A 144,179-nucleotide genomic window follows, 5' to 3' on the forward strand; every position below is an offset into this window, starting at 1 on the left:
TTTGGTAAGTTTTTTATAAGAGCCTTTGAGTATGTCTTTGTGTTTTTATGTGTTTGGTTTGCAGTTGTGGTAGGTCTATGTTTGACTGGGATTGTTATGTGTGTGGTTACCATCTCCTCCTGTCTGGTCATGCCAGCCCTGAGTTGAGAGAGTTCAGCCTCCAGTTTGGCTATATAGTTGCATCTCTCACATGTATTTGTGTTTGTTGGGAGGAGGAGGGGGTTGTCTGTGTACATGAGACAATTGTAGCATTGTCTCAAGATACCCAGATTGACCAGCTGAACTGGAGAGGACGCCAGTAATCTACCATTCGACATGCTACAACAGTATAAGGGAGTGCTGTACCTTTAAGGGAAGTGGATATTCACAGGGGTGGTAAGTAGATGTAGTGCTTTACTTAGTACGAGAGTGCTTACTTAGTAGAGAAGTATTGAGAACAACTGCTAGGCTTATAATATAGTCAGTAGTCTGATTATACTAAGAGTAGAGCTTCCTTAAGGGAAAATTTGAAGAGCAGACCTGGCGGAGCCAGAAGAAGTTTAACCGGCGCTGCGCTATGTGCAAAGCCGTGCAAATGCGGATTTTAAACAGTGAACTACAAAAGAGCTAGAAATGGTCCAAAACAACAAATTACTACAGCTTCTTGCGCTGAGGTCACTTCCTACAGGGACAGGTAGGCTGCTCAAGGCTCCCCACTCCCACTGGTGAGCAAAGAAACTTCCCTCTATCCAAGTAAGGTAATGGACAACACAGGAACTACACAACAGCCCAGAAAACAGCAATGCCTGTAAACTGTTCTAAACTAGTCGAGGAGAGGCGGGAAAACAAGTTTTTTTGTTTTTTTGATAGAAACACACAGAAAATGCAGAGACAGTGATAAATCAGTTACACAGGCTAGTACACTTTAGTGGGCAGCCTCAACAGTTAAATTAAACAAACAAACAAACAAACAAACTTTCGATCAAATTCGAATAAAATGTAACTTTAAGTGCAGATTTTAAAATAATGCAGCAAACAGTTAAAAAATAGTTCAAGCTAGTTCAGGGTAAGCTACAGAAGCTATTCCAAGTGAAAAAAAAAAGCAAAGATACTTAAATCCAGAAAGTAGTCGCTTTTCTGAGTTCCCTGTTGCTATGACCACTCTGCAGGACCACGAGGAGCTTGTCTGAGCAGTATAGCCAGAAAAAAATGCCCAGAGGCGGATTTTAAACAGTGAACTACAAAAGAGCTAGAAATGGTCCAAAACAACCAATTACTACAGCTTCTTGTGCTGAGGTCACTTCCTACAGGGACAGGTAGGCTGCTCAATGCTCCCCACTCCCACTGGTGAGCAAAGAAACTTCCCTCTATCCAAGTAAGGTAATGGGCAACACAGGAACTACACCACAGCCCAGAATACCGCAATGCCTGTAAACTGGTCTAAACTAGTCGAGGAAGGCGGGAAAACAAGGATTATTTTTTGTTTTTTGTTTTTGATAGAAACACACAGAAAATGCAGAGACAGTGATAAATCAGTTACACAGGCTAGCACACTTTAGTGGGCAGCCTCAACAGTTAAATTAAACAAACAAACAAACTTTCGATCAAATTCGACTAAAATGTAACTTTAAGTGCAGATTTTAAAATAATGCAGCAAACAGTTAAAAACAGTTCAAGCTAGTTCAGGGTAAGCTACAGAAGCTATTCCAAGTGAAAAAAAAGCAAAGATACTTAAATCCAGAAAGTAGTCGCTTTTCTGAGTTCCCTGTTGCTAGGACCACTCTGCAGGACCATGAGGAGCTTGTCTGAGCAGTATAGCCAGAAAAAAATGCCCAGAGGCGGATTTTAAACAGTGAACTACAAAAGAGCTAGAAATGGTCCAAAACAACCAATTACTACAGCTTCTTGTGCTGAGGTCACTTCCTACAGGGACAGGTAGGCTGCTCAAGGCTCCCCACTCCCACTGGTGAGCAAAGAAACTTCCCTCTATCCAAGTAAGGTAATGGACAACACAGGAACTACACCACAGCCCAGAATACAGCAATGCCAGTAAACTGGTCTAATCTAGTCGAGGAGAGGTGGGAAAACAAGGATTATTTTTTTGTTTTTTTTGTTTTTTGATAGAAACACACAGAAAATGCAGAGACAGTGATAAATCAGTTACACAGGCTAGCACACTTTAGAGGGCAGCCTCAACAGTTAAATTAAACAAACAAACAAACTTTCGATCAAATTCGAATAAAATGTAACTTTAAGTGCAGATTTTAAAATAATACAGCAAACAGTTAAAAAACAGTTCAAGCTAGTTCAGGGTAAGCTACAGAAACTATTCCAAGTGAAAAAAAGGCAAAGATACTTAAATCCATAATGTAGTCGCTTCTCTGAGTTCCCTGTTGCTAGGACCACTCTGCAGGACCACGAGGAGCTTGTCTGAGCAGTATAGCCAGAAAAAAATGCCCAGAGGCGGATTTTAAACAGTGAATTACAAAAGAGCTAGAAATGGTCCAAAACAACCAATTACTACAGCTTCTTGTGCTGAGGTCACTTCCTACAGGGACAGGTAGGCTGCTCAAGGCTCCCCACTCCCACTGGTGAGCAAAGAAACCTCCCTCTATCCAAGTAAGGTAATGGACAACACAGGAACTACACCACAGCCCAGAATACAGCAATGCCTGTAAACTGGTCTAAACTTGTCGAGGAGAGGCGGGAAAACAAGGATTATTTTTTTTGTTTTTTTGATAGAAACACACAGAAAATGCAGAGACAGTTATAAATCAGTTACACAGGCTAGCACATTTTAGTGGGCAGCCTCAACAGTTAAATTAAACAAACAAAGAAACAAACTTTCGATCAAAGTCAACTAAAATGTAACTTTAAGTGCAGATTTTAAAATAATGCAGCAAACAGTTAAAAAACAGTTCAAGCTAGTTCAGGGTAAGCTACAGAAGCTATTCCAAGTGAAAGAAAAGCAAAGATACTTAAATCCAGAAAGTAGTCGCTTTTCTGAGTTCCCTGTTGCTAGGACCACTCTGCAGGACAACGAGGAGCTTGTCTGAGCAGTATAGCCAGAAAAAAATACCCAGAGGTGGATTTTAAACAGTGAACTACAAAAGAACTAGAAATGGTCCAAAACAACCAATTACTACAGCTTCTTGTGCTGAGGTCACTTCCTACAGGGACAGGTAGGTCGCTCAAGGCTCCCCACTCCCACTGGTGAGCAAAGAAACTTCCCTCTATCCAAGTAAGGTAATGGACAACACAGGAATTACACCACAGCCCAGAATACAGCAATGCCTGTAAACTGGTCTAAACTAGTCGAGGAGAGGTGGGAAAACAAGGATTTTTTTTTTGTTTTTTGTTTTTTTGATAGAAAAACACAGAAAATGCAGAGACAGTGATAAATCAGTTACACAGGCTAGCACACTTTAGTGGGCAGCCTCAACAGTTAAATTAAACAAACAAACAAACTTTCGATCAAATTCGACTAAAATGTAACATTAAGTGCAGATTTTAAAATAATGCAGCAAACAGTTAAAAAACAGTTCAAGCTAGTTCAGGTTAAGCTACAGAAGCTATTCCAAGTGGAAAAAAAGCAAAGATACTTAAATCCAGAAAGTAGTCGCTTTTCTGAGTTCCCTGTTGCTAGGACCACTCTGCAGGACCACAAGGAGCTTGTCTGAGCAGTATAGCCAGAAAAAAACACCCAGAGGCGGATTTTAAATAGTGAACTACAAAAGAGCTAGAAATGGTCCAAAACAACCCTATACACACACATATATATATATATATATATATATATATATATATATATATATATATATATATATATCCAGAGATATAAACATATGTATATAAATATATGAACAGATATACATGCAAATGCCGATAACTGTACATATATATGTCAGCATCTATATGTCCACATATACACAGCAAGTTATATATATGTATGCAGATATATGTCTCCGTAGTTATGTACGGACATAGTTAGAAATATGTAAGCAAATATATATACCCACAGAGGTATATATGGCCAAACATCTGTAAATAGGAATGGTAGATTAACCGACACATACATGTCCCTATGCACCGTGAATGGGCTTAACAGGCCCCAAACAATATACATCATGGACGAAATGGCATACCCCCCACCCAGACAAACATGTCCGCCCTGCAATGCACTACCAAGCTCATTGTATTGTATGTGTGTCATTGAAATAGAGATTTAAATTAGCCCTCTGTAATGTTTCACATGTTGACATCACATCCCCCCTCCCCACTCACTAGGTGGGCCGAGCAGTACAAGCCCATCCAACCATATCCATCCCCGACCCATGAATTCATTACCCACAGTTCCACTTCTCCCCACCTGCTGCACACACACAGCCACCATCCCTACCCTGGTTACCGGCCCGTAGCTACCACACCACCACACATTGCCCCCCCTCCACTCCCCCCCTCGGGACCCATCCCGTATGTTGTCCTGACACAAGTATCCTAGGTCTGGCACACGCTGTAGTCCCTGCACATAGCCATGGGTACTTATGTAACTCTGGGTGTAGACAACAGTTGTATACCCAATGTTCGGGGTGTCCCGCATGGGACAAATGATTTCCTGGTACTAACAATAGATTTCACGTGTGACTCTGTGTACTCTAACATATTTAGTTGTAGGTATCGCAAAGCATATGTGGCACACAAGGTTGGACGGTATGCACACTTAGGATATGTAGCTAAATATGTAGAGGTATGTGTGTGTGTATATATATACCCATAAATAAATGGAGATATACCTCTCCCTCTCTGTAATACAAATGTATACATACATAGACAGAAGTATACATAAATACCCACATATAGATATGTACATATGCAGGCATCCATACATTCACATGTCATTAGATATATATATATATATATATATATATATATATATATATATATATATATGTATACATATATATATATATATATATATATATATATGTGTGTGTGTGTGTGTGAATATACACATATATATAGCTATGATATTATACAGAAGTTAAGAATTACACATGTTCACAGGCCGTGCCAATGGGGGTGAGGGGCCCAATCAACAAACGTGTAACATGTAGCATCAACCACCTCCTCCAGCCAAACAGGTGAAACATACAAACAAACACAGAAAAAAAGTAAACAAACCACTGCTTCCCAGACTACAGGCAGGATACTACCAGTGGGAGAGACCCACCATGTCTAATCTTAAAACAAAGACAAGAAAGTCTCTTGCGGGACAACCCAAAAATTTAAGGCATATTTGTGTTTCCTGGCATTATACAGATGCACAATGGCAGGGCACATATGTTCTTGGACTACAAGGTTGGGGAAGCCTGATGATCCATGAGGCGAGACAACGTACATGATGGGTCCTGAGAAGTGGAGAGTGGGCAGTGTGTAGTGGTGTGTTTAGACCCGACCTGCACCCAGATTAAAGATGAGTGCTGTAGAGGAGGTGCGAGGGGGATCTATGGGTATGAAATTATGGGCCTAGGCATGCAGATGCTGGCTGGAGCAGTTCTATGTGGACCGCCCCAGGGATGTAAGCAATAATGTGCATTGGGCAGAGCCACCGCCTAACGAGCAGCCACGCCCGGTGCAAGTCCCACTGCAGCAAAGTCTGTTTTATGGGTTCGTATTATATGCACAAAAAATGAATCGCACAAACACGTATTGAGTGACACTTAAAGGGCGAAAGCCCAAAACATCGAATCCAAAACACGACAAAACCAACAAACAAATACTGTCAGTAACTGTTGTATGCAGGGGGGGCAAGCCCCCTACAAACCCCTCTACTTAAATATACCATCTCCGAGATCGCACTCAACTGAAGCAAAGGGAAGAATTCCCTATGGTGGTATCCATTCATACCTTCGATATTGTGAATATTCTCTCTTTATGTGTCGCTCAGTATGTGTTTGCATGATTCAGTTTTCATACATATAATATGAACCCTATTTTACATGGCAAAGTACTGTATAACCAGATGTGTTGTGGAAAATCCCACTAAATAACACCAAAGAACACATGGTCACAACACCTCACTGTAGGCATGTAAGCCGAACTAATTGGCATCACAAGGTATTATTGTTGTCCTCACCCCCACCCAGGGGTGTGAGTGTCCAAACCTACCCAAATGCAGTATATATACACTGCTGTTGCTGTAGAAGAAATGGCCAGCTGTGGACCTTCCCATCAGCCTTCCTGCACATCCCTGGACATTTCCCTTACTATCTGACCCTCTGTGTGCCCCATTAACACCACTTACCTATCGACCCCTGTTTCATCACTATTAATGTTCACAGTGACCAGTAGGTGACACCCTCTTCCCCAACTATATTGGCAGAATCTGAAATCCCCCACCCATGTGTATTACCTCAGCTGTCCCACATGACACATGTAAATAACACATGAAGGAACACCTCAACCACACTTGGATCAGCACATGCTCATCACCTGGTGAAGCCCCCCCCAACTAACACTCTATACCCCTACACCAACTAGTGAAACCAATACTTCCTGTCCTGCCTCGCATACATATCCCAACATCCTGCAATTCTTCCCTATTGTTCCCCCACCAATCATTCCAACAGCCTACTATACAATTACAATACCCCCCCTCTACCTACCCACCTATACCTTCACTATTCTCTTCTACTCTACCACACAGGAATGGTGTAATTAAACCTAACCCAAATACCTGAGGGTAACCTGTCCAGAACTGTTAAACTGGAATCTCACTTCACCTTAAACTGACCTTTGTCAACAGTCATACCTGACATGTAAACCTGACCTAAGCATGTATAATACTGACATGTTAATGTGAACTAAGCATTAAGAATGTGGTTCATAGCTATGGTAAGTCTGTTACTCTCTATGAATGTGTACACCTCAGTAGTACGTGTAATGTGTAGCTGGGGTTTACTGTGGAGCTCCGCTTCCCTGGCCACCGCTGACAATGGGGAAGCATTCAGTTGGATTGTCCCAGACATCAAATGTGAGCTAAATACATGAAGTAGCATGGGGTATGCAGCAGCAAGTGAGGTTACACCTGTTTGGGTGGTGGTAAGCAATGCCCACACCAGTTAAGCAATGTGGAGGCCAACTCAGTGTATGATGCCATAACAGGAGGTCAGCAAGGCTGAGCCTTGCCCACACCAGCGCATACCTGCCTACACTTCCTCTACAGTGCCTTAGTCACTGTAGCCAACAGCTCTCATCGTGCCCAGTAACCAAATAATCAGCACTCCTAGGTTCCAACCCCCCCCACCCTGCACACTATAGTCTAAGTGAGTTACCACTAAGACATGGCAGATATACAATCAGCTGCTATCACAAACATATCATCCAGCACATTCATTCAACAGTATAGGAAATGTATGTATATGTAGATTAATACCAGCAAACATGTGCCCATTGCTCAATCACAGTATTCTGTGTATTCTACGAGTATCAATGAACAGTGCCTGTCCACACATACTGTGAGAACAGTAGTCTTGCATAATACTGAAGAGAGGAGTGAAAAATGGTGTGGGCATGCTTCATGCACAGAATGTCACACCTGGGGTGTTGGATCTGCAGAACCAGGAGATGAGGCTGGCCCAGTGTGTGAGCAAACCGCTGCTTCGCAAACCCCTGGCAGGATGCTACCAGTGGGGAAAAACAGTGTAGACCAGCAAAGTCTACTCGTGACACAACAACAGGTCTGTCCCTGGTGGGACGAACCAAGCTTTGTGGGTCACATAGATGTTTCCACCAGTATCAGAGTAGGATCAAGGGAAGGCTCAAATGTATGTGGACTAAACGGATGAAGAGCCTGCAGAAGTTTGGATCAAGACAGTATAATGGTGGAGTACCGAGACGTGCAGAGAGGGAAATGTGTGGAGGTGTGGTATGGCAGGGCTAGCAACTGGAGAATGGATGTATGCTGTGTATGTGGAGCTCGGGGGCTGGGGAAAGGGAACATGGGTATGACATTATGGTAGAAATATGCAAATGAAGCAGAACAGCAATAGTGAAGTGGGCAGAGCATCCGCCTAACGCGCACGCATTCCCGGTTCGAGTCCCACTGCAGCACATTCTATTTTCCATGTGAAATCTGTATATCAACATTGTTTTGCTGTATAACCTAGTAAATAACATTTATATTTGAACAGGAGTACTGCATTAAATGCACATGTGAAGTGTCAGTGTCATAATGAATAAGGCAGCACTAGTAAGCAGGTGTAAGCACAAATAAGCAGTAGTAAGCATAGATAAGCAGTAGTAAGCATGTGCAAGTGTGTTTTTGTGGGGGTAAGCATTGCCTACCCAGATTAAGTGAAGTAGAAGCTAACTGAGTGTAAGAAAATGCACCCGGAGGTTAGCATTGCTTAGCTCCGCGCAAACCCACGCACACCCGGGTACTTTTCAAATGTCCCTTAATCGCTCTGTATCCAACGTCCGGTTTTCTGCCCAGCAACAAAACATACAGCCTCTGCAAGGCCCGAACCCAGGACCCTGCACATCATACACAAAGTGATTTACCAGTAAGCCATGGCAGATGTACATAACTCTCTTATTTTCACAAACATATCATCCAGCACAATCAGTCAACAGCACAGGAAATGTAGTAATAGCATACCACACAACTTCTTTATGCAAGAATATGGACAAAGCGTGCCAAAATGTGGGTACAAATAGGGATATCTGTCAAATACTGCTCTAATACACTTAAAATGTTGCTAGTTACACAGTTATATGTACTAGAACACATATTTTGAAGGAGATGAAAAGTCTGAAACACAAACGTGTCAGCACGAGTGACTGACTTCAATCCTAAGATCATCCATGTCAATTGCCAAGAGAATGAGGTACAGGCCAAACATATAAGCCAAACATGCATGCAATATGGACAGATATATATCTGTAAATGTAGACAGACAGCTATAGGTATATATATATATATATATATATATATATATATATATATATATATATATATACATACATACACACACACACACACACACACACATATATATATATTTATATATATATATATATATATATATATATACACATATACATATCTAGATCTATATCAATGTCCATATCTATCACGTATATAATTATGCAGATACACACACACACACACACACACACACACACACACACATATATATATATATATATATATATATATATATATATATATATATATATATATATATATATAGACATGTGTATAGCATTTCCACATAGGAACAAAATCCTGATCCACTCAGTACAGCATACCAGACCATAAGCACAGTTAATGGGGGTGGGGGCACAAATGAGGGACACCTGGTAATTACTGCTATGTAACCCCCCAGCCCTAATGGATATGCTGTGCAATCCAATATCCAGCACATGTAGTACATGACTTCAGGATCCTTCACAACACAGCTACAATGCTCCAACAGTAATCCAAGTCACTGGTACATGTCAGGGCAATATCTGTAACATATCATGAAAACCATTCTACTGTTGGGAATGTACAATGTGAAAGGGGTACACATTACAATGGTACAGATATGCACACGCATATATACATTGACAATTATGTTTGGAGATATATATATATATATATATATATATATATATATATATATATATATATATATATATATACAGATAAGATATATGAGATATATAGGTACATACACATGTACACAGACAAAAGGTATTAGTAGCCATACATATGTAGAAGTAATGTGGACGTACTGCATGCAAAGTATATCCCTCAGCCACAAGCCCTGTAACTAGTACCTGTAAGGTGTAATGTGGCAACCATTCCCACAAAGGGAATACTTACATTACACATATACCCACTTGCAATTCAAAGGACATGACACGACACACAGGTATGTGTACACAGACAACCTTTATTTGTGTACTGTACAACAATGTATGACATTACTTACAGCACATAGAATTTGAATTATTTAATCTGTGAGGAATGCAAGGCCCACACAAAACAGTAGATACAGACAGTGCAGATATATAACATACTATGCTGTCCAGGCCAAGCCCTTCAATTTGTACAACAGTAGACAAAGGATTTGCCTTCAAGATAAGTAACAATCAACAATAACAGATGTAGTTCAGCAGCCTCCAGTTACACCCTGTAGTCAAGCCCTAGGGGAAATGTATTACTTGTGGTAATGTCTATGTATCTGTCACATGCATGGACTTTGATCAACAAATGTTGTGGGAGTCCATGATATGACTGGGATGATAGCAGGAATGTTAGCAGTAAATAATGATAGGCCATTACCTAACAACCCCTAACCGTATTACAGCAGGACAAAGCCAGCCATATATGTGGAGGACAAAGGCAGGAACACAGGGCCATACTAACAATATTGCTGTTACACACCCTGGAAATTGCTGGTGTTACAGAATTTATTGCAACATACCCTTATGCAGGAATAAGATATCAGGAACACAAATGGATGTAGCCATGTACTGATAGCATGCAACAGAGAGATTGCCAGGGATATATCTAGGACAAGACCTGTGTGGTGCACAGGCAAACTCAAACAGACAATCCACTGGCCATCATGTGGATAGGCCCACAGTTGAGAGCTATGCAGACAGACTGCATTCCATCCTAAACTACTATGTACATGCAAACACTGCAAGGTCGGCAATATACAATGCACATAACAACACTACTCACTCTGTCTGTAGGTTTGGAACCTCTTACAATTGTGTAGTTGGCCTGTGTCCGCAAGTCCTGCTATAAGAGGTACTGCAACCTACTGTCTGTAACACTGCTGCCCACATACAGGAAAGATGTCCTCCATACTAGAAAGGTTAAGGGACAACGCCTACATGAGTCAGCAATTTATAGTACTGGGTTCCCATGACAGTGGTTATCTCAATCACTACACAGCAGGCTACATGCAGTTAGCAACTGTTGCACACTGATTGGTGCAGAGCCCATCACCTGATCATGTGCATCACCTACAAAAACCATGCTGAAATCCATTCAAACCAGCTCAATCGCTCTAGGAGAGAGAGAGAGAGACACACACATACAGTGAAAAAAAAAATTAAAATCCAAAACCGGAAAGGAGTCACACCTATCATAAAAAAAAAAAGGTATGTAAAACATAAATGTATGCAATTTAATGTAGTATGTGGTATAGATTAATAGAATATATAATGTTGAATGTTTGATATGTGCCATCTGTAATTGTCCGTGTAATCATGCTCTGCTGAACCACTGCTCTAGACAATACAGTCTGTCCCTGTAGGCAGTGGGACATACCCGCCAACTGTGCAGATCAGCAATGAATGACAAAGATGTCAGCCATAATATCTGTGTGTGTTATGTTAGTGTGGGCAATAGCAGGTGGTGGAAGTACTGCCGTCATAATAGACACACAGGTGTCAGAGCACATCACTTGCAGGACAGTCATGCTAATGTGTAATGTAGCATGCACAAATGCCATAGGTGTATACTAGGCTTACCAGCAATCTCACACCATATATACTACCCTAATGTCTGTGTTCACATGTGACACCTGTCTGTGTTGCAGCAAGGCAGAACAGTGCAGCTGTGAATAAAAGACAGTTACAGAATGCGGACCAGATGTCTGTATGCACCCCACATACAGATAAATATCTGTGTGATACAGAATGAGACGTGTATGTCTACAGATACACAGACACTCATATAGATATAGGTATATCAACCACCTACAAGATATATCTACACTTATATGTACATATATTTATATATATATATATATATATATATATATATATATATATATATATATATAGAGAGAGAGAGAGAGAGAGATATTGTGGCACTGACAATGGCATGCAGGTGAAATAGTCTGTAACAGGCCAGCAAAGACAGTGTCCCCACAGGGAGCATGGCTAAAAATACATAGCACAAAGTGTGGCACAAACACATAGCACAAAGCTTGGTACAATACAACATATGTCCCAATGGTAGGTAAGCAGCTGACATACCAATTGCAGTCTGTGAACGGTTTGCTGTAGCTGATATGGTGGGGGGAGACAAATATGTGTACTAAGAACTATGGTAACCATGCTGTATGAGTGGCTCAGACCTGTTTCCATCTTTATGTCTTCCAGGGAAAATGGCACACACTTGTCTGCCCTCATACAGCGCCGCAGAAACTGAGGTGATTATAGTCCATCTGGTACAGCACTATGAACAGCTATTTGGCTGGACAGCCCACGATCAGCAGGAGAGGACCACCCTGTGGAACGAACTAGTCCACAGGGTCAGTGATGTCGGACTGCGTAACCGCAGCTATCACCAGGTTCAGCATTATTGCACCGACCTACTTCGCCATGTACGTCGGCAGGCAGCTGCCATATGGGGGAACCACCTCACAATGGGGGGGGTCAACCCACTCATCCACCCCTCACTCATGTGGAGGAGCTTCTCAGCAGCCTTGTGACACCTGCCCGCCTGCAGCAACAACACCTGGCAGGGCACATTGTGGAGGTGGGTGCCACTGACACATCAGCTGAGGAGCATGCAGGTAAGGCCCCAGGACACATTGGTACACCACTCTTGTGCATGCATCTGCATCTGTACAGGTACATCATGCAAATCTGAGATGTTATATGCATAGTCTGTTGCTGTGTAGTAGTAATAAACAGTTGTGCATAAGCTGTATTATTGTGGAATTCTACTGTTGATGTAACGTAATGCTGCACTCACCCTTTACGAATGCCACAGCTGTGGCCACTGACATCAGCTTTCTCACATTCCTATGTAGGTCCCTCCAGGATACCACCATGGCAGCAGCCCGTAGCCGGTGAGTATGGTTCATGTTCATGCATGATAATACACTGGGCATGTAATAGCTATGGGATATTCCATGCACACATCTAACACATCTACCCATACTGCATGCTGTACATAGGTTCATAGGTTCATAGGTTGATACTAGGCTATCTGCCCTAGGGCATTTATAAGCCTAGCCAGAGTGTGTTTGGCTTTCGCCACCCTTTTAGATTTGTAGACTGTGCCTATGAATAGTAGGTCACAGAATATAGTGCCTTTATGGTTAGTTTATTGTGCCTCTGTCTAGCAGGAACCCAGAAGAGATCCCGGGGGTATACTTACAATCTCCCATCCACTCGTCAAGATTTCTCTTGAAGAGGGTCAGTGAGGGGCTCTGCCTAACCTGGACTGGGATTTTGTTCCAGAGTGATGGGAGTCTCTGGGATATGAATCTGTCCCTCCAGCATGTCCTATTTATTTCTGTGCTCAGGTTTAAGTCTCTAGAATGTGTAGCTGTAAGAGATTTGGATTTCTTGAGGTGGAGCATGTCCATTAATTCTGGGTTGGACATGGCTTTATATGTCAGGCACAGATCGCCTCTGAGTAGGCGGTAAGCAACTGAGTAGAGCTGGAGTTTCTTTAGCCTGACTGCATAGGCAATCTGTTTGAGTCCCTTTATCCTCTTGGTGAGGTACTTTTGGGGTCTTTCCAGTTGCTGCAGGTGTCGGGTAAGGTACATCCCAAATGGGGCATTGTATTCAATTATGGGCCTGGTGAGTGATGAATAGAGTGGCACAAAGACCTCTCTTGATCTAGATGTGAAACCTTTCATGATGAGGTGGGCTATATAGAAGGTATTTCTAACCACTTTGGCAATGTGATTGCCAAAGGAGAGATTACTATCTACTTGGGTCCCCAAATCCCTAATTACTTCTTCCATACTTAATGTGTTACCTCCTATGTGGTAGTCTGTGGGCACTTTGTTTTTCCCAAAGGGGATGACTATGCATTTTTTAGCATTTAGCTTCAGGCCATGACTTTGGCACCAGTTATCTGTCTCTGTGAGACCCTTTTGGAGGATGCTTGTGTCAGCTGCAGAGTGTATTATGGCACCCAGTTTGCAGTCATCTGCGAACTTGGTCAGCCATAGTCCTCCCGTGTTTGCCTGTACCTCAGAGAAATAAATACCGAACAAGAGAGGTCCCAGGACTGAACCTTGTGGAACTCCACTTGTAACTGGTTTAGAGTCTGACAAGGCACCTGCAATTCTGACCATGTGGGTCCTATCCCTGAGCCAGTTTGCAACCCATCTTGTGACATAGGGGTTGATATTTAAGCTAGTGAGCTTATTTATGATACCTGAGTGGGGTATTGTGTTGAAGGCTTTTGCGAGGTCCAGGTAGGCTGTATGGACTACTTTCCCTTCATCTATGGCCCTGGTAACTGTTTCAAAGAAGCTGACCAGGTTCAAGAGGCAAGATCTGCCTTTAACAAAGCCGAACTGGGTAGGATCCAGTGTCTGAAGGTTTCCAATATCATTGTTTATGAGTTCCATGATGATACGCTCCATAGCTTTGCAGACCAGGCTAGTCAGGCTTATAGTGCGATAGTTGCCGGGGTCCATTGTGGTGCCTCCCTTGTGGAGTGGGACTACCGTTGCTGTACGCCATTCCTTGGCTACATATCCTGTGGTAAGGCTGAGCTTGAACAGTGACTTAATGTGACTTAATGTGAGGGTTAAGTTAATCTTGTAGCTCATGTAAGACGCATCCTGGGACACTGTCTGGTCCCATTGATGCTGTGTTTCTTGCTTTGGAGAGGGCAGCACTCACCTGATAATCTGTGATGTCTGGGAGGTTACACTCTGTTGGGATGGAGATTTGCTCTTTTGGGGAGATGGGGGGGGGATTTGCACTGAATCTGTCTGCCAGGATGTTGGCAATGTCTGTTGTTTCAGTGTATTTTTTGTCATTTTGCACTAACTCGGAGCATATCTGGGAGTTGCCGCCCAGTTTCCTGACATAACTAAAGAAGGCCTTGTGATTGTCCTTAGTATCTTGTGCAATTTTTCTTTTGAAGCTGGCCTTAGATGATTTTATGAGGGATCGTAGCTTCTTGCTAGTACTGATCAGAGATGCCTTCCCTTTTTGGGATTTTGCTTTATCATGTAGTAGCTTCCTCCTTTTGTTGTATAACTTATTTATGGTCGGGGTCCACCAGACAGGTCTCCTGCCTTTGGAGGAGTGAGTCTTGGTTTTATTTGGGATGGCACGATCCATACATTCCTGTAGGTGTCCATAGAATGCATTTGTGAAGGATTCTGCAGTTTGAGCCGTGTTTTCCACTGGCCCAGGGACTTTGAAGGATACCACCTCAGTTTTGAGAAGTGTGAAGTTTGCTTTTGAGAAGTTCTTCACCATGGTTACCTTGGCTGAAGGTGGGGATGGGATATGGATGTCCAGTGAGATTAATTTGTGGTCTGACCTTACCAGTGAGGGGTATACCTCTGTTGTGGAACATAGAGTCCCTATGTTTGTGATGACCAGATCCAATATGTTTTCCCCTCTTGTGGGGATGGTGACCAGTTGTTCCATAGCATTTGAGTTTATAAATTCTAGGAACCATTGGGCGAGAGTGTGTGGGCTTGAGTAGTTAACCCAGTCAATGTTTGGGTAGTTGGTCACCCAATATGATGGTGTTTGGAGAGACCTTCATGTTCTCCAGTGTTTTCAGGAAGGCCGAGTGGGGTTCCTGAGTTTTGGAGGGTGGTCTGTAGCAGGCTATAAACTGAAAGGCAGTTTTTCCCACTGTTAGTTGCACATGGATGGTTTCTGTTGCTTTGTGCAGTGCTACTAACCTGGAGGTGTGGGTATTTTTGATGTACATGGATACTCCCCCTCCTTTTGTGGTTCGGTCCTAGTTTTGTGGCCGAAAAGCATGGTATGAAGTATAACCTGGTAGTGCAGGGGTGCTTTCAGGAGCTTTGAGCCAGGTCTCTGTTACTGCACAGACATCAATGTTCTCCATACTGAGAAGAGTCTTGAGTGCATGCATTTTGAGGTTTAGACTTCTGGTGTTGAGCAGCATTACCCTTAGTTTCTTTTTCCCTGTATTGTCTATGGAGGTGGGTTTGTCTTGTGAGCCTTGCCTAAAAAAGGCACTATGGGGGTGTCAAGAGCCTTAGCCAGTATTCAAAAGCCCAGGGGTGACAGGTGCAAGCCATCCCTAGCAAAGCAACGTGGCTTGTCGAGCATGTCATCCCAGGCTGACAGACACTGGATCCCCTTTGAATGACACCAATACTTTAACCAATTGTTAAAACTTATCATTTTGTCTTTATACTGTGGCATCATTCTTGGTGAGGGTAAGATGCTACTCAAGGTCAGGGTCATACCAGCCTGGGCTACATGATCAGAGAGCTCCTCTATTTCTCTTTTCATGTAGTCCAGGGAGGTACGTCTCAGGTCATTCACACCAGCATGGACAATGATTGAGTCATATTTGTACTTGCTTTGGAGTGACCTGAGTGCATGTGTTATGTGGCAGATCCTGGCACCCGACAGACAGCTTACAGTGACCTTCTCCTTGTTCAGCCTGGTGAGTGGGACGTCAGTATGTCTGACTATAGTGTCACCTATTACAAGTGTATTTGGTGTGTTGTTTAGCCTTAAGGGCTATGTCTGTGTGGCACACTGACTTTGTGGACTATGTGATACGTGGGTATTGTTTTGGGGTAGCAGTTGTTTGGGTGTCTGCTTTGGAGGTCTCTGCTGCTTAGGCAGATTTTTATTTAGAGCCTCCAAGTATATTTTTGTGTGTTTATGTGTTTGGTTTGTTGTTGCTATAAGTCTATGTGAGACTGGATTTGTGATGTGTGCGGTTACCTTCTTCTCCTGATTGACTGTGCCATGTTTTCTTGCTGTGAAATGCACTGCGTCACAGTAGAGACCATGCTGGGGTATCGGAAGGGTACAACAGACACATGCAAGATAACTAACATCCTGTCAATGTGCAATGTGTCCACAGGGATGTGAAGTATGGTAGGACACATGGCCTACAGTAGGGACATGTGTGAATCAACACCACCATGGCTGTAGCTGCACACAATCAGGTTAAGTAAACATGGCACATGTAACCCTGACCCCACAGCACTTGTGACAGCAATGTGTGCACTCCAAGGGATGTGCATATGAGTAGACCTTGCAACCATGCAGAGGTCTGGGACATGTGTAGGACATCCCTCACAGCCATGGTAAGGTCTGATGGTTGTCAGTGTAATAATCTTGTACTAGTTATACATGCACTGCTGATGTTGTTATCTGTAAAGCAGACATCAGGCATTCACAAATAATATCTGTTCACATATCATCCCAGGTATGAGTTGCTATAACACATAGGGGCTGTGAGCAGTGGAGCTGACATAACTGACACAGTACTACATATGCTGCAATGGTTTCTACACCTGTGAGGTATGGTGTATAGTACAAGGCAGGGTGTGGAACAGTTCCTCAGTAACACTTTGTACATAGGTGCAATGTTAACAAGGGGAAGGGCCATTACCTACCAGCACAGCCCATGCATCACACACATGCATACTGCCACTAGCATGAAGTCACTATAGTTGCACTGCATGCTGTTAAGCACCATATGTAATGCATGCTGACAGAAGGGTAATGGGAGGACTGTGTGTAGAAAAGTTGTGCAAATCTACATGTAGGAGTGGTGTGTGTGTGTGTGTGTGTGTGTGTGTGTGTGTGTGTGTGTGTGTGTGTGTGTGTGTGTGTGTGTGTGTGTATGTGCAATCTAGTGGAGTGTGGATGATGCATGTCAGATGTATGTGTACATGTGTGTCTGTGTGTGTGGGTGTCCATGTATGCACAGACGATAGTGGGATTGATCACATGGCAGTACATCTCCTTGGGATTGTGCTGTACATATACATGGAGTGACACATGGGACACCAGGACAACCTGTCTGATATGTGAACACAGGACAGCTGATAGCATAACAAGGTCTGTAGCACTGAACATGCATTGGGAGGGAACGTACATACCAGGTATACACATCATATTGTCAGCAGCAGATAGATAACTGGCTACCCACATATGCAGCACTACAAATGCAATGGGGAATTACCACAGCACATCAGTGAGTGTATCCAGGTATTACTGTTGTCCGCATGATTGGTCACTTGTGTAGCAGTTGTGGCATGGACTGAGCAAGACTGTAGTATGAGGCTCTGGTGTGCGACATATGTAGTGAATGTAGCAGCCCCAACCATATAGGGGCCATGTACACCATGACTGCACATACACAGAGTAATACGGATGACAGCAGTGAGACCATGTACAACCTACTCCACCCAAGTCAGGGAGGTGATGGAGTAACAGGTCAGGTGTTGTGAACACACGTGTAGGCATGGAGAGTAATGAGTGTATATTAGCAAGTGCCATGCAGGATGGGGAACATATGTAACTGAATGTGGGAATGTAAACCCAGGGAAAGGGAGGTAGTAAGGTGGACTGTTGGTGCGAGTGTGTGTGAGTGTGTGTGTACTGTTATGCAGTGCTGTACAGGTCTTAAAGTATGTATCTGTTTCACCAACAGGTGGCGAGGTGGGTCAGGGTCCCTCCTGCCCACAAACTGAGGTAGGTGTCCCTTCAGACACCGATGATGATGGTACAGTTGAGGCACAGGTGGGGTTGTCAGAGGCTGACACTGCGCCAATATGTGTCATCACCCTCCTAACCACCCCAAGCCCACACACAGTTACAGTGCCCCTACAAACCCCATCACATGTGGCAATAGCAGAGGGACAGCTGGCAGTTGGTGGCAGTGACCAGGAAAGTGTGGTGACCATGCCAAATGTGTTAGGTCACAGTCGACATAGCCAGATGTCCGGAAGGCCACCACATTGGCAGATGTACCATGGTTGCTCATGGGAGGGCCGCAGGTCATCATGCCCCTGGCAGAGGTGCCACAACTGGTACCACCAGAAGCATGTTTCAGGCTATAATGGAAGCACAGGCACATATGGAAAGGCACACCAGACAGGGCCTGAGGCTGCAGAGGTCTGCTTTCGCAGCTGTAAGTGGAAACCTCCATGAACTCGCTTTTGCCATCCATGAACAGACCGAGGTCATGGATAGACAGTGGGGTGAGATGATGGGCCTCCTCGACCATGGTATGGCTGTGCTTGAACATGTGGTGGGAGAAGTCCGATGGCTGTGTGGACGTAGGCCAGAAACACCAGCAGCTGGCAGTCAACATGGACATGCCAGGACGCCCAGCTGCTCCCATAGTGGCAGTACCAGCCCCATCACACCACTGGGGGTGCTATCTACACCACACCACCTGTGCCATATCCCTGTCATCCATAACATCAATGCAGGGACAGGCTAATATGGTTCTGATGCACCCGGTGACTGTAATAGAGTGCAGCAATATACTGCAGTATAAGATGTTGTCAGGGGTAATGTGTAATACATACATGTCAGATAATGTAGCCATGCAGCTATGATGCATTTACCACACCCTGTGCATATGGTGATACCTGTGCCACATCCCTGTCATCCATAACATTGATGCAGGGATAGGCTAATATGGTTCTGAAGCACACGGTGACTGTAATAGAGTGCTGCAATGTACTGCAGTGTAAGATGCTGCCAGAGGTAATGTGTAATGCATACATGTTGGGTAGTGTAGCCATGCAGCTCTGATGCATTTAACACAACCTGTTCATATGATGATACCTGTGCCACATCCCAATCATCATAACATTGATGCAGGGACAGGCTAATATGGTTCTGATGCACACGGTGAATGTAATAGAGTGCTGCAATGTACTGCAGTGTAAAATGTTGTCAGGGGTAATGTGTAATGCATACATGTCAGGTAGTGTAGCCATGCCACTGTGATGCATTTCACACATCCTGTGCATATGATGATACCTGTGCCACATCCCTGTCATCTATAGCATCAATGCAGAGACAGACTAATATGGTTCCAATGCACACGATGACTGTAAAAAGAGTGATGCAATGTACTGCAGTGTAAGATGTTGTCAGAGGTAATGTGTAATGCATACATGTCAGGTAGTGTAGCCATGCAACTATGATGCATCTCAGCTGTTAGTAACACTGATTGTTATCTCCCATCTGTTATCCATTTGTGCAGTAGGCATACATGTTTCAGCAGGAGGATGGTCTGCAGTCATATTCCACAAGGATATGTCACTGTGGTGACACCATGGCTGTGACATATCTGGTGTTACAGTTGCACATGTCACAGGTATGTATAACAGTTATTGCCCATGCAGCATTGACTGGTGGCCTGCTGGTACAAGTATAATCTGCACCCTTATGTCAATCCATCCACATACACACACATCCTTCCTTGGCGACACTGTGTCTAGACACCTACCCAGGTATGTAGTGCTACTGAACTGTGTGGCTGTCATTGCACACACAATACCATCTGTAGGGTGAGGTGTGTACCAGGTCACATGTTACATGCAGAACATCCACAGATATGTACAATATGGTAATGGGGGATGCAATGTTTGTATATGGAGAATACATAGTGTGTCATACCATCATATACACATTGACTGGCACATAACAGGCAGACACACATCTTAGAGACCTGGGTGTATTGTTGCTAACTAACTAGTCCATGTGTCCAATGTGTTACAGGTAGGCTGCACACAGCACATGTGTTACTGGGCTGTATCTTGTTATCAGTTACCTGTATGAGTGATGGTGACGGTGGCCACCAGAGAGTGGTACGTGGGCCATATACTGGGTGTACCATGGTGTAATGACAGTGTACACAGCACCTACATCCCCCACTGGATATTGTACACACTGGAACCCATCTTGATACTCTGACATACCCATTATCTCATATTGCCCATGCATATCACAACAATGGTACCACAGGGATATGCATGTAATGCACACACCATAGGCATAGTAGGGAGTTGCATTGCGATGCCACACCTATGGGTGACAACAACAATATCTGTACTACTATGTAGCAATATGTATTGTAATAGAAGTATGTGACCTTGGAATGGTGTACCTTACAGATATGCAGAAATGCACACATACACACACACATGGCAGACCTCAATGGGATTCCCATGCCTACCAACCCATTTGTACAACACTGTTGTGCTGGTACTGCAAGGCACATGTAGCTTGTTAGGGAGAGTAGTGTAACAGGCTACATGTCATGTCCAATACAGCAGTGGCCATATCTGACTATGGCAATGGGAGTGGTGGTGGTTGTGAAGGCAGTCATGGACTTTCCAACTACAGGTGTACTAACACACAAACAATGCTATCCTCAGTAGTGCACATGTACACATGTCAGTACTGTGGTGCATTGCTGCAGGTGGTCATAGCTGTGTACCTGGCTATTGTCCATGGAGGGACTGGATGTGTAGGGGGTGTGTGTACATTGGTATCCTGTCACCTGCCATGTGCCAGCAGGCGATCTATCAACAGACACCATGTTAGTGACTGGCAGGGTGAGAGTGACATGCATCAGCCAATGAGAGTGACAAGCATCAGCCAATCCTCTGGGTGCCTTCTACACATGGCCACCAAGGTGGTCCAGTTGACATGTATGTAACATGTTGTACAACACATGGTTAGTGTCTGTGATGGAGACCTGTACCCAAGCATGTTCAGTTGACTGTGGTAGTGTAGTGTAGGTACCGGTGGCATGTGGCTCATACAGCGTGATGTCTCCTGTATGTGACAGGTAGTACATAGCTGGCCACACATGTCAGTGTCAATCAAGCATAGGTTGTCTGTACGTATCCCAGCTGGAGACCTGCCATCTGCACATCTGTAGAGGGACTGAAAGACACCAGTTTGGTGAGCAGCTATGTAGTAGGATGAATGTGTCAACAGATGGATATTTGACAACAATGAGTATGGGATTACTACATGTTATAAGCCCTTACTAACATGTGCTGTACCGATGGTACTCCACAGTTACATTCCACATGACTGAGTATCATCCAGTAGGGCATATATATGGTGACACAGCACACCAGGTACATGACAGTGAGCCCTCAGAGTGCAGCTCTGCTCGCAGGTGTGCTTGTTGTCAGTAGTAATGTTAGCACTGCACCCTTCCCTGGGACAGCACTGTCAACAGTAGTAATGCCATGTTACACTGCATGCCTGTGTGACAGCACATACCCTGGGTTGCTACTCCTGCATGTCACTCATTCACATGGATAACAGTGCTGTGCAGGCCTCATATACTTGTGTGTCCCTGACATAGGTTCATAGGTTCATAGATTAGTACTAGGCTAACTACCCTTGCGAGCCATTTTAAGCCTAGCCAATTATCTCTTGTGAGACTCAAACCCTGCACCTTGTGTTTGTAAGGCAAACATGATAACCATTAGGCCACATGACACTTAATACCCTTTGCTACAGTAATGAGACCACACAGACACATGTAGTGTACATAACAGTACATACACATATTACAAATGCCATTTCCCAGGGTTTGACATAGCCTCTGTGTAGACAGTATGCCACAGAGTATAGCTGGAGGATGTCTAGATGGTCAGCATAGGCCATCTGTTTGATGCCTTTGATTCTTATAGTGAGGTATTTCCACTGTTTTCCCAGCTGTCGCAGCTGTCCTGTGAGGTACATACCAAATGGGGCATTTTACTATACACAGGGTGTAATGAGGGATGAGTACAGTGGGACAATTACCCCCTTTTCTCTGGATGTAAAGCCCTCAGTGATGAGGTGTGTCACATATGAGGATTCCCTTACTGTCATGGCTATGTGGTTAATGAAGGTGAGACCACTGTCCACCTGTGTCCCTATGTCTGTCAGCACACTGTCGGTGTTTAGTGTACTGACACCTATGTGGTACTTCATGGGTACATAGTATGCCCAAAGGGGATAACTATACATTACTTGCCATTAAGCTTAAGCCCATGGCTCTGGCACCAAGCATCTGTGTCTGTAAAGCCATGTTGTAGAATATCCACATCATTTGGGAATCCAATAATGGCTCTCAATTTGCAGCCATCTGTGAACTTTGTCAGCCAGAGTTCCGTAATGTTGGCCTGTACTTCAGGGAAGTAGATGGCAAACAAGAGGTGTGCCAGGACCAACCCTGACGTACTCAAATTAGTCAATTGTCTGGAGCAGGGATCGGACATGGTTATGTTTACAGTCTGGGTTCTGTCAGTAAGTCATTTGGCAACCCATCGAGTGACACAGGTGTTTATGGCCAGCTTTGCATGTTTAACTATGTCTCTAGAGTGGGCAATGTTGTCGAAGGCCTTAGCAAAGTCCAGATTGGCTGTATGCACTGCCTTACTCTCCTCCACAGCTCTGGGGACTGAATCAAAGTAGTCAAACAGGGTCAGGAGACAAGATTGGCTCTGCACGAGCCCAACCAGGGTGGGGTCCAGTGTTTACTGGTTGCCAATGTCTTTGTTAATGAGTTGCATGATAATGCATTCCATGCCCTTGCAGATCAGGCTTGTCAGACTGATGGAATGGTAGTTGCTGGGATCCAAGGTGGATTTCTTCTTGTGCAGTGTGATAACTGTAGCTGTGTGCCACTCAGTGGGATAGACGCCTGAGGTAAGGCTATGATTACACATGGCACTTAGGTGAGATGCAGGGTTATGTAGTAGGTCATGTACTACACAGTCCGGAATATTGTCTGGTCCCATAGCTGCTGTATTCCTAGCAGTGGAGTCAGTGGATTCTACCTGTGTGGCCATGATTACTGGAATTTGGCAACCTTTTGTTACTGAGATGTGCCCTTTAGGGGGTGAGGGAGACTGAATGTGGCACTAAATCGGTCTGCCCAGATATTGGAACACTCCTTTGAATCAGTATATTTAATGCCAATCTGTTGTAGCACAGAGCAATTCTGAGCATTGCAGTATAGATCCTGGACATAACTATAGAATGCCCTGTGGTTGTCTTTGGAATCTATGGCAATTATATTTATGTAACAAGCTATGGCAGTTTTCGATGGATAGCAGCTTCTTACTGAGGCTGGTAAGGGAGCAGTTTCTGTTTTGGGATTATCCTCTTAACTGCAACAGTGTCTTCCTTCTGTTGTATAGACTGTTCATGGCAGTGGAGCACAAGACTGGCTTCCTTGTTTGGAGGAAAGTATTTTGGGTTTATGTGGGATGGCGCAATGCATGCACAAGTGGATGTGCCCACAAAGTGCCTTAGTGTAGGAATCACCAGTTACACGTTCTGCTCCCATCTCCATGGGTGCCACAAGGTGTGTCTCGTCCGACCTGAGTAGCATGGGTAGGCTTTGCAGAGGGTATTCATGGAGGATCCTTACTGGCGAGTGAGGGTGGGATGTGGATGTCAATGGTGATTACCTAATGGTCAGACCTGACCTATGAGGGGTGGCCACTGGTGTAGGGCATCTGACACCCATGTTGGGAATGACCAGGTCTATGATATTGGAGACCCTGGTTGGACAATGGACTATTTGATCCAGGGGGTTGGAATGTATGTGTTCCCGGAACCATTGGTAAAGGGTGGTGGTACATGAGGTGATTTCCCAGTTAATGGCAGAGTATTTGGCATCACCCAGTATTATGGGGTTTGATTGTATCTTAATATTGTCCAGTATGTTTATAATGATGTAGTGAGAACCTTGGACCATGGAGGGGGATCAGTAGGCAGCTACAATTTGGATTGCAGTCTTACATAGTGTCAGTTGCATTTGGTGATTCTCAGATGCATTGTATTTGACACTAGGCTGGAGGTGTGAATGACCTTGGTGAATATGGACACTCCTCCACCTGTAGTATTGTGGTCTTGGTTCGTTTCCCGACATGTGTGATAAAGGTTGTAGGTGGGTATTACAGGTGTGCTCTCTGGAGCATTGCAACAGGTCCCAGGTACTGCACAGATATCGATGTTCCCCATTTGTATGTGTGGCTGCTCAGGAGAGTGCCTGTTTAGGTTTAGATGTCTAACATTGAGTCGCATTACTGGCAGTTTTGTATGCTTGCATCTGTTACAGTGGTGGTTTTGCCCTTTGAACCTTGCCTAGATTAGGTGCTATGGGGTTGCCAGGAGTTGTAGCTAGTAACGTGAATACCAGGGGCAACATGTACAGTCCGTCTCTGCCAGAGCATCATGGTTTGTACATCATGTCACCCCAGGCAGACAGATAATGGATCCCCTTTGAATGACTACAGATGCATAGCCACTTGTTGAAGTCAGTGCTGTGTATATGTATATGTGTGGTATTTATATGTATATATGTACATATATATCCCCATATATGTATGTGGATATGTATATGGCCATATATGTGTGTGGATATGTATATATCCACATAGATATGTGGATATATGTGCACACATATCAGTATAACATATGTCCAGAACATGGAGTAGAGTCCTACCTCAGTACCAATAGTCCCAACACCATAGTGCAAGGGGATATCACGGATGTATTGCGGGTATATATGTAGACTGTTACCACTGTCATAGGGGTGTCTTAACATACATGTTGGGTGTGGGAGGTCGCATCTGCTGTAGACATTTGTACCATTGCCTACGGACAGACATCCTAGGGGCAGCATAGTACAGACCCACTGCTAGCACAGTAATGATACTGTGGACTACAGCAGGGATATGACCACTATATGTGGATAGTGTAGCACTCTGTGGTCAGTCCAGAATTGTACACATGTCCCCTTCATGCGAGACATATGGACCACTCCTCCTAATTTGGATGTTACTAGCCATGTACATGGGTATATCACAATACTAGGGTACACATGCCGACACAGTGTATGCACGCACACCCCAGTCTGTCCAGACACATACTGCTGAGTTTACATGGACACATACTACCCAGTAGAGAATGACATACATCTGTACAGCATACCACAGCTTTGTCAGTAATACACAACAGTTATGCTAGCCTGGCAGCAGTATGTCCTGAAAATAACTGGACATAACAGCACACTAGGTATTTACAGTAGGCTGCAAGGCATGTCACAAAGCACTGGGAAAACTACAGGCAGACTGCCACAACTCTGGAATACATATTGTATAATGTGCGATTATAGCAGGCTTGACACACAGGTCACAGCACAGCATAGCAGACACCTGTGAGTAAATGCATACCCACATCCAATGGCAAAGCAGCCACAGCCACATATGTTAAACAAGGTTACCACTGGAGCGGCATGTAAAATCAGAAAGAACTGGATGGAGAACAATGGCATCTACAACAGTCTGTACAGAGCCCATGTGTCATAAGTGCAATACACATACAATCGTCAGTCATTCTAACCCAGGGGTCTGCAACCTGTGGATCTGGAACCACAGGTGTCTCTTCAGCCCTGCAGTAGTGGGTCCTTGTACCTATGAGGATTAATGGACACACTACCATACAACTCACACACACACACACGCACACACACACACACACACACACACACACACACACACACACACACACACACACACACACACACACACACACACACACACACACACACACACCCAGCCATCCCAACACAGGAACACAGGTATGGACATATGTTAGGTATTGTTGTTATATATGTGGTTATAGTATATGTAGTATAACTATATATGGGACAGTATATGTTCTGCTATCTTCATTGTAGGTGTCAGATAGCCATGGTGACATTACTTTGGTGGGTGAGGGGTCAGGAATGGCTATTTGGATAGTGAAGGCTGTAGATCCCTGCCATACATACACTGACCATAGTACTGTACATACATACACAGAATGTCTTGGTAATGTCATTGGGCACAGCCCCTACTACACACAACATGTCCAGCAGTCTGTTATCTGACTGGCTGGTTATCAGGTATGCCGTCAATAACTAATGGTGCACAGCCCATATACACCATATATATGTGGGCTTCATTTGCACAACACATGTGTGCACCTCTGCAGTCTTGAGGTCAGTGTATGTAACAGTGTGTTATGCCCCTGTAAGGCAGTGTATTGGGGGTATGCACCACAAGTATCCCAGTGTGTTACAACATGTGAGGACCACCAGTAGTAAGCTGCCTTATGGTATGTGGATGTACATTACAATACATTTCACCTTGTGAACACTGCTAGCCTACTGCTGACTGCCATCAGTGTGATTGTGATGATTACATTTATGCATTGTTATGTGACAGATACCACCCATAGTGTCAACCCTGGTCTTTTCACCCCAGGGATTGCATGCAGAGTGCATTTATAGGCCACTGGGCTATACATCTGCATGACATACTGTGGATAGTTTATTATGCTGTGGCCACGTCAGTCTTTTCTGTTGGATTACCTGAAGGCCTTGGCATGGACACCAACAGATGTGATGCTTTCGGACTACTGTCCTAAAGGATATGTTTGAGTGTTGCATTACTCTGTATGTATGTCAGAGCATAATCAACTATATGACATGGCATATACAACTGTAATAGTACACAACTGAACCTTCCCTATGTATACCAACCTGTCTGTTGTGTTACATCCATTGATGTCTCTGTGGGTATATGTGTCAGGCAGCACTTGTCTGTGGTATGGGTGACTCATACAATGTCCATTGGATGAGGATGCAACTGTAGGGATACTGGCATTTCAGTATGGTGTGCACCCTCTTATGTATCTTCCTAGGCATACCTCTGTGTGTCTGTGTAGTTACACACATACACCCCCATAGCTATTCTCTCTCCACTCTCCAAAATACTAGAGAGATGCATACACTCTCAGGTCTCAGACTACCTCCTTACTAACAACCTCCTTTCCAATACTCAGCATGATTTCCGACCAAACCATAGCACCACCACTGCTTTACTCTCCTTTCTTAACACTATCCTTCAGCATAAAAACAATGGCTATCTCTCCTCTGCTACTTTCCTAGACCTCTCTAAAGCATTTGACATGGTTCCAAACAAACAGCTCATCACTGTCCTCAATAACCTATCCTTTTCTCAGTCAGTCAACAACTGGTTTCAGAGTTACCTGTCTGACCGCCAACAATCCATTGTATGGCAGAATGACATATCTCCCCAACTACCTGTCTCCATAGGGGTTCCCCAAGGATCCATCCTTGGACCCCTACTCTTCTCTGTTTTCACCAATAATCTAGCCTCTGCCACCAAACATGGCACACTCATACAATATTCAGATGACTCAACCATCATCTGCTCAGCCCAGTCCCTACCCAAACTGCAAAAAGTCATACATGAAGCCTTTTCCTCTGTTGAAACTTGGTTATCCGATGCCCAATTAATACTCAACCCAAACAAAACTAAACTACTCATCTTCCAACCCACCAAACATACTCAAAACAACTCTCACTTTAACATCACAGCAAAAGACAACACCACTATATACCCAACTGAACACACCAAATTGCTAGGAGTGGAAATAGAAACTAAAATTTGACATTCACATATCCATGACTATAAAAAAAGTCCACAAAAAACTAGGAGCATTATACAGAAATAAGCAACTTCTCACCAAAGCAGCAAAGATTTCAATAGCAAATTCCCACCTTATCTCCACTCTACTGTATGCCTCTCCAATATATACCAACCTAAGGCAATGTGATCTAAACAAGCTAGAGACCTGCTACAACAAAATTGCCAAATTCACCACAGGGGCATCCTACCATAGTCACCACTGTCTCTCACTCGCCCACAGACTAGTAAACCATCCACTAAATGTCCCATCCCTCCAGAATCTACTCCAACACAATCGCACCACCAGACCACTAAGATCCAGCAACAAAAATCACTTGCAGATCACTAAAGCCAATAACTCTGCTGGTGAAGAACTATTCTCTTGCGCCATAGTCAAATTATGTAACTCCCTCCCACCCACAATTTCCTCTGTACCATCATGCACCCACTTCAAAACTTTACTAAAAGCACACCTAAAAACATGCTGGCTATGCCCTTGCAACTCCCACTCTAATATCACCTACCCCATCCAACCACTACCTTTCTTTCCACCCCACTAACTACCTTGATTATAGCAAGCTCAGATGCTGATAAGCCTAGTACTTATTATACAGCAGGAACTTCTTATTGTAACATTTGTTAATGTCTGTTATGTACTTAGCAGATAAAGATTCTAGTTGCCTACTGATGTACTATGTTCTTCATCTGTAAATATGTTTGTAATTAATTGCTATGTTAATCAAATTGTTAATCGCTATGTAATCCAGTGTAACTACTGTCTGTTTATTTTAACTGTGGAGCTTTTCTCCCCGGGCCTCCGCTGAAAATGGACCTACGTCCAGTCGGACACTCCTGCTCAACAAATGTAAATAAATAAATAAATAAATATCTATACATATGTATATATATCTGCATACATGTGTCTGAGTATAGGTATCTTAGGAACGTTCATTGCTTACACATTGTACATTCACTATGGTAGACAGACTGTACAGCATTATATGTTATCAATACCTGCATGACATAATACAGGTGGGATGGCTTACTGTTAACATCTTGTGGCCATGTATTGTCAGGTCCTGGTTATGACATTTGGAACATTTGGTAATGTATTGCAGGGGGGATGTCACCCACATGTGAGACATATGTTGCTTGAGCCCCCTCACCCCCATTAATGGTGCATGTGGTCATATATGTCTTTGTCATGTTCTATATGATATCTATCTGTATACACATATATATATATATATATATATATATATATATATATATACATATATATATGTATATTTTGCTGTATATATATATATATATATATATATATATATATATATATATATATATATATATATATCTTGACATATATATATGTAGACAGATTTGTGTAGATGTATGCATGGAGAGAGTGGTTTATATATATATATATATATATATATATATATATATATATATATATATATATATATATATATATATATATATATATATATATATATATATATATATATATATATATATATATATATATATATATATATATATATATATATATATATATATATATATATATACACATCTGGACCCATCAGCTGCACATATATCTTTCATGGCTTAGTGGTAATTCACATTGCCTATGGTGTGTTGTGTCCTGAGTTCAAGCCTTGCAGACACTGTTTACTTTGCTGCTGAGGAGAACACAGACCTTCTGGTTACAGTGTCATACACTCAGTTGGCTTCTATATTTCTTTACCTGTGTAGCTTACCCGAATGCAAACCCATGTACAACTGCTCAAAAGTGCCTTTATCACACCGTATCCAACAGGCTGTGTTTTGCCCAGCAACAGAATACACAGCTCCTGCAGTGCTCAAGCCCTGGGCACTGCACACCATAGAGAAGGTGCTGTACCACTAAGCCATGCCAGCTACAAACATATCTGATGTTTTCAGAAACATATCATCCAGTCCAGTCATGCAACACTACAGAGAATGTATACCAACACCTAGATGTATGTCTGTGTACATATAAAAATATCTACACACATACAACATATATATATCTGTACATATAAATATTTATGACACTATATACATATATATCAATATATATATATATATGAGCATATATACATGCAAATGCCTACATCGACACATATATGTGTCTACACTTATATGTCTACATATATATATATATATATATATATATATATATATATATATATATATATATATATATATATATATATATATATATATATATATATATATATATATATATATATATATATATATATATATATATATATATATATATATATATATATACAGGTAATTATGACTATACATCTGTAGATAGCAATGGCAGATTAACAAATGACACATATGCCCTCATGCACCATTAATGTGATTACACATACATACGCAGTTATATGTACAGTAAGATACATAAGTAGAAGGTGCACACAATATGGAAAAGCCACTATGCCTACAGTTAACCCTTGAATGACTGGACCCTGTATGGGCCACCCATACAAATGACAATCATTACCTGTAACATATACCCACAGAGAGGTCATAGGTAAAACACCACACACAGGTTTGCAGACATGGAAACCTTTAATTGTGTACTGTTACAGTTCTACATGCCATGCCATATAGCTGTTCAGACACTGACAACTATATAAACAGAGTAATGCAACTGTGGACCAGTTACAGTAATACAGTAGTCTGGAAAGGGTCACAGCTGTTGCTGTCCAGGCCAAGCCATTCGCATTGTACAATAGGAAAGACAAACTGGACCACAGGATACCCAACAATCAACAGTATGTAATGCAGGTGTGTAGTTCAGCAGCCTCTATCTTCACACTGTACAAACTCAGTATGTGTTAAAGATGTCATCTGACCACATGGGTTGTAACTGCTATATAACATGGCACAACTGACACCATAACGAGCACACTGACAAACAGAACAGTTTGTATGGCAGGGGGCAGTAGTCCTGTATTAACCATATCCATGTCAGTAATGTTTATATAGGTGAAATATATGGTACTGTACATCCAGCTACCTTAAGGCAGCTCAGCCCTGATACCCCCACATTTTGTAGCAGCCTAGGTCATTTATGGTGACCCCCCCCCAGACTGAATAATACAAGACCATATACCAATGTTATATACGCTGGCCTCTGGAGTGCATAAGGGCACACATGTATCATGTAGGTGACGCCCACACATATATGGCCCCAGCCCCACCATATGTGTAGGGGATACAATGGCAGTGGACTGATGGCAGCAATGCAGTGTGATATACTCACACTACAGAATAACCACTGACATCATGACATATGTGCAAAGCTTGGTATGTACATGATGGACAGAGGCTGGAATACAGGCACATATGTGGACAACTGTTGCCATACACTAAGAAAGGTGCTGGTGTTACAGGATAGTCTGTAACATATCCTTAGTCAGGGAATTGAGGTTAGAAACAGTCATGGATGTGGCCATGTACCGATAACACTCAACACACACACTGCCAGTGTAATATCTGACACAGGACCTGTGTGGTGGACAGACAAGACATGATAGGCATAGCTCTGGCTGGCATGAGGATAGGCCCACAGTTGTGTGCTATGCAGATGGACTGCATTCCAAGGTAAACTAGTATGTACACTCACACCCTGTAACACCAGTACTATACAAAGCATAACACAACTCTACTCGCAGTCTGTCTGTAGTCCCTGATCCTCCTACAAATATGTGGCTGCCCTGAGTGTGCCGGTTCTCCTGTAAGGGGTATTGCTACCTGCTGTCAGTAGCACTGCTGCCCACACACCGGACGGATGTCCATCACACAGGAAATGTAAAGGGACCTCACACACATGATGTGGGGATTTATAGTAGGGGGTTGCCATGACAGTGTTAATTGGGAGTAGTACACATGTATAATCATGTATATCTAGCTATCTGGATAAGTATATGTACATATATTCCCACCATATGTCCTGGACATGAAGTGTAGACCAACCCCAGCCCATATGATCCCAATGTCGTAGTTGAAGGGGATGTCAGGTATGTATAGCAGGTATACTAGTATACTATTGCTACTGTCATTGGGATTGTCTTCACAGATATGGTGTGTGTGGGAGATCACATCTGCTTATAACATGTGTGCCATTGGCTACTGACAGACATCCTAAGGACATCATTGTACAGTACCGCTGCTAGCACGTAATGCTGCTGTGGACTGCAGTAGAGATATTGGCCAATATATGTGGACATTCTGACATACTCTGTACAGTCCAGAGGTATACACATAAGTCTTTAGGGCTACACATGTGTACCATGCCTGACAATATGGATGTAGACGGCCATGTAGATGGGTATAACACATAATGACTGGTATATAATGTCCACCATAGGTCATGCATTCACACACTCCTGTCTAGCCTGATACAATGTGACTGCTGGTACAGGGGTGCCATGGCCACATACTACCCAATAGATATTGACATACATCTGCACTGCATCCTACTGCCCTGTCTGACATACATGACTGTTAAGGGAGGCCCAACAGTGGTATATCTGGCTAGTATCTGCACATGACATCCCACTGGGTAAGTATACTAAGCTGCTAGGCATTTAACAATGCACTGTGCAGGCTGCGGGCAGACTGGCTCAACACTGGCCTACATCTCCTATGGGGGAATGCACATGTACCTGCATATAAAGCAGGCTCAACAGGCATGTCACAGTACAGAGTATGATACACCTGTGTAAAACTGCATATACACAACCAATGTGAACACAGCCACAGTCAAATATGGTTAGCTAGCATGTATTACAGTATATGGACTATCTGTTCTACACCATCCTCATATGTGCCACTCACAGACTGACTCTACATATACTGACCTGCTAAACAGTTTGGTCTGATGGTTGTCTGTGGTATGGGACATGTGTGTGTTTGGCCCTACAAACATGTACGCCAGTACAGTACCATACAGTGGAGCAGCATGTAACATCTGATAGTAGGGGAACTAGAACAATGACATCTACCACACTCTGTACACAGGCTAAGGTACATATTAAAAATACACAAACTGTCAACATTCACCATAGGTACACAGACCTCAGTACTGCATGAACATCCACAGAATGTGCAGGTAATGTCATGAAATGTAACCCCTACTGTACATAACATGTGTAGCAGTCGGATATATCAGTGTTTTTTTTCTCAGATATGATGACACTAATTATGGTGTACAGCACATTTACACCACTTAATGCACAACATATGTACAAAGGTTGACAGAGGTGTGACTAGAAGCACATGCACTGGGCCAATATTGATATGTTGCTGCGATAACCGCATACATTTACTGTTGTTACAGGGTTTGTTACAACATATGTCCTATGAGGGATATGACGTCAGTGACTATCATGGCTTTCACCATCTTCTGACTACAATCCTCACACTATCTTCTGCAGTCCACAGCTAGATGCTTTGTGGGTGACACATGAAACCATGGATACAACAATGCCCAGGCTGCAGATGACCCTGCAGATGGGGATTCCTCATAAACATGGAACTGACATGGCAGGTATTGAGACGTACAATGGCCATATCCACACAAACACTGTTAAACCAACATTACTCCGAATGCAACAACTATGAATACATGTAGTCTCACCACAATGAAGTGAAAGAACAAAATGCCAAATAAATCCAAAGATGCAGAGCTTTAATAACAGAGATGAGCACTTTCGTGTGGACTCCTCCATGCTTCATCAGATAAAAATACATTAAAACAATACTCTTTAAATACCACTCTAGGCAGGAAATTAAGCAACTGAAGGTCAATTTACTAGCCAATTACATATTTAAAACCATAGTTACTCTGATAAACAGACATCATATTCAACCTGCATGATCTTGTAAACCTTCAAAAACGCATTCAAAAAAGTGGCGCAAAGGTGTATTGCATATGCATACAGTAATCATTCCTAATCAAAAGTAAAATCAAAATTGACAATAATAGTAATAATAATGAAATAACATAACAATCAACTTATCATTGCATAAACCTTAAAGGCAGAAATATGGGATCTGTGATAGCAGTGAAACACTGCTGTCATCTCCATGAAACTAGTCAAATCATCCCTAATGCATAGCCTCAATAAAAGAAAGAAACCATACAGCTTCAAAAATGTTGTACTTCTACAACATGAAAATCAAAATATAAATAACAGTAAACTAAAAAACTGAAAAACTAGGAAACCTCTTTTTAAAATATAATTAAATATTTTCGTGAGACAGATTACCTATTCATTATTACATTGTCTCAAACAGAAGAAAAAACTTCAAGAATGGCATTCATCACCTGGAACGTAAAAGTTGAAATAAAATGTTTACGTCCACAAATACAATATATGATGATGAAGCCATAAAATGTAAATATTCTTAGACATGATCATGTGTCACATGAAAATAAAATAAAATATAATGAGTGTGTGAAAAATAAAATAAAATAAAAGAATAAATAAATGAATGTGTGTCAGTGACAGAATGAAATAAAATAAAATAAAATAGAATAAAATAAAATGAAATAAAATAAAGTGAAATGAAAATATATATCAATGAATATAAAGTATAATTAAAGTGTGGCAATGACATGACAAAACAAATGACTAGCAGTATAATAATGTTCCAGAACATAAGGCCACCAACAAGGTAAAGGCATCAAAGAAATCAAAGGAACAACCTAGCTATACATAAGGGCCAATAAAAACCTATTTTCACCATCTCCTGTTATCTAAAACAGGTTTAATGGTGACATGATTATTGAGACCTGGGGGCAAATGGGCACTCAGTCTAAATATCCATTTTAGTTCTATTGTGGCAAGATAATTCAGTGGGTCTCCACCTCTATTGTTAACCAAAGCAATCTGCAAAACTCTAAAACAAAAATGATGACTCTTGTTGTCTAAAACATGTTTAGCTAGGGCATTGAGTTCATTGCCCTTACGAATGTCATATAAATGGTCATAAATTCTGTCAGTCAGTCTTCTTTCGGTGAGGCCCACATAAAATGCGTCACAATTCAAACAAGTAGCTAAATAAACAAGATTGCTTGTGTTGCATGTGGCAAAGAACTTGGGCTTAAAAACCCAGTTCAAAGTAGGATGACAAAAGATTTGCTCAGTACTAATGTATTTGCATCTAGTGCAATGATTGCATGGAAAAGTACCAACCCTATTACTAAAGGGTAATTTGGACAAAGTATTCAATGTCTGGTCATTGCAAAGGATCTTTTTTAAATTATCACTATTTCTGTATATAAAGAAACCTAAAGCAGTTGAATACAAATCCACTCAACAGTCGGCGTGTATGTCTGCTTAGCCAAAACGCCAAAGATGCGCACCAGAGGTGTAGAACTTCCTTGTATATGCAAAAAAACAAACAGGCTAATATAATATAAATTAAAAAATTACATTTTTATTCCCTTTCCTAAGCGCTTTCAATTACCAAATGGCTTCATCAGAACAAGAACAATTTTAAAGATGACATCAGTCATTTTTTATTCTATTCCATTTTGGCCCATTACTACATAAAATTACATTAAAGTGACATGCACATACTATTAAACAAAACTCAACAAAGAAACAAAAACAAACACATAAGCTGTATAATATTTAATGTTATTTAATAATATTGTGCTGTATTAATTAAAATAATGAAATAATAATTTAATAATGAATCAATATTTCATTCAAGTGTAATAATTTACTAAGTTATGAAATGCTAATTAAAGAGTGGGGAGTGGTAGCATCTGTAATTAAAAAATTCTAAAATTTCTAAAAAAAATAAAATAAAAAATTTTACCCTAGGAATTCAAACAAACAATTTCTAAAATGCCAAATCTAAAATTTCTGTTTGTGTTCTTTGTATTCCGTATTTTTTTTTGAGGGCTTTTTTCATCAAACTTCTTTGTACTTCTTTGATTCTTTTAGATCTCATCTTCTCTCTCAACCTGCCTTAATTTATATAATATGCCATAATATACAGCCATATATACACCAGAAATTGCTGTCTAAATTTACTTTTCTTACCTTATCTTAAATAAATCTTTAGTTTGGACATTTATATATAATTTACCCCTCTGTTATATAAATATACTGGCTACAATTACCATACCACACAATTACCTATGACTTTTACCTTTATTTTAAGTTTTTCCGCCTCTAAATTCTTTTTTCCTTTTTTTTTTATTTTTTAATTTTATTGGTTTTTTTTTTATATTTTTTCTTGTTTTATTATCATTGTTTTTATCATTAGTAATATTCTTTATTAAATAATCATACCTCAATATTAGTTCTACTATGGATTAACTTTTACTGAATGTCATGATTTAATTGTCTTTGAGTAGGTGAAATAATTTTGAGTGTGGGGTAAGCACAAATTTTTATTATTCAAACACATTTTTGTTTTGTTTGCATATGAGGTTTGTTTTCATATACAATAGCATAAAGTTCTACTTTGGCTACGCCAGACACGCGCCGGGATTACTATTTCTGTACATGAAGCAAGGTTTATCACCTACAATGTTCCTAGTGGACTGTTCCATGATGAGAACATTCCAATTCTTTCTGATGACCTCTTTAACAAACATAATATCACTGGTATATTTCAAAATATAAGACAACTTCTTGCTTTTAAAATCACATGCTGATTTACTATATTTAACTCCTACATGGACACTATCAATAGTTTCAGAATAACTTGTCGGACCTAAGATCCCAACTTTAATATCTCTCACTAATTTAGAATCATAACCTCTATGTATAAACAGATTCTCCATTTTGTCTGCTTTCACCCCCAATGTTACATGGTCCTTGCAAATCCTAGATAACCTTACAAATTGACTTTTTACAATCCCAGGAAAAACATGCCTGGGATGCATGCTATCAAAAGATAGAAGGCTATTCTTCCAGGTGTCTTTTCTATACAAAGATGGAACTAAGGAACCTTTATTTGACAATGTTAGGGTAACATCCAAAAAGTTTATGCTTTCTCTGGATGCTTCCATGGTGAATGTAAAAAACGTGGTGGTAGAGTTCAAATAGATAAAAAAATGTTCAAACTCTGACAAAGTGCCCTCCCAAACAATAAGGATATCATCAACAAACCTTTTATACAATTTAATCTGGGTAAAATAATTGTTATTAAAAAGAAAACTCTTTTCCCAGAAATAAACAGCCAAGTTGGCATAAGTGTTGGCACAGGGGGTGCCCATGGCAACCCCCCATTTTTGTAAATAACACTTGTCCTTAAAAATAAACAAATTATTATAAAGAACCATCTCTACCAGTTGGCTGATCAAAATTTGTTTGTTGGTGCTAAAGTCTGGATGGTGTGCAATCAATTCTCTTACTGCTTGTATGCCATAATCATTGGAAGTTGATGTGAATAAATTATTCACATCCAGAGTTATTAATAAATAATCATGCGTTATTACATCCAAGTTTAACCCATTTATATCTTCCAATAACTGGTAAGTATCTTTAAGAATGGAGGGTACTTCATCCACCACTGGTCTCAAGAGATTTTCAATATAACTAGAAATAGTGGATGTTACCCACTTTTCACCAGAGACAATAGGTCTCATGGGTATAGGTATAATGTTCTTATGTATTTTGGGTAGTCCTTTTATGATAGGTGTATTCGGAAACTCAATGTAGAGATAATCATAGGTATCTTTATTGATTTGTCTACACATTAGTAAGTCATAGATTTCATCATGTACTTTTTTAATAATCTTAAGAACATCCCTAGATGTAATTATTTTATAGGTGGTACCATCAGACAAAGGTGTACAGCACATATGCACCACTTAATGCACAACATATGTACAAAGGTTGACAGAGGTGTGACTAGAAGCACATGCACTGGGCCAATATTGATATGTTGCTGCGATAACCGCATACATTTACTGTTGTTACAGGGTTTGTTGCAACATATGTCCTATGAGGGATATGACGTCAGTGACTATCATGGCTTTCACCATCTTCTGACTACAATCCTCACACTATCTTCTGCAGTCCACAGCTAGATGCTTCGTGGGTGACACATGAAACCACGGATACAACAATGCCCAGGCTGCAGATGACCATGCAGATGGGGATTCCTCATAAACATGGAACTGACATGGCAGGTATTGAGACGTACAACAGCCATATCCACACAAACACTGTTAAACCAACATTACTCCGAATGCAGTATAGCAGCAATTACAGTGTGTCGTCAGGTCAGGCACATCCCCCTCCTGTTTGTTACACTGTTTCCACAGTGTACTTTGTTAGAGGTAAATCCCAATCCATGATGTTTCTAGATATTGGAGTGTGTTTCCATACAATTGGCTTTGGGAATGTTACCACAGCTGTTTCTCATGCAATCAGCTAGGGGAGGGCTGCAATTCATGCAGAGGCCATCAGCTAATCATGAGCATCACTTAAAATTCACATGCTGCTGCATAAGCAAAGCAGGTGTAGGTCTCCACATCCATCAGAGAGGGGGTGGGAGAGGCAGACATAGGCAAATACATGTCAGGGAGGGGTGGGAGGGTAAAACTGAAGTATGTTTGCGTCACACACCTACCAGCACATGGTATCAAACCCCTGACAACTATGTAGTGCTGTCACAGTTCAATGCAGTTATTGGATGCACCAGATGGGCTACCTGATGTAGAGCACTCAGAACATATATGTGATGGTGAGTGACATCTGCAGCAGGGATACAGTAGCTGTATATTAGGTGACATACATGTGGCTGTCTGCATGAACAGGTGCCAGCGTCAACACAGCCACACTCTCACAGGGACACACACACATTGACACATGTGGCAGGACCAGGTGTACAAGTCATTGGTAGTGGGATTGCCACATCACATCACTGTGCAGGTATCCCTTGCACCACACAGATCATATGGGGGCTGTATGGGCAAAGGGTATGGGGAGGTGTCTGGCATCAGACAGCATGCTGCAGTTTGCCCATGGGGGTTGTAGGGAGTGTGGATGTGAATATACGCAGCATACAACACACATAAACACACAGGGTGCCAGTACTGACATGCTTGGGTCTATATCTGCATGGGTGTGTGGTGTTCGACTGTGCCAAACAGCTGTCCAAGGATTGGTGATGGGTGTACCTTGGCATCAGGCTACATGACGATGGTCTGCATTGTGGCTCAGGGATGCAGTGTCTGCATTTGCTCACAAAGATGGGTATTGTATCCCCCCATCTGGTCACCTGGGTGACTATTATGTGTGGCCAATGCTGTGCATCGCTTGCCATGTATGTGTTCCTTAGTCCATGACATGGACGGTGTCTAGGATGTGCACACCTCCCACATGTACAGTGACATGTGGAACTGTACCTGTGGTGCCTGGCTCATGTTATTAACACAGATTATCATCATATGTGCCAGTCCTGCCCACCTGTGGCAGGAACTGGTAATGGCCAGCAGCTTTACCTTATACCTACATTGAGAGCATGCTAACAGCATTCCCTGGTGTCAGTGGCATCTGTCCATGCAGGGCATATTGACAGGCATGGTATGTCCATTGTGGGTCACATATGATGGCACCACAGGTGGTGCAGGTGTCCATTGGGGAACATGGGGGAGGTGCACTGTCTGTATGTATGTGCATATTGGACAGATGGATAGGGTTCATAGGTTCATAGGTTCATAGGGTCATACTAGGCTATCTGCCCTAGGGCATTTATAAGCCTAGCCAGAATGTGTTTGGCTTTCGCCACCCATTTTAAATTTATTTTGCTATGCCCTTTTTCGAAGTTAGTATACTGTGCCTCTGTCTAACAGTGACACAGAAGTGATACCTGGGGTAAACCTATGATCTCCCATCCACTCATCAAGATTCCTCTTGAAGAGAGTCAATGAGAGACTCTACCTAACCTGGACTGGGATTTTATTCCAGAGTGAAGGGAGCCTCTGGGTTATGAATCTGTCCCTCCAGCATGTCCTATTTATTTCAGTGCTGAGGTTCAAGTCTTTCGAGCACGTAGCTCGATGGAATTTGGATTTTCTGAGGTGCAGCATGTCCATTAATTCCAGGTTAGACATGGCTTTATACGTCAGGCACAGATCGCCTCTGAACAGGCAGTATGCCACTGAGTAGAGCTGGAGTTTCTTTAACCGGGCAGCATACGGCATCTGTTTGAGCCCTTTGATCCTCTTGTTGAGGTACTTTTGGGGTCTTTCCAGTTGCTGCAGGTGTCTGGTAAGGTTCATACCAAAAGGGGCATTGTACTCAATTATGGGCCTGATGAGGGATGAGTAAAGAGGCACGATGACCTCCCATGATCTAGATGTGAATCCCTTCATGATTAGGTGGGCTATATAAAATGTTTTTCTAACCACTTTGGCCACGTGGTTGTCAAATGAGAGATTGCTATCAACTTGGGTCCCCAGGTCCCTAATTACTTCTTCTTTACTTAATGGGTTACCACCTATGTGGTAATTTGTGGGCACTTTGTTTTTGCCAAAGGGGATGACTATACACTTTTTGGCATTTAGCTTGAGGCCATGGCTCTGGCACCAGTTGTTTGTTTCTATGAGGCCCTTTTGGAGGATGCTTGTGTCAGCTGGAGAGTCGATTATGGCGCCCAGTTTGCAGTAATCTGCGAACTTGGTCAGCCACAGTCCTTCCGTGTTGGCCTGTACCTCCGAGAAATATATACCGAACAAGAGACATCCCAGGACTGAGCCTTGTGGGACACCACTTGTAACTGATTTGGAGTCTGACATGGCTCCAGCAATTCTAACCATGTGGGTTCTGTCATTGAGCCAGTTTGCAACCCATCTAGTGACATAGGGGTTTATATTTAAGCTGGTGAGCTTATCTATAATGCCCGAGTGGGGTATTGTATCGAAGGCTTTTGTGAGGTCCAGGTAGGCTGTGTGGACCACCTTCCCCTCGTCAATGGCCTTGGTGACTGTTTCAAAGAAATTGACCAGGTTTAAGAGGCAGGATCTGCCCTTAACAAAGCCAAACTGGGTAGGATCCAATGTCTGTAGATCCCCAATATCTTTATTTATGAGGTCCATGATGATCCTTTCCATAGCTTTGCAGACCAAGCTAGTCAGGCTTATGGAGCGATAGTTTCCAGGATCCGTTGAGGCACCACCTTTATGGAGAGGGACCACTGTTGCTGTACGCCACTCTTTGGGCACATATCCTGTAGTAAGGCTGAGATTGAACAGTAGTTTTATGTTTGGGTTTAGCTCTTCTTGGAGTTCATGTAGGCTGCAGCCTGGGACACCGTCTGGTCCCATTCATGCTGTGTTTTTGCTTTGGAGAGGCGGGTCTTACCTGAGAATCTGAAATGTCAGGGGAGCAGCACTCTGCTGGGATAGATATTTGCCCTTTTGGTGGGGAGGGGGGGAGAAGTTTGCGCTGAACCTGTCAGCTAGGATGTTGGCAATGTCTGTGGGTTCAGTGTATTTTTTGTCATTTTGGACTAATTCTGAGCATATCTGGGAATTACCACCCAGGTTCCTAACATAACTAAAGAAAGCCTTATGATTATCCTTAGTGTCCTGTGCAATTTTTCTCTCGAATGTTGTCCTTACACAATTTTATGAGTGCCCACAGTTTTTTTCTAATACTTATCAGTGATGCCTTCCCTTTTGGGGATTTTGCTCTATCCTTTAGTAGTTTCCTCCTTCTATTGTATAGTTTGTTTATGGCTGGGGTCCACCAGACAGGACATCTGCCTTTGGAGGATTGGGTCTTGGTTTTATTTGGGATTGCATGATCCATGAATTCCTGAAGGTGTTCATAGAATGCGTTTATAAAGGATTCTGCGGTCTGGGCCGTATTTTCCACAGGCCCGGGGGCTTTGAAGGATTCCACCTCAGTTTTGAGGAGTGTGAAATTTGCTTTAGAGAAGTTTTTCACTGTGGTTTTCTGGGCAGGGGGTGAGGTCGGGATGTGAATATCCAGTGAGATTAGTTTATGGTCTGATCTTACCAGTGAGGGATACACTTCTGGTCTGGAGCATAGAGTCCCCATGTTGGTGATGATCAGGTCCAGTATGTTTTCCCCTCTTGTGGGAGTGGTAACAAGTTGTTCCATAGCATTTGAGTTTATAAATTCTAGGAACCTTTGGGCTATGGTGTTGGAGCTAGAGCAATGCTCCCAGTCTATGTTTGGGTAGTTGAAGTCGCCCAATATAATGGTGTTTGGAGAGACCTTCATATTTTCCAGTGTTCTCAAGAAGGCCGAGTGGGGTTCCTGGGTTTGGGAGGGTGGTCTGTAGCAGGCCATAAACTGGAAGGCAGTTTTACCCACTGTTAGTTGCACATGGATAGTCTCTGATGCTTCGTGCTTTGCCACCAACCTGAAGGTGTGGGTATCTTTGATGAATATTGATACTCTCCCTCCTTTTGTGGTTCTGTCCAAGTTTTGTGGCCTAAAATCATGGTATGAGGTATAACCTAGTAGTGCTGGTGTGCTCTCGGGAGCCCTGAACCAGGTTTCTGTTACTGTACAGATATCGATGTTCTCCATGCTAAGGAGAGTTTCGAGTGCGTGCATCTTGAGGTTTAGACTTCTGGCGTTGAGTAGCATTACTCTTAGTTTCTTATCCCTTGTGATACCTATGGAGGTGGGTTTGTCTTTTGAGCCTTGCCTAAAAAAGGCACTATGGGGGTAGCAAGAGCCTTTGCCAATATCCAAAAGCCCAGGGGTGACAGGTGCAAGCCGTCCCTAGCGAAGCATCGTGGTTGTCGAGCATATCATCCCAAGCTGACAGGCATTGGATCCCCTTTGAATGATACCAGTACTTAAGCCAATTGTTGAAATTGATCATCTTATCTTCATATTGTGGCATCATTCTTGGTGAGGGTAAGATGCTACTCAAGGTCAGGGTCATACCGGCCTGGTGACATGCCTTCTGTGGCCCACTGCTGTCACTTCATAGTTACTATCAGTGGCCAATAGCATGGGTTGAGAATGTGCTCTGGGTAATACTGGGGTTGCTAACTGTGATTGCCTGGCCTTGATGTCACATTTATTGGTATGGCTTTGCAATGCAGCCTCTCAGTCATTTCACATCTGTTATCCCTGTACGGTGGACATTGTGATATATAGTAGGTCCACCATATAAGAAATATGCAAAACCCGCTCCACATTGGCCACAGGTGTCACACTACCGCTGTTCTAATTCACACCACAGCAGTACACAGTTACAGGACATGCTACGGAGATTACTGGGTGTATTTCTAGGTGTGTGACATTAGCAGTCTTGCCAAAGTTGGGTATGTGAATCTTAAGGGGTGCGAGTAGCCTAAAAAGGCATTGCTATTTATACAGTCAGACATGCACTCAGACACACACCACTCAGTTGCCAGGTTTGGGGTTGGAACACCTACCTAACTAGTTTATCACGCTCCAGCAGTACACAGTTATGGGATGTGCTACAGAGAATATTGGGCTGCAGCCTTCCCAGAGGTGTATTTCTAGGTGGGTGACATCAGCAGCCTTGCCAAAGTTGGGTATGTGAAATGTAAGGGGTGTGAGTACCCTAAAAAGCATTGTTTTCTACACAGTCAGACATGCACACAAACACGCACAGTTAGCAGGTCTGGGGTTAGAACTATCACCTAACTCCTTTATCACACTATGGCCATATGCAGTTACAGGATGTGCTACAGTGATTACTGGCCTACAGCTGTCCCAGAGGTCTATTTCTAGGTGGGTGACATCAGCAGCCTTGCCAAAGGTGGGTATATGAATTGAAAGTGGTGTGAGTACCCTAAAAAGCATTGCTCTCTATACAGTTAGACATGCACACAACTGGCAGATTTGGGGTAAGAACTCACATCTAACTCCTTTATCACACTATGGCAGTGCACAGTTACAGGACATGCTATGGAGATGACTGGGCTGCAATCGTCCCAGAGGTGTATTTTCTAGGTGGATGACATCAGCAGCCTTGCCAAAGGTGGTTATCTGAATTGTAAAGGGTGTGAGTACCCTAAAAAGCATTGTTTTCTACACAGAGACATGCACACAAACACCCACACACACTGTTGGCAGGTCTGGGGTTAGAACTCCCAACTAACTCCTTTATCATACTATGGCCATACACAGTTAGAGGACACGCTACGGAGATTACTAGTTTGCAGCTATCCCAGAAGTGTATTTCTAGGTGGGTGACATCAGCAGCTTTGCCAAAGTTGGGTATGTGAATTGTAAGGGGTGTGAGTAGCCTAAAAGGCATAGCTTTCGACACAGTCAGTGACAGGCAGACATGCACAGTTGCCAAGTCTGGGGTTTGACCTCCTACCTAACTACTTTATCACACTACAGCAGTATGCAGTTATGGGATGCACTATGGAGATTACTGGACAACAGTCTTCCCAGGGGAGTATTTCTAGGTGGGTGACATCAGCAGCCTTGCCAAAGGTGAGTATATGAATTGTAAGGCATGTGAGTAGCCTAAAAGGCATTGTTCTCTACACAGTCAGACATGCACACATACACTGACACAGTTGCCAGGTCTGGGGTTAGAACTCCTCCCTACCTAGTTTATCACACTGAGCTGCAGCCTTCCCAGAAGTGTATTTCTAGGTGCATGACATCAGCTGCCTTGCCAAAGTTGGGTATGTAAATTGTAAGGGATGTGAGTAGCCTAAAAAGCACTGCTTTCTACACAGTCAGGAAACCACAGGCTAAAGGTTCTCAGTCCACTCCAACAAACAACTGCAAATGGTTATAAATTAATTTCTAACCATTTGCGGTTGTTTGTTGGAATGGACTGAGAGCCTTTACCTGTGGTTTCCCGAGTTTGTTTAGTTTTTCATTGTTTTATTTCTACACAGTCAGACATGCACACAAACACACACACACAGTTGCCAGGTTTGGGGTTGGAATGCCTACCTGACTAGTTTATCACACTACAGTGGAAGAAATTTACGAGATGTGCTACAGAGATTACTGGGCTACAGTCTTCCCAGAGGTGTATTTCTAGGGGGATGACATCAGCAGCCTTGCCAAAGTTGGGTATGTGAATTGTAAAGGGCGTGAGTAGCCTAAAAGGTATAGCTCTCTACGCAGTCAGTGACAGACAGACATGCACACATACGCACAAACAGACTCACACACACACAGTTGCCATGTCTGGGATTTGACCTCCTTCCTAACTATTTTATCACACTACAGCAGTATACAGTTATGGAATGCACAATGGAGATTACTGGGCTACAGCCTCCCCAGGGGAGTATTTCTAGGTGGGTGACATCAGCAGCCTTGCCAAAGGTGGGTATATGAATTGTAAGGGGTGTGAGTAGCCTAAAAGGCATTGCTCTCTACACAGTCGGAGAGAGACAGACACACACACAAACACTGACACACACTCGCCAGGTCTGGGGTTAGAACTACTATTTAACTAGTTTATCACATGACAACATTATGCAGTTATGGGACACACCATGGAGATTATTGGGCTACAACTCTCCCAAAGGTGTATTTCACATTGGATGACCTCATTAGGCTTGTCAGGATAGTGCTATGGGGTGGGCGGTGTGTGCATGGGCCATAACCCATTCATGTAGGGGTGACACACCACATGCGGCCACACACAGGGTCATATGTCACAGGTACGTGTATACAGCTACTAGATGACTACATCCTTGTGCAGTCATGTTGCACAGCTGGCACGTGGACCACATAGTCTGTGGTTCTGACAGGTACTGGTCGCAGGTATCTGCAGTGAGTGACATCTGCACCTAATGAGTTTGGGGCCCTTTGGCTGTGTGCTGGGTGGGACAGGCCTGGATGGCTCCTTGTCACAGTCACCCTCTTCCACACATCTATGTCCATCTACCTTTGGCTTATTTATTGTGTGTTGTCCTTACATATATGTCTGTATTCCTATTCACTGTGTGTGTAAGGCATGAGTGGTGCATACTGACGTGTCTGCACTAACAATTGCAACTGCTGGATGTGTTTGGTCCGCCTGTGTTTGCATACACGGGCTTCATGTGTTTAAGTGTGTGAGCATGCCCAGTATAACCTTTCAGTATGTTGATGACTGACATTGCCTTAATTTCTCTAAGTGTGTGAGCATGCCCAGTAAGGCTGTCGGTTTTGCATGTGTGGATCATGTCTGGTGGTTTGTACTGCAGTGCTGACCTTTGTGTTGTACACCAACAGGTAGCATGCTGTGCCTGCAGGATATCCATCCATCATTTGGCATCGACTGTTGCAACATGTTTGCATAGTGGGGGGGCACCTGACTATTTCTATGGTTCTACACAGGATTGGGGGGGTGCACCTGACTGTTACTATATTTCTATGTAGGATGGGGGGGCACACCGACACTTGTACACATTTGCTAGGACTATACTAGTATGTCATGTACTCCATTTCAGTCAGTAGTCTTACCTATCTTGCTGGCTAGGCCATACCAGTGTACTACCGTTCTTATCTTTTGATTACCTACATATTAGTTTCTGACTTTCTAGCCATCACAACTGAATTCCCACTAGCTGGTCTGCTGTAGTCTGTCTGTGTAGGCCTGGAGGGGTGGTTACCCAGAGCCCTCATTCAGAGGCCATAGTACAGCATTTGTTTGTGTTTGTCTACACCTGTAGTGCTGGCTGTGACTGTTGTTGGGTATGTGACCCCCCCTCCTGACTGGCATGCGTGAGTCCCTTATCTTATGGGTGTCCCAGTATTGAGGGTGGTGCTGTAGGGCTGCCTATGTCTGATGCACATAGTACACTCCCTACGCATGGTTAGGCATAGGTAGTGTAATGTTTGGCATCCCTTTTACTGTATGTGAGAGTCAGAGAGAGGTGCTATTCCCTGGGTCCCTCCCATGCCAGAGTATTATGCATTGCCTCTTTGCCAGGGCCAGGGCATACTGAGCACGCCTCCTTCTGCCTACTGGTGCAGGCTCAGGTTGTTCCTCCTCTAAGTCACTCTGTGCCTGGGCAGGCCTTGGCATTGGTGGGGAGCTGTGTGGTCCTGCCCCATGCTGCTCCTGCTGCAGCTATTTCTGCAGGATCATATTGTGTAGCATGGGACATAAAAGAATGATTTGGGTACATGTAGTTGGTGAGTACTGCAAGGCTCCACCAGATGTGTCCAGGCACCAGAACCGTGACTTGAGCATCCCAAACACACGCTCTATTATGACTCTTGTTTGTGCGTGTGCCTCATTATGGAGTTCTTGTTTGGGTGTATGTGCATTTCTGATGGGCGTCATCAGCCACAGCTCCAGTGTGTATCCAGCATCCCTCACTAGGTGACCATGTGGGATATCCCCATTGGCAAATTTCTGGTACAGCTGTGTCAGATGCCAGATGTGAGAATCGTGGTAGCTTCCAGGGCAGCCAGTACACATGTTTAGTATTATGCCCTGGGCATTGCACACAACCTGGCAGTTGATGGAGGGGAAGCCCATATAGTTGATGTAGACCCTACCCTGCTCACCGGGTGGTGCTTTGATGTATATGTGCGTGCAGTCTATTGTACCCACTACCTCAGGGTATTCTGCTATTTGGTGGAAGAGACACATATTGCTGGCCAACACCTCACGGGTGATGGGGAAATATATGTGCTCACCAATGTGCTGACATGGCATCCAGGAACTGGTGGAGTACCCTGGATGCTGATGCTTGTGAAATCCCCATCATATCCCCAGTTGCCTTTGGAAGGTACCTGTAGCTAGTATTCTTAGGCCTGCACATACCTTGGTATCCACTGGGATTGGTTCCCCTCTGTTAGTTCTGTGTGTCAGGTGTGGCCGGCACAGCTCAATAATTTGCTGTAGGAGGTCCCTGTTCACCCTATAATGCTCCACTATCTCCAGCTCATGTAGGCCTTGGTAGGTTACCCTGGATCTGCACACTTTTCTCCATCTCCTCACTGTGGGTTGGTCGGCAGCATTCACATCCTCACCACACTCAGCCTCTTCCATAAGTTGTATGATAGCTATTGCAGCCCCTAACATTTTGCTGTTGTGAGTGTTAAAAATTCCCTGCTTGTTTACACCGGTGGTATAGGGTGTGAGAAAAACCAGAGGGGTAGGTGTTTGTATAGTTTATAGTAGTGTTCTGGGCTGGTCTGCTGCCTGTGTAATTCGCTGTTTCTGATACGTTTCACCTGGCAGCGAACCTAATACCCCTTGATTACCTTCCTACTGCTGTTTTCCCTTCCCATTGCCCTTCTATTTCAGCCCAGGGGTGCGCTGCGCAATCAGTGTACTCCAATGTGCACCCTGCTGCTATTTCCTGGTTTCACTTCCTTTATCTTCCTGTAGATCCCGGTGCCCGGCGTGCACACCTGCTTGCACTTTGTCATAAGTGCTAGGCAGGTTTAGACACCCCCCCTAGCTTAGCTGTGCTAAGCTAGGAGCAACCCTGAGCCACAGGGCTACAATCCACTTACAGTATGCCTGACGCATCCACCCATGATGTCACCTACCGCCTAGTCTTGCACTTGGCTATTCATACTCTTACACTGTTGGGACCTGCCTCACATGCTGGTGGAAACTGGGATTCACTATCCTTCCCCTCATTTGCATAGGATTGTCTGCTAATGCATAGTTACATGTGTCACACTGAGCCTCCCCCCTTAGCAACCACTATTCACTGGCCAGGTTGTCTTTTGCCTGCCATTGACTTGCATGGCAGAATACTGATTTTAGTTGGAATGCTTGCTTTAGGTTTATTTTCTTATTTTCCCACCGATCCCATTTGCCCTATGCTTAAACAGCTGTGATCGGCGGTAATAAAATAAAAGTTGTATTTTGGATGTTTTGCATTGTTTGCAATGCCAGTGGCCTTATACTTGGCCATTGGCATGCTTCCTCAATGATATGCTGCCTTTATTTGGAGCTGTCATGTCCCCATTTTGGATTTTATGGAACCGTACTCGGTTACTAACCAAGTACATTTCTACATATTACACTAGTCCTGCGCGCCCTGATTCCAGCTTCCTGGATAGCAGATTTAACTCACTTGCATGGCTTTCACCTGCAAATTGGGTAATTTGCATATGGGGGCTGGGAACATGCAGCACTAGTGCTAGAGCGCTCACGCATATCAAACGAGCACGTACGGGGATCGCTTGGCCACCATATTGCCAACATTACCTCTTACACTAAGCATGCATGCCATGCAAGCTTTTGAGAACCTGGGGGTGTGTATTTATTTTGCCAGATTTATAAAAGAAATACATTTCTTTACCAGTAAAAAGAGGTGACATAATGCATTAAGAAGCAGTTTATTTTGTGGTTGCTGCTCTCTCTGTAAGTTTATGATTAAAAATACAGACTTCATATTAGCTAACACTGTCTGATCACTTGTAAAAGACATTGAGAATGTTAAACTTAAGGGTGGATGAACATTTTAGTGACATCAGGGTTAGCTGTGAGACTAATGCTTTATATAAGCATATTTTAAGACATAGGGGCAATTTAATAAAGCCTACATTTTTTTTTCATCTAGGCATCGAGCCACACTGCTAACATGGCCAAGAACATTTTTAGATTCAGTAAGAACTGCTGAGCAGCATGCACGAGCGCACCAACATGGAAACTTCTGTGCCATGCAAATCACCTCATAAGCAGGTGAATCTCATGCAGTTGAGGCAGGTAGAGCAATCCATCAAGCTGATAAGCAGCCCTGCAGACCCTGACCCAGTGTCCATAGTGTATACGTAAAAATTTCAGGTACAGGATAGACAGACAAAAGGGGCTGTAAAAATGTAGGGAGACAGACTGAAATGGCATAGCACACAAAATATGAGCCAAACTATCCTCTGTGTGTTACAAAAGGTACAGTAAATATGTCAAAATAACATTTTTTAAATAATTTGCGCAAACATGCCCTAAAAAAACTGGAACAATAAAATATTAATATCACGAGGCAGAAATGTATTACAGGACTCTGCATGCAGTATCTACAGTGGTGTATTGGTGCTGTTGCTAACATCAAAGGGCTTGGAAGTGTGTAGCATCCAGGTTATGAGCACAGATCCCTATGCAAATGAGGTGGAGTTACTGAATAGCATAATGGGATAATCATGTCCGCAGATCCCCTCCATGTAGGCAGAGAACCATGTTTGAGTTCACAGAGGAAGTAGCTGGCATCAGGAGAGGATGTGTCCACTAACGTTTGAGCTGACTGGAGAATAGCTGCTCCTGTCTACACGGTGTGCTGCTATGCTGAGCATGCAAGTTTCTGTGGTGTGCACTGACTGCTAAGCATCATTTACCTGAGGGTTGCGCATTTGCACAGTGCACCACAGTGCTCAGAGTATCTAAAAGGCCAGTGATGCATTAATTAGTGTGGATCCTTGCTTAACTTAAACTAGGGCCATTAAAAGATGTCAATGATATATTAGGCAGGTGCAATGCATCATAGGTAGCCAATCAAGCAAGCAGCACCTACAGTAGAGTACTATAAAGTATGCATACACCCTACAATCTAATTTTTTCCCATACTCTGGACCATTGGAGTACAGACTTGGGAATTTTAACTGAAAGAATGCTAGGGTCTGCTGCAGGTCTGCTACATTTCTATGTGTTAGATGCTGAAGTCAGTGCTACTGCTGGTGAAAATAGGCCTAGGCAGAAAAAGACAAGAGTGTTCAGGCCAAGGGTAACTTTCCAGGAGCTACATGAGCTGGAGATTGTAGAGTGCTACATGGTGGACAGGGACATACTACAAGAACTCACTGAACTCTGCCATCCTCAACTCGGGCCCAGAGTCAACAGAGGGTAATCCATCCCAGTGGAAACAAAGGTATGTGTAGCTCTTAGGATAATTGCCACAGGTACCTTCCAAAGGCCAACTGGGGAAATGATGGGGGTTTCACAGGCATCAGCATCCAGGGTACTCCACCAGTTCCTGGATGCCATGCTACCACATGCCAGTGAGCGCATATATTTTCTCCTCACCCCTGAGGCAAGGGCCAGCAATATGCAACACTTCTACCAGGTAGCACACTACCCTGATGTACTTGGTGCCATAGATTGCACTCATGTACACATCAAGGCACCACCCAGTGAGAAGGTAGAATCTACATCAACCACAAGGGGTACCACTCCATCAATTGCCAGGTCATGTGCAATGCCCAGGGGATTATCATTAATGTGTGTGCTGACAGCCCTGGCAGCTCTCACAACTCTCATATCTGTCATGCATCACAACTGTACCAGATGTTTGCTAGGGGGCCATTTAGTGGGGGATACTGGCTATGCACTGGAACCGTGGATGATGACACCCATCAGAAATGTACACACATGCATGGAAGAATGCCATAATGAGGCATACGCATAAACAAGGAACATCATAGAGCATGTGTTTGGGTTGCTGAAGTCACAGTTCTAGTGCCTCTATATATCTGGAAGATCTCTGCAGTACTCTCCAGCCACATGTGCACATATGTTCACAGTATGTGTCATGCTACATAATATGATCCTGTGGAAGCAGCTGCAGCAGGATCAGCATAGGGAAGTGATACACAGCCCCCCACAGTGCCTAGGTCACCACAGCCGCACTCACAGGAGGACTTGGAGTTGGAACTTCCTGATGATGTCCCTTAAGCAGACGTAGGCATGGCCAGTATGCCCTGGCATTGGCTAAGAGACAATGCATAGCACATTCACTGACAATATAGGGCCCTAGAGATGGACACCTTATTCCTATTCACATACATATATTAAAATAGCTCATGCTAGGCAATGGACACAACATGTACTTGTCCAATATATTAGCTGTGTACTGCTTGGATCACACAGAATAAGCCCTGAACTACAGTTCTGTTAACTGCTACATTCTCAAGTTAAGTCTCTAACCTACACACTAATTGTAAGGATTACTATAAGAAGGTATTGTATGCATGGATCTGCTGATGTTATGCAAAGAAATATAGTGGGCTATGGGGTCAGAGTTAACATCCACACTGGACAACTGATACCCAGTCCAATAATATGTGTTCCTTAATTTTCACTAGGCCTCATGGTTGTAATATTAACAACATCAAACAAGGGAGATGTTAAACTGTGGGAACACATGATATTTGGACTACTGTGTACCCAAGTTGATCATGTGCTGTTGTCCCCCCACCTCCAAGACAGCAGTGTAGCCATATAACCACTTTAACAGAAAATCAGCTATGGTATATCAGTGGGCCAGGCAATTTCAGGGCTGTAACATAGATAGCACTCACACATTGTATGTCTCTCTTCTCCCAGGGTAACAACGTACATATGTATGCTGTTGATTGTATGATGAATGACCCCTCTCTGTCTAGCAACCTGTGTGGCTCAGTGCACTAGGGAAGATAGCATGGATGATGGTGTTGGTGGTTCTAATCTGGATTTGCTCACATCTTTTTTCATGTGAGGTAGTAATATGTTGGTGTTTTTACAGAATGTCATACCTTCCAACTTCTTAGTGCAAGAAATCTGGACTAAGCCAGAAAGATGAAATGCTCAAACACTGGGACAGCATTTAAATATTGGTCACATAAACCTATATAGTTGCTGGAATTAAAGGTGTTGCAGTAGTACATATTTTCTCATGGATATAAAGTTTGACACACAATTATTTGTCTATAGTTAGTAGAATGTATTAATGTCAACATTCAGAAAAGCACCAGAAGACCACAAATATGTGAGGAACAGAACAAACATATAAGGCAAAACTCTGGACATTCTGTGAAAATCAAGATAGTTGAGAGGTATGCAGACTGTCAGTCTGTTTGTGGTGTAACATTACCAACCTCAGTCACATATTTAGTACAGCAGACAGCTAGGGAATGCTGCGGGTATTTTGAGTGAAATACTGTACTGCAGAAACAAGGGCAGATGCTAATGTCTGTAACATACAAAATCCTGAACTGGAGTACAGGTAGGTGTGGCCTGGAGTCATATTATAAGTAACAGTCCCACAGGGCATACCCGTGCACTTAGTAAAAATGAAAGCAATTCTGTTGGACCTGCATTAAAATGACTTGTTATGTGTAAATGTCTCTACATACAGAAATATACATATACATATTCATCTGTCAGTATCTCTCTCACATGCATAGTATATCTATCTTTATGTAGTGTCAAATAGATATATACTAATATATATATATATATATATATATATATATATATATATATATATATATATAAATGATTCATAGACTCCCCCCATATATCTACATAACACATATACATATCATACACACACAGAGCTACATTTATATATACATCCCTGTTATATGCAGAAATATGTGTGTGGTTGTCAGCCTTGTCTGACATGCCCTAATAATTGTGAGTAAACTGCACTATCAGACAGCCATAATGTTGCTCAAAGGATCCAAACTAAGAGCACAACAGAAAATAATCCACTTACCTACAAACCCCTATGCCTAATGGATGTCACCATCTAGACAGACACAGGTGAGCAAGTGGTATAATGCATAATGGTGTCAATGCACGTATGGACAGGGCACATTGTCCTTGCCCACAGTGTTACCTATTTAACTGCAAGCAGCCACATATGGCCATACTGGTAACTGTACACATATAGCTAGGATAACAACAGTTATCTCACTGCTAGGATACTAGATGCAGATAACAATACAAATCAATATCACTCTGCAGGCCACAGATGCTCTTCAACACAAGCCTAGTTTGTCTAATGCACAAATAATGTGCTTGCAAGTGCCTATATAACAGACTTAACCTATGGCACATGTGGTAAGTACTGTAATCTGTAGTGTATAAGCCTGGATAGGTAGGGGTTCAAATCTCATTGTAGCCTACTTGGTGTGTGTGTGTGTGTGTGTGTGTGTGTGTGTGTGTGTGTGTGTGTGTGTGTGTGTGTATATATATATATATATATATATATATATATATATATATATATATATATATATATATATATATATTCCCATGCAAAACAATGTACGTGCCCTCATGGGCTATCCAACAGCAATGGTTATATACATTTTGGGCCCATAACTTGCTGCTGGCTTCCAAGCCACCCTCTTTTACAAGGTCTGATGATGTCAGCCTCCTTAAGACTACTAGCTGAGAAAGTAGTATCAGACATAAGCTGTGGTGCATGTGATAAATACTGTGATCTACAGTGCATAAGCCTTGATAGGTAGGGGTTCTAATTGCACTCCCTCCAATATGGTGTGTGTGTGTGTGTGTATATCTATGTGGCATACACATGATAACCTTTGTAACTTAGATATAGTTTTGCATCATTTTATTTGTAGCGGGTGATGTGCCCCCCAAATGACTGACCACAACTCGGCATGCTGATATCAACAAGCATTATATGTTCTAAATTGATATTACTAGCAGACATGAATTGTGTTGCGTGCATTGGGTACTGTGATCTGTAGTGTGTACCAGTACATAGGTATGTGTTCTAATCTACATACAGCCAACTTCCACTATGTGTGTGCCTTGGCATGTCCTGTATGCAGTAAGTGGAAGTGGTGCTAGCATGAATCTGCCCATGTTTGTATGTGAGGCTGTTACAGCAGTATACATCATGTTATGGAGCCATAAGATATGTGAATCTAACTAACATAATGCCCATACTGCCCTCACAATCAGAGACATCTGTATATCCCTCGGTACATGACCAGCACATATTGCCCCAGTCAAGAAGGACTCAGGCAGATGCTGTGTGTTGAGATGATGGCTGCCCAGATCATCAGATGGCATGTGCTGAGGTGCACTGAGGTGCTCTGTGTACCATTAGTCAGGGTCTGTTTCAAGGGTGTGTTTATGACTGCTAAATAAATGTCTTCCACAAGCATGTATTATTAATGTCACATAGTAGGTTAATGTCCTTACAGTGAGTCATCCATCTACTATGCTCCCTACAGATAGGCAGCATATGCACTTCAACATGGTTACATCTTTCCCTGTAGCAGACCTTATCACAAATTATGAATGCATGAGCACACTGACCACCACCATTGTCCTTGTTAGACTTTCATACAGATGTGAACCTATGGAGCCATGCACATATACTGCTGTACCTTGATGAAGTCATACTTCTGCTGTGCTGCCATGCCATGCTGTGCCACTCCACTGTCACCAAGTATCCATAGGTTATCCCTCAGGGTCCTGGGACAGAAACATGCACAGATCTGTGACATGCCTATCATAGTGTAACAGCACCACCAATACATCATACAACATAAAGTCCACAAAAGTATGTTGCATACTTATGACACATGCCAGCATACAGTGTATTTTGGTGACCACTGGAAGTGACATGGCAAAACAATATTGCATTACACAAGTACATGTAAAGTAATATAGTCACCCTGTGCATCGGACACATAGCTTCATTTCCCTGCATCGATGGGAAGGATGTGGCACAGGTATCATCACTTGTACAGGCTGTTGTGTTAGGGTGCTGGAGGCCTAAACTGGCCCAAATGGTTGCCACCATGTGTGTGAGTCAGGAAGAGGAGTGGGTTAGATGGACCATGGAGAGGTGCTGTGTGTGTCTATAGGTGACCTGCATGTGACAGTGGTGTGTGAGTGTGTGCATGTACACAGTCAAGCTCAGTGCTAGACCTACACGTATGTGTGTTGACAACTTTGGACCATATATGGCAAAGATGACAACTCATCATCTCCGTCCCTGAACATGGAAACTGGCTCTGCTAGGAGTTTCACTGGCACCACCCTACCCAAGGTCAAAAGCAGTGCTAGTATCTTACAGGGACTGCTATCTACTGGGACCATATCCCCCATGAGACTGCCCAGGACTACATGCCCATGGCCTGCCACATCACAGTGTGGACAGCACACTCTTTTCTGTAGTGCTGGATGTACTGCCACTATGGGAGCATAACTGTGCATTGCTGCGTGAACTCTCAGCAGATGGTGTTGTTGACCTACATCCACGGGTCAAACACCCAACTCCAACCACATGGTCCAGCACAGATAATGAACGTTCCACGACAGACACTGTCTGAGCCCACCATCTGTCCACTGCATCAGTGAACTGATTGAGGGTGTCCCCAATGTGGTGGAGGCAGTCACAGATGTCAGACCGCTACATCCATAACCCTAAGCATACATCTGGTGTTCTGATCAGAACATGCCTGTGCCTCCATGATGGCCTGAAACATGTGCCGAGTGACCTGTGATGTAACACCTGCAACAGGTGGTGGAGGGACAGCAATCTTCCTATGAACACCCCTGTCAATCTGCCTGTGTGGAACTTTGCCAGCTCTCTGGTTATGGCTAGTGTCTACAGTCAATGAAACTATAGTTTCCACACTGGCCTGTTCAATGTCTCCACCCTCTGAGTGTCCAGTATTTGAGGCCAATGGGGGCTGGGTATGTGTGGGAATCCTGACAGCGGGCAGTGAGAATGAGGGCAGAAAAGGGATGTCAACCTCTGGAACAGTTTTAGCTCCTGACAAACCCAACTGTGCCTCACTGTGGCCACCATCATAATCAGAGTCTGAACAGACACTGACAACAGGTTGTGTGGGGGAGAGAACCCCATCCCCCTTGGTAACCTGTGGAAACCAAGACAAAAGCAGTATATTACTGCCTGTACTGTTATGTATGGAAAATCCTCAAAGAGTCATAATAATGAGGATCCACAACTGAATTACCAATCTCACATCTTCTCATCTCCGCTTTCATGCACAACAGACTTCCTCACAGCAAAATACACATTCAGCTCAAGACCTTTATAACAAGCATGTCAGGTAAATCACGTAAAACTTGACCAGCACAATTTACCTTTCAGGTATACAGTATGACACTATATCTGATAAAACAACACATAAAACCCAGTACATCTATCTTAACAAATATATACAAATACGAGTTTCATTGCCTAAGGTATGTACCATCGACCTTTCGGTTTTTATAAGGCATGTTGGATTAATTGCCTCATGTATACCAGGAGGCTTATTCACTCTGAACAATAACTGCAAAAGTATTTCTGCTTGTTCAGCTACACTCCTGTGATTACCCACTCTAGGAAACTTAGGTATCTGTTCCAGACTGGAACATACAAACATTCTACTCCAGTTACACACAACATTAAGTGTACATAGGGGATTATCCTGGCCCTTAACATTAATACCATATATATGTTCCATAACAAAACATTAACAAGCTTACCAGGAGTCGACAATGGCCTTGGTCAACTCCTGATGGACCTGTAAAAAGGTGAAGGTGAGGTAATTGCAGTACCATTGCATGTTGCAGTAGAACAAGGCAATACCTGCATATATTTCACATGTACAGTAGCTACTTTGTTACTTGATGTATCCATGACATTCTGAGTATGAGTGTACAACTGAGCTTAAACCTCCCCCCACAGCACATAGACCTGACACCCATGTAAAGGTATGTACAGCCTGACAGAATGACTACTACAGTATTACTATGGTGATCACAGTAAGCTTACTTGCATGCTCCTCTGCTGTGGATGCTGTGGCACCCACCTCCATGATATATGGTGTAATGGATGCCTGGGAACTGTCATGTTTCCCTAGGTTCTCCAGGAATTCCTCAGTGGCTGTGAGAGGTTGTTCCATCACAGGACCTCCACCAGTGATAGCACAATCCCTGGCTACATCAGCTGCCCATTGTCATGCAGCACTCACCATGTCTGTTGTGCGGTGTCGAACCTGCTCAAATGTCCTGTCCTGATGGCCAGTCTCATTCACATCCTAGACAATGTCTGCCTACAATGCAGCCCACTGTTCCCTGTTATGCCCCCCCCCCCTTGGATAGGAGGATGTGATGATGCTGCTGTAGTCCTTGAAGTATTAGTTTATTCTCCACATCTGGGAAGTGGGCATGCCATCTCTGATATGTTAGTCCTGAAACACACCAAAAGGGAAACACATTACAGACTCAAATACATGGATGTCCACTATGCACTGATATAGCAAGAACAAAACGGCCAGCACTATCCACTGCTTCTTCGCACTTGTCATACCCGATAGTGTGACAACATACTACTTCTGTGGATACAACCAAGATAGTATCATTACTGAGGTAGTTCATTGTGTTCCATGAGAGATTCTGCTGTATGATCATATACCCAACACTCTGGTCCACTGCAGTGTGTCCCCTAAAGCCAGCCACCCAATAATATGTCATAAGACCAGTGCCAGAGAAATAGCATTGTGCTATTATGACCACTATATAGGGACAGTCCAACAACACCAGTGTGTCACAATGACAAAAGACAATGCAACCATGATATATTGTACATTGCCAGTATGTGTAAGACACCAGAGTATCAATGACATGCCATTACCACAGGTTTAAGACAGGCTTACTGCTGTAATCCCTCTACCTCTACCCTCCCATCTGCATCCTGTTATACTCAAAAAACAGTTATATACCTGGTGGAGTGCAGTACTCCTCTGTTGGAATGTGCTACTAGCACTGTTTCGCAAAGGTGTGCTCTGTGTGAGGAAAGTCTCATACTTGTCCATAGCCAGCTGCCTGCATTTGAACATGCTTCTCATTAGCAGGTAATTGCCTCTAAACCAGTCTGTGACTCTGATATGCTAATTACAGCCAAAACTGCTGAGTTGCACTATCATTAGCCAATCACATGCAACCACTGTGCAATATACAAGGCCATCATGTAGAAATGGGCCCCTTTCTTAGATGGTGAGATGGACATTAATGGGGTGAGGAGACTACATCATCACAGAGGGTAGGTCTGTAGTAGAAACCTTTACATAGAGTTTGGGGTACCACAGGCTGCAGATGCTGCTGCAGGTAATAGACATAGGCAGAGAGTGTGAACACTTTGGAGGACAACAAGCTGTAGGTGTATCTGTGTCAGCTGTGTCAGCCTTGTTGTAGAGGCAGAGCCTGTGTGAGGGTACCATTTATACTCCAATTATGACATGTGTTTAAGGTATGTATGTTAGGCAACTGTGTCAATAATAGAGTACTAGATGACATATAGTAATGCTATAAGGATATGTGAAGTGTGCCCCTAAATGCAGGCCTGTGACTTCCAGCACTGAAAAGCAGTTATGTAATTTGCAATGCTTTGTGTGGATAATGAGTGCATGAGTCATTCATTAATTGTTGTCTGAACAATAATGTAATTGAAGTGAACACAACACTAGATTTAAACCCAGGACTGCGTGTGGCAAAATGTGCTGTATACAAGGCATTTAACAGACAGAGCTACTGAGACACTGATACTGCATGTCTATTTGCAAGATATATGTACACACATGCAGACTGTGACAAACATTTTCTACATCCATCAGTATATGCATGGCTTTATATGGATGAATTTCTGTACCAGAGTCCCAGCATTATATCTATTTTGCCATGAATGTCTTAGCAGGTGACTTTCTACACGTTGCTGATAAAAGGGCACATTTACCTGCTATCACAGACCTCAGTTACATCTATTGTCATGTCTTTGGCTGTCTAGTGGTGTTCACTCCCATTTCTTCCATTATTCTCTATTCCAATTTGCTCAGTGTGGCACAGCATGCAACTCCACTGATACACGCCTAATGACTGTAATTGGCAATTACTATGTTTTGTCTAAACCACCTGTTTGACTTGAGTTGTGTGGCATGGTGGGTTAGTGTAGTGTGCTGAAGGTGTGATGGGCTCAGGTTTGAAATATGGCAGAGGTGTTTATTTTGTGCATGTGTCTTTCAATAATAGAAACAGATATACTCATTATAGATCTATTTAGCTGAGCTTAGCAAAGCTGCGTGATGTAGCCCATCATGTAGTGCTGCACTAAAAAATATAAAGAAAAGAAAAAAAGGGAGATAGGAAAGTGGTGAAATGGGAGCAAGCAGAGGGGAAAGATAGATTGAAAGGCAGGTAGGTATGTGCAGGAAGGGCATAGGAAAGAACTATAGCTATCCCTTTCTTGTACATCAAAAACTGTGCACTTTGACAGACTTTGTAGATGAATTTGGAATCTCAAACCCCAGAGAGAGAAGGGTGAGGACAGCATAACTTCATTGTTAAGCCAATTGGACCAAATTACATGTGTCCAGTGGACACGTGTGAAATGGAGAGCTATGTAAGGGACACATTTGTTTTTAGGCAGTTGCCCATTTTTTTTAAGGTGATAGTGGAATGTTGGGGAAGAGACATAGGTACATGTGGGGGAGGTAAGTTGGGTAGGTAAGGTTTATTTGCAAACAGACAAGACAGCAGACAGGGACAGTGTGTGACACATGGGGGGGTGAACACTTTGGATAGGGAAGGTGTTGTGGAATCTGAGTCCCATGTGCCTCTGGATGGCAGCAGTGTGACTCACATCCCCACCCATGGGACTGTCAGCACTGCCCCATCACTGCCTCGAGGGTGGCTGTGCTTGAGGCTTGGCACCAGGGTGAGGCAGACCTACCAGGTTGGCCAACATGCCATCAATCTGGCACAGGTGGCAGTCATAGCCACAGTGGACTATCCTAAGCACCAAGACCAACAGCTCTACTCAGGTGAAAACTCCTCCACCACCGCACCCAAAGGGGGGCCCATCCCCATCCCATGGGGCAGCACTACCCAAAGCCACAGGAAATGCAGGGGCAGCAGAGGGTAACTACCGGTCTAGGTCTCAGATGTGCTGGGACCTAGTGCCATGGCTAGTTGAGGAAAGGTAGGGGGATCAGCCGGAACCAGCCTGCCTTAATGTGCTGTGGTAAATGAGTTATGGTTAGGAATAACCAAACCATTGTTAGTGTTAACAGAATCGAACATTCATCCATATTTATTCATCCAAATTCATATTAATGTAGATCATGTGCAACACAACATTAAGTAACATAATAGTCAGTATGGTAGCAGCATGCCAGTATGAAATAAACCACAGGGCCAACAAAACAGTTAGTTTACCAAATATGTTAATATTGCATCATAATAAAACATAACAATAATCAACCACATTATTCAAAAATGTACTTAGTTTAACAAAATATGTTAATATTAACTCATAATAATAAATAACAGTAATAAATAAATGAAGATAAGGGGTGGGGAGAGAGTGAAAACATTTCATTACTGACACTGCAGATTATATCCCTGAAAACACTGATAATAAATACTCTATAGGTGTGTAGTGTCAGTTTTGAGTACAGTGATTACAATTCTCCTATAGCTGATGTAGCACATACATACCTAAGCAAAAGAACCGAGAACCACAAGTAGTGAAGGTAGTGACCCAGGAACTACAAGTCCAAACCACAAATCCTATTTATTGACAGGAAAACAGACCAAATGCAGTCAAGCCTTTTCGTCTTTAGCAAAGACTTCTGCAGAAGTCTTTGGACTTTGGCTTGTGTGGTCCCTGAGCCTTTACCTTCACTACTTGCAGCATGTACATACCCCTCAGCCTGTTGGCATGGGTCAGTATGGGCCGAGCAATAACAAATGCAGGTACACCACTACACAGAACAGTTTCACATAATGTGGACTTATATAACTACCCACATGTTCTCTAAACAGATGTGGTAATACATTGCATTCCAGGTACTAATTTATCTGCTAATCATGTGACAGATGGAGTAGACAGTTTTAATTACATTACAAGAAATTGTGAAACTTGAGAGGCATGTTTGTGTACAGTAAGTAAACTACACAGCTAGCAGACATGGGAGTAGAACTCAATAGCTGTGACTGCAGGGGTTATCTGCAAATAATGTAATAAATGACTGCAGCAACTTAGTACAGGTATGCAAGGGATACAGCCATACTGGGATTAAACAGCTTTATTTATGACTCAACAATGCTGATAAAAACATTCTTGATATTGATGGCAACATTCTGTGAAATCTAAACACACTATCTGTTCATAATATGGGCTACCTCACCCATATATTTGTTGCATTCCTGGTGAGAGAGAAAATGTGAGAATTATGTGACTGATACTGAAAATTTAGCGCTACGTACCACTGGATTTGAACCGAGGACTGTGTGTGGCAAAATGAACAGTATACAAAGCATTCAACAGACTGAGCTACTGAGTCACTGCTGACTGTTGAGTGACTGATACTTGCCTGGAGATCACCTGGAGCTATGACTTGAGCAATACAAGTTAAAGGACATTCCTCTGGCACTCTAGTACTATTACAGCGTTAAACTAGTACGCAGTGACAGTGGAGCACACATGCTTGGAATACAACCATACTGCATATATTAAAAAACAGTATTTTAGAATCAACAGTGCTAGTGAACACATTTTATTGTTATTGGTTTGAAATATCTGTGAAGTCCACTGCCCATGGACTGGGCTACCTCACCCATATACCTTTATTACCTTATGTCTTTTGAAGAGAGAGCATTATTTGACTAATACTGGCCTGGAGACAGCCTTAAATAGTAGTATCACTTACGCAATATAGTTTGTAGGCCATTAGATTTGCTGGCTACAGCTATTACACTGTTACACTTGACTGCAGCAATCTTACCATAGACAATCAGTGCATACAGCTCTACTGCAATGGTTTTGACAACACAATCCTGCTGAACAATATTTTGCTTACTGTTATTGGTATTGTTATTGTTTTATTGAAATACAGTTCTTATTGTTTGTTTATTGCAATACAGCTCTACAGCTCTAATTGCCCATGTATTGCACTGATTTACTTGTCCATTTATTGCATTACACTTTTTCTTGTGTATACTATATTGCAGTAAATGCTTTATTCTTACTTGCTTATTGCACTACAGTTGACATACTAAATCCATACTTACCACGTTTACAGCACAGCCTGGCTAGGCACCCTGCATGGGACTCGACATTGCAAGCCCTCTCAGCTGCAGCTGTTGGGAGAGAAGCACATTGTTATGCATACCAGTTTTGCAAATGCTCAGCTTGCATTTTTATTAGATAGAGGAAGACATACTTACATACTTGCGGGACATTCCTGTCATGAGCTTCCTGGACCCAGATCTCCAGGGTTCCTCTCTTTCTCTTTTCCAGGTCATCATAGTGGTGATGTCACTGCTCACCTGTGCGGGGGATACCAGTAGCACTGGTGAGTTCCCTGGACAAATAATCCTAGGCCTCTGTCTTACACTCTGAGTCCTGGAATCCACCCTGCATCAGCCAGGGTTCATGTTTTTTGACAAGGAGCCTGACTATGACCCTGGACTACTGAATACCCCACCTCTGCACCCAAAAGTGCACATCTTCACCAACACCACCAGCCATGCCAACAGTTGATTGAACTCCAATGACTGTTGAAGAATTCCCACCCATTGGCCTTAATATAGGCTGTTTTCCCCCCCTTACATGTCATTCAGCAACATTCAATAAAGTACCACGTTGCTTAGCAGCATGCAAACCAGCTAAGTGAAGCCAAGCATCATGAAAACTCGCAGAACCATAGTTTTAGCAAGGCTTAGTGCCATGTAAACATTGGTAGCTGTTAGCATGTTTATGCACTGCTTAGCATGAATGAGCTCTGCTTAGCAGAACACAGCAGTGCCAAAATCCGCAATATTTTCATAAAATTCAAAGAAAATATTATGTTCATTTACAGTCATATTCTGTTGGTTTTGAACTCGAACGCAGGACCTACTACACATAAGACTGTAACTCTACCCATGTAGCTTGTTGGATATTATAAAAACTAGTATACCTTCACATATACTACTAGGCTACCTGTTAGCATTGCTGAGCACCGCGCCATGCAAATACGCTTAAACATACCTATAAATAAATAATTAATTACATCTAGTTTCTATTTTTAGATGTCTGGCAGGTGTCAGCCATGTATGTATGAGCTCCACTCAGCTCTGCGGTGCTCCGCATCCCACCCTGCAAATGTAAATAAAAAAAAACTTTAATTATGATAATTAATTACATACAGTTTCTATTTTTAGATGTCTGACATATGTCAGCTGTCTATATGTGACCCTAGCTTGGCATTGCTGTGCTCCATGCTGCTCAAACATGTAGTAAAAAAAAAAAAAAAAAATCATAAAAATGACATATTATACAGATAACACACTTCACAATGTTACAACTATGGTGGAGAGTATTACAGGGAGCCTCACACTCATCTGCAGCCATGGGTACCCACTACATATCTATCTACACTGATTCAATATCCACGTTCCTCAGCTGTCTCTCAGCAGCTCACCATCATTAATATACATGGCGCTCTGCCAAGGGGGAACCATGGCCGTGTGAGTGAATGCAGTCTGTGTATGCGCTATACTGTGCCTACACAAATTTTATTAAATCTTGGGGATAATGTGGCTAAATTCATGCTTATACGTCTGGCAAGGGTCAGTAAAGAGTACTAATAATAAAATAGGCTGGTAGGATTTGTTATCTAAAAATGAACAATAGTGGATTATTACCCTATGTGTATTATTTTCACCAGGGTTTAATAACTATTTTTGAATTTGTATTTTTGTGTGTATTGGATTTTGTATGCTTTCTAAATGACCACCGGATGTCAGCATTCATTGTTATTTGCAAGAGAAATATATTTAACAATATTGTTAGTATATATTTATTTCCCTTTATTTAAAGAAAACTTAGTGAATGGGGCCAATAGCAAAGTGGGCTAGTATAATTTGTCATGGAAAAAGGAACAGCAATTTATTAATATTCCAGGTACATTGCTTTTGCTTTGGTTAAATGAATATTCTTGAAGTTGTACTTTGAAACTGTCATGTTCTTTAAATGACCACTAGATGTCAGCATTTATTGTTATTCATTGTGGAAATATACAAAACATCTACTAGTACAGATTAAACTTTTCTGTTTTTTTCTCTATCTTGTTTTGACTGCATACCCCTGTTTTTCCCTGTATACGACTTTTTAAATGATAATATGAGTTTTAAGAATATGTTTGTGACTCATATCTCTCAACTGTCCAGATTTTTGTCTCATATTTTTGGTTTGTTATTAAAAAAAAATCACGCTTTTTAGCAAATCATTGAAAACTGAAGTCATTAACTAACGGCAGGCATTTGAGTTTCAGACTTTGTATCCTTCAGAAAATATGTGCTAAATCAAAACCTCTAATTATAGCAACTTTCTAAATTTATAAGAGTAGCATTTAAAATCTGTCCACAAGTTTGGATCTTCCCCCTATTAGTTTTGGCTCTGTCACATCTCCTGACTTTTTTATGTGATGAAAGTTATGTAGTAACTCAAACTCTTAAATGATTTATCTGCTTTTTACCTTGTAAGTAACTGTTGCTGCCTTGAAAAGAAATGCTGGAAAATCATTCACAGCATGTTATTCATTCATCTTCCTTGCACTGTAGGTATTTTTTGCTTTTGAATTTCCCCACATGTTTAGTTCCACTACAGACTGCCAAACCTAAACACTTTTCTAGGTGGGAATGGAACTCTATTGCATAAGTAGCAGCTGAGGCTACATGGGGGGTTGTAATGTTGCATGTAAGTTTTGAAACTCATCACAGAGTTTGAGTAGGTTTGCTTCTTCTGAAATCCTCAAATTCTCTGAGGGGTAGGAGGTAGACACTTTAAAGAAGAAACTCATTACTTTTATGGCCTGATGGGGATACTATGGGGTGGTATATCAAGGGACTATACTAGTAGGAATAAGGTCTAGAGTATTTCTTCAATGGGTTTTTCAAGAAAATCTGACTGGACAGCCTCTACCAACAACAAACTGCTGTATGAGAATATCATTTCTTGATTGCAGTGTTTTTTAGTGCAGTGTTTTAAAGTATTAAAAATCCTGGTTACCAGAGAACAAAGCTGTATCTCTTAGTGATTCTTAGGACTTAGAAGCCAATTACCTGTGATTGAGAGGGAAACTGCAGATCTGTATTTCTGTTTAAAGGGAAAGAAAACACATTTCAAGGTTTTCAAGACAAATATGACTGAACATCCTCTACCATATAATAACAAAACATGTGGGAAAGACACATTTATTTCTTTATTGCTTTTGTTTACTGGGAAAGTCCAACAGAGGCCCTGAGATAAATGCTCCATATTACAGAGTGAGTAGAAGGCAGTTGTACAAGATTTGTATAATAAATGTACATGCATAGAATGGTAATAAAATGCCAGTTAACCAAAACATGACTGTTAATCAAAACAAGAATCCTGTAAAATATCAGTTAACATCAAAGATTAATAGAGAGGAGGCTTTGACTTTCTTTTCAAAAAATTTCTTGTAGTATTTGAGAGAAAAAGTTTGGCTTTATGCAGAGAATATAGTTTTTGGTGTATTTTTCTCACCATATTTTGGAAGTGTTTATTAATATTTTAGGTTCTAGTCTGCACAAATGCCTAGTAAATTAATATGCATGGCAAGTTACATTTTTTCTTTTGTTGGATAAAGCAACCGGCAAGAAAGTTTTGTCGATAGAAAGTTGGTCAGATATATATCAGATTAGTTTGAATTTATCTGGGTTTAGGAATAGCTGGGCAGATGTCAGCCAGGTTTCTATTGAGAAGGACTCCTAGGTAAGTTACTGTAGTTTGTTGATTTTTATGAGATATAGATAGCAGATGAAGATGTTGAAGAGAATGGTTTCCAGAACTGACCCTTGTGGTACCCTGACTGGGACAGGAAGGAAGGATGATATATCAATTTGAGCTCTGTTTTGGAGGTATCTATGGAACCATGATATAGCAGTCATGTAAAGTCCTAGGTATTAGAGTTTGTTTAAGAGAGTAGATTGACAGACCATTTCAAAGGCCTTGAATGAATCAAGCCAGAGGACAGACACTATGTTCTGGTATTTCTATTTATGTTGACTGTATTGGTGAAACTAAGTAATCTGGTATAGGTAGTGTGTTGGGGGCAGAGGCCATGCTAAGATGAAGAAAATAGGTTATCTTGTGAGAGGTAATGTAAAAGTTGCAACTGGATACTTTTCTTGGATATTTTTGATAGGGGAGAGAATGGCAATGGGCCTACAGTTTGAAAGTTCAGTTGAATGTCCTCCTTGATGGAGGGGAAGAATGTGGCTTCTTTTCCAGAGGGTAAGATATATACTTCACTGATGGAGTGATTTATTAGAATTGAGAAGGGGTTGTCTATTGCTTCTTCAGCCTTCATAAGGTATTTGCAAAATAAGCTGTCTGTGGTTAATGCAGAGTATTTCAATTTAAGCAATACTTTTTAAGTAAGTAGTGGGGAATGCTTGGAAGAAAGGGCTATGAAGAAGGATGGTAAGTGATACCATTGTCTGATTGTTGGAATTAGGGGAATTTTGGAGTAGTGATGAGACTAACTGAATGAAATGGGAGTTGAAAGCAACAGCACAGTTGTTAGAGTTGTTGTTAGTGTTAAGTGGAAGAGATGGTTGTGTGGTGTGGCAGGGACTGAGCACCTGGTTTACAGAGGACCAGAATGTTTTGGAATTATTTTTTGTAGTTTTTATATTGTAGGTCAGTATATCATGTTTCTTTGTTTAACTTATGTTTTGGTTTGATTTCTGACTTCTCTGAATTTTTGGAGATTTATTAGTGTTGTATAGGCTAGCCATGTACTCCAGTTTCCAGCAGTCTCTTAAGTCTTATAAAGTGCTTTGTATTTCAAGACAACCAGGGGGCAGATTTGACCCTAACTCACATTTTTCTTAGTGGAGCAAGTTCATAGAGGATGTTCAAGAAAGTAGAATTAAAAAGATCTAGTGTATCATCTAGTGGAATATATTTTAGACTATTCCAGTTATATAGTTTTAGATAGAAGATGAAATGTGTGAGGTCATGCACTATGCTGAAATGAGGTTGCTTTTGAATATTTGTTTTCTTTCGTATCATGAGATGATCACTTAGTGTATCTGGAAAGGTACCTGTGGTAAACATTTTATGAGGTATACAGATAAGAATCCAGTTAAGTAATGTTCCCTTAGTGTTGTTTTTATTATAACAGGTAGAAATTGTGATTGTCTGGGAGAGATCATACAGCTTTATTGATTGTTTAGGTGAGTCAGAGGAGAGAGAGACAGAAAGTCAATATTAAAATCACCCTGTATAAATTTTTTAGAAGATGTTAGATGAGACCCAGCAGAAGAAGTCTTCTGCAATCAATAAGTTATTACTAGATGGCAAATAGGCACCTATGATGGATAACACCTTGTTTTGGTTGAGTTTAAAAGTAGATATAAGGATGTCTGCCTTATCAAATTGTGGAGGAATGTAATGGTGAAGGGGTAAGCTGTAGTGAATTTTTATATAGTATTGCAACTTGACTAGCCCATTTCTTTGTTTGTTGACTGCAGTGTTTATATTTAGTCCAAATTTGTAAATAATTGTAAGTCCAGGTTAGGGGAAAACAAAGCTGTATCTCTTAGTAGTCATAGTTTTTAGAAGCTAATTACCTGTGAACTGAGCGAGGAGCTAGAAATCAGTGTTTTTGTTTAAAGGTGAAGAAACTATTCCATGAATTTCAAGAGAAATTTGCAAAAAAATCATTTTATATTTAAAGAAAGAAATCATTCCTAGATTTTCAAGAGAAATCTGAAAAACTGTTCCCTCTCTCCCACTCTTTTCCTGTTGTGTTCTTTAATCCAGTGGCTCTCGAGTAGAGCCAGACCATGGTCAATAGTGCCCTAGGCAGAGTAATGGACCAGTGTTCCCCGGCATTCCCACCCCCTTCCCCAGTGTCCCCACCACCCCTCAGCATCTTTCTCCCCAGTTACCATAAAAGACTGTTTAAACCTGTCAGTGTGTATACTATTTTCTTCCTTATTTCTACAATGATTACAGATATTTGGATTTCATTTAAAAAATGTATTTCAAATTTTATGCACTAACACTGATACTATTTGCTAAACAAAATAATACAGTCTCATAATGAAAACAGACTTAGCATGAGCAACAGTAAACTTTTTTGCCCTTGAAACACACATTCATGGAAACTGCATTGAAACTTACATTTATAGAAAATGCATCTGGCCAGCAATGGATTAAATATACCTTTGAGCTGTTTTCAAACTCTGAACACCCACATATATTTTTACAACCATGCATAACTGCATGTGCTCTTTGATTCACCTTCCTGATTATATTAATTATATTCATCACTTAATACATCACCACTTGTTAGACTGCATTTTATATTTGTATTTTTTTTGTTCAAATAATTTTATTGAAAGAATTTTTTACAAACAATAGTTAATGGATTTTGTAAATCAAATATTTAAGTTAAGTAACTATTTACAAATGTACATAGGCCTCAAGTCAGTTGTATATAAGAATTACAAATCATTATTGCATATACAGACACTATACATTATTAAACAAACAGTTGGAGAAATAAATGATGATTCCTTGTGACTTCTCTTCTTATGTAGGTTAATTTGTGACCATCTTGAGTGTCTCAATTAGGGAGAGAACTTTCTCCCAAGGATTGTTGGTCCATTTCCTAGGAAAGATTCTCATTTCCTTAACTTTGATTTCTAACAAAGCTACCTCTTTCAATAGAGTTAAAAAATCCTCAAAAGTTGGACTGATAGTTGAGTTCCATTTCCTTGTGATACATTTTTTTGATACTGCCATTATAGTCCAAAGAAGATACCGTTTTTTCCTTTTCATTGCAGTGGCTTCATATATATTCAGAAGAATTAATAGCTTTGACAAAATAAAAGAATCAGTATAAATGGCTTGCAAAAATTCACCAATATCTTCCCAAAATTTCTTTATATAAGAACATTCATACATAATATGACACCAATCTGCATTACATTTTAATGAACACCTCCGACATAATGTTTCATTCATGTTATTAAATTTAGCTATTTTACTTGGAGTGTAAAAGGCTCTGTGAAGGAGCTTCCATGCAAAGATTTTCAAACATTGCATATTTGAGATTAACTTCATAGAATATAATATATCTTTTTTGGTCTCATTTGATAACAATAATGTATGATCTTTAGTGATGAAATTCCAAAATTTCTGATTAGCTTTTATTTTATAGTTGATGATAATTTTATATAAGTTTGAAATTAAATTTGTCCAATTAAAGTCTCCATATATTATTCCATATAAATGAAATATAAATTTGGGCATGGAACTAAATGAGGAATTATCTATTGTTCTACATAAATCTTTTGCATAAGCTATTAGTGTATTGAGAGCTAGCCAGTCAGTGCTTGATAAATTAAATGTGTTAATTAATTGATTCATATCTGAGACTATTCGATTTTCCATACATTGATACCAACATATGAAGTTACTATGTAAACCACAAACTAAAATGAATAAATAAAGAGGTCTGGCGCAGACTAGGATAACTCCCCACACAGCTCGAACAATAATACTTGAATTACGAAAAAAATCTTTCACAGGTTACATCCACAGATTTTATTACGATAAAATTCTTCCACAGGTTACATCCACAGGTTAAGCGCTTTCAACTGCCTAAAAACACAGTCTTCATCAGAACCAGATAACTTGATAATTGTCCTGTTTATATATTAATTACTTGAAAAAAGGCGCCAACTTAATTAAAGCAATAGCTCTCCATAATATTATAATATATAAATATATTTAAATAAATATTTCAACTCATCCAAGTTACTGAATCTAATATAAAACATGATATATACATAAAAATATAAGAATAGTGCATTATACTAGTTAACATAAAAATATAATAGTAATAATCATATTACATATGAACCATTATTTAGAACTTAAAAAAATGTTAAAATAGTGTCACATTACATACCATTTCATTACTACCATAAATATATATTTACCATAAAATATGCTACTTAACCTAATATTAAAAAAGGTTTTATACTAATGCTGTCGTTGATACCAGGTAATCTAGTGGCATCAGTATATATTTGCCACTTACTTTCTTTCAATGCTAAGGACGTTTTCCAGTCCCCTCCATATAAATAACTGGTAACCTGGTCAATTATTGCAAATTTAAATAAATGCTCCTCACCTTTCTCTTGCATATGCCTATATAAAGCATTATTCTTATCCTGTACTTGTATTTTATAATAATGTTCATAGATACGTTTTTTCAATTGCCTCTCTGTTTTACCTATGTAAAATGCAGGGCAGGCAGAACAGGTGGCAAGATATACCACCTGTTTGGTGTTACAATTACCTGCCCTACACCTCACAAAGGTATGGTTAATATCTGTCAATCTAATGAATGCAACTTCATTAATACGACTACATTGTTTACATGTTCCACATTTTTTAGTAGTAGTTTCTTTAGTATTTTTGTCTTTTCCATAGCTATCAGCCCTTTCTAATAATCTTTTAAGATTAGGAGCTGTTTTATACACAAAAGTTGGATAACTCCCTAATTTGGTACCTATATGGTTGGAAGTCGCTATCAAATCCCAATGTCTGCATACAATATCCTTTATGTAATTTACATGCGGTGTGTGCATTAACACACACACCCTATTATAGACCACATCCCTAGGTTATCTTCCAATTTAACCAAGTTTCTTTCTCCATTGTTTTGATTAAATTTACCCATCAAAGGCACATATTTTTTGCCCCACTGTTTGGAGACATAATTTATTGTATCCTTTAACATTTTCACAGGATATCCCCTATCTTCAAACATCCTAAAAATCTCCTGCAATTCAGCATCCATAACTTCCCTTGTGGATGACATGCGTGCCACTCTAATACATTGCCCTTTAACAACGTTTTTGAAAATATATGAAGGATGATTACTATTAAACTGAATGTAATCATTTGAGAAAGTAGTTTTTCTATATATCCTTGATGTAAAACCTTCATCCGTGTGGCTTATAAATGTGTCTAAATAAGCAATTCCTTGGCTACTTAAATTATGTGTAAACTTTAAAAATTGTGTAGTACTGTTTATATACTCCATAAATTCTCCTATTGTCTCCTTTTTACCCTTCCATTATAAGCCACACGGATGAAGGTTTTACATCAAGGATATATAGAAAAACTACTTTCTCAAATGATTACATTCAGTTTAATAGTAATCATCCTTCATATATTTTCAAAAACGTTGTTAAAGGGCAATGTATTAGAGCGGCACGCATGTCATCCACAAGGGAAGTTATGGATGCTGAATTGCAGGGGATTTTTAGGATGTTTGAAGATAGGGGATATCCTGTGAGAATGTTAAAGGATACAATAAATTATGTCTCCAAACAGTGGGGCAAAAAATATGTGCCTTTGATGGGTAAATTTAATCAAAACAATGGAGAAATAAACTTTGTTAAATTGGAAGATGAACCTAGGGATGTGGTCTATAATAGGATGTGTGTGTTAATGCACACACCGTATGTAAATTACATAAAGGATATTGTATGCAGACATTGGGATTTGATAGCGACTTCCAACCATATAGGTACCAAATTAGGGAGTTATCCAACTTTTGTGTATAAAACAGCTCCTAATCTTAAAAGATTATTAGAAAGGGCTGATAGCTATGGAAAAGACAAAAATACTAAAGAAACTACTACTAAAAAATGTGGAACATGTAAACAATGTAGTTGTATTAATGAAGTTGCATTCATTAGATTGACAGATATTAACCATACCTTTGTGAGGTGTAGGGCAGGTAATTGTAACACCAAACAGGTGGTATATTTTGCCACCTGTTCTGCCTGCCCTGCATTTTACATAGGTAAAACAGAGAGGCAATTGAAAAAAAACGTATCTATGAACATTATTATAAAATACAAGTACAGGATAAGAATAATGCTTTATATAGGCATATGCAGGAGAAAGGTGAGGAGCATTTATTTAAATTTGCAATAATTGACCAGGTTACCAGTTATTTATATAGAGGGGACTGGAAAACGTCCTTAGCATTGAAAGAAAGTAAGTAGCAAATATATACTGATGCCACTAGATTACCTGGTATCAATGACAGCATTAGTATAAAACCTTTTTTACTATTAGGTTAAGTAGCATATGTTATGGTAAATATATATTTATGGTAGTAATGAAATGGTATGTAATTTGACACTATTTTAACATTTTTTAAGTTCTAAATAATGGTTCATATGTAATATGATTATTACTATTATATTTTTATGTTAACTAGTATAATGCACTATTCTTATATTTTTATGTATATATCATGTTTTATATTAGATTCAGTAACTTGGATGAGTTGAAATATTTATTTAAATATATTTATATATTATAATATTATGGAGAGCTATTGCTTTAATTAAGTTGGCGCCTTTTTTCAAGTAATTAATATATAAACAGGACAATTATCAAGTTATCTGGTTCTGATGAAGACTGTGTTTTTAGGCAGTTGAAAGCGCTTAACCTGTGGATGTAACCTGTGGAAGAATTTTATCGTAATAAACTCTGTAGATGTAACCTGTGGAAGATTTTTTTCGCAATTCAAGTATTATTGTTCAAGCTGTGTGGGGAGTCGTCCTAGTCTGCACCTGACCTCTTTATTTAACATATGAAGTTGTTTCTCTTCCATGAGTTAAGGGTATCTGTAGGAATGTTGTTGAAAAAGTTTTTTGTAATTCTAAATGGAGTTAATAACTGGAACCATAATTTGATATCAACGTTATTATTTACAAAACTCCAAAAAGTATTGCAAATTTAATTTATATAATTTACATTAGTAAGTTTGGTGCAGTTGTATTGCAAGTTAACAGAAATAAAGCACCATAGCTTATTATTCTGATCATTTAGTTGTATATTTTTTGCTAATTTACATTCCTCTTGAAAAATAACAGTATGCAATGTTTTCCATGCTGAGGAAAATTTTGTATCTATCCAATTTACTATCGTTTTGAAAATGGATGCTTTGATATAAGTTTCTAAACCAGGAAGGTTAATACCTCCCATCTCACAGGGCCTAATATGGTTCAGATAAGCTATTCTGTTTTTTTTTTTTGAGGTACCAAAGGAAATTTATAATGATTCTATTCAAATATTTTAAGATTTTTTTGCTATGAATTATAGGGATAGATTGTGTAATGTAGTTTACCTTTGGGAGAATGACCATTTTTATTAACTGTAATCTATCTTCAAATAGGAAAGGGGCTGGCATAATGGTTAAGGTGTTCACCTTACAGACACAAGGTGCAGGGTTCAGTTCTCACATGAGGTAAATTCTTACGTGGGATAATTGGCTAGGCTTAAAATGACCAACAGGGGCAGTTAGCCTAGTACTAACCTATGAACCAAAGGTTAAATGCAGCTTATTCCATTTGCCTATTGAAAATTTTAGGGTATTCAGAATATTGTTATAATTTGTAGATAAAGTTACTTCTAGGTTTTCACATAAAACAATCCCTAAATAATCTAAAAAGGAAACATGTTTACCAAGTATTTGATTTATGTTAGTATTTGATTTATTTTTATTATTCAATAGTATGTGATTCGATTTATAAGCATTAATTTTTAGACCTGAGATCTGATGAAATTTCTCAGCAATAGAGTTTAATTCACATAGAGACTCATCTGAGTTTGACAAGGTAAGTAAAATATCATCAGCAAATAACATTATTTTGGAGTTAAATTTATTTTAAATGTTAATACCTTTAATTTTGGGATTTGAACGAATCTCAGAGGAAAAAAGTTCAATTGCTAGGGCAAATAATATTGGAGACATGGGGCATCCTTGTTTGGTACCCTTAGTAATTTGAATTGCTTCCGATGTGAATGGACCTAATTTTACATATGCCAGGTTGTCTCTCTATATATTCTTTATTAGAGTGATGAATTGTGTAGAAAAATTATACATTTGTAAAACTTTGAATAGATTATTCCAATTTAATAGATCAAATGTTTTTTTCAATATCTAATGTGACTATTAGTGCTTCAGCTTTGTCTTTATTTAACATATCTATAGTGGTTAAGATTCTATGTATGTTATCATGGGTGCGTCTGTTGTAAATAAACCCTGTTTGGTCATCACTAATGACTTTAGTTAGAGATTTTTTGATCCTATTGACCAGAATAGACATGAGAATTTTGTAGTCATTATTAAGGAATGAAATACGTCTATATGAGCTACATGAAGTGGGATTTTTATTTTCCTTTAAAATAGGTGTAATCAATGAGTATCTCCATGATGGTGGAATTGTGCCTTGTGAATATGTTTCATTTAGTGCCTTTTGTAGTATTGTTATGACAGATGATGGGAATAGTTTATAAATTTCCATAATGATTCCATCAATGCCTGGGGCTTTGTTATTTTTACCTCTTTTAATTTCCTCGTTAATTTCTTCTATCGTAATTTGTTTTTGAATATTCATGTTTATGCTCTCTGGTATTTTATTTAAATTTAAGTTATCTAGGCATATGTTTGTATTGTTATGAAATGGGTCATTATTGTTATAATATTTTGTGAAATAAAATTTAAAAGCGTCCAAAATGTCACTTATATCTGAAACTTTTTTCTTGTTATCCCCTTCATGAATTATGTTTGTAATATTATTTGCATTGGAAGATCTTTTTAATCTCATAACTAAATTATGCATATATTTGGGAGAGATTGAATAAGAATTTAATTAAAATTTTTCTAAGGCCAAATTGGTTTTATGCAATATGATATCATTATATTTTTTTATTTAATTTTTCAATCTCCTTTTTTTTTACAACAGGGTCTTCTAAAACCTTTAGGTCAGTTTCTATGATTTGTTTTTGGATGTTAGTTAGCTCTGATTCCCATCCCTTCACTTTATTATTACACCAATAAATACTTTTTCCATAAAGATATATCTTTAGAGAATCCCATAAAATAACTATATTTATGTCACTAGTATAGTTTGTATCCAAGAAATATTTTATTTCCAAATCTAACCATGGCTTAAACTCTTTTAATTTAGTAAAATATGCTGAAATTCTCTTGGTGATTATCAATCTTTTGAAATCCATTTGAATTCTAAGAATAAGCAAGTTATGGTCAGACAGGGGATTATAGAAGAATGCGATTTTTTCATTTTTAAATCATGTGATACATATATTTTATCAATTCTTGTTTGAGTGTTAAATCTATAGTCACTATGGGAGAACAGTAATGAACTTTCATTCTTAAGACTAAATGAGTCTAATAACTGCAAGTTATCTATCCATTTTTTAAGAGTTCTCCCTGTAGATGTGATACAAAAAGGTCTTTTGTTGGTAGTTTCCTGGCTATCTAAGATACAGTTAAAAATCACCTCCCAAAATTAAGTTACCTTTAGATGTTTTGTTAATAAGTTCTATGTGTTTTTTAATAGTTCCTATACCTATACCCGTAAACCAGTACAAGTTCACCAATGTCCAGATTCTTTTTTTATATATTACTATTACTATTGATAAAAGGCCCTCTTTTCCCGGGATTCATGAATCTTGCACCATGCGCACGCATAGCGTAGGCATTATAACACCAAATATGGCCGCCGAGCGATTCGGGTACGATCCAATTCCACGTGCACTACCGGCATACACCAGATCTGGGCAGCCCCCTGCGTAGGTATGCTAATCACCCTATGTGCAGTGTGTCACCATGCAAATGAAGGCATATAGTGATTCACAAAGTGGTGCAGGCGTAGCATAAGCCCACGGCAATGTAAACCAAAAAAAAACTGTTTACATTTTCCCAAACATAACATCGGAGTAATGGAAGAGTGTCAGACCCAGGTATCACACTGTTAACATATGCTAATGGCGAAATACACAGACAATGGCATAAGAAAAGATGCACAACACGTAAATAACAACTTAAATGTCATGTCCACAGTAACTCACATCAGAACCACAGGACATGTGTGCAGAAGGTGCAACATAATGAAATAATATAACAATGTTATAAAATAGCATCGTAATAGAAATCAGGTTTACAGCATAATACACCATGGTATGCATGGAACACCACAACCACGGTGCAAGGGTTGCCAAGGACTCGTGGCAGTCTTCGGCGTGGTAACTATGAATTAGTAGTCAATGCCATGCAAATGAGGCAGATAATACTGAATCACAAATGTCCCACTGGAGTAAGGTTGTACCATACGGCGCAGCGGTAAAACACAGAGGAGTGGCTCAGAGGAAATACATGACATCTGCAGAGGGGTGTGCCACCGTAGCAGTAAGCACATTGGAGCATAGCAAACCTGGGCTGTACATCGCTAATCAAAGCTGCAGGACCGGGGTGTGGGGTAATAGTTTAGCTGAAAGCACACATTGCGTGCAAAAGTGCATGTGTACGAGGATGACAATGTTCCCGAAACCTAGTAATCTGATGCATGCCCTGCAAACAATATTGGAAACAGGAAGGTGATGTGAAGAATATAAGGAAATGCGGAAGAAGTGTAATTGGAGTACTAATGAGCAATCAACACTAATCAACCCACGAAGGCCAATCGACGGCAGCTGACAACTCTGCATGCAGAAACCTGCAAAACGGGATAGGGGAGGCATATGAATGCAAAGAAAGTAGGGGAGGTAGCAGATTGCAAAGACAGAAGACCTGACACAGCAGAGCAAAGCAGACTGGCAGCACAATGGCAGTAGCACACAAAACGCATGATATGCCATGTCCATGAAAGTACAAATGACAGTGCTCTGCAGGATGCATGCCAGAAAATGGTAGGTGCAACGTGCAGAAATAGTAAGGGAAGGTCGAAAGGTAATCCATGGCAGGCAAAAGTAATTCAACACCAAAGGCAACACCGTTGTAGTTCCATCGGTAAAACACGGAAGATAACCCTTAGATACGGCCATACAAGCACACCCTATGACATCATCGGTGTGCACAGCACAATAGTATAAAGTGTGAATGCACACAGCACACAGCTGTGTATTCCCAAACACCGCACCATAGGTGCAAACACACGGGGAACTTTTAAAATGTACATGTTGGGTGCTGCCATAGCTGTGATCCATCAGCATGTGTTAGAGACAGACGGTGTTGTGGAGGAGGATACCGACAACCACCGCAGGCCTCGGAGGAGAAGGAGAGTGTTCAGACAAAGGGTAACCTACCAGGGGCTACATGACCTGGAGATAGTAGAGTGTTACAGGGTGGACAGGGACATGTTACAGCAAATAGTGGAGCTCTGCCGGCCATGCCTGAGAACAAGAAACAACAGAGGGGAACCCATCCCAGTGGACACAAAGGTATGAGTAAGCTTGCGAATACTGGCCACAGGTACCTTTCAAAGGCCAACTGGAGATATAATGGGCATCTCACAGTCATCAGCATCCAGGGTACTACACCAGTTCCTGGATGCCATGTTACCACATGCCAATGAGCATATATACTTCCCCAGATCTCAGGAGGATTTGGCTAGCAATATGTGCCACTTCCATCGTGTGGCACAATACCCGGAGGTACTGGGTGCGATAGACTGTACGCACATACAAATCAAGTCACCACCTGGTGAGCAGGGTAGACACTACATAAACCGCAAGGGATTTCACTCCATCAATTGCCAGGTCGTGTGCAATGCCCAGGGTATTATCATGGATGTGTGTGCTGGCAGCCCTGGAAGCTACCACTACTCCCATATCTGGCATGCCTCACAGCTGTATCAGGTATTTGTCAGGGGGGACATCCCACAAGGCCATCTTGTGGGGGATGCTGGCTATGCACTGGAGCCATGGATGATGACTTCCATCAGAAATGCACACACACACATGCAAGAACGCCATAATGTGGCACACGCACAAACCAGAATAATCATAGAGCGTGTGTTCGGGATGCTGAAATCATGGTTCCGGTGCTCAGATACATCTGGTGGAGCCTTGCAGTACTCTCCAGGCACATGTGCCCACATATTCATAGTATGTGCCATGCTACATAATATGATCCTGCGGAAGCAGCTGCTGCAGGGACATAATGGTGAAGGGCCGCAAAGCCCACCACAATTGCCAAGGCCAGTCCAGGCACAGAGGGTTCAAGACCATGAACACACTGTGCCAGCCCCAGTAGGCAGATGGAGGCGTACCCAATATGCCTATGCCTTGGCAAAGAGGGAACGTATAGCACATACTCTGACAGCGTAGGCCCCATGGACTGACACCTCCCCACCTGCACACACAGTGAAATGGATGGCACACAAACATGACCACCTGTAAATTGTAATGTATGGGTGGCCTTATGTGTGACTCCTACATAGGCAGCCCCCAAACACTGTAAACCCAACAGCCAGTGGAACATGTAGCCAACACCTGAACAGTACGTGAGTCCTACAGCATATGGCGTTGCTGTGTGCCTGCCATGTTCGCCGCAAGATGTATATATATATATATATATATATATATATATATATATATATATATATATAGATATATATGTACACATATACATATATATAATACAGATAAGAAAGGGAATTAGAGGGATATAAGGTGACTGAGATGTATCCAGCAATATCTGTAAATATTATAGATAGTGCAACGACAATCTGAACATCCGGGAGGTTCAAAATAATAGGATACCGCCAACCATGGAACGTGTAACATACCGATATGCATAACCGCGAGGCTGAAAGACCGACAGAACACAGTACTGTAACAGTACATGCGTGTGTAATAGTATGATGATATGAAGGGAGAGTTAGTCACCGCTGCCAGTGTTGCGGTCCACGTAGGTACTGTGTGCAATCGTCCCCGTGAGTGCCGTAGTTTGTGTACGTGTGCATTGAGGGTGCCGTGTGTGTCGCTGTGTGAGTGTAATGTGTGTGTGTCTGCAACATGTGTATGTTGGTGCCAAGTTAGAGGCAGATCAGAATATTAAGTGTAGGCATACGGTAAACTAGCCTCAGGCATATGTTCACTACTAGCCCCACCCTGGCTAGGTGTGTCCTGACATAGAACGATACAAAGTGAAAATGTTCCAGATGGTAGCACAGGAATATTCCCCATAAGAAATGTAAAAGACGTATGTAATAGTCATGCCTGTATGTACGACACTGATATGTTACATGCAATATGATACATTGGCAAAGTCACACAGTAATAGGTATGTATCGCGGAAAAAAGTATGTGCTACCTCAGTACTGACTGTAGCTACGTGTTGGCCCGTAAACACCGCTGTGTGTTCCACAAGTGTCAAACAATTCCCATATGAATATGTGGCAACCACTGGCAAACAGGCTATTTCAACAACATGACCACAATGACTGCAAATATCTGGGACAGAAAGACGAGGGTAGTTGTCACGTACACATAGCCGCTGATATACCACATAAGTTACGGAGGTATACATGCATCAAGCTCACCTGCAGACGATATCGAAACCAATTAACAACAGCCCAACCTACAATCCCATAACAAAAGACTATTAACTGTTAACTCTCCAAGTAGGGATGGAGCACACAGACAACTATACTGTTTATGTAGAGATGCAAGGCCCACAAACCCATCCGTATCCGTTACAACCACCGATATCCCCCACTGTAGATAATAAAGGAATACAAACCGTAATAGCAGCACAAACATACAGTCAGTCAATGACATCTGCATAACCACAACATATCGCGTGGGAGACACAATTAAAGGCGGATGCATAATTGCATGCATTGTATAAAGGAAAAAAACAGCCATGTTACAGTTTTTGAATGCAATACTCCGTTATCATTCGTCGGCAGGACAGGTACACCCACATGTTGAACCAAATACTACACCTGTCACACACAATCCACAGGTGACATGAATTCAAAATATACTTATCCCTATGCATAGCAGTTGCAGTTACACATAACATAACACAATACAGACCATCTCCACGAAGGTAGGGCAAATAGCCAACGCCCAGGTGGAGAATCCAATTATACCCCAGTGTCGACGCGTAATTTCTGAATGGAGTAGATGCACAGGTGATATGCATGTAATTACTCACTGAGGAACAGCAATTGGCGGGATGAATTCACATGTTGCAGGTATCGACGTATATAAGGATGACTCTCAAGATATTCAAACCGTATGCTCATACTGAAAAAGTGTTGTACTATCGAAAGTACTGAAAACAAAAGGAAACAACAAAACAATAAACTAAACAAAACGAAACACCAGCAAGGTATGTAGAACACACGATATGTAAGGTTGTGTAACGCATGATCTGTATTAATAAGTTGTACTATATGTGAATGGTGGTTGTAATTAATTACACTTGTCCGTAATGCATAAAGTGGTGAAAGGTAGTTATGTAGTGATGTCTTGCTGAGCATACCAACGCTTGTAGAAACCATGTGTACAGCAGTGGGACATTATGTACACAGCAGAGACACCACAATGGATGCTACAGGAGGGCATTAAAGAGAACAATGCCATACCACACGCTGTTGCTGGTAGTGGATGTCCAACAAGGAAGTGCCTTAGCAGGGGATAGTACATGTATGTATACTGTCACAGCACGCATGTGTATGGGCATATACCGTTGATGACATATGTAAGGTGTGGCTGACGTGCAAGTATGCTCTGCATAAGGGGATACTATGTGAAATATGTGTAATGTATAGTTGTCTAGGTAGATATGACAGATATCCTACACAGTATCACAGGCATATCATGCATAACACAGGTATCGCCTATTGGTATGTACAATAACAGGATACATATGGCCTGTAGGTATGGGACATAGTAGTAGCATGATAGCTACTCTAAATGGAAGGGACACCAAGTAACCATGCACAAAGAACTTGTAGTAGCTGCACAGGTGCATAGTGGGCTACAATGCAGTCTGGCAAGTCCATGTGTAAGCACATGTACAGTGTACACAGTAGTGTCACCTCTCCATGGTAGTGTCCTGTGAACAGCAGAGGCAGGTGTCAACTGCACCTCTACACAGTACAGCTGCTGTGGTGATACCAGGACTACATGTGTCACCCAAACAGCAAGGGAGGTATCACATGAACAGTGCTACTGTGTGTCCCTGTGGGATGTACACAGGACCTATGTTCCACAGCATGGTGTGTGTTAGGTTTATGGATGTAACACAGAAGCACAGCCCATGCAGTGTGGTGTGTGTGCACATATCCAGGAGCATTTCATTCACAGTACCCACCACAGATGTCATGTATGAGGAGTATATGCATCAATAATGTGGTGGACCTGGGCCGTGTCAGAGCAGAAGAACACACCCCTGAGTATGTGGTATGCAGATGTGTACAGATGTGTTGTCCGTAGTTCAGCCGCATATGTAAACTGTCTGAGCTCAGTAAACATCATGGCATGTCAATGTTGTGCCATGTAAAGCTGTAGCTGTTGTTGAAGGTACACCATAAATGTGGTATTGTACCCTTGACTGTGTGCAGATGTGTGTAGTTCACAGGTACAATGGCTACCTATGTACCAGCATCACACACAGTACAGATAGGTGTGGCCTTGAAGAAGGATATCCATGCCACAGTGGAATACGGTAACCACAGGACTGTGTGTGACATATGTGTGTACTGAAACCATGTACAATGTGATATGTATGTAGGGGACCACTATCCATGTGATAGTCAGTGGGTGAATGTTGTTATGCAAAGGTGATGTGCATGCACCTTGTGTCATGCATCTTGATGCCATGATACTCATATGAATTATCTGTCACACTGACACCCATATGGTTGGTATCAGTATGAGCTGGTGGAGCAATAATGGTGCTTGGTATGTAGGTGTTTGAAATCTAGGCATGGACAGTACTCTGTGACAGCATGTTCTGTATGTAAGCATATAGTGAACATGAGTGGCCCTATGACTGAGGACTGTGTAATGCAATATGTACCTGACATGTAGTAGGTACTATGGTATGCTGGCACCACTGTGTTTACTGCCCATGAGCCAAATAGCATAACATCCTGAGACACATGGTATGATGTGCAGGTGGATGTGTATGTTGTCAATACCAGAATGTGGAATGGTGCTGAAAGGCAATGTGAGGACAATGTATGATGTGTTGACCTCCGTACCATCATCAACTGCCCTAGCAACTGTATGACAGGTGCCCAGCATGTGCATGTGCCTTGCTGTGGCATTCACAAGCCCAACCCAGGTGCTAGGAAAGGACTGAAGGCCATCAATGTCTGTGGGAATCACGTTCCTGATGATGTGCCCCATCGCCATGTAGAATGGTCCAGTCAGGAGTGTATGACTATAGTCCCACTCGTGCAATGCAGTGCCACCTGTGTGTAGTGCAATAAATGCTGCTGTGCGGCATTCAGGGTCTACAATGTCCGACAAAAGGCTAGCAGTGAATATAGTGGCCTGGTGTGGAGGCATATACTGAACAGGTTGATGGGACATTACAGCCAGGGACATTGGAAGGTGACATTGGGCCAGTGTCCCAGGACATATTGTGTGTATGTCAGTACTGTGTATGTGACCACAGGGACACTACGATGTTCATGTACAGATTGCGACCCTGTAGTGAGTGAGAGGGTGTATTGTTGGTAAGTACGCCATCGCCTGGCACGTTGCCAACATTACCTCGGTCTGCAATGTTTGGTTGACTGTTGTATGTGACATCAGATGTGGATGTTGCCAAAGAATGCTGACATACCACCACAATGCCTGAGGCCCCACACCGCAATGTGTGGCAGTCATGTTTAGGTAGCTAGCCTTGGAGTATGTGATGATGGACCTTGTGGCCCCACCATGGCTGACAAGTGATGCACCCCACACATGTGAATGTACACCACTGTGCAACAGCCTGTACCTGTGGTTGTACATCATATGTTCATGGAACATGACCACCACAGTGGTGTCTTTTATCTGGTCAGTACCACCATGTCTCTGTGTGGAATAGCATGATTCCTGCAATTGTGTACATGCTACTGAAGTGCACTGTGGTATGTGTCAGCATATATATGTGTAGTGTCCATCTGCTCGGGTGTCATGATGTTAAAAACTGCTGTCAGCAGATGTCTGTAGTAGTTGTTATAGTGCACATTTTCCGTGTATGTTGTGATGGGTGTGTTTCCAGGATGTGGCTAGCAAGGCCATGTAGCATATGTTTTGAATCCACCAAAGAGGGGATAACCCCAGGTGTGTCACACCAGTCACATGGAGGTAGTGTTCATGCTAAGGGTAGTGTAGGTATTGTATGTGTTGTGTATTGTTTTATCCAGCTGAGCGGAGTGCATGACTCAAGCATGTGTAGGTACATGGGTGTCTATCCCAGGGAAGTGTGGGTTACTGTCAGCACACATCAGTAGTAGCTGTCTGAGGCCCAATGTCCACTATAACAACACAGAAGGTATGTAACCTGTGGTGTAAAATGTCGAGTCTGTCGCTTGTTACAATGTGTATAGCGGTCACAAACACAGTTATCTGCACATGGAGCACCTATGATGCATTGTGCTAAGCAACTATCCAGGATGTGTGCAAAACACTGTGTGATGTGTGAACCCCTCATCTGTGGGTGTTCCGGTCCAGGTATGTGCCTGAAAGGTATGGTCCGTGTACAATCCGTCATCGCAGGTGTTCTGTGCAGAGCATAGAGGCAGGTCCCAGTCACTGCAGAGATATGTGAGTGGTGCAATAGTATGTGTGCCTCGCTTGTGTGCATCACAGTGGAAGATGCAAGCATTGTTCCACATGACCCCATGTCGTGCTTGCCAGTTACTGCCCTGCCGGTGACAGTTATGTGAAACTGCCAGAGAGGCAGTATAGCATGTGAAGATGTACATGTGTGCTCTACTCCCCAGGCTGATGGCTGCAGGTCATGCGTGTCACAGCATTGTGTTTGACCTGGACTGTCATAGCAGTCAGATACCACATGCCTGTACAATAACAATAGGAGCATAGGCAACTGTTGCAGTGACACAATAGGTCAATGTACAGTGTTCTTGTGTCCAGACCAATGCCGAATGTACACCATGGCTAGACACACAGCCAGAGGGCTATAACACCGGTGAGCCATTGCATGTCCCAGCACACGTAGTCTGTGTATTGCCATCACAGAGCAGTCACAATAACATGATGTATGAGAGCTATATTGTACCAGGTGATGTGTCATGTGTGCATAGGTTGAGTTGCAGAGGTGTTCACCCATCCACAACATCTAAGTGCATAATGCCTTGTGTAACATGATGTGTGGAACTGCATTGTAATTCACAACAGAGTCATCCGTGACTGGTGTGTTGTGAATGTTGTAACCCATGAGTCTGCGGGATATACACTGGTGATGTTGGCTGCCATGATGGGGGCCACCAGTGGTGCCTACAGTGGTTATACAGACATATTGCATACGTTGTTCTTGCAGGAATGTCCATTGTTGTAGATGATGTGGGACTACGTGATGGTAGGTGTGTGATGTGAATGTTACACATCCAGAAGTGACCGTCAGGTGCAGTCATGGTTGTCGACAGCATCACCCCATCCACAGCTGTCAGCACCCTGTCCCCAAAATGAGTAACAGTAGCCCTCGCACTGTGTGACTAATGTGCAGATCGTAGAACACCTACTACTGGCTGACTAACAGTGTCAACTAGGAAGGGTATATGATGGCTGAAATACGCTGCTCTAATGTATAAATATGATATCCCAATGAATTACTATGATTCCCATCTATTAAGCCATGGCTGGCATGTAAACCATGTACAACAATGAATGTGTGACAGACCCTTCCAATGTGGAACCTTGATGAACATGCACCTGTTAGAACACCAAATGAGGTATGTTGCACGTAATGATGTACAACTGACAGCTATGGGCACAGCATTGATGCAGAAGCACATCACCCACAGGCTGTACTGCTGTATGTTGGTAGGTGAGCATTGAACGAGTACATGTGACAGTTGCTGTATTGCCACATGTACGACATATCCGTCATATAGGGGTAGCACTGGTATGTGACAGTTGGACATGCTGGTACATACGACCATGTCCCACAGGATATGTGTGTTAAGTGTGTACAACCCCTGTCATACCTTCAGCAAGCTGTGAAGTGTATGACTGCCAGTGTACCTGTGTGACATGTTGTGCAATGGGTGCAAAGGTAATCAATAGTGCATTACATGCTCACATGTCCTGCACAGGTGCATAGCTTGACCATACAATACATATAGGGTGTTGGATAATAGCAACCCACAAGAGGTGATGAGTAAGGGTGGCAATGCACTATCACCTTTCTGGGTAAGGTGTGCATGTCCATGACACATTAGCATTTGAGATGTTAGCAGTACAGCTGTACAGGGCGGCATGTATATTTGATTACAAATACCTTTGCGTGTTCCACCAGTGGCCTGTTGACAGACAGACATCAACACAATGTGCAAGAGTGACATGTGCACAGCACATCACCACTGGCTACAGTAGAACAGGGTTAATGTGTTGACATGTGCACAGAACATCAGCACCAGCTACAGTCAAACACAGTATGTGTTGAACCCCACCGTCATTGTAGCCCATGCCACAGAGAGAAATGTTATGCATCTGTGTATGTACTGCTGGGAATGGACCTGACCTAGCAGTATAGCTGTGTCAGTGTTGCGAACAACATACTGAATGGGCTGTGTGTGTAAGGTGTGTGTCATAAGTGTACAGTCTGATGGATGATACCAGCATTGTCACCACTATGTGAACATCCCCGTCCCTATAAATGAATACCTAGGCTGTGCTCAACACCATGGTCACTGTGGAAGGGATAGTGCTGTGCGGTGCACCCGCCGACATGGTGATGACAGCAGGCACTAGAGGTAGTCATGTGAGGTACCCATGTCAGGTCAGGGTACCATCCATGTGCACGGGATATCACCGTGCGGGCATATACAGCACTGTGATGAACAATATTACAGCACATAGCACCTGTAAGGGGTAATGTTTATGCATGGATGTGCGATACCAGCATGCACAATACACACCCCCACCATGCAGCACGCTGCCTACCTTGCAGAAGGACATTGTCTACACCATGATGATGGACATGCGACATGTCCATATACCTATATAAATGACATATGTAATGGACAACCACCATCCTAATACTAGTTTTCCACAGGCTGGACACATCCCTGTGCCATATATGTGATATACCCTGCCATACCATGCAACCCTGTCCATCAAGGCTGCACGTGTCATCACAGTCATACATGGTGTGATGGCCACATGGTACATGCACTATCAACTGACTGGATCAGTAATGTGGCACTGATGCACCTTGTGTTGTCACAATTGCTGTGTGACAGCATGTAAAACATGCGCGCACATGCTATGTTTGACCATCCCTGCAAATGTCATATGAATAGACATTGTCCCATGTGTATCACATGTGCAATACAGGCGAGCCATGGCAGGATGTTCAACACCCGTACAGTGCTGAGTAGATGTATATGGCAAAACACATGCATGTACAGGTGTCCATGTGTATGTGTGCAGTGTCACTGCTGAAGTCCATAACAGCTGCGTCTGTGTTGCTATGTAACATATACACAGCATCCAGGTGAACAGTAGTACTGTGGACACATCGGGCAAAGTGCAGATTGGTAAGAACACAGGTGCAGGCAAGTACACATGGCCACAGCAAGTTACCATCTAAATGGAGTATGTACACTGTAATGAGTTGACACAGAGATATGATATGATATCCACTGCATAACGGTGTGACAGGTGTGACAGAAATACATCAGCTGTGTCAGTGTCATGATGCTTTTCAAGGATTACTGTGCAGATGTAGTACATGTCATAGCAATGTATGTTCAGCGGTATGCCAGTACATCAGTGAGAATGTGACCTGTCACCATCATTATGTCTTACAGATAATGCCACGTTCATGACTCCCAGCCTTCAGCCGCCAGGAGGATGATGTCATAATTCCATTGCTCCATGACAACTATGATGTGCTGTTCAGCCATGTGCCACAGCATGCTCAGCAGCGGGATGACCTGTGGCAGGATATACGCAGAAGGGTGAATGATGTGGGTGGCAACAACTGCACCTACCAGCAGGTACGCAGACACTGCACGGACCTGATACGGCATGCGAAACAGTGTGCCACTGCAATCACCAGAGAACAAGGTGGAACAGGTGGTGGGCCACCAACCCAGCCCTCACTCACACACACAGAGGAGCTACTGGCCAGTCTGGGGACACCCAGGGAACAGCATGCGGAAACACTAGCTGCCATCGTGGAGGTGGGTGTCTCCCAACCAATGAGCCTGGAGTTTCCTGGTAAGTCAGTCCTGCATATGAGTATGATGTCCAATGTAGTTGCAGGTGTCACTGTACATCATGTAAAGTAACAACACATGCCAGGTATATGGGCACACAAGCTGCATACTACAGCATGCTACGTTGTGTATGCAGACATGTGCATACCATATGCTATCACACAGGTAAATGTGTTCACATGCACAGTGCAACCTGTGGCTGTCATACAGTTATGGATAATGTTTCTACTGTTGTGTCACCCCTATACAGGTACCTCTGGCGTGTCGCACAGACATGGGTCCATCGCAGGTGAGACTGTTGTCAGTATCAGGCATGTTACAGTGTAGAGTTATTTGCCATGTGGCCAGGTATAACATGCACACCTGATTTTTGTTCCAGTCACGTTAGACAGGTTGCACCACCAGACATACACACATGCCACCCATGTGCAATAGATACAACTGTTATTATACACCAGCATGAAACCACAGTACCTGTCAATGTGATATGTGTGGTTAGCTATGCATACAATGGTGGAGGTGTTCTACAATGGATGCATATGTAGTATGCATTGGAACAACATTTGTGGTATGCACACAGTACCACACAGTGAGCTGTGATATGGGCAGCACACAGGTGTCACCATTGTGACATATGCCCCTGCATTGTGTGCACACATTGTGACACGCCACCCGACATGTCCCAAGCATGTGGTGTTCTGTCTGCAATATTGTCACACCATCACATGACCTACACCCGACATAACAAACATCCACACTGTTGTCTGCATAGCCCTGTGGATTGTGACAACTCTGACATGTATGGGTGTATGTCACATGGGACACCACAGACATGTGTACAAGATGCCCATCACACACAATTGTCCAAGACCCGTTCACACATGGCCATGGGTGATAGCCACAGGCATGTTGCCACACAGTACTTCTGATGTGGATAGACCCCGTTGCACATTGTCCACACATAGTGCAATCATAGCCGTAGTGGACCACTTGTACATTTGATGTGTTACACCGGACAACCGGAATGCCTGTCTGCAGCTACTGGAGGTGTCACCGATGTCTACCATATACGATCTGTGGAACAGCATGATTGTGTTACAGTCATGGCAATGCAATGCGTCCATGTTATGCATTGCACAGCAACATACATGCGTCATGTTGCCATGCAATGGCACAGTGCCTGTACTCCACACTGTATAGCTATGTACATGGCTCACACTAACCTCACCTGCACATGCTCATTTGCTAAACATGCATTCTATCTGTAGGCTGTACACACAACACTGCACTGTGAAGCCCATTATGATGCTGTGCATGTGTCAGGACACCATTGTGTCAAACATGTATGCATGTTACTGCACATGTCAGCGGATTACATGTCAAGGTAACGTCAGCCATGTGTACTGTTAACCTGTTCGTGGCCACATGGTGTATCACGGTGATGCATGCAAACTACCATGATTGTGTGTACTGCATGACTACTGATATGACACCTGCTTGATGTAGTGTGCACCCCAGGGTGGTATGCATACTAACACTATTAATGTCTGAGCTGCATTCCCTGTGCTGTAGTGCAGGAATGCTGCATGCCATCTGAAATATCACATGCATGGTGTGTCTGTGTGTGTGTGTGTGTGTGTGTGTGTGTGTGTGTGTGTGTGTGTGTGTGTGTGTGTGTGTGTGTGTCTGTGTGTAATGTACCTTACAGTATTTCTTTGCATTCACAGGTGGTGTAGGTGCGTTACCCTCCTGCGGTCCATCTGATGTTAGTGTCCCCACAGATACTAGCGGTGATGACCATATGCATGAGGTACAGGCAGGGTTATCAGGGGCTGAATCTGTGTCATTGGTTACCATCCCACCTATGTCCCCCTCTTCCCCGCACACAGTTCTGATGCCAACACATACCACATCACTGTTGCCCATAGAGGAAGGACAGTCAGCATCTGTTGGCATTGAACAGGAATGTGTGGTGGCTACAGAAGGTGTGACTACACACCATGTTGCCAGTGTAATGACTGGTGATGTGCCACACAGGCATGTGGCTGGTGCTGCTCGTAGGAGGACCTCTGGCAGACATGCACCTGCAGTACAGGGCGCAGCAGCTGGTATCACCAGACTCATGTGTCAGACTGTAATGGCAGCACAGGCACATGCAGAACGGCAGAACCAAGAAGGGCAGAGGCTGCAGAGGGCTGCAATCCATACCCTAAATGACAACATCCAGTCATTGGCAAATGCTCAACAGCAGATTGCTAATGTACTGGATAGGCGATTAGGTGAAATGGTTGGAATCCTCGACCGAGGCATGGCAATCCGTGAGCATGAGCTGTCTGTGCTGGAACACCTGGTAGGGGTGAGGCGTAGGACACGTGGGTGTAGGCCAGCAACACCACCTAGTGTAGGTCGACGTGTGTGTGCCACCTCTCATGCCTACTCACATAGTGCCGGTAGCAGTAGCAGTGCAGCTGGTGCTGCACTGTCCACACCAGGACACAGCAGGCCACGTGGACGTGGCCCTGGCCAGTCCCGTCATGGACACGGTTCCAGTGGACATGTGTCATCGGACAGTAGCCACTCTGTACCTCCACCTGGTAGTGCCAGTGCAACCCCAGGCAGGCACAGGTCACATGGCCGTGGACGGACACAGTGAGCTGTACAACCTGCACTGTACAGTCTGGGGCTGTCAATTATACCCCGTTAAGGCATCACATATGGCTGAACTGTGTACACACATACCCACACACAGCAGACACAACTGTAGGGCTCCACCACATCCACATGCATTCTGCACAGACATGTCCAGTAAACTCACCGGCCCTTACACACACACATGATGTTATCCATTGGTGCAGCCTATGCCCCTGGCAAACATATCACCCTGTGCATATGATGAAGCCTCTGCCGCATCCCTGTCATCCACACCATCGGTGCAGGGTTATGCAAATATATTCTGATGCACAGGGTGGACAGGATAGTGAGAGGTGTATGTGATACCTGTGTATGCATAGCGTGGGATGTGTATGTTGCAGTGGTTGTGTATGAATACTGACAGATGCGTATGTGACATGGGTTGTGTACTGTCAACATGCAGCAGTCATACCATGTAGTGCAGGTGCAGCATGCATTGTGATGTGTTCACGGTATGTGTGACGGTTACATGTGTAGCACCATGTTGGTTCTGATATCCTGAATCCCTCCTATGGTGTACACGCATGTGCCTACAGGGAGCACTGTTATCGGTCCCCCACGTGTAGCTGTGGATTACTCACAGGCACATCTGGCAATATCAGCATACTACATGTACCCTCAACCTGACTGGACACCTACATGACACACATGTCCGCACATATACTGCACCTGACGCATGTGGTCGGTGCCACAGGCTACAGTGGACAGAGATGTCACATACATAGCAGGACACACTACAGGTATGGTGACATGGTGCAGGTGTTGTACACAGCGTGATGGCCACTGACTTGAGGTGTCACTTGTCAGCTGTGGGGCACGCTGTGCAGCAGTAGGACCCTGTAACAGTACAGGAACATGGTCACAATCACGGGGTGTACACCACTATGATGCACACCCTATAGTGTGCAGATGGGGACACCTGCCTGTGTGGTCAGCACCCTCACAATACTATGCACCCACACGCCATGTCACAGGGAGCAGACATGCACAGGTAGCCAGTATGACCCACACCTATGGCATCAACAGGGTTGTGCAATGCAGCACCAGTACGGGATAGTCACCATGTGTGGTTAGTGTTCTTTCACAACAGTATATTAGCATACACCCTCACACCAAGCAGCAGACATACAAACATGTAGACACACACACATTGTGGTGACCACACATGTGTACACAGAGAGACAACATGTTGCATGTACTGCACCATCCAAATTCATGCTCCCCACACTGAGGTATGTACAGATCTCTACTATGGTGTACAGGGATGTGTAGCAAGTGGGACATATTCCCCCCGATATGTGGCATACATGGGCACACATTCATGCACACATGTCAGTGCTGGGAATACTACACCTGCCATATGATACATGTGCAGGCATGCAGCGGTATGTAGTACATTATGTGTACCAACACTGTATCTGGCAGATGTGCTGATATATGCACATGGGAGGTGGTAGGTGTTACAGTTGCCATGTAACATACAGTTGATAACACCTGACCGCTGGGTATGCATTATGTCAGCACTGTCATGTAACAGCGACATAGCATACTGTATGCACATGGCAGGGTAGGATGGTGTGTGACACAACTGTGAGCCACCACCTGCACACATGCATGTAGACAGGTATTTAAACACATTATGTACACACATACCTCCATACGTGCTGTTTGTATGCCACCGTATAACGGCCCCTATGATGGGTAAGCATGTGGTAGGTTGTTGCAACTATGTTATGGACATCGGCCACTGCTCATGCATGGCTGCTGCATGCATAGTACACATGTCACATGTGTCTCCTGTTGCCATGTTTGTATGCATTGCTACTTTTTGACATGTGTGTTGACATACATAAAACATGGACTGTGGTATGATATCACAGCTGTCACAGGCAAACAATACAAGGGTATGTGTCCCAGTCAACACTGCTACACCCTGTCGTGGGAGCATTCCACAGACATGGGTCCACCTTCCATTCATGTGTGTAGCACTGAGTATGCCAGGGTTATGCATGTGGTACATCACAGGCTTTGTATGTGTTATGTGTGCAGTCCATGCACACATCCAGACAATCACATGTATGACATATCCAGATGTTTGTTCATTGTGGTACGGCAGCAGTCATGTGTCACAGCTGTGTCAGGGCTGTGGTATATGTGGAGCCGACCTGTCCATGTATACTGATATAAGTGGACTACATCACACATGTTGGATCATTGTTAGTACATGTGTACTCTGCACAACTGGTGTACAATGCTATACAGACCTGTAGACATATGTCACATGCTGTTGTTGGACCATGAGGCTTACTGCTGCACCGATGACATGGTGCTGGCATGACAGCTACAGTGTTCACTGCAGTGTGTACATGTGTGACCTGCACCCTTGACACCTGTGATGTCATCTCTGTGCGTGTACAAGTAACTGCATGTGTGACCACCCTGTGCGTGTGGACAGTTTTACCTTACTGTGACCTTCTGTGTGTACACTCCATCTGCATGCTGGACGGCACTTAGCAAATGCTAAGTGTGTGAGCATGCCCAGTAAGCAGTTGTGTAGATGGACACACAGTACATTGCACACTGCGCCCTTCTGTGATTATACCCCATGTGCATGCATGTTTCCCCTTTGCAACTGCTAAGTGTGTGAGCATGCCCAGTTTGCTGTTGTGTAAGTGGACACACAGTACATTCCACACTCTGCCCTTTCATGATTACACTCCATGTGTATGCGTTCTGTGTGTACACTCCATATGCATGCTGGACGGCACTTAGCAAATGCTAAGTGTGTGAGCATGCCCAGTAAGCAGTTGTGTAGATGGACACACAGTACATTGCACACTGCGCCCTTCTGGGATTATACCCCGTGTGCATGCATGTTTCCCCTTTGCAACTGCTAAGTGTGTGAGCATGCCCAGTTTGCTGTTGTGTAAGCGGACACACAGTACATTCCACAATCTGCCCTTTCATGATTACACTCCATGTGTATGCCTTCTGTGTGTACACTCCATCTGCATGCTGGACGGCATGTAGCAAATGCTAAGTGTGTGAGCATGCCCAGTAAGCAGTTGTGTAGATGGACACACAGTACATTGCACACTGTGCCCTTCTGTGATTATACCCCGTGTGCATGCATGTTTCCCCTTTGCAACTGCTAAGTGTGTGAGCATGCCCAGTTTGCTGTTGTGTAAGTGGACACACAGTACATTCCACACTCTGCCCTTTCATGATTACACTCCATGTGTATGCCTTCTGTGTGTACACTCCATCTGCATGCTGGACGGCACTTAGCAAATGTTAAGTGTGTGAGCATGCCCAGTAAGCAGTTGTGTAGATGGACACACAGTACATTGCACACTGTGCCCTTCTGTGATTATACCCCGTGTGCATGCATGTTTCCCCTTTGCAACTGCTAAGTGTGTGAGCATGCCCAGTTTGCTGTTGTGTAAGTGGACACACAGTACATTCCACACTCTGCCCTTTCATGATTACACTCCATGTGTATACCTTCTGTGTGTACACTCCATCTGCATGCTGGACTGCACTTAGCAAATGCTAAGTGTGTGAGCATGCCCAGTAAGCAGTTGTGTAGATGGACACACAGTACATTGCACACTGCGCCCTTCTGTGATTATACCCCATGTGCATGCATGTTTCCCCATTGCAACTGCTAACTGAGTGAGCATGCCCAGTTTGCTGTTGTGTAAGTGGACACACAGTACATTCCACACTCTGCCCTTTCATGATTACACTCCATGTGTATGCCTTCTGTGTGTACATTCCATCTGCATGCTGGACGGCACTTAGCAAATGCTAAGTGTGTGAGCATGCCCAGTAAGCAGTTGTGTAGATGGACACACAGTACATTGCACACTGCCCTTCTGTGATTATACCCGTGTGCATGCATGTTTCCTTTGCAACTGCTAAGTGTGTGAGCATGCCCAGTTTGCTGTTGTGTAAGTGGACACACAGTACATTCCACACTCTGCCCTTTCATGATTACACTCCATGTGTATGCATGTTTGCACTTCGCAAATGCCAAGTGTGTGAGCATGCCCAGTACGCCATTCATGGACACACTGTACATTCGACACCGACGTCTGATACTAGGCATGTAGCCATGGCCATTGACATCCTGTATAGCCATGGTGGCCATCCAGGCGAATTATATAAAGTTGCTATGCCACAATGGATGCCTACATCAAACGCACTGGTTGCTCTCTCAAAGGGTGTACTGTCTGTGGTGCATCCCGTATCCATTTTGTGATGTAGTGCTCTGTAGATAGTTAGTATTCCCGAGTGCAGCACTGCCGTGTTACTGTACGTCCACCTTGGGATAGCAACATGCTGTGTGACTGCTCACTCTGTAATCATTCCCTATCGGCATCCTTGCCTTTGCAGATGATATCACCCACCTAGAAGTATGCCTCTGACAGTGCTCTGCTCAGTAATTTCGGTAGCGCGTTCTGTAAATATATCGTGTTGTAGTGTGTTCATATAGGTAGGTGTAGGTTTAACTCCCAGCCCTTCCAAGTGTGTGTGTTTCCAGCTGCCTTGGGTGACAGTAATGCTTTTAGATGCCTCACAACACATACATTTGCTATCAGCGTCTATTCCTTTGCGGATGATGTCACCCACCTAGAAGTATGCCTCTGACAGTGCTGTGCTCCATAATCTCGGTAGTGCATTCTGTAAATGCATCACGCTGTAGTGTGTTCATGTAGGTAGGTGTAGGTTCAACTCCCGGCCCTTCCAAGTGTGTGCGTGTTTCCAGCTCCCTCTGGAGACAGTAATGCTTTTAAACGCCTCACAACACATACATTTGCTATCAGCGTCTATTCCTTTGCGGATGATGTCACCCACCTAGACGTATGCCTCTGACAGCGCTGTGCTCAGTAATCTCGGTAGCGCATTCTGTAAATGCATTATGCTGTAGTGTGTTCATATAGGTAGGTGTAGGTTCAACTCCCGGCCCTTCCAAGTGTGTGTGTGTGTTTCTAGCTGCCTCTGGAGACAGTAATGCTTTTAGACGCCTCACAACACATACATTTGCTATCAGCGTCTATTCCTTTGCAGATGATGTCACCCCCCCTAGAAGTATGCCTCTGACAGTGCTGTGCTTAGTAATCTTGGTAGCATGTTCTGTAAATGCATCATGCTGTAGTGTGTTCATGTAGGTAGGTGTAGATTCAACTCCCAGCCCTTCTAAGTGTGTGTGTGTGTGTGTTTCCAGCTGCCTTGGGTGACAATAATACTTTTAGATGCCTCACAACACATACATTTGCTATCAGCGTCTATTCCTTTGCGGATGATGTCACCCACCTAGAAGTATGCCTCTGACAGTGCTGTGCTCAATAATCTTGGTAGCGCCTTCTGTAAATGCATCATGCTGTAGTGTGTTTATGTAGGTAGGTGTAGGTTCAATTCCTGGCCCTTCCAAGTGTGTGTGTGTATGTTTCCAGCTGCCTCTGGAGACAGTAATGCTTTTAGACGCCTCAACACATACATTTGCTATCAGCGTCTATTCCTTTGTGGATGATGTCACCCACCTAGAAGTATGCCTCTGACAGTGCGGTGTTCAGTAATCTTGGTAGCGCGTTTTGTAAATGCATCATGCTGTAGTGTGTTCATGTAGGTAGGTGTAGGTTCAACTCCCAGCCCTTCCAAGTGTGTGTGTGTTTCCAGCTGTCTCTAGAGATAGTAATGCTTTTAGACGCCTCACAACACATACATTTGCTATCAGCGTCTATTCCTTTGTGGATGATGTCACCCACCTAGAAGTATGCCTCTGACAGTGCTGTGTTCAGTAATCTGAGTAGCGCATTCTGTAATTGTGTCATACTGTAGTGCGATAGGGTAGGTAGGTGTAAGGTCAATTCCCATGCCTGCCAGATGTGTGTGTGTGTCTATGCTTCTGGCCGCATGGGTTCGTAGGTTATGGTTTTACATGCTTCGCAACACACATATATCCTGCTGACATCTCTGTGTTTGCGGATGTTGTGACGCACCTAGTGGAATTCCTGTGTGTCTGCTGTGGTTAGCGACCTCCGTAGCATGTTCTCTACGTGCGTCATGCTGTGGTGTGATAGGGTAGTGATGTGTAGGTTCCACTACCAGCCTTGCCACATGTGTCTGTCTGTATCTCTCGATGTATTTATATATACATATTTTATGCCCATAGCGCTGCTCTTGCATGGACAGCTGTCTGTCCCATGTATCGCATATTTGCACAGCTTACACATAGCAATGGGGTACGATGCAAATCCAAACATTGTCCATGCAATGTCCGTGTTCCAGGAGGTGTTACACACCCTTACAGACATCTGCTGTATATCTTGGCAGACAGCTATCCTCGCTGTACTGTCACTGTACTCATACACACCATAGACTTTGTGTATCATTGCCTGTTTATGATGTGTGTATGTCTATCTGAGCTGTGTGCATGGTCGTGTGTATGTCCCACTATAATCATCTGTACAGGTGTCGCCAATATAGGTAATTCATGTAGACTGCTGTTTAATTTGACATATCAGCACATACCTGCGGACAGTACTGCACTTCCTACTGCAGCACATTTCATCATCTTGCAGTGGATAATAATGTTTCCACACACATGTATCTGTTTCTGTTCATAACACTCCACCTTACGGAGCATATATCTGGACAAGGCCTTATGTGATAGTGGGACACTCAGGGCCAGTATTGACATGTTGCTCTTACAAACATTGATAGTGAGCACAATGATATGTTATGCATGAGTATGGCATTTCTGTCTGATTTGGTGTCTTCATCACATGTTTGTCATTGTTTCCTGTCGTCAGTTATCATGAGAGTGCCAGACAGTTACTGTTACGTGTAACACAGCAAACATATGAGGCATAACTCTACACAGTCTGCGTACATCTGTACAGTTGCAGAGTATGTATCTGATACAACATACCAACTTTCTGACTACAATACACACAGTGTATGGCGGCATGACAGCCCACATGCCATTACTTTGTATTTGCAGGACACATCCACACAGACAGTTGTATTTCTCACACAGGTCTACATCTGCTTATCCACACTAATTGTTCTTTCATGTACCATATGTGTGCGTCGTATTTGCACTTTCCGTCAGTGGCGGGGCTCACGTATGACTATGGGGGTCTGGAAATTGTTATGTTGACACTTCATGACACCCTGGGGGACACTTTACCTTTGTGTCTAATTACCTTCCACATTGACCTTCACAGGGCATACGTTGTCATTCACATTTTCCGGAGTATGACTTATACATGTTTGCCCATTTGTCCTGCTGTCTTTCTTCTCACCTGTCCGCCTAGTATCACCAGTTCAGTACATGTATTTTGGACAGGTTAGCTCCTTCATACCCTTGACCTGTTGTCATTATGTGTACACGCCCTGACGTTTGACCTTTGCCCTTGTTACATTTCACATAGTGATGTGCCTTTCTAGCTGATTGCTGTCTAGGCATTACGGACTGTGCGGTAGGTGATAGTGACTGATATTTCCATTGCATGATTAGTAACACTCATAACATCCGTATTCATGGCTACGCCAGTATTCGCACAACAGTCTGACTTTGTATGGGGTATTTGTAATATAGTCCCTATCTGTATTTCCTGTACTATGCCTTACTGCAGCTGTGTTATTCTGACTGTTTTCCAGTTATGGGTACCATCTTGGTCGTACGCATGTCCATCCATGGGAATCACCTACAGGACACTGATATAGGGCTGTACATATTTCCAAATTGCTTTCCGCATTATCCAGTGGATACTTTGCACCATTATTGAGAATAAAGGCATGTGCTATACCCACATCCCTCCCATGGAGCGGGCCTACGAATTCTCTGCCAAACAACACCTAGGCCCATTTCTGCATACCCAGGTTCCCATGCCTGACAACCCTCTACGGTACACATTACACATGGTTAATGTGCGCGGTACTGAGATGTGGACGCACTTATATGCACTCCCCACTCTAGGGATATCAGTTCATACGTCATGCATTTCATGGACACATGTGTCATCACCCTTGCACCTGATTCTAGTGCATATACAGCTGATTCGTATTTGCGGCTGTCACATCTTTTGCGTCATTCACAGCAGGTACTGCGAATGTATAAATTTTTGGAGTCCTACAATGGACACCAATATGCATGTTTAAAGTGTAGAACTTGCTGGACTGTCACTTTCTGGCCAATGATTTTGACTGCTGCTGTATATTCCCCATTCGTGGATGTCTGTTTGTCTACCCATATTAGCTATTACTTGGCATATTTATATCCATGTGTCATATATATGGGACATAGGTCTGTTGTGTGTACATATATACATGTAAACTCCTCGTTTCATACCTTGCTTTGTTAATGCCTGTGGATTACCTGTGCACACACATCTATAACCATACCATACCTTTCCACTGTACAGATACTGGCAGAGTGTACGGATGGTTGACCCTTTATCTTAGGTGTGTTTTACATTAACCTGTGTCTATCTGGCAATTTGCTGGCATTTCATTTGAGACTTACGGTGGCACCTTCTGACAAGTAGTTCAGGTTACAAATGTATACCCTTCGTCAATCCCTGCTACTAACACACCCGTTATTCTATCCACTTTCTATGTTTGTTTTAGCACATATCTTGTGTTTCTCACTATTTGTACCAGTACTTTGCATGGCATTGTCCGGTTCCATACTTTCAGAGGCTGACAGTTTTGAGACATGTATAACTAATGTGGGGGAAACAGCATTAATTTACTCTGCTGTGAGCGGATCACACACGCACAGGCGCACTTGCATTTCCTTATTGTGGGTTACTCGCAGGCACACATGCATATCCATATTCTGGATTACATATGTTTACTGAGTATTTGTGCTTACGTGGCCTGTATTAGTTGTGACAGTACCAGTAACATATCTCTGATCCGGTTAACGGACGTATGCGAAACACACTTTCACCTTTACATATCTAACTGTCTTTACGGCACAGACGCATTAATTACACGTTCACATTTATATGTTCTATACTCATAATTCAAACGGGACTGCATTCACGTTGGCCGGTTGCTGTGACCACTACACGTTTGGTGTTCTGTCTCATTTATATGCATACCCATGGTACATAGCTACATTAACATATCCCCCCCCCGCACTCACTTACGTCACAGGCATCCATTCTCCTGCTGGGAAAAGTGTGGTACTACATGTTACACATTCCCTATTCCCTAATGCTCTGGACCCAGGCTGCATATGGCGTAACCGCAGGGATATTCAGAACACAAAGGCTTATAGTCCCAACACATACAGGTCTTTAATTGTCAGGGTGTTCCTGTGGTGCTCTGGGTTTGGTCTTGTCCGCCTAGTGTACAGAACTGCCCTGACCGTGTATGAATGTCAGATGAGGCACATGGGCACGGTTTGTCCATGTTTATTATACCATGACCCCCCATTATTCCAAACCGTGCACGCTGATTGGCCAGCGTGCCCATTGTAAATCGAGTCATACTAATGGAAAAGGTCGCCCGGACTTTTTCCATTAGTATAACTCATTTTAAAACCTGTCTCGCTATGTTAGATGGGTTTAACATGGCGAGACAGCTTTAAAATAACAGCGGAGATCTCCGTTGCTTATTTTAAAAGCTGTCTCATGCTAAACACATTTAACATAGCAGACAGGTTTTAAATAAGCAATGGAAACCAAGATCTCCATTGCTTTTTATGTTCGCTATGTTAAATGGGTTTAACATAGCGAGACAGTTAAAATAAGCAACGGACATCTCTGTTGCTTATTTTAAAACTGTCTCGCTATGTTAAACCCATTTAACATAGCTAAAAGAAAGCAACGGAGATCTTGCTTTCTCCATTGCTTTGCCAACTTTGATGTACTGCGCGGGCGCAGTACATCAGAACTGCGGATGCCAGACATCTGCGGAAGGGCAGCAAACAGGCATTATACTATGCCATTATTTAAGAAAATTAATAGTTCCTTTTCTTAAATAATGTCATGGTATAATAGCAATAACCCACTTCTGGGTGTGGGTAATGCTGTATTTACCCACGGTTGGCTTTGTTTGGTCCCTCGGGCTACCACACCAACCGTGGGTAAATCCAGCATTACCCACACCCAGGCATGGGTTATTGCTATAATATTCAATCTGTGTTTACAGACACGGGTGTTTGGACAACTGACAAAAGCTTATGCTGTTGGCATACAATGATGTGGGTGGTGCTGGTTATCATACATATTCCATGTTGTGCGTTGTTCCCATTCACATTTGACTATTCCCTGTAGTCATTCATACGTGGATATTTATGTAGCACATGACTGAACTATGTATTACCTGCAGGTATGCTGTGTTACAGTGAACATATGTGACGGTTGGTTACAGTATATATGTGTGCACTCTGTAATACTGGGGACTACCACACATCCTTCACAGCATTTCATGCGTATGTACATACTATTATTCAGTGACCTGTAGAAGGTTGAGAGAGCACTGATTACATGTGTCCTTATTTGTGCACGCATCGTGTTAGTCTTTGTCCAGCTTTTGTTGCTGTCATAGGTTGGACGGTGGTGTTGGTGTGTGATTGGGTTGTATTTATACTGACGATACTTCAGTGGGGGGGTATGGTTAGCACTTGTTCCTCTTTGCGGGAGAGGCCCCATTTTGGACATTTGTGTCCTGCGTCAACACTTGACACGTGCCATATGTCCTGTGATATTAACACAGTAGTATATTTCTTACCTTCATTACTACTTGCATGTTACAGGCATTTTGTATCTGGTACACATGACTATTATATTGGATAGCTTAAGCTATTCACATGCTATGCAATATCCTTTCATTCTGGCATATACGTGTTATTCTATCCTTTGCATTGGTCGTGGTTGTTTTACCATGCAAATCCACACATATCTACAAGTGATGTCCCACCTTGACAATCTGTACATGTGGCAACCCTGCTGGGGTGACCTGCATGGTGGACAGCTGTTCCACCCTGTGTATTATGTTTTGCATGTCTGCATAGCTACTCATCAGTACCGTGGCTACACATAATGCTTTGTCCAGATGTGTACAGTTATGGACACCGTGGCATGTGAACACCTATGGGGTTTTGACAGGTCAGTAACCACACGCGGGATGTACACATTCTGCCGACACATTCACATGCAGCCATTTGGATTTCAGTACCTGGGATGGGATGTTGACATATGTGGGGTACATACTTGCAAGCCTGTCACTGCCTAGGACAATACTTCCTACTACATATGGGGTATACCCGCTCTGTGTAGGTGTACAGCTGCGCAAGGCTGCTAGCTGGATTAGGTGGACATTCGGACATGGGTGCGGGTTACATGCTATAAAGGGGTTGTTGTGTATTACATTTGCATGCATGGGTTCTGCTTCTGGATATTCCGATTCGGCATATGCCATCCTATGTGTATGTGACGGTTACGTTGCTGTGTATAGCACATTTTACTATACATATGTTTGTGTGTGTTTGGGATGCGAATTGGGATGTCTAGTTTCTTTATGGTTGTTATATGGCCACGACTGCCCAGCTGTGTACTATCACTACCACTGTGGGACTGCTGGTGACCATGCCCATGGGACTAGTCGTGTGTATTTGCGGCGCGCTGACATGATGCAGTACACCTCCACTGGGTATGACTGCTGACAGTGCACTACATAATGGACACAGTATTCTAAGTATCATTTGTTCCATGAACGGGAACATTTTGTATTTCGTGCATTTATGTTTGGTTCTCCATTTTGTGTGGACGGGTAATGTGTAGCATACTTTGCATACGTTTCATTATCCACGGACACTGATAGGTGCGGTTACTATTGCAGACAGGCTGTAAGATTCAGCACTTTAGGTTGCTCATCGACAGCCGACTTGGCCACACCTCCGAGCGCAACCTAGTTAGGCTCCCTGGACTCGCGCACGTGCCCTATGCATGTGGTTGTGGTTGCAGCGCACACTCACTACTATGCATGTGGCGCTGCTATGCCATTTATACGCTGCACGGCCAGCACAAGCCTTACACGGCCTTGCGCCGAGCTTCATGAATCCGGGGGTTTGTCTTCATAGTTAAATAAAACTTGCGGATTAATAATATTTTTCTTCCATAGTATTAATACCCCCTGTTTTTTTTACTATATGATGAATTAGATAGCTTTAGGAAGTCACTTGGGTTCCAAGTAAAATTATCATTAGCTTTAAAGTGAGTTTTCTGTAGAAAAACCACTTGTGCTTTATTTATTTTTAGGTATTTAAGTAAGTTAGATCTTTTCCTAGGATTATTTAAACCCTTTACATTTAATGAGAGTAATACTATGTCCATCTCATTAATTTGTACTTAAAGAGTTTTGATTGAAATGATGGCTGCATATTTTGTCACTTATTTGTTGTATAATCTCCATATATGCGTTGAATTCAGTGATGAGGTTGTTACTTCCTTTTAAACTATATGAAATAAAAATTGAATGAGGCCAGAAGAAAAAAATCAACAAATGTATAATAGTAGCGCTTATACATGCATATAAACAAATATTTAAAATAATCTTTTAACAAACATGGAATGTATAACATTCCCAATCTGAATGAACTAAGAAGCTCAGACAGATTAACCTTCGTTGCAGAAATTGAACCAGACATTAATGAAAAATTAAAGGCTCCTTTGCATATTATTCTAGAGGTTACAATTAATCAAGTCAAACATATGTGATTAATTCAATCAAAGTTATTTAGAGATGTGCTTGCTGTAGAATAACCTGGTGTAGATTTCAAGCATTTAAGTTTTATCATTTATTATATCATGTGCGTTGATTCAGGTATAATTCATTTTTAATAAAGTATTTATATAACATAAATAAATTATCATGTAATGTGTTCGATAATCCATTTCCTTTCCATCTTATATGAGTATCTATATAATGACCAGTTCGTTTCGTAACTGCCTTATAGAGCATACTTTAGTCAGTGTTGTGCAATTTGTTACACTAGTAACAATTTAAAACTCAGAGAATTAAACAATTTCTAACACCTGTCATCGCTGTTATGGATTAGTTTAAATTTGTGAACTACAAGTTCTGCATATATATGAATTCCAAAGCATAGACAGTGCTGCTCAAGGCTATGCAATACAACAATTACACATGCAGAGCTCTATATCATGTTTGTTACGTAACCTTAAATTTCAATAGAAAGTTTGTTTGTTATTAAATTACTAATAGCCTTAAAAATTCTATTGCATGTGTTGAGCACAGTCTTAAATTTCTATTTTACATTCGTATAATATCAATTCTAAGAAACAAATAAATTTAGAATTGCATTCCAATGACCAGACATTAATAGGAGCTATAAGTTAGATAATGACAATGATAAACAGATGAAATATTCATTTAGCTAGTTTCATAGTGTGAGTGCCCTTACAACCATTCATTTTTCAGCAGAAAAATTCCATTAATAATGTATTCTTGAAGGTTAGATGTGCTTGTTTGAAATAATAACATTTTACAAGCTATTCACTGTTTGCACTCTATGTCTATTATAATAAGCTATAGTTCAATACAATAAATATGAGATTTGTCTTATTGCTAGCTTGTAAGGACCCAGTATCAGATTATGTCTTACATATTCTTTCCTCATCTAGTCAATAACTGTTTCTAAGTATACCAAAACTTCCTTTGATACTTCATTGAATATGGTGACATGCATACTTCTTAAGTCATTTCTATTCTTTATTTATGTATTAACTAAATAATTCAGATGCATGGAGAACTTCAAAGTATCTAACCATGGGTCTAATACTGAATATTCCACTTTTATCTGTATAAATGTATTCCTTTATTTTTGTTTTATAATATGTAACAATAATCTATAATATATTCATGCCTCGTAATACCTTCTTTCTATCCCTTTTTTCATATAGTATATATATTAAGTAGGTATCCTATTTACAGAAGTGCTGTCGCTTTAAGGCCATAAGGAAGCTTAATGTGATTACACACTAGAATCGTGTGGTTGCGTCAACATCATCTCCGGTAGTAAGATAATCCGGACTTCAGTACTTTATGTTTGTTTTTTCACTGGCTATAAAATTATTTGACAACTAAACAAAGAAAGGATTTGCTAATACAACACTTGTGTTAAAGGGGTTTTGCCGAATATCTTTAAGATGGAAGGTAGATGTTCAAACAAACACTTCGTGATGACTTAAAACTGTGTTCTTAATACGTATATTAGATTAGAAAGTATAATGACTTAACATCGGTATATTGTGTTGTGTTTATTGTGTTTTGGCACTTTATCAAATGAGCATTCTGCCTTTATGATAGTGCACATAGTACACTAAGGGAGCTCGTGGACTAAGCAGTGAAGCTTCCCTACATGTCTCATGTAACAAAAGCTTCTCTTCACTTTTTTGTGAGAAGCAGATCTTTAAATGAAATCTATAACAATATTTGACAAATAATTCAACAGGATCTATTCATTATCTAGGTTGAATTAATCCATGTTTCACTGCAAATGATTCAAATGAGTCAAACATATTTAAAACATGCATGCCAATTTGGGTTGCCACCTTTTCAAATGGCCATAGTGGGACATTTGCAGGACACACATCGGATTTTAGAGGCCGACACATACCCACCTAAATAAAACCTTATTCTTGTAGCAGTTTAGTTACTTATTATGTTTCTTGTAACATTTAGGTCTTTTAGATACAGAAATAACTATTTTATGCAACTATTACATAAAATATGGGAATAATTATGTCCTACAATCTCAGGACATTTGCCCTTTTTAATATTTTTTCTCAGGACACAACTGCCCAAAGAGGGACTGTCCCTCTCAAAGTGGGACAGGTGGTAACCCTAATGCCAATAAAGATCCTTGCCTATTAGATTTAAACATTTTTGTAAAGTCAGTATTTGTAGTATGTTACATTAATATTAAATATTTCCTCCCCAACCCTCATTTTTATACTTCACCATCACACAATAAAGCAATCAAGTCTATTGTATGTGAATGGAGTATTCATATTACTGACAGATATTTTGTGAGTAGCTTGAAATATAAGTAGACAAATACATATCTATTACCTTTAGCCTGAATTTTTAGTTTAAGTTGATTCTTTGAGAGAAGCAGTAGAAGGAATACTTTTTGAGTCAGTTCTTTGCTTGTTTTTCTTTACATCAATCCAATTATTTTTCTCAGGGGATCTTTTTAATTTTGTAGTAAGAGACCAGTCCATTTCTTCCAGAACTGTGACCAAATTATTGTTTTTTATGAAAGTTATTGCTTCTTCAATGTCATTAAATGTCCTTGTTTCATTTGAAGTGAAAATACTTACTTTTGCAGGATATGCTAGTTGTGCTTTTATTTTATTTTGTTTGAGTAACTTTACCAGTGGCCAGGCTTTCTTTCTCATTTCTAAGACTCTGGAGGAAAAGGCATTGTCAAATCTAATTAGATTTTGTTTATACTTCAGAGGGGACTTTCTCCAAGCACATTTCAAAACAAGCTCTTTAACTAGATAAGAGAGAAATTTAACCATGACTGACCTGGGTGAGGATGTTGAAGATGTAGAAATGGGTTTCCCAATGGATCTCCCAATGGCTTTATGGGCTCTTTCTATACCATAAGAGAAACCTTCTTTCAGTTCAAGGAGTAACCATGAATTAAGGAAAGAAATTATGTTATCTCCTTCAGATTTTTCCGGTAAACCAAAGATTCTCACATTAGTCCTCCTTTCTCTACTTTCCATATCGTCCAGTTTGTTAATAAGGCATTCATTTTGTTGTTGAAGAAAATCACCCTGGGTTTCCTCCTGTTTGAGGCTTCCATCTATATCAGATAAGGACTCTTCAATGTTTAATATTCTGACTTGCTGTTGCTGGAGAAGTTCTTTAAAAGTTTCAGTCTGAGTATGACAACTATCTCTCAGGTTTTCTAAGCTGTCTTTAAAACTGTCCATTTTAATAGATAGCTCTTGTAAAGTTGAAGATATCAATTGAATTTCTTTCCTCAGGGTAGATTCTGCATGTGAGTTCTTTGAGCCACTCATCTTCCCAAATCAGCTTTAAAAACTCCAGAGATTTCTGACAGGAAATTCTTGAAGAAAATATTCCAAAATTGAAATACTAGTAATAAAAATACTAAGGAACAATAATTAACTGTTTTTCCCAAAATAAAAAAAATAATAATTTCCTGTTATTTAAAGTAGTTTTAAGGAGCTCTAAAAAGTGTGTCATCTAGGCTCCGCCTATATTTGTAGTTTTGAACATTTTCATGAACAGTTTTATCCAACTACAATAAAACTCATTAATGCAGACTTAATTCTGATTGTATCAAAACTATAATAGATTATTACGCTCTTTTTCTTTTCCTTTTTTCATACAGTAATTCTATTTATTTATTGCATACTAAAATTCATATATTCTCATTCAAGTGCAATTCCAATCACTTCCTTATGTGTAATATCACTTGATCTCACCTCTGTGTATAGTGTACTTTTCTTTTCATGTGTTAATCATCTAGTAGTGTTGTCCGGTGTATATAAATAATGTACAAGCATGTGTCAGCTACCGAGACATTTACTTTTGTACTATAGTTATCATTTATTCTTTAATATCTATCATATCTTGCCTTTTTGTGTTTGTTTTTTCCTGTAAAAGAGCTGGCACTCGAAATTTTGTTTAGGTAGCATTTGTGTTTCCTAAATGACAATAACATTTCTTTTGAATCTTTGAATCTTTAGAATATTTGTAGCAAGCAGTGAAACAAAACATATGAACCAATAATGGCAAAGCTACCTACTTCTGAATATTTCAATCATAAAAGGCCACTCAAACTGTCATTACAATCCTCCAATAACAGTCAATATGCACAATCTCTGCTAAAGTAAAAGTCATCTGAATAATTACACATTAAAGAGAATTGTAACTAACTTTCCATTTCAGTACTTCAACTACAAATTCAATGCCTGCTGCCCCTGAAGAATAAAATTGCCTATGTTACTTTAAAATGAAAAAAATAAATAAAAACGAGTATTGGTGCTATCCAGTAGGGAAAGGCTCACAAACAGGCAATGGGTTGATAGTTAGTAGACATGTCATCCAAAGGAGGTCACACTCAGAAGTACAGCACTCACCCTACCCCACATGCTGCATAGGAGTATCAGCTATTGAGCTATCTGTTGGGGAAATAGAACCCACAGCCTTCTGCTCCAAAGGCAAGTATTCTTCTTGCTGCACCACTGAGACTGAAGCATGGAGCTATGAAATTCTGACTGACATTGATGGACTGTAATCCTGACGGCTTTACTAAAACATACTAACTTTAGACCTCTCATTTCAGTTGATTCTACTAGCTTGTATCTATGCAGTTAATAGTCCCATACCTGTCACCTTGGAATCCAAGTCTTCTCTAACCTTTTCATTAGCCAGCCTTTTATCACTCAGTTTTCTGAGACAATGTAGCAACTACTTCATGTTTACTGATGACTCATGTCTTCTAACCCATATTAATTCTTTCGGCGTGAGATGTAGCTATTCATCTAAAGTGGATGCTAATCTCTTCATCCTCCAACTCTAAGTAAATAGCATAAAAACAACACTGCATTACCATATTATGAAAACATATGTTCTTAATATGCTGCGGTAGTAAATAAATCCTTGCCTAAGCCTCCTAGGCCTTCTACTTTATTCAGCCATATAACTCAAATGCTAACACTACACTCACATGTGCACCCACACCTGCTATTATTGTAAATCATCTGTGCTGCAAGCATATACCCTTGTGGTCCTGTAAGGCTGCAGTATATCCCAGAAATGTCTTAGTCATTGTTGACACCAGTGTAAGACAAGCAGATGTCATTGAAGAAGGCAAGGTGGTGGAGGGGGGTTAGTACATGTCTGCATGGGAAGAAATGATTAATGCACACAGCTGCTTTGCCAGCAGTGACCTCCATCTTTTGACCCCTTGGTTTTTAATACTGGCTAAACATGTTACTACTCCGATAGTGCTTTTTTTTAGAAAGAGGTCACCTGATGTACATTCCAACATAGTAAAATCTCCATCCTGGATACTGCTGAATGCCAGAAGCCTAAACAATAAAATCTCTGAACTTGAGTCCTTCTTTAACCTCAAAGACATCAGCAATTGTGTAATTACAGAAGCCTGGCTCTATTGTAATGCTACTACTCCTTGCATTTCAGGGTACAATGCTTATTGTGCAATTAGATCCATCAGCAACTACTGCACTTATTTGTTATTCAATTGTTTCTCACCTGATTTCACAGGATACCAATCAATTAGCACTGTCCCACATTAAGCAGACTTTCTCTATATTCCCTTTGTGAAAATTTATCAGCCATTCAGTTATTTAGACTGACTTTAAGGGTTACTAGGGAAGTATTTTGCTTGATAGGTAAGGGCAGCCTATTCCAGAAATGGGGTAGGGGAGGTTGATATATTGGGTTAGGTATCTCTTACACTTTCTTGTGTTGATGTGACAGTGTAGGTTTGATGAATGGATGTTTGCTTTCATTTAAAGAGATCTGGGTAATTCATAAAATGAATTGCATGGAAAGCTAAGCAGAGAGCACTCCTCAGGAGTCTGTAGGGCACTGAGTAAAGGACAGAGCTGACAGAGTTAGTTGATGTGGTAGTTCCACCATACGGCTTTAGTTCTAAACTTGCCATTATGCTTTCACTGGATTGGTATGGTTGCCTTAATACATCTATCCAAGATTGTATTGATAGACTGAAGTCACATTTTAGCTAAATATTGATCCATACTGATGACCCCTTTAGAGCATACAGAATACTTTAACCAGTTAGAAAAGTTAGTAGTTGAGCCAAATACCTTTCCTATGGGTGACGTCAACTAGTCACGCGCAAACTGGCAAACAACTGCTACTAACAACAACTATGTCCAAAGATTTATAGATTTTGCAAATACAAGTACACTTGATCAAATTATCCTCTTGCCCACAACAGGAATTAATAGTCTTGATCTTATGGGTATAAATATTTCTCCTAATTGTAGCACCCCTTTTATTAGCACCTTTCTAGTTAGATCTGACAATCTCACTGTTATCTTCTCAGTGATAACCTTTGTGGCCCCTAATGGCTGAAGTACATTCAGGGATTACTCCAAAAACAGTCATTTACTATTTACAGATCTACTGACAATCAGTAATAGTACAGCTCTTTAGCAAGTCTTGTAACTGAGGCTACTGCCCACTGCTGTCATTTTTTTCTCTCTTGGATAGATGTATTAAGGCAAGTTTTCCAAGACCTTTGATTCAGTTCTACATAGGCAGCTCCTGGAAAATAGAATTAGGAACTAGATTACTGCATGTCTGGCACATAGGTGACAGAGGTCTGTGTTAGAGAAATAATGCCAAGAATAGTGAAAGGGAAACACAGAGTAATGCAATTGTCAGTCCTGGGTTTCTATCAAACATGTCGAATTGAAAAGGGAACAGTGTTTACTTTTCCATTGATGACACAAAGACATGTGCAGCAATGCATGATGGAGGTAAATATACAAGGAATGGTTTGGAAAGCCTGAACAACTGGACAGAAAGGCATCAGTAGATATTCACTGAGACATGGAAAGTCCTGCACTTGGGCCAGCTGGGGGAAATAAATTAATGGCAGTAAAACAAGAAAAGGATCTAGGGGCATTGATGAACCCTGCACTGGACCACTAGGATTAGAACAAGCAGCAGTGATAAGAGCAAGCAGAATGCTGAGGTCTGTCCTTATGGGAGACTCCAGAAGCCAAGTGATGATGTTCCCACTCTTCAGAGTTCTCCTTGTACCACTCCTTACATATGGCGGTAACTCTAGAGATCATTCAAAGATGAGATATCAGGTTACTGGAAGCAGTCCTGAGGATAGCCAGCAAAAAAGGTGAACTAGGTGGATCTGATAGGGCAATAAACTAAGAGAGTACGATCATTTTACTGACAATTATGGAATATGTTAAAGATGATAGTCTGGGGTCTATCATCTTCTAAGGCAATTCTGCCTTTCTAGATTCATCATTCTAGCAATAAATCAGCAGACATATTCATTTGGTTAAAATGAAAACAGACTTTATCCTCCAGGTTTTCCTTGTTTGTGTTTTATGTTCTCCTTGTACTAAAGAGTGCTACACTGTATGCATATTGGATATTTATTAATCTATTTTTTTATATCAGCCATATCTAATGCTTAATTAGCTAAAACAAATTTAAAGTTTGATATGCTATAATATTTTTAATTTTCTGGTCTATTGCTGAAGATTGCAGTGAATCATAACAGGCATTTGAGATTCATACTTCTTATTCTTTAGGAAATGATGCATGCTGATGCAGAATTTGTAGTTGCATTAATCTTAAGTGAATTAGAGAAATGTTTAGTGTCCCTGAATTTGATCCGCCGCCTCCCCCATATCATTCTTGTTTTTGCCACTGGTACGTGAGATAAGATGTTGGGAGGTAGGCATAACAAGCATCATTTTTAATTTCAATTCAGACTGTGATGCAAAGGAAATGATAGCCTTACACTATGAATACATCTTATCTCGTTAGCAAATAGTGTTTGCTTTCTAGTGCTGCACCCACCATCTGTTTTATTCATCCCTGACAAAAATGACGACTTGTATACCAGTTGTAAGATAATATTATTTTTTACATATAACTGCTGTTCAGATAATAAAAAAGCAGATTCTCTGGGAGTTCAGACACTTGCTGTACCTTCTGTTAGAATTTGCACTTTTTTTAATATTGCTATCTAGGCCAAATGTTTCTAGTCATTTTGAGGATTTGAACTACTGTCCATATACCTATAAAGCCTGAACATTGTAGTTTTCTTAGTCATCAGCTGCATTTTTCTTAGTTATCAGTTTCTATATGACTATGAAATACAAAACCTCAAATGGTAACAGCTGTGTGAACCTTGTAACTAGCAAACACTGTCTCCTTTCTAATGCAGTGTCATATCTGTTTGCTGCTTTACAGCATTTCATTAAATCTGAAATTGGGCCATCCCATCTTGTACATGAAGCATTCACTCCTATTACTTGTAAAAATATGAAAGCTTATTTATATGATGGCATATCTTTTTAATAAACAGAATAATTATGAACTGCCGATTTAAATTTTTTGCACTGGAATTGAGATTTACTGCTGTCTAATTTCAATTTGATGTAATAGTTCATAAGTTCATATGTTCATTTAAGGATACTAGGCTAATGGCGCTAGATCCCTTACAAGCCTAGCCATATTTACCGCAAGTTGTCCCAATTGTCAGTGGTTAAGTGAGTGAAGTTCACAGAGGTAAGGGTCTATGGTAGTTAATAACATCCTCTGTCCACGAGGGACATGAGTGCCACCCCATGAGTGAATTTTTGCTCATCCATTCATTGATTTAGGTTGCATTTGAAGAGGGTCAGGGAGGGGCTCTGCTTCACATGAACTGGAAGCTTGTTCCAGAGAAGTGGCAGTCTCTGTGAGCTGTAGCTATCTTTCCAGCATAACCAGTATGGCTTTCTGGAATTCTCAAAGGTCACTGAAGGGGTAAGCTTATCTTTCAACTTCCATATTAAACTGTGAGCCTCTGAGCAAATCACTTAACCAGACAATAGTATCAGGTTACCCATAAAAGTGGCAGTTGTACTCAGTAAGCACATGTAGTTAAGAAACAAGTAAAAAGAACTAACACATAAAATCCAAACCTTAACTGAAACTCTATATGCGAGTACATAAAAGGAACCACACCAGTGTAAGTTGTATTTATTCTGCATAAACGTTTCACCCGCTCACAGATTCTGTTTCTCAATGTACATTTAGTTTTTTTCATTATGTGAGAAATTACTTCTCTTGCATCATTATCATCATCATCGTCATCATCAACCATTTTTGTTCCACTTTTACATGGGGTCAGCTTGTTCCATCATATTGTTACCTCTCTCAGTTCGGAGGCAATCTTCCACTTGTCTGCTGTCCTACTTTCATTGACAATCATGCCTGACTAACAGATCATCTTTCATACAATCCATCAATCTCCTTGTCACCACTTGCCTTCCTCCTACCTCCCCCAAATCTGCTTTGCCAAATTGTCTTCTGCTTTCCTGCAAATGTGACTACCATAATCAATTTTTCTCCTCCTCCTTCTCTTAAATTGTGTTACTTTGGCTTCCAGCCTGATCTCTTCATTTCTTCATCTGTCCCACAGGTGCATCTTACTTCCCACGTCAGGCCTTTCATCTCCATTTCCTCAAATTCCTTCAACTGCTCTGCCTTCATTCATTAGGTTTCCCTGCCATACAAAAGCAATGGTCATGCCACTGTTTTGTACCCCTTATTTTTCAGTTCTTTGGCATTCTTCTTTCATTCAATACCTTTGAAATTTAGTGCGATTTAACTGTAGTATCTCTATTTTAGTTTTCATCTCCTCCCTCAATCTTCCCTTCACCTCAACCACAAAGCCTAGATACTTAAAGCTGTTAAGTATTTCTACCATTTTCCCTTCTCTGTCAATTTTCAGCTTTCACCCCACTGCTACCAGTCTCATCTGATGTGCCCCCACTGCTAGCATAACCATGGTCCTGTCTGCACTCAGTCTCATCTCATGTGCCTTAAGTTTTGCATTCAAGTCCCCTGTCATTTATTGAAGTGCCTGTATAGCATCTCCTTGTAATGGTACACCATCTACATACAGCAGTTTTGTTCATCTATTCCTTCTGATCTCTTTGTTTGTGTAGTCTATCTCCAGTATGAACAAGAGTGGGCTCAAAGCTGAGCTATGATGTATATCTGCTCCCACTGGGAACTCCCCTGTGAGTCCTCAAACTCTTTTTCTTGTGTCATTGGGCCCTTTTACAAAGCTTGCACTACTTCTAATAATATTTCTGGGACAACAAACCAAGACAAGACTGCCAAACTCAGATTGTGTACACCTGTTATATGCTTTATCCATGGATACGAATGTTCACTTGCACTCTTTCTTCATTTCCAGCTTCGTCTCCATTGTCTGTCTCACTGCAAATGTTGCGCCAGTTGTACTTCTTCCTGATCTTAATTGAAACTGCTCATCTCACACATTACCTTTTATTACTCCATGTTTTCAATCACACTTTCCAACACCTTCATTTAAAATGACACACAGTTATTACCTCTCTGCTGCCTGCAGTAGCAAGTGCCTTTTTTATATTACACTAGTAATAAAATGCTTATTCTTTAGTTAACTGGATATGCCTTTCTCTTTACATACCAAGATGAGTACCATAAGGAGACCTAACTCCATTAATGTACCAGCTGTCTTATTCATCAAAGCCTGCTGCTTTCCCTAACTTCATTTCCTCAGTAAACTCCATGCTTCTTTTAGTGTATGGGCTTATTTATCTTTCAAAATAAACTGTGCAAGCAGCACTGCAGCTTCTGTGAGGTTTTATTCATTTAGAAACTTCTTGACATGCTCTTTTCAGCTGCCCTTGATGTTATATAGACCAGTGAGTAGATCATTGCTGGCTTCTCTTATGAACGGCATCTGCCAACTATCTTTTTTACCTTTTTGTCCTTGACTTTGTGCCATTAGCTGAGTCACATTCCAGAAGCTGGTAGAGTGTTTCTGATGCATTGCTCTTTGCTACTGTGACTGTTGTCTTTGCCACTTTGCTAGATAACTAGCATTCTCCTTTAGTAGTCTGCTCTGACTTTTCTGTCTCCAACTTCTTCTTGCACTCCTTTCTTTTGATAACTTCTTGGCCTTCTGCATTCCACCACCAAATTTTCTTGTGTACCCTATATCCGCACCTAGCTCAGTAGCATATTATTTCTATCATCTTTACACATATTGTTTTAAGACTGTGTCATTCTTCTTCAGCTCCACCTTTTTCCTCTTCTTTCTTAGGTCCAAGAGCCATAAGGATTTCCTTGTATTCCTGTGTCTTTCACTACACTCAACTTCTGGGCTTTCAACCTAGTCTTAGCTGAGTGTGGTTCATTGTCTGGCCACTGCTTGCATTATATTGTGGTTACCAGTGGTTTATGCTGTGAGTGGACTGTTTCATTGGAGATGGTTTTGCAATCCCTGATTTGAGCCCAGTGACCTTTCCTTACTAAAATTCTAAGTGAGGTGCATACTCATCCCTCTCGTATGTGATCTGACTGTCGTTCCTGGCCACCATTATGAAGTCTAGAATGCTATTTTCTCTAACAAATGACTAAATAAAACACAACTGCAGTTTTGTTATTGATGCATACCTACTACATAGTGTTTACTAAATCAACAATATAGACATTCATTATCTTCTGATATAAATTTATGCTAATTGCAGGTTTCACATAACTTGAAATCCACAGGTGATACTTCGTATGCATTTGCTCACTTTGTTGATGACCCTTATGTTTTCTATACCTTTTTCTGTCTTTCTATCACTTAGCTATTCTAATTATAAAGTCATAACTGGTTTGAATCCAAGACACTGATAAAAAGAGGAATCAAAGCTATAAGTCTGTCCCTAGATACTTGTGATTTCTAAAGTAGGTATCACATTAAAACAATGATGCATACATAAGAAAACAAAGTAGGAGAAGAGTTTTTCAACGAGTGTGGGCTAAACAGCAATGCTTTCCCAAATTAGCATACAATAACACAATACTTGGTTCATGGTTGTAGTCCACTAGATGCTTGGGTGTGCAAAATTGTCAATGTAGTGGCTTCCCAGTTGAAAGAAGAAAATGCTATTGGGGAAAAAACAGATACTCAACTATCTAGAGGCTCCTTGTTGATCCAATAGCTGTGACAACTGCATTTCACTCCCTACACAAGAGTCAGAATTTTACTTTCCACTTTAATTGTTGATACAATACAATAAAATTATCAGGTTTGTGGTTTGCACTGCATTGAATGCTTCTATGTTTCAAATCTCCTCTGTGGTAGTTTGCTAGTTGAAATGAAAAACTGCTTTCGGGGGAATCCAGGTATTTAACTGTCTAGAAAACCATTGTGTATTCTGTGTCAGTGATAACTGAATACAATGGACAGGATCTTGGTTCAATCCCTAGACAAAGGTTGGAGTTTTCCTATTTGTTTAATTGTTACTACAATACCAAGTTCATGGTGTGTAATAATGCAATAACAATGGTTGGGGTGTGTGCACAGGATGTCTACTCATCTTTCATGAATGTTCTGGACTTACCCCTTAGATCAAGTTGCAGTGCTGCAACTATTGCTGAGGCCGTGTCCCAGCGCGCGCGCGCGCGCGCACACACACACACACACACACACACACACACACACACACACACACACACACACACACACACACACACGCACACTCACTCCACTACAGACCTCTGTCCCACAATCACTTAGACAACCAGAAAGAGTAGCCAATAACAAAGCCTTCTGCAGCAGTTCCCTCCAGCCCCACCTCATACACACAGAGCAGTAATACATTTTCAGTTTGTACAGCACTCATACATTTCCCAGTGGAAAGCATTCCCACACTTGTGCTCCGTTTTTAGCTTGGATAGTATTAGTGTACCCTGCCCTCTGTACAGTGTTGCTTGGTCTGCCTATATCTGTGCACTGAGTTGGCCAGTCTTTGCACGGGTAATCACAGTCTGCTATTTGGTTTGTGTGCATCACTTTTACTGCAGTATATGTGTTTTACTAAGGGCAGCAGCTGTGTGCCAACCACTGCCTGTTCATCAGTGTCACAGCATACACTGCCCACCTACACCTAGCATGTTCATCCCCTACCTTTCAATCCTCCACTGATTCCTCACCTGACTTATCTTCCGCTACCTTTTGTGTGGGAAGAAATTTAGCCTGTTATCCTTCAACTGACCTCCCTGATGCAACTGCCTCCTATGTATTATATTGTGTAAAACTGCACACACTAAAATATTTCAGCACATGTGGCAAGTCACATCAGCAAGCAAAGGAGAGTAGTTTTGGTGGAAATGAATTAATTGTCAAGTCTTGGTAAGCACCTTCACTAGGTGGACCCTGTTTTTACAAAATCTCACGAAGACAACACCGATCGAAGGAAAGACACTGAGGAAACTCAGAGCTATATTATATAACATTAAGTATCCTGTTTTTTGTTTATTTTGTTCTTTATTTCTTTGTTATTTATAGCACTTTGTGTACTGTGTATTTTTCTAGTTAGTTTCACTGTGTGTGAGGTATTAACAGGAAATTGTCCACTTTTATTAAGCATCTGTTGGGTTGTTTGTTTCTGATAACTTGTTGCAGTTAAACTCTTTTTTCTAGAGGCTCCTTTAGCTGTTTAAAACTTTCATTTAAAGGCTCACTGCTGCTTTACAGCTGTGAGAAACATTTCTGCAGTTTGTTTGCCACTCTCCCTCCCTGTTGGTATAGTGTTTTTATAGTTGGTGGCTTTGCAGTTGCCCGCCCCTAGTGTAAATTTGATCTGGGACCCTCCTCCCAGTCTAGTGTCATTACCTCATTCTACCCAGTACAGGGAGAACATTTGAGAAGGCCAGTCAGCTTAGTTTCTGCTACTCCTTTCTCTCTTTCCTTTCTCTCTTTCCACTTAAGAAAAAAATATATATCTGCTTTTACTGTATTTGTGTTTCTTTCTACTTTATTTTGCTTTTGCGTCGTCTTAAAAGTACTCAGTTGTATTTATTACTGCTTGGTGTAACTCATTCTAAGCCTTTTAGTTTAAGCACTTGGGCTTCAGACCAGTTGTTTTACATTAAGAAGGTTTGTGGTCTGCACTGTAGTGGCAGAACAGGTAGCTTACATCCTTCTAAGTTGGGAACTGCTGATTGAGGGCTCAGTGTCTGTTATTCTAAAAGTGTATTAATTCTGGTTTAAGCACTTGGGCTTCAGGCCAGTTATTTTACATTAAGAGGGTTCGTGGTCTGCACTCTTGTGGGAAGAGAGGCTGGACTCTGCCCTTCTGAGCTGGGAATTTCTGGTTAAAGGCTTATAGTGCCTGCATATTTGAACTGCTTCTTACTGAAATTGGTACACCTTGTTTGCTGTAGCATAGACTAGATCCAGGCCTGCTGAATCTAGCTTTGTTTGCATAACTTGAGCACTAATCCAGGCATTCTTTAAAGTATTCAATTGTATTTATTACTGCTTGGTAGTAACTTGATTAAAGTGTAGATATCATTCTAAGTCTTTTGGATTAAGCACTTGGGCTTCAGACCAGTTGTTTTACATTAGGAAGGCTTGTTACCTGCACTGTGGTGGCAAGACAGGTAGCTTACATCCTTCTAAGTTGGGAACTGCTGATTGAGGGCTCATTGTCTGTTATTCTAAAAGTGTATTAGTTCTGGTTTAAGCACTTGGGCTTCAGGCCAGTTATTTTACATTAAGAGGGTACTTGGTCTGCACTCTTGTGGGAGTAGAGGCTGGACTCTGCCCTTCTGAGCTGGGAATTTATGGTTAAAGGCTTATAGTGCCTGCATATTTGAACTGCTTCTTACTGAAATTTGGTACTTGTGTTTGCTGTAGCATAGACTAGATCCAGACCTGCTGAATCTAGCTTTGTTTGTATAACGTGAGCACTAATCCAGGCATTCTTTAAAGTATTCAATTGTATTTATTACTGCTTGGTAGTAACTTGATTAAAGTGTAGCTATCATTCTAAGTCTTTTGGATTAAGCACTTGGGCTTCAGACTAGTTGTTTTACATTAGGAAGGTTTGTGGCCTGCACTGTGGTGGCAGGACAGGTAGCTTACATCCTTCTAAGTTGGGAAATGTTGACTGAGGGCTCAGTGTCTGTTATTCTAAAACTGTATTAGTTCTGGTTTAAGCACTTGGGCTTCACGCCAGTTATTTTACATTAAGAAGGTTCATGGTCTGCACTCTTGTGGGAGGAGAGGCTGGACCCTGCCCTTCTGAGGCGGGAATTTCTGGTTAAAGGCTTATAGTGCCTGCATATTTGAACTGTTTCTTACTGAAATTGGTACACCTTGTTTGCTGTAGCATAGACTAGATCCAGGCCTGCTGAATCTAGCTTTGTTTGTATGCTTGTTGTTTGTTTGCTTGTTATTTCCCTGAAATGCTAATTCCACCTAAAACACGGCTTTTCGGCGCTTCTGTGGATCCCTAGTGATATCTGCATTGCTTACTGTACTTATTTCCTTGTTTCACTTGAAGAAAGTTACTGTTTGTCATTTTTGCTTTTAAGTTACCTGTAACACATTGCATTTAAGTTACCTGGAACTTGCTCACTAAGTCAGCACTAAAAAATTAAAAGCACTACACCCTCACAAACTCCCCTTGAGTACCTTGTTCCCCATTTGCCCTTTTTTCAATTATAAAGGAATTCCGAATACTATTCTACCATGTCCAAAGGTCAGTTTTCAATCTCCTCTCCGGTCCAGCTGGTGAATCTGGGAATCTTGAGGCAATGTTACAACTGCCTCATGTACACAGACAACCCTGTCCTCCTCCCAACAAATTCCAACACATGTGAGAGATGCAACTATATAGCCATACTGAAGGCTAAGCTCTCTCAACTCAGTACTGGCAAAAACAGTCAGGAGGAGAAGGAAACCACACTCACTACAATTCCAGTCTCACATAGACCTACCACGACAGCAAACAAAATACATAAACACACAAAAACATACTCGGAGGCTCTAAATAAAAATCTGCCTAAGCAGCAGAGACCTCCAAAGCAGACACCCAAGCAACCGCTACCCCAAAACAAAACACGTGCAACACATAGCTCACAAAGCCAGTGTGCCAAACAGTCACAGCCCTTAAGGCTAAACAACACACCTGATACACTTGTAATAGGTGACTCTATCGTCAGGCACACTGACGTCCCACTCACCAGGCTGAACAAGGAGAAGGTCACGGTGAGCTGTCTGTCAGGCGCTAGGATCCGCCACATAACACAAGCACTCAGGTCACTCCAAGGCAAGTACAAATATGACTCAGTCATTGTCAATGCTGGTGTGAATGACCTGAGACGTACCTCCCTGGACTACATGAAAAGTGACATAGAGGAGCTCTCTGAGTATGTAGCCCAGGCCGGTATGACGCTGACCTTGAGTAGCATCTTACCCTCACCAAGAATGATGCCATGATATGAAGACAAGATGATCAATTTCAACAATTGGCTTAAGTATTGGTGTCATTCAAAGGGGATCCAATGCCTGTCAGCCTGGGATGACATGCACGACAAGCCACGATGCTTCGCTAGGGACGGCTTGCACCTATCACCCCTGGGCTTTTGGATATTGGCAAAGGCTCTTGCTACCCCCATAGTGCCTTTTTTAGACAAGGCTCAAAAGACAAACCCACCTCCATAGGTATCACAAGGGATAAGAAACTAAGAGTAATGCTACTCAACGCCAGAAGTCTAAACCTTAAGATGCACGCACTCGAAACTCTCCTTAGCATGGAGAACATCGATATCTGTGCAGTAATAGAAACCTGGTTCAAGGCTCCTGAGAGCACCCCAGCACTACCAGGTTATACCTCATACCATGCTTTTCGGCCCCAAAACTTGGACCGAACCACAAAAGGAGGGGGAGTATCAATATTCGTCAAGGATACCCACACCTCCAGGTTGGTGGCACAGCACAAAGCATCAGAGACTATCCATGTGCAACTAACAGTGGGAAAAACTGCCTTCCAGTTTATAGCCTGTTACAGACCACCCTCCTAAACCCAGGAACCCCACTCGGCCTTCCTGAGAACACTGGAAAATATGAAGGTCTCTCCAAACACCATTATATTGGGCGACTTCAACTACCCAAACATAGGCTGGGAGCATTACTCTAGCTCCAACACCCTAGCCCAAAGGTTCCTAGAATTTATAAACTCAAATGCTATGGAACAACTGGTTACCACTCCCACAAGAGGGGAAAACATACTGGACCTGATCATCACCAACATGGGGACTCTATGCTCCAGACCAGAAGTGTATCCCGCACTAGTAAGATCAGACCATAAACTAATCTCACTGGATATTCACATCCCAACCCCACCCCCTGCCCAGAAAACCACAGTGAAAAACTTCTCTAAAGCAAATTTCACACTCCTCAAAACTGAGGTGGAATCCTTCAAAGCCCCCAGGCCTGTGGAAAACATGGCCCAGACTGCAGAATCCTTTATAAACGCATTCTATGAACACCTTCAGGAATGCATGGATCATGCAGTCCCAAATAAAACCAAGACCCAATCCTCCAAAGGCAGACGTCCTGTCTGGTGGGCCCCAGCCATAAACAAACTATACAATAGAAGGAGGAATCTACTATATGATAGAGCAAAATCCTAAAAAGGGAAGGTATCTCTGATCAGTATTAGCAAAAAACTACGGGCACTCATAAAATCGTCTAAGGCCAGCTTCAAGAGAAAAATTGCACAGGACACTAAGGATAATCACAAGGCTTTCTTTAGTTATGTTAGGAACCTGGGTGGGAATTCCCAGATATGCTCAGAATTAGTCCAAAATGACAAAAAATACACCGAACCCACAGACATTGCCAACATCCTAGCTGACGGGTTCAGCGCAAACTCCCCCCCCTCCCTACCAAAACGGCAAATATCTATCCCAGCAGAGTGCTGCCCCCCCTGACATCTCAGATGCTCAGGTAAGAGCCGCCCTCTCCAAAGCAAAAAACACAGCATCAATGGGACCAGACGGTGTCCCGGGCTGCGTCCTACATGAACTCCAAGAAGAGCTAAACCCAAACATAAAACTACTGTTCAATCTCAGCCTTACTACAGGATATGTACCCAAAGAGTGGCGTACAGCAACAGTGGTCCCTCTCCACAAAGGTGGTGCCTCAACGGATCCTGGAAACTATCTCCCCATAAGCCTGACTAGCTTAGTCTGCAAAGCTATGGAAAGGATCATCATGGACCTCATAAATAAAGATATTGGGGACCTACAGACACTGGATCCTACCCAGTTCGGTTTTGTTAAGGGCAAATCCTGCCTCTTAAAGCTGGTCAATTTCTTTGAAACAGTCACCAAGGCCATTGACGAGGGGAAGGTGGTCCACACAGCCTACCTGGACCTCGCAAAAGCCTTCGATACAATACCTCACTCGGGCATTATAGATAAGCTCACCAGCTTAAATATAAACCCCTATGTCACTAGATGGGTTGCAAACTGGCTCAAGGACAAAACCCACATGGTTAGAATTGCTGGAGCCATGTCAGACTCCAAACCAGTTACAAGTGGCGTCTCATAAGGCTCAGTCGTGGGACCTCTCTTGTTCGGTATATATTTCTCGGAGGTACAGGCCAACACGGAAGGACTGTGGCTGACCAAGTTTGCAGATGACTGCAAACTGGGTGCCATAATCGACTCTCCAGCTGACACAAGCATCCTCCAAAAGGGCCTTATAGAAACAGACAACTGGTGCCAAAGCCATGGCCTCAAGCTAAATGCCAAAAAGTGTATAGTCATCCCCTTTGGCAAAAACAAAGTGCCCACAAATTACCACATAGGTGGTAATCCATTAAGTACAGAAGAATTAATTAGGGACCTGGGGACCCAAGTTGATAGCAATCTCTCATTTGACAACCACGTGGCCAAAGTGGTTAGAAAAACATTTTATATAGCCCACCTAATCATGAAGGGATTCACATCTAGATCTGGGGAGGTCATTGTGCCTCTTTACTCATCCCTCATCAGGCACATAATTGAGTACAATGCCCCTTTTGGGATGTACCTTACCAGACACCTGCAGCAACTGGAAAGACCCCAAAAGTACCTCACCAAGAGGATCAAAGGGCTCAAACAGATGCCATATGCTGCCCGGTTAAAGAAACTCCAGTTCTACTCAGTGGTATACCACCTACTCAGAGGCGATCTGTGCCTGACATATAAAGCCATGTCCAACCCGGAATTAATGGACATGCTGCACCTCAGAAAATCCAAATCCCATCGAGCTATGCGCTCAAGAGACTTGAACCTCAGCACTGAAATAAATAGGACATGCTGGAGGGACAGATTCATAACCCAGAGGCTCCCTTCACTCTGGAATAAAATCCCAGTCCAGGTTAGGCAGAGTCCCTCATTGACTCTCTTCAAGAGGAATCTTGATGAGTGGATGGGAGATCATATGTTTACCCCGGGTATCACTTCTGTGTCACTGTTAGACAGAGGCACAGTATACTAACCTCAAAAAAGGGCATAGCAAAATTAATTTAAAATGGGTGGCGAAAGCCAAACACACTCTGGCTAGGCTTATAAATGCCCTAGGGCAGATAGCCTAGCATGAACCTATAAACCTATGAACCTATATATAGACTGTATTTTTGTATATTTCAGCACATGTGGCAAGTCACATCAGCAAGCAAAGGAGAGTAGTTTTGGTGGAAATGAATTAATTGTCAAGTCTTGGTGAGTACCTTCACTAGGTGAACCCTGTTTTTACAAAATCTCACAACATTGATATATAGACTGTATTTTATATAGCATACATCATGGACAGAAGTAGGTTAAAAAAATAAAAAAGACAGCTGAGTGCACAAACTCCAGGATAAAAAAAGTGCTCAGTCATGGTAGGCGCACTGATGCCAGGACTGGAAAAAATGATAGTGTAGAATACTCAAGCCCATTTAACATTCCAACAATATGGTTAGGCCAGGCTGAGGGGGAGGATGGCCCCCCCCTCCCCATTGTAGAAGGAAGTAGTAGTTCACAAAATACACAAAAACAGGCCAAAAAAAGCCATAAAGATGATAGAGTGGACTATTGAGGATAAGAAAGAAATTATACACTGTTAATATGATGCAGGAAGCCCAGATCTTCTGGATAGAAGTTACAGAAAAAGATTAAGGGAAATTAGAGAAAAGAAAAATGCTTGCACAAGAAAAACTGTCAAAAGCTGCAAATGCAAATGTATGCTCATTGACATAACAGATTCATAAAAAACATTATATAGACACAGAAACCTTGGGCCGTTTGGAAAAAGAAGTGACTGAGGAAGTGCAGAAAATATAAAGAACAAAATCTAGAAATTTCTGAAAGGTATAAACAAGAGACAGGGATGTGGGAAAGAAAGAGAGATCTGATATGGTTCAATATTTATGCAAAGGAGAAAGCCAAATTAATGCAAAAAAAAGGCAACACCAAAGATATTTGAAAAGAAATACAGGCAAAGGCATCCATTTATGGAAAACTTTACAATACAAAAAATAAGAAAACAAAGGTGGAAAGTAGAAAAGGGGATTAATATTGGAGAAGTTAAAGAAATAGAAAGTGAAGTTATGGATTAACTGCAAAGTGAAGGATTTAGTGTAGAAAATCTAGCTCTGGTAATAGCACAGCATGATAGAACATTGAGTCCCCAAATTAAGGAGAAACCGGTGGAGCAGGAAACATCTGATTAGTTGCCATATGAGGATACTTTGGAGCTTTCAGAAGGAAACTAGTACAAAAGTTCAGTTGGAGTTGCACAGCAAGAGAAGGACAGGAAATTGTGGCAATTCTGATGCAGTCAGTGTTGGGCAGTGATAGGCCAATGCGCTCCCATGTGGAAGAGCAATGGATAACACAGGATGAAGCTGAAAAGAATATGTGACAGGAAAATGTTATGGAACTTTCTATTGAATGTCCACAGGAAACAGAGAACAAAGAATGTGCCCTTATTTTAGAAAAATGATCTAAGGAAAGAGTTTCTTGATTTAATAGAAATGGATAGCCATATTAGAATCAATAAAAAAATAGATTACCGAAAGTCAATAACACCCAAAATGTTAGAAGTTTGATAAACAAATGAACACAGTAATGAAGACTGTTCATAGAAATTCATGAAATATAACAGTAATGAACAGGATATATTAATGTGCAGTTAAATTAATAACAGATAAAGTCTTACCACAAAAACACATGCTTGTAAGGGAAAGGAAGGGGAGAAATCAAATGTCATCATTTAAGTATTGAATAAAGAAAACAAGAAAGGAATTAAGATAAGAAATGCCTCTGTTAGAAGAGTAAAGAAGAAGGAACAGATCAACAAAATATACTAAGAAAGATAGACATGATAAAAGCAATGCACAGTATCAGAACAGACTGGAATCTAGTGTACACTATTGCAAATAATAAACTAAAGATATCAGCACAGGCAAAAAAACTTACAGGATATGCAGATAAATATAAAGGAAAAGTACAAAATAAGTAATTCAGTGATGATCTGGAAAGGTTTTATAGGGACTTGGGGAACAAGGCAAAAGGAATAGAAACACCATCTAAAAAAAGTAGACACATTTTGGGGAAATATCTATAAAGATCCTGTGGAATATGACAAAGATGCTGAATGGATAGAAAAAGTAAAATAAACAGTATAAAGTTCAAATTTACAGGATAAGAAATGGGATGAAGTAAAGGCCAGAGAAAAAGTTAAGAAGAAGTCCTAAATGGGAAACCCCATGCCCAGATGCAGTACCTAACTTCTGGTGAAAACTATTAACATCCTTACATGAAGATTTAGCCCTGAGAAAGAACTATTTACATGTGCAGCCTGAACAGACACCAACCGGGTTAAAAGGAAAAATGGTACTCCTCCTTAAGAGTGAACCTGCAAGTTATACTAAAAACTATAGACTAATAACTTGCCTTCCGACAATGTATAATTTATACACTGAAATTGATGCTGACAGAGTTTATAGTCATTTAGAAGAAAATTCAAATCGTGGCAATAGAACAAAAGGGTAACAAAAGAAAGTCATATGGATCAAAGGATCATTTGTTAAAAAAGTTATAATGGAGAATTGTAAAATTGGGAAGAATCTAAGTATGGCATGAATAGACTATAAAAAAGCATTTGACAGCATCCCACATTCATGGATAAGAGTGTTTACAAATGTATAAGATACATCCTATGTTGATTGATTGCATTACAGTGACCATGAAATTGGCAAACCACTTTGCAGCTAAGGCATGATAAATTCAAAGGGGGATTCAGGATGAATCTTTGTCACTGCTGCTATTTTGTCTTGTCCTTAACCCATTAAGCTGTCTACTAAATAGATTAGGTCATGGTTAAATTAGGCTCCCAGAAAATAACAAAGTATAAAGACTTTTTATCTTCGAGTGGCTGTTTTAGAACTGTATAGTTTATCAGATGAGGAACTGAAAGCACAACTGCAAGTGGTCAACACTTTCTCAGATAATATAAGAATGTCTTTTCGCTTGGTAAATGTGCAAAAGCAACCTTTAAAGCAGGAAATCTGCAGTACCAAGAAAATATCTGTCTGGGACAGGAATGTGATATAAAGGAACTTGAGCAGGAGACAGTGTATAAATATTTGTGAACTGATGAAGGATTAACCATGAAACATGAATATATATAAACAAAACTCAATAAGGAATATTTTAGAAGACTAAAATTAATACTGCAAACAGCCTTGACATCTAGGAACAAAGTCCAGGCTATAAATCAATTTGCTCTTCCTGTTCTAACACATAGTTTTGGGGTGATTGACTGGCCCCAAAAGATATTGGATCAGTTGAACAGGAAATCAAAAACATGCTTGATGCTTATCAAATGATTTATAAAGATCAGTGTATACCAAGATTATACATTCCCTGTTCTTTGGAAGGTATGGGTCTCCTTGAAATTGATTACATGTATAGAGCTGCAGTCATAGGACTGCATACATATCTGCTGACCTAACAAGATCCAAACATAGAAACAGTTTTACAACATGAGGAGAACAAGTCTAAGGTGACCTCCCTGCCAAATGTAGCAGAAACATATTGTGTCAAGCAGGAATGGAAATCAAAGTAGAAGCAGACAAAAATAAGGCAGCAACCAAATGTGCCAAAATCACAGGAAAGAATATAAGGTGAAGGACCAGCTGAGAAGGCAATGTGGAAAAGGCATAAATATAGTTGCAAGTACAGAAAACTCCTGGGACAATCTTATATCAATCAGGAAATTATGTGGGAATGGTTAAGTAGAAGTGAATTTAAATTAAAAGACAAAAGGCTCATATGGTTGTCCCAGGATATTGGACTATGTATATATTGGTTTACAAAGTCCACTGAACATCTTGGAGAAACTGATACACAGAATTGGAAAAATTACACATCTTGTTGCTTGGTATGATACACTAAAGGGCAAAAGACCTGCATATTGAAAGGCATAGTAATGTGGCAAGACTGCTGCACTGGAGATTGTGCAAGCATTATAATACTGAAATAGCTGAGAAGCATTGGAAACATGAACCACAAAGCATTATAGAAAATGATGAAGTTTATATCACATGGGATTGCTCATTAACAATAGTTAAAAAAATAGATACAAGAAAGCCAGATATAGTAGTCCATGAAAAAAAAACAAAAGTAGCACTGATTATTGAAATTGCTGCACCCAATAATTACAGTGCCTTACTTACAAAGATACACAAAGTCATAAAATACCAGAATTTGCATGCAGAAATGAGGACAATGTGGAAAAGGGATATCCAGACAGTTCCAATAGTAGTGGGAGCAATGGGTCTCATAAAAAGAATTTACAGTTGTATTTAGATATGTTACTAATACGTATAACTCCATATGAATTGCAGAAGGAGTCAATTCTGTACACATTACGAGTGCTATGAAGAGCACTTTTAGCTAACATCAAAGACTGAAACAATACCAATTTCATGAGCTTTAATCATACTTTAACTTAGAAATGGGGTCCATTCCCGTCATAGTACTAAAAAGCCAAAAGACTGTAAGAAACTAAATGCAGGGTGTATATCAGAGTGTGTTGTGACTTTAAGAAGCATTTTAAAGTAAGGGCACATGCTTATAAATAGAGAGCACATGCAGGCAGCAGAGCCATTTTGAGTGAACAGCCAGAGTGTTAACATGTATGATTGCAGTAGTCAGTCTGTTTATAAGTTTATTTAAGTTACTAAGAGTCAATCCTGATGTGTTTATAAGTAATAAAGCTGCTTAAAACAAACCCACAAGCATTCATCCATTTTATCCTGACCGGACAAGTGACATGGTGTCAGAAGTGGCATGTCTGAATGACATGGTGTTGGAACCAGGATGTCTGAGCAACAAGAAACCTGAAAGAAGCCAAAAGTTGAGCCATGAGGTGCACAGTTAGAAATGGAGGTATGTAGAGGAATGCCTCATCCCAACCTGGTCAAATGATTAAAAAAAGGTCAGAAATAAATTTCACATAATTAAAACTCACATAAATGATTTATTTAATAAAGAAAACAATATGAAGAATTCACAAAGCACAAAGCACATTATTAATCAAATGAAAAGCACGAAACACATTACTGATTAAACTTAAACCAAAAGTAGAGTGGTTCCTTGTGTGCGAAGTGGGTGCCAAGCCTAGCACAAAGTTTTTGTCTAACAAAATCCAGCTTCACCAAATAAGCGATAGAACTTCGATATATATAGTTCAAACAAATTAATATTTATTAGGAAACAAACAAAATAATAAAACAGATGAGCGCTTTCACTAATAAACTAGCTTCTTCAGATCATTATAGAAAATGGTGCAATTCCATCCCTTATATAATAGTACAATTAGTATTTGATTGAAACTGACATACATAGATGATTAATAACTAATGCAAAATCTCGTAAATCATTCATATTTCCATTCCATAAAATAAATAAATCATCGACGAAACGTCTATAAAATATCACATTGGATTTGAAAAGATGATTTTGAAATAACATTAATTCTTCCCAATTAGCCAAAAACATGTTGGCGTAGCTATTGGCACAAGGTGTGCCCATAGCTACGCCCTCACATTGTCTATACATGTTGTCACCAAACATAAAGACATTGTTTTCAAGAATTAGCTCAAGGAAGTGTGTGATCAAATCAATAAAAACATCAGAGTAGTCACTGTGCTTTTTTAGATAGCATGCAACATAAGTTAGGCCCAGCTCATTCGGAATTATTGTAAATAATGATTGTACATCCAATGTGACCAGTATTAGTTTATCCATGTCTGTACAATCCTTCATTCTATCATATAGGTCTGTTAAAAAGTGCTTCGAATCACGTAATACATACTGGTTCTTATTCAAAATACATCTTAAGTGCTTTTCAATAAAGACAGAAACATGCTCAGTCACCCATCCTTTTCCTGAGACTATTGGTCTCATTGGTGGGTCATTATAGCTCTTATGAATTTTTGGTAGGCCCTGTATGATGGGGATGGTCGGTGTATGTATGTATAAGTACTCGTATAAATTTTTGTCAATTAAGCCACTTTTAAAAATATCTGTTAATACATCATGCACATAAATACACATATTATTAATAGATATCATGTTTTCTTCAACATAAAATCTGTCATGTAACATTACATTCATTTTATCTGTGTAATATTTGGTGTCTAATATCACAATGCCTGACCCTTTATCTGCAGGTCTGATGGTAATGTTGTGATCATTTTTTAATTTGTCTAAGCTGACTCTCTCACTATGAGTTAAATTATAAAATCTTCTTTTATTTCTAGAGTTATTCCTTTCATTAATATAGTACTTATGAAGTTCTTCCTCTGTTAATTTAAAATAAGTTTCAACCAAGGGATGGTTATTCGGTGTAAAATCACTCAAATTCTTAAATTTAAAATTCTTACTATCATTTATGGATGAGTCAGAAACAACTGTCTCATCAGTAGATCGAAACAGATATTTTAACATTAGGTTATGGCAAAAGATTTTCAGATCCTTTATAGTATCCGTAACATCACTTTTCGTATGGGGTATAAAATTCAATCCCTTATTTAAGAGATTGATATCATCATTAGTTAATTCAGTACTGCATAGGTTAAAAATCAATCCTTGTGGTTGTTGTTCCACATTTTCTTTATAGTTGTATTGTGTAGAGGCTCCCCTGATATTTTTCTCTTTTGCCTCCCCCTGCTCAGTGATCTGGATCTCCTCTGGCCCTTGCCCTGGCGTATGGCTAAAGGGAATGTTAAATTAATATTTGTCTCTATGGTATTAACATTATCTCTTATTTTAGGTTTCACAATGGGTGTTATTGTAGTTTTATCTTTCATGTTTGTCCTATTAATGCTTACATTGGGGTAAAGATTCTGGTTCTTAGCAGAGCCATCATGTGTTAAATGTATGACATCAGCAGAGTCATTACAAACAGATTCAGTATCTTTTTCAGATGTTATGTTATTGTCAGAAATAACTGATAAGTGACTATTAACAATACAAGGATTCAATATATCCCTCTCTTGTATCACTGTATCTGTGACGACAGGAGCTACAAGTTTATTTAATGCTAATTCATCTCGATTTAATGTTGATTCCTGGGTAATTTTCTCAGTATGTAAGTGATTCCTGTTGGTGGATGCCCCATTGGTGTCCCTATGATAATGTTGTCTAAAACTGTTATCATTATTCACATTAACGGCTCCTCCTTCATTCATGTGAATGGTTGGTGGGATATTCCTGGTAATACCAGTGTCAAAGGTAGTATTCCTAGGCCAAGTAAATACATTCCCTGATCTAAAATCCCTAAAATTTCTGGAGACCTTGGTCTTTTTCTGTTGGAATAATTTATGTTCAAATGCTGATATACAGTCTAAGATATTATCAAACAAAGGGCTAACAACCCCTTCTGGAAAGTCATTAAAAAGTTCATGTTGTTTTCCATTTATGCTGTCTATCAATACTTTTTCTTCAGGTATAAAAAAGTCAATTAAGAGTCTTAGATACTTACAGCTAGTTTCTATATTTATTCGTTGCCACATAGCTAATAGTTCAGGGTAATCCTTTCCTTGACTGGGCATGGAAAAGACCCTAAGTCCTCTTGGTATGATGTTATGCTGCAAGCAAAATTCAAAATGTACCCTCTGGGTCTGCAATCGCTTGAGTTTGTAGAAGTCCCTTTCAATGTCTCCAAGAAGTTTGTGTAATTTATCCATGTCCACCACTGCATTTTCACTGTTGATAGTTGCATCGTTTTCTTCAAAAAACCATGCAGGTATAGATGTTCCGTTTAAGTATCTTGTAAATCGAGAAGTAATCTCATCCCTGCCCCGGTATTCACCTCTGAGTCTCTGCGATTTCGCCACGCTGTCCTTGCCTTGGTGTTCACCTCCTGGCCTGTATGGTAACTCGACATCCGCCATGTTATTCAAGATCTTGCGTACTTGTGGTGCTGCGTATATGGCGTATGGTTAATGTATGCAAGCCGTACTTGTTTGCGCTGAATTATCAGCCTTAAATCAGTTATGTGTTATAAGTTGTATCCAATCGCTTTTGACAACGAAAGTTGGTTATAAATAAATGGTATTGCTTACGTACTTGTTCGTTTTAAATTGTCAAACATTAGGCAGTCACAAATTTAGTATTATAGCTTACTTCATTTGAGCTTACTCTAGATGCATTTAGCTCATATAATATATTGTATTATTTAATTAAATGAACATGCTTTTAAAAAAATTTTTATAACTATTTGTATAATTCATGCAGACTTCATATATTGTGTGATAAAAGAATGAACCATATTTAAAGTATGTAGAAATGAATTCTGTTTAAAAGTAACCTTGAAAGTTATACTTGAATAAGCATTGACTCCTTTAAGAGTTATGTTTTTATCATTGATTCTCATTCAATTACTCAATTATGTATGTCAGTTTCAATCAAATACTAATTGTACTATTATATAAGGGATGGAATTGCACCATTTTCTATAATGATCTGAAGAAGCTAGTTTATTAGTGAAAGCGCTCATCTGTTTTATTATTTTGTTTGTTTCCTAATAAATATTAATTTGTTTGAACTATATATATCGGAGTTCTATCGCTTATTTGGTGAAGCTGGATTTTGTTAGACGAAAACTTTGTGCTAGGCTTGGCACCCACTTCGCACACAAGGAACCACTCTACTTTTGGATTATATGCTTTTTGTGGTACCAGTGTGCTAATCCGACGGAAAGTTAACTTCCATGTAAGCAATATTAGACTTTTAACCAACCGCTTCGGAAAGTGGGGCTGTCTGCTGCTAAAAGTGCTTGAATATAATATATAATACGTGACTGCCTAGTCCTTCTTAAAACAAACAAGTACGTAAGCAATACCATATGTTTATAACCAACTTTTGTTGTTAAAAAGCGTTTGGATACAGTATATAATACGTAATTGATTAACGGCTGACAATTCAGCGCAAACAAGTACGGTTTGCACACGCCAACCATACGCCTGCTGCTAAAAGTGCTTGAATATAATACATAATTTGTGACTGCCTAATGTTTGACAATTTAAAACGAACAAGTACGTAAGCAATACCATTTATTTATAACCAACTTTCGTTGTCAAAAGCGATTGGATACAACTTATAACACATAACTGATTTAAGGCTGATAATTCAGCGCAAACAAGTACGGCTTGCATACGTTAACCATACGCCATATACGCAGCACCACAAGTACACGAGATCTTGAATAACATGGCGGATGTCGAGTTACCATACAGGCCAGGAGGTGAACACCAAGGCAAGGACAGCGTGGCAAAATCGCAGAGACTCAGAGGTGAATACCGGGGCAGGGATGAGATTACTTCTTGATTTACAAGATACTTAAACGGAACATCTATACCTGCATGGTTTTTTGAAGAAAACGATGCAACTATCAACAGTGAAAATGCAGTGGTGGACATGGATAAATTACACAAACTTCTTGGAGACATTGAAAGGGACTTCTACAAACTCAAGCGATTGCAGACCCAGAGGGTACATTTTGAATTTTGCTTGCAGCATAACATCATACCAAGAGGACTTAGGGTCTTTTCCATGCCCAGTCAAGGAAAGGATTACCCTGAACTATTAGCTATGTGGCAACGAATAAATATAGAAACTAGCTGTAAGTATCTAAGACTCTTAATTGATTTCTTTATACCTGAAGAAAAACTATTGATAGACAGTATAAATGGAAAACAGCATGAACTTTTTAATGACTTTCCAGAAGGGGTTGTTAGCCCTTTGTTTGATAATATCTTAGACTGTATATCAGCATTTGAACATAAATTATTCCAACAGAAAAAGACCAAGGTCTCCAGAGATTTTAGGGATTTATATCAGGGAATGTATTTACTTGGCCTAGGAATACTACCTTTGACACTGGTATTACCAGGAATATCCCACCAACCATTCACATGAATGAAGGACGAGCCGTTAATGTGAATAATGATAACAGTTTTAGACAACATTATCATAGGGACACCAATGGGGCATCCACCAACAGGAATCACTTACATACTGAGAAAATTACCCAGGAATCAACATTAAATCGAGATGAATTAGCGTTAAATAAACTTGTAGCTCCTGTCGTCACAGATACAGTGATACAAGAGAGGGATATATTGAATCCTTGTATTGTTAATAGTCACTTATCAGTTATTTCTGACAATAACATAACATCTGAAAAAGATACTGAATCTGTTTGTAATGACTCTGCTGATGTCATACATTTAACAAATGATGGCTCTGCTAAGAACCAGAATCTTTACCCCAATGTAAGCATTAATAGGACAAACATGAAAGATAAAACTACAATAACACCCATTGTGAAACCTAAAATAAGAGATAATGTTAATACCATAGAGCCAAATATTAATTTAACATTCCCTTTAGCCATACGCCAGGGCAAGGGCCAGAGGAGATCCAGATCAATGAGCAGGGGGAGGCAAAAGAGAAAAATATCAGGGGAGCCTCTACACAATACAACTATAAAGAAAATGTGGAACAACAACCACAAGGATTGATTTTTAACCTATCCAGTACTGAATTAACTAATGATGATATCAATCTCTTAAATAAGGGATTGAATTTTATACCCCATACGAAAAGTGATGTTACAGATACTATAAAGGATCTGAAAATCTTTTGCCGTAACCTAATGTTAAAATATCTGTTTCGATCTACTGATGAGACAGTTGTTTCTGACTCATCCATAAATGATAGTAAGAATTTTAAATTTAAGAATTTGAGTGATTTTACACCGAATAACCATCCCTTGGTTGAAACTTATTTTAAATTAACAGAGGAAGAACTTCATAAGTACTATATTAATGAAAGGAATAACTCTAGAAATAAAAGAAGATTTTATAATTTAACTCATAGTGAGAGAGTCAGCTTAGACAAATTAAAAAATGATCACAACATTACCATCAGACCTGCAGATAAAGGGTCAGGCATTGTGATATTAGACACCAAATATTACACAGATAAAATGAATGTAATGTTACATGACAGATTTTATGTTGAAGAAAACATGATATCTATTAATAATATGTGTATTTATGTGCATGATGTATTAACAGATATTTTTAAAAGTGGCTTAATTGACAAAAATTTATACGAGTACTTATACATACATACACCGACCATCCCCATCATACAGGGCCTACCAAAAATTCATAAGAGCTATAATGACCCACCAATGAGACCAATAGTCTCAGGAAAAGGATGGGTGACTGAGCATGTTTCTGTCTTTATTGAAAAGCACTTAAGATGTATTTTGAATAAGAACCAGTATGTATTACGTGATTCGAAGCACTTTTTAACAGACCTATATGATAGAATGAAGGATTGTACAGACATGGATAAACTAATACTGGTCACATTGGATGTACAATCATTATTTACAATAATTCCGAATGAGCTGGGCCTAACTTATGTTGCATGCTATCTAAAAAAGCACAGTGACTACTCTGATGTTTTTATTGATTTGATCACACACTTCCTTGAGCTAATTCTTGAAAACAATGTCTTTATGTTTGGCGACAACATGTATAGACAATGTGAGGGCGTAGCTATGGGCACACCTTGTGCCAATAGCTACACCAACATGTTTTTGGCTAATTGGGAAGAATTAATATTATTTCAAAATCATCTTTTCAAATCCAATGTGATATTTTATAGACGTTTCGTCGATGATTTATTTATTTTATGGAATGGAAATATGAATGATTTACGAGATTTTGCATTAGTTATTAATCATCTAACTGAATGTCTTAAATTCACACTACAATATGATATGAAGAGAATTGAATTTTTGGATCTATTTATTGAGAAGTTACCGTGTGGTCTAATTAACACAGGAATTTATAGGAAGAGTTGTCATCGAAATATGTTACTATTTAGGACTAGCATGCACCCAACATATGTTTTCAAGAATATTATGAAAGGGCAAGCACTAAGGATGTCGAGAATGAATTCTAATGAGGTTGGCCTTGTGAATGATTTATATGAATTGAGAAACCAGTTACTAGCAAGGGGATATAAGATTGATGAAATTGAGAAACACTTACTAATTACACCTGAGGTGAGGAATTTAAGAGGGGCACCATATTTTGGACCAATGAATAATGAGATTACAAGTGCTAGTATCAATCCCACCAATGTTAAATTCTCCACCTATTTCACAAGAGACAACCACGATATTAAATCCATTATCGGTAAATATTGGGATATTTTAACGATAGATGATGACATAAAAAGACTAGTGGGTGAGAAACCGATGTTTCTGTACAGAAATAAAAAGAATCTTAAAAGAATTTTATGTCATAAAGGACATAATGAGAATGTTAGGATGGATGGTCCCACCAAACCCTGTGGCCACTGTAATTTTTGTGCATTGATCAGCACTGAATCTATTTTCACACATCCAGACTCCAAACAAGAAATCATTATTAATGCCAACGCCAACTGCATGACATGCCATGTTGTTTATCTAGCAGTCTGTTCAGTATGCTCATCATTTTACGTAGGTAAAACCAATAGATGCCTACGGGATAGAATTAGGGAACACTGCTATAGCATTAGAAAAGAAAATGTTAATAATGCTTTGGCTAAGCATGTTTTAGAGAAGGGGTCGGAGCATGCATTTACATTTAGGGTTCTTGAGGTTATAACACCAAACCCGAGAGGAGGTAATATAAAATGCTACACAGAAGATAGGGAAAGTAGCTGGATAATCTTACTAAGGGCAGATAAAGGGCATGGGTTGAATGAAAGAGCCTCAATCAAACCACATCTACGACAACGAAGACATATTAAATAATTTGATTGAGGGGGACTCATTTGCCCAATACAACAACATGTTCCATTAATTCATTCTATACAAATTCATACATTCTTGTATTATACATACTCACTTCCTTTTAATACATGTATATACATACATACATATATACATATTTTTTCACCATTTTGCACACTTTTTACACATATATATCATGTACATATTCTTGAACATACATACATTTTACATATTTCATATATTTCTACATATTTTACATTTATGCACCTTGAATTCATCCTTCACACATTTTATTATATATATATACAACATACATTAAATATTACATATTATATATTCATATTTATATATTTTATACTCATATTTATATTTACAATTATATTTATATTCGTATTTACATCTATATCTACATCCACATTTATATTCACATTTATATCTGTTTTTACAGTCATATTTATATTTATATTTATATTTATTTATACTAATTTATTCATATAGATTTTAACAGAAACATATTTCATACATACATATACACATCCCCTACACAATATGTACATATTTCATATTCACAATATACATATATTTTATTTTATTGTCATACTATTCCATACATATTTCACATACTTATCATATATATACATCATACATTTATACCTCTATATTATATTACATTACATATTATACATCCATTCTTACATATACATTCATAACCATGTTTTTATTTATCTCCATATTCATATTTATATTCATATTTATATTCATATTCATATTTACTTTTACATTCATAATGACTGATGTATTTTATATGTGTATCTATATATACATATTAATTTACACTCCATATATATATCTATTTATTTATTCACAAAATATACTTTGGCATACCCTTAGGTATTCTCATTACATGAGAACTACAAAAATATATATCTATACATCCATGATCAATATATACATCAAGATATATACCTATATGGTTCATGAAGATTTAGCGATATACAGACATTAAGAAATAAATATGATGACATGAACACATTTTATTGAATCATGTCTATATAACATACATTTTATTTTATCTAATTTTATATTTTATATATATATATACATATTCTCATATATATTTTTTTGGAATTCTTTATATAGATATACATATATATATATTTTTTTACACATTGTATATCATATTGTTTTTTATATACTTTTACTTTTTTAACCAATGTTTACTTGATATATACATTCTTTTTGAATCATAGTTTAGATCATGTATTATGAATACAATATAATAAATGTGACAATGTCATTTTTTATACTGGTAGCGTTTCTAAACACATTTTATAATAGCTTACTTCATTTGAGCTTACTCTAGATGCATTTAGCTCATATAATATATTGTATTATTTAATTAAATGAACATGCTTTTAAAAAATTTTTTATAACTATTTGTATAATTCATGCAGACTTCATATATTGTGTGATAAAAGAATGAACCATATTTAAGGTATGTAGAAATGAATTCTGTTTAAAAGTAACCTTGAAAGTTATACTTGAATAAGCATTGACTCCTTTAAGAGTTATGTTTTTATCATTGATTCTCATTCAATTACTCAATTATGTATGTCAGTTTCAATCAAATACTAATTGTACTATTATATAAGGGATGGAATTGCACCATTTTCTATAATGATCTGAAGAAGCTAGTTTATTAGTGAAAGCGCTCATCTGTTTTATTATTTTGTTTGTTTCCTAATAAATATTAATTTGTTTGAACTATATATATCGGAGTTCTATCGCTTATTTGGTGAAGCTGGATTTTGTTAGACGAAAACTTTGTGCTAGGCTTGGCACCCACTTCGCACACAAGGAACCACTCTACTTTTGGATTATATGCTTTTTGTGGTACCAGTGTGCTAATCCGACGGAAAGTTAACTTCCATGTAAGCATTGATTAAACTTAAATGAAAAGCACAAAACATATTATCAATTAAACAAAATGTTCGAAACTACGATATTTGATAAAATTATTTGAAATACTTATGAGAGTGTTTAGAATAACCTTTGATTTGCATAACCAGCATGTTAAAAATAAAATGAGCACAAGAAAAGTATAACAAGCATGATAAATGTCAAATGAGCACAATGAGTGCAACAAAAGGGCAAAATGAGCATGGAAAAGCAAAGCAGCTGCATTTTATAGTAAACAGCCACTTTTTTTATATGAGCTACTATTTTGTATTGACTAAAGCTATTCAAAGTATAACTAAAGTTGTATGAAATATCTCAGAGTGTGCAAAGTGTTTGCAGTGCATGCTTTATTACAATACAATTATTTCAAAGAGTTTACTGTGTGCAAAGTAGTTATTTCGCAAAGTACAGTCATTTCAAAGTGTTTCTTACACTGTACAAAGTTTTTCACAAAATACAGTCATTTTGAGAAGTCTCTTGTGCTGTGTACAGTTCATTCGCAGTGCAGTCATTTCAAAGTGTTTCTTACACTGATGAGTGGTTTTGTAAAGTACAGTGATTTCAAAGTGTTCTTGTGCTATGGAGACTTATTTCACAAAGTGCAGTTATTTTGAAGAGTCTATTGTGCTATTGAGCATAATTACAATTTCTGGCATAAATTTCTGACATATATGTATGTATGTTCATATATAATTCCAAGGGTCTTTATTACTGTGTGTTGGCATGGCAGATATATTTTTCAGACCTAGTCCACTTATTTTTGATCATAATATTGCAAAAAACTGGACAGTATTTGAGCAAGAATATATTTTCATACAAGCAACTTTTTCTGATAAAGATGCATGTACAAGGACATTTATTCTGCTTAATCTAGCAGGGTCAGAAGCCATTGAAAAAGAGTGTGAATTTCTGTATGCACAGGCAGTATATGCAGGAGAAGGGGAAAACTGCCACATTGTTGTACAAACTGAATCATGCGGAGGACCCTGAGTGCTTGAAATGTAAATTTAGAGAAATACGTAACCCCCAGATAAATGTTACATTGGAGAGGCACTTATTTATAAAAGAAACCTAAAAGCCAGGTGAAACATTTGCAGCTTACATTACTGACTTGAGAAACAAAGCTAAAATGTGCAGATTTGGTGATTTGAAAGATGAGTTGATAAAGGACAGGCTTGTGTGTGGTGTTAATAATGCTATAATTAGAACAATTTTGCTTCAAGATAGTGATTTAATGTTGAGCAAAGCCATAGAGATTTGTCAAATACATGAGCTTACAGAAAGGCACACAAATATGCTTGCAAGTGATAAGAGCATTATTTCAGCAGCCTATAGAGCAAACATAGACAGCATTGAACACGTGGCTAACAGAAACAGGCCTAAGCTCATTGCAGCTGCAGCCCCCGTGGGATTTCCAGGGAGACTCTGTACCTTCCCAGCAAGTTCTAAGACTGGTTCAGTAAAATGGACATGCTCAGTGCAGCCAAGGGTGAATCAGCAAAACACAAGTCAAGTCTCATTGTTAACTGTTGTAATTGTAGTGCCAATCATGAATCTAAAAGAGAATTTGATGCCACAAGTGTGAAAAACGGAACCACTTTCAAAAGCTTTGCAAATCAAGTAAGCCTCATTCATTTATTAAAAAGATTACTCAAAAAAGCAAGCTGATCATATAGAAAGCTGCAACTCCACTTTTTATGTAGATGGTGTATTAGTGGTTGGTGAAAAGGTTAATACAGTAGATTTTTCTGGCAAAGAACTGACTGTTTTCTACTGTCCTGATCAATGGTAAACCCATGGAGCTTAAAGTAGACACTGGTTCAAAGTGCAATGATGTCAGCAGAAACACTTGCTAGGGTAAGAGCTGGTGAACAACTTAATTTGGCCAAAATAGCCTGTGTAGCATGGTAGGTTAATGCACTGTACTATATTTGAGAGGGGCCTAGGTTCTAGACTTGGCAGAGGTGTTTATTTTGAAGGAGGGAGGTTGGCATAATAGTTAAGATATTTGCCTTACAGACATAAGGTGCAAGGTTTGATTCTCACATGGGTTATTTGGCTAGACTTAAAATGACCCATAAGGGCAGTTAGTCTAGAATTAATCTAGGAACCTATGAGCCTAATTGTGCGAAGCATGTCACTTATGGAGGTGAAGAGATTCAAACCAAAGGCTCAGTAGTGCTTTCATACTATTCAGCTGGGAACAGTTACAGCTTGCAATTTTATGTAGTCAAAATACCTGTACAGTCATTATTAGGTCTCAGAGACAATTTAAACGTGAAACTGCTTTCCTTTACCAAAGAAGTCCATCATGTAAGCACATGTCCCAGTTCCAGTCTCACCAATGCTATTTTCTCAGAGTATGCTATTTTTGAAGACAAGCTAGGTAAGCTTCCAGTTGTGCATTCCATTAAATTAGACTCAGAGGTCAGTCCAGTGGTCAGACCAGTGAAAAGAGTCCCGATAGCTATGCAGGACAGAGTCAAGGTCCAGTTAGATAAAATGATGCAGCAAGGTGCGATTGCCCAGTTACAGAGCCAACTGAATGGATGTCTTCCCTGGTAGTTGCTCATAAGAAAAGCTCAGATGAAATCAGAATATGTATTGACCCAAGAGACTTAAACAAAACATTAGAGAGACCCCACCATCCTATGCATACAGTTGAGGAAGTTACTACCCTCATGCCAAATGCCACTGTTTCTTCTGTCTTAGATGTGAAAAGTTCATTTTGGCAAGTAATGCTTAATCACAAATCTTCACTACTAACTACATTCAGTGCGTAGATACATATTTCTCAGAATGCGTTTTGGAATAAATTCTGCCAGTGAAGTCTTTCAGCATGCAATAGAGCAAAATGAGGAGATTTCTTTGTCCATTGAAAGAAGGAGAGATAGTGAGGATGCAAACAGCAAAAGGTTTTGATTGAATTGGTCAAGTGAGAGGTGTATGTGCAGAGGTGGGATCTTACTTAGTAGAATCTGAGGGTATAGAATACTTAAGAAATCACAGGCAACTTCTTCCGGTGTCTGAATCAATATCGCAACATCGTAACTGTGATATAGACTCTAGATCTCACAGCAATCCAGATGATGTTCCTGTTGAAAGACATTTCTCAGTACCTATTCCCATTCCTGATGATGTCCCAGATGTCCCGGAAATTGAACATTCATCAATGACAGTCTCTGTTGCTAAACCCAGTCTTAATTTTTATGTCACACAATCAGGTCATATTGCTAGACTTATTGTAAAATACACAGCAATCTGGACATGATTGTTTTCACTTGTAACTAGTTCTGTATAATTTCATATCAAAGGATTATTTCTGTATAATTGCATGTCAATGATTACTGTCATGATTACTGTGCATGACTCATTTCTCAAAGAGGGAGGATGTAGATCAGAGTGTGTGTTGTGACTTTAAGAAGCATTTCAAAGTGAAGGCACATGTGTATAAATGGCACGTGCAGTCGGCAGTGCCATTTTGAGTGAACAGCCAGGGTGTTAACATGTACAAGTGCAGTAGTCAGTCTGTTTATAAGTTTATTTAAGTTACTAAGCCTCAATCCTGATGTGTTTGTATGTAATAAAGCTGCTTGAATGGAACCCACAACCATCTGCCTGTTTTATCCTGACAGGATGAGCGACACAGGGCACCAACAGATATTTCCACGCTGCACAAACATGCCTTCAGCAGCCCAAACACATACTCCATGATGACCAGGTTTGTCATAGGGCATAGGAGTGTCCATGGGCTGTTATACTCTGTGGATTTTGGATGACTGTCATTAGCCATGGTTGCAGACCATATCCCACATTGTCAGTGAGATGCCCCTTTGGGAAGCTACCCCTCACAAATTGCTAGTAAAGGTTGCATGTGCCATATGTGGAACTTATGGTAACTACCTGGGTTACATGCAGATACATTGTACATTGTAGATGATACACTGTGTGTTACTGACCAGTGGCAATTAATGGAGCAATACCCTTCATGATCCTTCTTTCTAGGTCACAAGTTAGTGCCTTTATTTCAATGTGGGTATAGTCTATGACCCCTAGCACTTCAATAAATTGGCCACTTCATTGAAATCCTGCATGGCATTGGCTATCTCTTTTGCGGTATATGGAACCACATATGCAACCTCACATGCTGCAGTATAGTAATGAGGACATGATGAAGTGTTCTCAAGGCAAATGCCTGAGACCCCCATACAGTGTTCACTGTTGGTCACTGAAAGGTTCCTCTATCTAGTATATGCAAAAACACACATAACTTTTAATGTACTGGGATGGGTAATTCATAGCTTCCATGCCCTGCAAATGTGGCTAATGCATGTCTATCAGCTCCTGTGTGATGTCCCAATCCACATGGTTCCTGTTTGCAATGTCTGTGCCATGAAGGCCACAAAATGTTAAGTGCAACCTTAGGACATGGTGCTCCAACGGCAACAACACTCACCACTGTGGCTCAAAGTGGCAACAATATCCTGTTGCATATATATGTTCACTAATTCTGTGGAAAATCCTAGAATTTTTCCATGATTCCCCTGCAACTACACGAGGACTTGGCTGCAGTGAATACCACTGGTGCTTGCACATCATTATGTTTTTTAAGTTTTTGAATTGGTGTGTCATCTTGTTTTTCTCCATTTTCATATACAGACCCTCTCAATTGAATACTGTTGCTCACTAGCATCTGCTTATACAGCCATTAGTATATAGCACCAACAGCTCTCCTGTTCAGCCTACAGCACTGGTGCTGAGTGTGTCTGTGAATCACACACACCCTGCATGTGGCTGCTCATCGCATACAATTGCCACTACTTTGCGACAAATGTTTCTGAATACCAGGGCATAATTTCATGATGTAGGTCATTGCCCCTTACTTTAATGACAACTTCAAATTTCAGTGAATGAGGAACTATCAGAAATAGAAGAGATACACTGGGGGACTTAGCAATGTTGTCCAGCTTCACCATATTTCTTATGTTGATAATGGAAGAATTAGTTCAGCTAAGGATTAAATTGAGTTAAATGAGTTGGAGAGAATTAATTGTGACAAAACAGCCCTTCTAATCTTCACTGACAATTGTCTTTTAATGAGAGAAAAGATAGAATTAGTGATACAGCAAATTGTAATAGTATTTAGATATTTTAGTAGTAAACCTATACTGCATTGAGGAAAAACTGTTCTAGATTGCAGGTTGGCAAAGGGAAAGTCCAGCAGTAAATATAATGGAAGTCTCTTATCCAGAATACCTTGGTTTATTCATGGGTCATACGTACATGGAAGAATACATGTGAGAATAAGTTTAAACCTTTAGACAACAAGGTATTACATCTTCCATCCTAAGTTGTTTCTAGGTTTTCTGCATTATATGGCAAAAATCACAGTATGTAAAGCAATATTGCCACATATTCTTTATGTGTTAAAGGAACCTAACAATTAGTTACAATCATCGCTTCATTTGGCATTTACAGGGCTGTGTTGATATGGTAGTCCTAGGAGGGAAGAGAAGAATCATGAAGAATAATGACAACAATCCAATATTCTGAAACATACAGGGTTGCCTCATATTCTTACCTAAAGCCTATCCTTTGACATGGCACAATTTCATAGAATACAACATAAAGGAGAGCAGGACAGGAATTCTGCTATACAGGAAGGGCAGAAGTTTTATCCCAGATGGAGGAAAGAGGAGATCTACATTGGGGAATAGATCCATTAGAGTTTATATAGATTCATCATCAGGTAATTTGAAGAATAATTGGAAAGGTTAGGAAAGCTTGCTCAAGGCAGGTATAGTAAAATGAAATCAATTACCCAAAGATTCACCCAAATATAAAATCAAACCCCAGGACACTATACAAAGGAATATTGAGTTTAGTACTTACCAGTAGTTTGCTCATGAGCAATTATGCATATTTTGTAAAAAAAATCCCACTCTAGCAAAATGAAACATATCAGTATGAACTCATGGCCCCCCAAAAAAATCTGTATAAGGAACAGAAGAGTTGAGTATATTCACCAATAACTTTGGGAAAGAAGGAGACAATGAATAATGTGCACATTCCCTAGAAGGGGTATGGATAAGGATGGACTGGACCTTTCACAAACTGAGTTGGAAGAGTGTGGAAGAGATTAAGGGGTAATAGAA

This window comes from Protopterus annectens, chromosome 11.part0 (genome assembly GCF_019279795.1).
Source record: "Protopterus annectens isolate FY-2018-M chromosome 11.part0, PAN1.0, whole genome shotgun sequence".
NCBI lineage: Eukaryota > Metazoa > Chordata > Ceratodontiformes > Protopteridae > Protopterus > Protopterus annectens.